General features: G+C 59.4%; 6 protein-coding genes across 19 annotated transcripts; 2 read left to right on the forward strand and 4 right to left on the reverse strand.

Moving 5' to 3' along the window:
- Positions 1-1047: 1047 nt before the first annotated feature.
- HIRA (histone cell cycle regulator) lies at positions 1048-49227 on the reverse strand. 5 transcript variants are annotated; one of them, XM_070770038.1, is made up of 24 exons: positions 49090-49227; positions 37640-37702; positions 36712-36822; positions 35609-35699; positions 34637-34731; positions 29942-30037; positions 29001-29161; positions 27819-27986; positions 26532-26645; positions 24933-25003; positions 24604-24709; positions 22820-23050; positions 22128-22213; positions 14324-14515; positions 13008-13169; positions 11081-11285; positions 10807-10911; positions 9579-9727; positions 8432-8652; positions 8215-8320; positions 7900-8022; positions 7531-7694; positions 6907-6995; positions 1048-4414 (listed from the first exon to the last, which is right to left on the reverse strand). In XM_070770038.1, exons 1-24 carry the CDS (start codon positions 49124-49126, stop codon positions 4298-4300), a joined length of 3063 nt encoding a protein of 1020 aa, XP_070626139.1. In that variant the 5' UTR covers positions 49127-49227; the 3' UTR covers positions 1048-4297. The 5 variants fall into 5 exon arrangements, with proteins under 5 accessions (XP_070626139.1, XP_070626138.1, XP_019832811.2 ...); XM_070770037.1 differs by lacking the exon at positions 49090-49227 and adding an exon at positions 48127-48379; XM_019977252.2 differs by lacking the exons at positions 37640-37702; positions 49090-49227 and adding an exon at positions 36508-36636.
- On the forward strand, positions 49156-52536 carry MRPL40 (mitochondrial ribosomal protein L40). Of its 2 annotated transcripts, none has more exons than XM_070770049.1 (4): positions 49156-49492; positions 50185-50268; positions 51265-51423; positions 52100-52536. In XM_070770049.1, exons 1-4 carry the CDS (start codon positions 49185-49187, stop codon positions 52422-52424), a joined length of 876 nt encoding a protein of 291 aa, XP_070626150.1. In that variant the 5' UTR covers positions 49156-49184; the 3' UTR covers positions 52425-52536. The 2 variants fall into 2 exon arrangements, with proteins under 2 accessions (XP_070626150.1, XP_070626149.1); XM_070770048.1 differs by lacking the exon at positions 49156-49492 and adding an exon at positions 49709-50079.
- Positions 52537-52909: 373 nt separating this feature from the next.
- On the reverse strand, positions 52910-57851 carry C17H22orf39 (chromosome 17 C22orf39 homolog). Of its 3 annotated transcripts, none has more exons than XM_070770051.1 (3): positions 57261-57851; positions 56985-57152; positions 52910-53254 (listed from the first exon to the last, which is right to left on the reverse strand). In XM_070770051.1, exons 1-3 carry the CDS (start codon positions 57282-57284, stop codon positions 53021-53023), a joined length of 426 nt encoding a protein of 141 aa, XP_070626152.1. In that variant the 5' UTR covers positions 57285-57851; the 3' UTR covers positions 52910-53020. The 3 variants fall into 3 exon arrangements, with proteins under 3 accessions (XP_070626152.1, XP_019832820.2, XP_019832819.2); XM_019977261.2 differs by having other exon boundaries at positions 52910-53143; positions 57261-57420; XM_019977260.2 differs by lacking the exon at positions 52910-53254 and adding an exon at positions 54891-55551 and having other exon boundaries at positions 57261-57420.
- Positions 57852-59156: 1305 nt separating this feature from the next.
- On the reverse strand, positions 59157-72687 carry UFD1 (ubiquitin recognition factor in ER associated degradation 1). The gene is made up of 12 exons (XM_019977258.2): positions 72556-72687; positions 70200-70332; positions 69805-69837; positions 67985-68106; positions 67089-67219; positions 65821-65893; positions 64118-64186; positions 63353-63418; positions 63121-63168; positions 62479-62567; positions 61873-61954; positions 59157-59275 (listed from the first exon to the last, which is right to left on the reverse strand). Exons 1-12 carry the CDS (start codon positions 72556-72558, stop codon positions 59201-59203), a joined length of 924 nt encoding a protein of 307 aa, XP_019832817.1. The 5' UTR covers positions 72559-72687; the 3' UTR covers positions 59157-59200.
- Positions 72688-72856: 169 nt separating this feature from the next.
- Positions 72857-88635, forward strand: CDC45 (cell division cycle 45). 7 transcript variants are annotated; one of them, XM_070770041.1, is made up of 20 exons: positions 72857-73762; positions 73875-73934; positions 75250-75342; positions 76712-76849; positions 77652-77798; positions 78501-78556; positions 78990-79038; positions 79777-79838; positions 80279-80329; positions 80541-80660; positions 80858-81007; positions 81142-81240; positions 81814-81972; positions 84947-85085; positions 85157-85240; positions 85560-85678; positions 85978-86054; positions 87035-87184; positions 87360-87425; positions 88480-88635. In XM_070770041.1, exons 1-19 carry the CDS (start codon positions 73712-73714, stop codon positions 87422-87424), a joined length of 1869 nt encoding a protein of 622 aa, XP_070626142.1. In that variant the 5' UTR covers positions 72857-73711; the 3' UTR covers position 87425; positions 88480-88635. The 7 variants fall into 7 exon arrangements, with proteins under 7 accessions (XP_070626142.1, XP_070626144.1, XP_070626143.1 ...); XM_070770043.1 differs by having other exon boundaries at positions 87083-87184; XM_070770042.1 differs by having other exon boundaries at positions 80876-81007.
- Positions 88636-90827: 2192 nt separating this feature from the next.
- CLDN5 (claudin 5) lies at positions 90828-92131 on the reverse strand. Its single transcript, XM_019977955.2, has one exon. The coding sequence runs from the start codon at positions 92008-92010 to the stop codon at positions 91354-91356; it is 657 nt and encodes a 218-aa protein (XP_019833514.2). The 5' UTR covers positions 92011-92131; the 3' UTR covers positions 90828-91353.
- Between the last annotated feature and the right edge of the window lie 44790 nt (positions 92132-136921).

Consider the following 136921-nt stretch of genomic DNA (forward strand, 5'->3'; position numbering starts at 1 on the left):
CATGTGTATGGATGGCTGACTGGAGAGGCAAAGTGAGGAAGACCCCGAAAACGACATGTTCATCCGTAAGAAGGAGTGAAGGGCTGGCACATGAGTGAGTCTTGTCAACACTACACTATATGAGAAGCCAGTCACAAAATACCACGTCTATTTACAGGAAACATTTAGAAGCAATATAGGAAATACTTGTATTTATGAGTAGGAAATATTCAGAAGAGCTAAGTCTATGGAGACAGAGAGCAGACAGGTGGTTACTTAGGGGTGAGGCGGGGTGTGATAAAGGGCACAGGGTCTCTTTTTGAGGTGATAGAAATGTTCTAATAGAGACGATGGTGATGGCTGCCCGTGTGTGGCTATTCTAAAAACCACTGAATCGTACATTTTAAATAGGTGAGCTACATGCTATGAGAATTTTATCTCAGTAAAGCTGTTATTTTTTAGTTAAGGGAAATATGAGATATCCTCATATGATGAAAAATGTTCTGTATCTTTACAACAAAACCAAACCCAAACTTAAGAATAGAATAGCGAGGTCCTTTCGTGTACTCGGCCGTGTCCCACTCGTGACCCCATGACCACAGCCCAGCAGGCTCCTCTGTCCATGGGCTTCTCCAGGCAGGAGCACTGGGGCGGGTTGCCATGCCCTTCTCCCGGGGTCTTCCCGACCAGGGACTGAAGCAGAGCCTCTCGTCTTGTGCACCCGCAGGCGGATTCTTTGCCACTCGAGCCAGGCCCCGACGAGTGCGTGTTTCACTGCACGGGAGCCGCCCAGCAGTCTGTCACCACGACTGTGCCCCATGCCCACCTGTCAGCAGCGTATGAACGCTCCGGCTGCTCTGCAGTCGAGGGATTTTGACTATTTTCTTACATTTAAGATACTCTAAGAGGCATGTGTTATTGTGGTTTTAATTTGCATTTTGTAAATGACTGATGACACTGACCATCTGCTCTTTGTGCTTATTTTAATTGCCATCCATGTATCTGGTGAAGTGTCCTATAAAACAAGTTACTGAAGGACAAAAATTAAATTTCACAAAAACCAGACGCTAAATTAACACAAAAATAAGATTTAGAGAGGAAGAACAACTCAGAAACGACTTGCCACGCACATGAGGACGGGGTGCCAGAGCTAATGTGGAGAGACGACGGGCAGGTGCCCCCGGCCCGGGCCGTAGCGCTGCCCGCAGCCCGAAGCCCAGTGTGGAGTGTGCTCACATCACCTGGAGGCTGAGGCTGGGAGGCACCCAGGGCAGTCGGGTCAGCACAGGCAGGGGGTCCCTGCCCGGGAAGACACAGACCCCGTGCTTTGCCTGCAAAGGAGGCCAACAGGCGGAGGGGAGCTGAGGAACATCAATGGGCAGGTGGGAGGTGAGCGGCATGGCGTGAGGGGTGCGGGAGGGGAAACGGACAGCGGCAAGGGGCCGCCCGGGGGCGCAGGGCACAGGGGTGGGGCAAGTTTCTGGCCTTTATGTATTCAAGTATCTGTTCTGTCCGTCACCGCCTCCTCTGAAGACGTTAGTGTACCTGCACGAGGCGCTCTGACGCTGTCCCCTGGCTTCCGAGGCCCCTTCCCTTCTCCCTTTGGATTTCCTGTTCTGGAGCATTTTTATTGCTGTGCCTTCAAGGTCACAAATCCTTTCTCCTGCAATGTCTGCTCTGTCATCAATCCCATTCCACGCCTCTTTCACCTCCTCGTGACCGTTTTTCATCTGTAGAAGTCTGATTGTAGCTTTCTTGGCTACAGTCTTCTGTCGTCACTTTTCGAAATAAGGAACAAACAAGTGTCATAGTGACTGTTTTAATGTCCTTTTCTGCTGGTTCCGACATCCGTGGGACTCCCGGGGCAGTGTTGCCTGAGCAGCCAGACTGACTCTTCTCCTCGCTTTGCCCTGAGCTCCTCCTTTGCACGCCTGGTGATCTTCGTGTGGACGCCGGACATCATCAACTATCCCTTGTGCCCTGTTGGGCACTTCTGTATTCTTACCGATCCTCTTGAACTCTGCAATGTAACTAACTTCTTGGAAGCAATTTAGTCCTTTTGGGTCTTGTCTGTTTTTTGTTAGATGGATCTGGAAGTGTTAGTTGCTCAGTTATATCTGACTCTTTGCGACCCCAGGGACTACCGTCCACCAGGGTCCTCTGTCCATGGGATTCTCCAGGCAAGAATGCTGGAGTGGGCTGCCATCTCCTGCTGCAGGGATCTTCCCAAGCCAGGGATTGAACCCGGGTCTCCTGCATTGACCGACGGGTTCTTTACTGTCTGAGCTACATGGGAATCCTGGATGGATCTGGAGCAGACGGATCTAATTATTCTCCAAAACGGAGGAAGACTTCCCGAGTCCTCTTCTGCCCCAAGCCTGTGAGCTGAGTTCTAGTCCAGTGGATAGGAATGGACACCACACGCGGCTCAGGTGCCAACCCTTTTGGACGGTTCTGTGGCCATTTCCTCATTGCAGGAGCACTGATTCACATGCAGCAGGATGTGCAGAGGCTAAGCTCCAGGGTTCCGTCCTCGGAGCCTCCTCCTCTCCAGGGCTTGGAGCTTCCTGGGCTCTTGGTGCCACATCAGGACTCCAGGGTCCTGCTGGGCCCTGCCTCGGCTTCCCCTCCTGGTGCTGCGGCTGGCGGGAGTTGGGCAGTCCCAGACTCGCCTTATTTCCCACTTCCCAGGGACCGCTGTCTGTTCTGGTGTCCGCTACCTCGTGTACTCCACCTGCCTCCTTTGGTGTTCCAGGCAGAAGGGGCAGTGTGGTCCCCGTCCATCTGTCCTGGCTGGAAGCGCACGTTTCCGACCAGTCTCCCCGCTCCCTGGACCCTCTCTTATCTGACCAGTGGTTGTCAATATAACTCTGACTGTCAAGGATTCTTCGAGGGAACGTGTGTGAAGTGCTGCGACTTTGCCTCCACGACCCTGGCCGGTCCTCACAAGCATGTGCGTCTTCTTAACCTCGTCTCCCTTTGGCAGGCTCGAGAGGGAGGCCCAGGTCTTTGCTGGTTTGGGTCCCAGGCAGGCGTTCTCAGGCCATGTGCGTCCTGTGACTCCCGCAGCCTGGCTTCTGGGGCGCCCTTGCCCAAGTGCAGTGTGTATGCCGGCTTTATCGGGCACGCATGCGTGCCTGCTTCTCTTCAGCCACATGACTTCCCAGTGAGACAATGGGATGACCACCCGGCGGGGAAGCAGCCAGGTGGGATGTCAGTGGCCAGAACCATCAGGCCTGCTTTCCCGACGCGAGCACGGACAGACACGGAGGTACGGACGGGGTGTGGCACCAGGGAAGGAGGTGCTCAGCCCTCAGCAGGCCGCCAGTCTCTGTGATTTCAGCCGTCTCCTCCTGTTGGTCAGCGCTGGGCGTGCCGCCTAAGAAAACCCTGATGTCTGTGTTTCCTGATTTCCGTGGTGCCTGCAGACAGAACCCAGGACCTCTGCAGCTGGCCTGGGAGATGTGGATGGGCCGGCCCGCCAGCTCATGAGATGCTACGCGACGCTTCGCATGGAGGGGCCGAGGGTCAGGTGACACCACGGACCCCTTTCTGGCTGTGCCGCGTCATCACTGCCCATTTCAGGACAGGGGTCCACGGTGCGGGCAGGGCCTGGGAGTTGGAAGGAAAAGGCTGGGCGAGTCAGGAGCGTTTGGTATCCAATGCGTGTCCATTTATTTTACACTTACAAAAGAAATCACCCACCCTCTGCCCCATCCCCCAAAAAACAAGTCTCTTTTTACAAACATTTAAAAATTAAAACCAAATGAAGATAGACAAATTAATTTCAGTACAATTATTTTTCAATGTAGCTGTCATAATTAGAGTTTAAATTTCCTACAAGTGACCAACGTCCAAGTGACTTATAGGGAAATCCTGATTATTGGCCATTTTACAAGTTAGCAAATTCTAGTACAAAAATAGTCCATGTGCTGGAATAGGCTTTCCTTTTACATAGGTCTCAGGTCAGTTTACTGACCACATAATCCGCGTGCGTCCTGGGGCTCTCTCTTCACAATGGCTCATTCATTGTAGCTGAAGCAGCCTGGCGCGCCCCATGGTGGCGGGCCCGGTTCCGGCTGGGGCCATGCTGGAGATGGCAGGCCCAGGCAGGCCGTGCTGGCCCCGGGGCCGCAGGCAGAGCCCAGCTCCGCTTCGGGCCTGGAGGGCGGGGGCACTGCGGGCAGGGCCACCCCCTCTGTGGGGGCAGCAGCCTGGGACGTGGCTCTGTGTGCGATGGCCCGCCTCCCGCGGTCTCGGTGTCCCTGGAGCCCAGCGAGGGCAGCCGTGGGCCTTGCGGTGGGGGCAGGCGGGCAGGCTACTTGTCCCGCAAGAGGTCCAGCTGCTCCTGGCACTCGGTGAACAGGCGCTGGAAGCGGAGGTTCTGCCCGATGACCGGCAGCAGCTCCTTTAGCAGGTCCCGCTTGCGCAGACCCTGCGGGCACAGGAAAGGCGGCTGAGGGAGCCATCTCACCGGGAGGTGGGGCGGCTGAACAGAGGCGCGGAGCAGCAGGTACGGGGGTGTCCCAGGAGGTCCTGCTCGTCTGGGCCCCCTGTGGCTGCTGGCTCGGGCACCGCTGGTCTCTGCACTCACTAGTCAGTGGCCAGAGGAGCCTGGCCTTCCAGGCGGGATGGCTGCCAGGGCGGGGCCCCTGGAGGGGCAGCTCTCCAGGGGCCCAGGGTCAAGCCCAGGCAGAGGAGGGGCCTTGGCCTCACGTTCCGGGGTCTCTGCCTTCAGCACTTCCTACACCCCTCCTGCTCCCAGTGCACGAGCACCACGTCTGCCCTGGCCCTCGAGCGACGTGCACTGCCAGGCGGGGTCTCCGTCCACAGACCTCCGAGGAGCACGGCTGCTGAGAACGGAGAACCCCAGCAGGCAGTGCTGACCACTGCAAGAGGAGGCCCGGGTGTTGCAGGGGAGCGGGGCACCACTGCCCACAGAGGCCTGTGGACGCCAGCACACAGCCCGGCATCCACGTAACAGGTTCCACAGGAGACACAGATAGTTGAAGAAAAAACATGGGTACATTTCACACAGTTAAAGGCTGAAAGGCCCCACTGAGGGCTGATCAGGTAACGCGGAAAAGCTGATAAGCAGACACGTTGGAATAAGACACAACACTTTCAGATAAATGGCGGAAAAATTCTGAATATTTCCAAAGACTAAGAACATATTACCTATAAAGGAAAACATGCCAAGATTCACAATAAAGTTTTTTTTTTTTTTTTTTTTAACCACATAGTTCGCGATATCTTGGTTCCCGAGCAGGGATTAAACCTGGGCCCGCATGGAGTCCTAACTACCAGACTTCCAGGGAAATCCCTGGTATTTTTAATACTCTGGAAAAAACCTTGCCTACTTTTTAATCCAGCTAAACAGTTATTCACATAAGAGATTATCATAAAAAATGTTTCATTCAGGCTTGTAACACCTCAGAAGGGTTACCCCAGGAAAGATCCACTCTGAAAATGTTTTAGGGGAAATACTCAAAGTGAGAGGAGTGATGGTACAAGGCGTATTATCTTGCTAAAGCTGATGCTTTAATACGTCTTCAATACGAACATACACATAAGAAAACAAGAGACACGAATGGCTTGAACTAGGTGATAAAAACAGCCTGTCAGATCATACAAAAGCTGGCCACACCAATGCTGGCAAGAAATACACAGACGGGTACACAGAAAGGCTGAAAGTTAAAGATGGAGAAAGATATGTTGCTAAATAATAAGTGCAGTATTTTACAATTATCAAGTAATGTAGACTTTGTGACAAAAACCATCACTGCAGAGTGTGTACAAAGATCCCCAGCACATGCTGCACCACCGCCCCCCGCCCCCAACCGTCTTGGGCAGCAGCCAGACACAGCTTATGGCCACTTTTCCGGTCAGGGACACAGGTCCTGAGATGGAGACCTCAATGGATGAGGCTTCCCTAGAGGGCCTGGCAGGACAGCTCAGGCCCCGGAGGGCGGCTGCTCCGTGCCCACCCTCTGCTTATTGTCTGCTCCACCACCCCCAATCACCACCCCGTACACGTGGAGCTCTGATCTCTGACGGCAAGAAACCTGGGGTCCCCGAGGTGCACTGGGAGCTTATATCACTCACTTCCCAATATATAAAGAGCTGTTGCAAACCAATAAGAAAAACAAATGACACCCAAGTATTCCAACAGGAAATACAAGTGGCTCTTAAACACGTGAGATGATGTTGTCCAAAGGAAGCCTCCAGGGGCCCGTGGCCCCCACACCATCGTGGGCAGCACCCTCCAGCTGCCTCACCTCCTGGGCACCAGTTCCATGGGAACGGCCAATTCTCACCGAGAAACTCAGCAAGAAGGCGGAGGGCTCACACTCAACTCACCCCCACCCCGCCCCCAACATCCAGACAAAGAGACAGGAGAAATATTTTTTTTAAAAAGGCGTCAATTCAGAAGAATGCTGGGACTTTCCTGGCGGTCCAGTGGTGGGGACTCTGCACTTCCAATGCAGGGGCTCAGGTTTGATCCCTGGTCAGGGAACTCAGATCCTGCAGGCCATGCAGCGCGGCCTCTGCAGGATCCACTCCCTGCCCTCAGGTCACACCCCGCTCTGCTGACAGTGTTCCGGCCATGGCAGCCTCCAGGGCCCAGCTGGTGCCCTGCCACCCCCACCAGCAGACCCCCCGGGTGCCCCACCCCCCCCCGCCCCACCCCGCAGACTCAGTGGCTCACTCGCCCAGCTCCGCCAGACCAGACAGCGCCTCACTGCTGACAGACGCAGGGCAGAGGCCCCCGTGGTTGTGCTGTGAGGGCCTCCGCCAGGACGGGTGGGCATCGTGCCCTCACTGAGGCTGGGCCCCGTGGTGGAGAGGGGTACCAGGAAGCTCTCACAGCACCCTGGCTCAGGCCTCAGCCCCACCTTCCTGCAGAGGTGGGAGAGCTGCACCTACCACCACCGTGGATTCCCACTGGCTTCCGGTGGACGTGTGAACCGGCCCCAGGAGGTCCTTGCATATTTCCCGGAGTCGGTATTCAAACCCTAGTTACAGAAAACACAGAACCAGGCACACGTCACAGAAGGCCAGAAAGCCGAGCCCAAGCTAAATCACCACGAACGCAGAGCCCAAGGGACCACCGCTCCGTGCACCACCTCCTGCGGCCTGCTGTCTCGGCTCTGGCCCCGACCTGCCCTCTCCCTGGACGCAAGCGCGTTCCGGCATGGGCGGGGCTGCGGAAGGAGGGGTGGGCAGGGGCTCTGCTGGAGAGGGGAGGGGGGCAGGCGCGGGTCAGGGGACAGGGGTCCTGGGGCAGAGACATGGACGGCCCTGGAGAGCTGGGCTGAGGACCATGCAGCTGCTGGACGGGAGGGGCCCGAAGGAGGGAAATAGCTGCGGGCCTACGGGGCTCCGAGGGGCGGGGGGCGCGGAGGCTTCCGGGAATAACCTCCACGTGTACCCTGCCCCAGCCTTTCTGCTCACAGCAGGGCTGGATGCCGGCGGGGCCGCCACCTTGCTGAGCAGGCTGTGGGCCCTTGGGACGTCTGGCTGGGGCGGGGCCCGGGGGCCAGGGCTCACCTTCATTCACGAGGTACCGCGCGTACAGGAGCAGCCAATGGCGGTACTCGTGGCTGGAACGCAGGGTGAGCGCCGCGGCGACCTGGCTCTCCAGGTAGGCCAGGGTGGTCTCCTGCTGCACCACGTGAGGCACGGAGAAGAGCCGGGCTGCCTGCCGCCCCGAGCTGCAGGCAGAGCACGGTCAGCAGGCTCTCGGCCAGTGGACCCCAGGCCCTGCTCCGCACTGCCCAGCAAGCCCACTGCCTGCCTCTTGAGCGACAGGGCCACGCGCCTGCTCCCTGAGACAGAGCCCGCCTGCAGGGCAGACGGCAGTCCAGGGTGGGCCTGGCAGGGACCGCATGAGCACAGCCGCCCTCGCCCAGCACCTACGTGGAGGCGCGGCCCTGGACTATGGCTAAGGGTCCGGAGCACAGCATGGCGTCCTGGGGCGGCAGGCTGCTCCTGAAGTCCGCACACTGCGCCAGCGAGTCCTGCTTGTCAGAGACCAGGTTCCTGGGGGGACAGGGGCAGTGTGGGCGGGCGCCCTGCACGCTCGCAGGGGCTTCCTGACACAGGTGCTGGCCAGAGGCCAGGCCGGAAATGCCGGCAGACAAGCCCAGGAACGCTCAGGTGCCCCCCGGACGGGACCCCAGAGAGCGGACGCAGGAGCGCAGGCCTGCGCAGGCCCCGGGGCGGCGCGCTCACCACGCGGACAGCGATGGGCTGAAGCAGTAGGCCTTGCCGTCCGACAGGTTCATCACGGGGATCCCGTGCTGCGTCAGCAAGACCTGGGACACCGTCATGTTGCTTCCTGGGGAGACACGTGGAAGGTTCCCGTGTGCCTCGCTCGACAGCGGGGCCCACAGCCTGCTCGTCGCCCGGCCGGCAGGGCCGCCCCCAGTCCTGAGGGCCCCGCGCACACCTGCCAGGATGGAGTGGAGCGACTCCTCCTTCACCACCACCTCCTGCCTGTGCACGTCCCAGACGGACAGCGTGGCGGCGGCGGTGAGCGCCATGACGTAGGGGCCGGTGCAGTGCAGGGTGGAGATGGGGGACGGCAGCAAGATGGGGGGCAGGAGGCGGCGGCCGCAGGCGGAGAATACCGACAGCATCCGCTTCTCACAGGCGACGCACACCACGTCCCTGGGGGCGGGGGCGGGCGTCAGGGGCCTGCTGGGCCGGCTCCTCTCCCCAGGCCGCCCGGGCTGTCCTGGGCTCACATGAGCTGCCCTAGGAGCAGGTGTCCAAGGACCAGCGCCCAGACAGCGAGCGCCCGTGTCCCGGCCAAGACGAGCCAGAGCGGCCCCGAAGGGCTCTGCCCAGACAGGCTGGGGTGGGGCAGGGGGGCTGCGGACCATGGGCACTGTCATGACCCCTCCTCCAGGTGGCCACAGGGGCCCTGGGCTGTGCCTGGCGCTGCAGGCTCTGCTCCCAGTGGGGCCCCCACCTCAGGCCAAGGAGCGGCCGCGGGCGGCAGAACTGCGCACTCTGCCAGGGCCTGGCTGGCCACTTGGCCACTCTGCAGTAGCCTCTAGTCACCGGGGAGGCCATGCTGACACCCCCGCCCTGCCAGCCTCGGATCAGAGCCAGGGGGGAGTGCAGCAGGGGGGGGGCGCAGACACCTGTGAGGGCGTCGCCCAGGCCTGACGGACGAGCGTGTTTGTGAGGGAGCGTGTACGGCTCTGATGGGCCCTCCCTCCACAGGAAGTGAGTGCGGGTCCCCTCCAGCAGCCCTGGAGCCTGTGGGAACACTGTGGGGCTGAGCCCCGAGTAGAGCTCCCCTCGAAGGGCAGGACCTGGAAAGCGCTGGCCTGGGGACTGGGAAGACCGTCAGAAAGCTTTGCTTCCCTGCACAAAAACTGGGTCCAGAGAAGCAGCCGGCGACGGTCAGAGGCAGGCAGTGCGACCTGCACACGGCCGGCAGGAGTCTGGCCACAACGCCTGGGGCAGGGTTCCCCTCCTGAAGCAAGCGGGGGGCAGCGCCACCTTCGGGGGAGCCCAGGGACACGGCAGGCTGGGCGCAGTGCAGGGGCCGCCCTGTGTGCCCTGGGGTAAGGCCCTGCCCTTACCCGCTGCCGGCGGCCGTGAGGATGCGGCCGGGGAGCACCGTCTCCCACTCCTTCCCCTCACGGCTGCACTTCAGGCGGCTCAGCTTCAGGCCCCCGCCGGCCGTCACCTCGTTCTCCACCTCGATGTACATGGAGGGGTCGGAGCTCACCTGGAGTAGGCAAGACAAATCTTCAGTGGAGCTGGCCTCAGACGCGGGCCCTGGGGCAGACAGAGCTGCCACCACCGAGTGGGGGGTCAGGAGGGGTGGTCACGAGGACAGGTGCTGGGAGCGGGTGGCCGCCGGGCCTCCACCTGTGGAGTGGACACGCTGGGCCAGAGCTGAAGACTGAAGCCTCTCGATCCCGCCACCCCCACTCAGGAGAGGGGACGCAGGGCCACAGGCGACTGGCCAAGAAAATGAAGCGCGGGAAGGCCTGGCTCGAGAGCAGAGCTGGGGGACGTAGCCTTCAACAGCTGTGGGGTGTGGCAGGCACGGAGGCGGGTCGGCTCCTGGAGGAGGTCTGGGACGCCCAAGGTGCCCAGCGTGCTTGCGAGAGCCCGCTGTCCCTCCAGGTGAGTGTGGGGAGACGGTGCGGGTTGGCATCGGCTCCAGACGGGCAGACAGGAGCGCCAGCACTTGGGAGGCCCCAGCAGCTGAGCTGGGTGGAGGGCTGGCCAGGCCCCCGGAAACCAAGTACAGTCCCACCTGGCACTACGGGGAAGGCCCCGGGGTGGGGGACCAGCCACTCATGGAAAGAACCGGGGGCCCCACCCGGAGACCCCGAGGGCAGCCTGGGCAGGGCAGCATGCCCCACTGGCATGGGGGTCCCCAGGGTGAGGGTACGGCGTGTGAGGCCGGGGCCTCTGGGGAGGACCACCAGCCCCAGGTGTGTGCTGAGAACAGACCTCACTCCCCCTCACGGCCACCTGTGCCGGGGGCTGCGACGTGGGCAGGCCCGCAGGCGGGCTGGCGCCCCAGGCACTGAGCCCAAGGCCCAGGGCCAAGACTGAGGAGGCTTCTGGGAGAAGGGACCCCTGGGGTGGGTCTTAAGGAGCTGGGCGCCCAGGGGGGCAGCAGGCCTTGGAGGACAGGCCACGGGGGAGGTGCAGGGTCCCCAAAGAGGCTAGCTGCTCCGTAAGACTGGGTGGCTGCTCGGATCAGCCACAGTGCCCCTGAAGGTGAGGGGGCCGCATGGAAGCAGCCCGAGTCTGTGACAGCTGCAGGCTCGCGGCCCAGGGCAAGCTCACCTGGAGGGTGAAGGCTCTCTGGGGGCCTGGCATTGGCAGCTTCAGCGCGGGTGCTGGGACGGACACACACACAGTGTCCTTCTCGGCGGTCAGGGCGGCGGGCGACTGCAAGAGCAGAGGCGTCCCTGAGCCCCGGCTTCTCCTCTCTGAGGACCGCAGGGCAGACGCGCGCCACAGAGGCAGGTGCTGTGGGCACGAGGCAGCTGCCCTGGGGGCTCGAGGACTCCGGGGGGTGGGGCGGCCCAGGCCCGGAGGCGCCCACTGCCAGCCTCACCTGCATGGACAGGGACATGGGCAGGAGCCGCGCGTCCTTGCGTGGCCGCCCCTTCTTCTTCTTCTCCACGGCCTCCCCCTCCAGCTCCAGCTTGCGCTTGGGCAGCGAGGAGGGCTTGGCTGCAGGCGCCTTCTCATCGCTGTCGCTGCTGCTCTCCAGGACGTCGCGGGGCCGCAGCTCCTTCACCAGGCTCTGCTCTCTCAACCTGCACGACATGCACCGCGGTGTTTCCCCGGGACCGCTAGCTGCAGGGTAGCCAATCGAATCCCTACTCGTCCCCGAAAGCCGACAAATGAAGCAAGTTAGGAGAGGGCTTTGCTTGTGGTCCAGTGGCTGGGAGTCCACCTGGGAACGCAGGGGGCACGGGTTTAACCCCTGCTCTAGGAGGACCCCACGAGCCGCAGGGGCAACTGAGCCCGCGCGCCTAGAGCGCGTGCTCCGCAACCAGAGGCCACTGCAACGCAAGGAGCCCGTCAGCCGCAGCCAGAGCAATGAGGGCCCCGTGCAACCAGAACTACGCACGATGAACACACGCTTAAAAAGAAAGAAGGAAGCTATCGAGTCATGAAAGGTGTGGAGGAACCTTAGGCATATTATCAAGAGAAAGCAAGCCAGGTGAAAAGGCTCTGCCGTGCGGGTCTGATGACACCTTTTGGAAACGGCACGCTACGGGCACAGTACGGAGGCTGGGGCCATGCTGGGAGCAGGGGAACCCCTGGGGCGGGCTGCGCGGGAGGGGCCCCCGCCGTGTGCAGGCTGGAGGCCCCTGCGGGCGCGTGCGCTCACTGGCACTTCCTCCCATGTGTCTGGGCTGTGGACTCTCATATTCTCTGCTGCTATCAAGGGGGAGGGGAGGATGGTGGGCGTGACGCCTCACCCCGCAGGCCCTGCTGGGACTGTGAGCGTCTAGAAGGCTGTAAGGGACGGGATGACGGCTCCCAAGGGAGCCAGCCTGGCGGCCTCGGGGCCCGGGTCACCCTCCCGCGTACGGGAGTGGGCGGCACCTCGGCGCCCCTCACTCCCTGTTTAGGGTCCGGGGCTGGGAGGCACCTAGGCGCCCCTCACTCCCTGTTTAGGGTCTGGGGGTGGACGGCACCTCGGGGCCCCTCACTCCCTGTTTAGGGTCCGGGGCTGGGAGGCACCTCGGCGCCCCTCACTCCCTGTTTAAGGTCCGGGGGTGGGTGGCACCTCAGCACCCGTCACTCTCTGCTTAGGGACACACGAGTCATCTCCCCAGCTTTCCGGAGCACTCAGCCGCAGGACGCTGCAGATCCGCCACCCTGCTGACTGCACACCAAGGTCAGAGGCCACGCTGGCCTGCACGACAGTGCCCCACGCCCTTCCCCGAGAGTGAGCCCTGCCCAGACACGCTGGTTCCACGTTTGGTTCAGCCCCAGGGCAGCACAGGTGCTCCAGCTCCACAACGCCGTCCACGGCAAGGATGGGTCTCGCCACAGCTGCTGCCTTCTCCGGGCACCGGCCGGCCGAGGGGCTCCTGCAGGTCTCGGGCCCCTGTCCCTGACGTGCTGAAGAGGACACAGCTCCAGGAAGGGACTGGCGCCCCTGGCCTGTGCCAAGGAAGGTGGCCTGGCCCCGCTCACACCCCCCCCAGGCCTTGACTCGCTGGACCGAGCAGTGAGCTCTGTGCCTCAGCGGGCTCGCTGTGAGGTCTCCCTGGGGGCAGAGAGGCTCCAGGCTAGTTGCAGAGGCTGGAACGCTCAGGCAGCCGGTTCAGCAGGGTCCTGGCGCCCGGGGGGTTGCTGCCTGTCCTCGGGGAGGTAAGGACGCACTGTGGGGACTCAGAGGCCTCCAGTCCCTCACTCTGTCTCGGCTCCCGACCTCCTGGCTGGTGAGTGAGCAGGAAGCCGGCACGAGAGGCTGGAACCCACCCACCCCCGTCTCCGGGGCCCACACAGCCACCACCTACCTTTCTGCGGCTGTCGGGGTCGTGCTGGCCAAGGCAGGTGTCCCCGGCGTGGCTTTGGAGCGCTCCGTGAACCGGGAGTCGAACGCCTTCATAGGTTCGATCTTGGACGGGGTTGTCAGGACGGAGGGGGACGGGGTGGTGGGAGCAGTGGCCGTGTTCACGCTGGGGTGAGTGGAGGGAAGGCCACGTCACACAACCAGCAGGGCCGGGAGTCTGGGCTCTGTGTGCCGTGGAGCCAAGGAGCCAGGCACGAACATTAGACTTCCATAAACGACTTCCCTGACTTCAACACCCCCATATACTACCTCTGGAAGGCAGCCCCCCGGCGCCTGGCATCTGCAAGGCTGTGAGCAAACACCTGGCATGCCCCTCTGCACGTTCCGAGAGCTGCTGGGGCACAAGGCCGGGACGGGGGCTCCACAGGCCCTTCCTCACCTCGGGCCTGTCTCCACCCCAGCCCGCTCTGCCCACAGGTCTAACCAGAAGTGCATGGGGTCCCGAAGCCACCATCCCCTCCTGCCGCTTCCTTGGCCAAGCACGGCACCTGGGTGGCTCCGCGCGCCTCGGGGGTACGGTCCAGCGCCCCCCACCACCCCAGGTCCAGGCACGTCCCACATGCTGGTCCGAAGCCGTGGGGCCTCCTCTGGGCTGACCTGGGCCAGACCTGCAGGTCTCCCAGGACCTCGTGCAGGCCCAGCACCCTGCCCTTCCCCAGGCTTCCTGAGGGGCCTGGTGGACCCACGCGTGCTCCCTCCCGGGCCGCGACCGTGGCAGAGGCTGTAGTAACGCAGGCCCTGGAGTCACCACAACTGTCAGGCACAGGCCAGGGCAGCAGCTGGGTCTGGGCACCTCCCGGGTGGGAGTCCTGGCCTGTGTCCGCACCAGGGAAAAGCCAACCTTTCATCCCGCGCCCCACGCCCCTCCTCAGGGGTTTGGGGCTCTGCTCTTGTGGCCGTGACCCTGTGGCCTGGCTCAGCCTAGAAGAGGTACTTCTGGAGACCTGCCTGGCAAGGCCCTCAGGGGACCGGCTCCTCAGTCACGCTCTTCTGCTCCTTCCCCACGGCCAGCGTGGCGTCCAGGCAGTGGGCCGTGGGTGCCCCCAGCAGACGCATGCTGAGTGTGGGGGAGCCGGGCTGGGGGGACACGAGCAGACTGGCTGAAGCAGGGCTGGCCCTGTGGCTGCCGCCTCGGAGCCCTTGGACCCTAAGCACTGACTCCTCTTCTGAGCGGGCCCCCATCTGAAACCCAGCCCGTTCCTCTCTTCACCTGAGGCCGCCCAGCATCCCCGGGACCTGCCCCTGGCCCCATGGACTCACCCGTCCTTACTGGCAGCGTCGCCCACAGGCCGGGTGCCAGCCGCTGGCTCGGTGGAAGGCTTCGAGGAGCTGAAGGGGATGGGCGTGCCGGGGTCCAGTGGGAGCAGCTGTGGGCCGCTGTGGGAGCTGAGCATGGGGCCCGCCAGGGAGCCCGAGAGCGGGATGCTGTTGAAGAAGGCCGTGGAGAAGTCCCTGTCACCGAGAAGGGGAGAGTCAGCCAGTCTGCAGGCGCTGTGCCGCATCCTTTCACAGCCTCGACACCCCGGTGTCTGGCCCAGGGGCGATGCACTTTTGGGGCGGTTTTCACACAAGTGACAAAGAAGTAGAAAAGAAAGTAAAACCACTTTGTACACTACACTCAGTTGGAACCAAGTGAACTGGCACTTTATGTGCCACTAAGAGAAAAATCGCAACCGTTAGCTGTCAGACGCCTCTGATTTTAAGATGCACCCTGGCCTGAGGGTTAACCCAGCAAGCATGTCTCGGGGCTGGGAAACAGGGCACAGGGGCCTCCCTGCCGTGGTGGCGGCCTGACGGCCTAGACCAGCCTCTTTCGAGGAACGGCCAATGGTCTCGGTCTCCTGGCGTTGCTGTGACGCACTGCAGGGCTCTGCAGAGGGCCCTCGGATGCCTCGCCCGCCCTCCCCATGGGGCCGCTGTCTGGACTAACGCACCCCCAGAGCACGTGCCAAGGACGGCACATGGAAAACACAGGCACGCCTGCCGTTTTAACTGTCGCCCCAGCTTGACTTCACGTGCTACGGGGGATAAATTCCCAGAAGGAAAAGTGGGACGTGCACAGACGGTTCTGGATAAACCGTCCTCGGGGTCCTGCTGTGAGGTCTACCTCACAAGCTGTGTATGGCTGCCCATTTTTGCACACACTCACCACCGGTTTTATAAACTTCTTCTCCTCTGACTATCTGAGATCAAAGTGGTACGTTACTACAGGTTTCTTACTGTGCAGTCGCTCAGTCCTGTCCAGCCCCACGGACTGCAGCATGCCAGGCTTCCTGTCCTTCACTATCTCCTGGAGTTTGCTCAAACTCGTGTCTGTTGAATCGACAACGCCATCCAACCATCTCATCCGTCATCCCTTCTCCTCCTGCCTTCAGACTTTCCCAGCATCAGGGTTTAATTTACAATTATTTTGATGCAGGGTTGAAAATTTTTAATCTAGAAATATCTGACACTCTTTTTCTGTGAACTGTTTGCTCATTTCTGTCATCCATTTTTCTATTTTTTTTTTTTTTTTCATCCCGTCAATATGTATTGAGTAGCAACTGTGTGCCCAATGCTGGGAATACGGTGGTGAAGAAGACGGCCATGGTCTCTGCCCACATGAGTGTAAATCTCGTGGCCAGCCAGCCAACCACATCTGTAATTTTAACATTACTACTGTAATCAGTGCTCTGAGATCGGTCATGCTAAGACATTTAACAGCAAGTCTTGACCCACATTAAGACCTTATTCTATCTGATTACTGGTCTATATTATTAAGACCTACTTACCATATTTTTAACAATTCCTGTATGGACAGGAAATATTTTCCCCAGGATGTTGTGTTTTGACTACTTACCATGTAATTTTTCTTGCAAAAAACGTTGTATTTGTGGGGTTTAACTTTTGTGTAATTTGTAGGAAAGATTTTTTTACCTCTGAGGTCATTAAAAAAAAAAACCTGAAATGTTCAGAATGCTACTCTCTGAAAAGTTTCTGAGCTGTGCAAAACTGTAAGTTGAAAGATAGGGCTCCGTGTTTTTAAAACAGTTTATCCTACTGAAGTGTAACTGACTTACTCTGTCGTGTTTGTCTCTGCTATACAGCGGAGTGACTCAGTTACACATGTACATACGTTCTCTTCCGTTTGCTTTATCACAGGGTATTGAGTATAGCCTCCTGTGCAAGAGTACCCATCCCAGATGTAGCCGTTGCACTTGCTAACCCACAAGCCCCCACGACACCCCCCACGCCCTCTGCTCAGCAGCCACACCTGTTCTCCACCCCGCAACCTGTCTGTTTGCAGATCCGTTCATTTGCGTCATGTTTTAGATTCCACACGTGAGTGGCGTCATCTGGCATGTCTGTGACTCACGTCATGTACCTTGATACCCTCTAGGTCGTTCCATGTTGCTGTAAATGGCGTTCTTTCGCTTTTATATGGCTGAGTAGTATTCCGTTGTATGAATATACTGCATCTTCACACATCCATCTGTTGATGGGCATGCAGCTTCTTTCCACGGCTTGGTTAGTGTAGACGGTGCTGCAGTCAACACTGGGGTGCATTCCCTTTTGAACGACAGCTTTCTCCAGGTACGTGCCCAGAGTGAGCTCGCTGGGCCACTGAGGAACCGCCTCACTGCCTTTCACCGTGGCTGCACCGACTGGCCTTCCCACCCCCGTGCAGGAGGGCTCCCTTTTCTCCACACCTTCTCCAACGTTGGCTACTTGCAGACTTCTTAGTGACGGCCATTTGGACCAGTGTGAGGTGCTCACTCACTGTGGTTTAGATTTGCATTTCTCTAACAATTAGTGATGCTGCGCGTCTTTCCACATGCCTGTTGGCCATCTGTGTCTTTTCTGGAGAAATGTCTACCCAGGTCTTCTGCCCACGTTTGGATTTTTAAACCCGAGCTGCATGAGCTGTTTGTGCATGTTGGAGATTAAGCCCTCGGTGGCTGTGTTGTCTGTGCGTGTTTCCTCCCAGTCCACACACTGTCTTTTCATCTGTGCATGGTTTCCTTTGAGGTGTGAGTTTGATTAGATCTCATTTGCTTGTTATCTTTTTTGGTTTATCAAGCTGGGCCTTAGTACAGACATGGGGGCTCGCCTACGGTGCTCTTACTGTGCGAGGCCCTGACGTTCTGTCCATTCTTCCTGAGCAATGACACCAGGAAGATGACGGCCAGGTGGATGCACACAAGCTCGACATCTGTCATCTTCACTTGGCTGACAGCCACTGCCAGACACGGCACCTTCTTCATCTGGAAATTGATCGTGAACTCCACTTCATCAACTTTGGCCACCACGTTTGTATTGTGGGTCAGCAAGGGAGGGAACTGGCCAGCCTTGTTCAGGCCTGGGCCCAGGATTCGTGGGATTTGCTTGATCAGAGACTCTGAAGCCAAATGTTGAATGCGGAACGTGAAAGTCGCTCAGTCGTGCCCAACTCTTTGCGACTCCATGGACTATACAGTCCATAGAATCCTCCAGGCCAGAACACGGGAGTGGGTAGCCTTTCCATTCTCCAAGGGATCTTCCCAACCCAGGAAACAAATCCAGGTCTCCCACATTACAGGCGGATTCTTTATCAGCTGAGCCACACAGGAAGCCCCCCAAAGGCCTCATATTTCTTGGCCAGCTTCTTGTTCTTGCTGAGTTTTCTCAGCACCTCGAGGTCCACGTGGGGGTGTCCACAGCTGTGGCTGCCTCGCAGTGCTACTGTTCCCCAGGACACACACGGAGCGCCTGGGGTGGGGAGTGGACTTGAGCCTGGTGGTGCCCGAGAAGCGTCTGTCCTTCTGAGGGGCAGTTTCAGGCTGATCTGGAGCTCCCCCGCCTCCAAACACTTCTGGCTGGTTCCCGGGCAGGACTCCGGGCACCGCTTCATAGAGGGGGCAGGACTCCGGGCACCGCTTCACAGAGGGTGTCATGGGAGACTCTGTTGCTTGTGGTTCCTCACACCATGATAACTGGGAAAAACAGAGTCATTTGTTTATTTTTGTTGCTATTCCTGCTCCCTTAAGACAACGCTGGTATAGCGTAGGCCAGAGAATGCTGGCCTATGTCCTCTTCTGGGGGCTCTGTGGCTGTGTGTGTCCAAGTCTCTAAGCCATGCCGAGTTAATTTACGTGCTCAGCGTGCGGGAGTGCTCTGGCTGCACTGAGGTACATGCGCCGTCCAGCCTCTCCCGCCTACTGTGCGCAGTCTTGCACTGTCTCCAGGGAGCGTCTGTCCTGACTCTTCACGGTACCCACTGCTCTGCTACGTGTAAGTGGGTCATGACTGTAACTACAGCTTCTAAGCTTTCATTTCCAGGGGGGCTAGTCTCCTGATTAATCTTTTCCAGAACACTTCAGCCGCTCCTGTGTACTTTTCGAGAAAACTTCAGGATCAGTTTGTCTTTTGCTGAAAATTCCTGTGGTGATTTGTCATGCTTACAGGCTGAGAGAAACCTGCCATCTTTACGATACTGAGTCATCCTATCTAGGAAGTGGTGTGCATTTCTAGCTGTTTCTGTGAATTTTCTTTTAGGTCTGGCAGTAGAGTTTAAGTTTTTTCCTCCATGAAGATCTCCTGTGCTCGTGACAGTCTAGGTGCGGTGCTGCTCACACGACTTCCCTTCACACCTTCCAGAGGGAACCGCGCTACTCGGCGGCGCGCGCTGGCCGTCCCAGGCGCCTGGTCTCTGACTGACTGTGGCAGCTTTTCCCGTTGACTCTCTCGCGGATCACACCACCCTTGACTAACAGCACACTCGCCACCTCCTTTCTAATTTCTTCTTTCTCTTGTCTGACTGTGTGAACTGGCATCGCCAGAACAAGGTTAAACTACTGTCACAGGAGCAGACATTTGTTCGGTTTTCAAATTTAATTTGAAATAAGTTTATCAAGTTTAATAAACACCCATCTATTCCTATTTAAGTTTTCAATAAGAATGATATTGGATTTAATAAAAATGCCTCTTAAGCGTCTACAGAGATGACCAAATTTACTTTGATCTACTGAAAGGTAGGAGTACAATAAGTTTCCCCAAATCGTCTGAACCATCTCGCTTTCCTGAAATAAACTTTACTTATTTATAGTGTATTAGCATTTTAACACATTGTAAGGTTCAGTTTGTTAATTTAGGATTTTACATTGACATTTGGAAATGAGATTGATCAGAAATTTACTGTATCTGTCACATTTTGATTGTGAAATTTCAATATAGTGTTCATTAAAAAAAAACAACTTTGCAAGTTTTCCTTCTTTTTCTAAGCACGAGAGGTATTTTCAATATTATTAGGTTGATGCAAAAATAATTGTGGTTTTGCACTATTGAAATTTGTGCCTTGATATTGGAATATATTCTAAATAAAATGTGATTATGTTATATATCATTTTACTGTCCATTTCTCACTTTATCTTTTTGTTAATGACTTATTATTTGCTATGTATTTTACATTTATTTTAGACTATGGAAACGATGTTACACACAAAGCAAATTTGAGAGATTTTCTTATTTGACTTCAAGATGGGCTGTAAAACCAGTGGAGACAACTCACAACGTCAACAACACATTTGACCCAGGACCTGCAAACAAACGCACGGTGCAGTAGTTTTGCAAAGGAGACGAGCACCGTGAAGAGGAGTGAAGGGGCGGCCGTCAGAAGCTGACAAGGTCAACTGAGAGCGTCACTGAAGCTGACCCTATTAGAGCCACATGAGAAGCTGTCCAAGAACCCGACTGCAACCGTTCTACGGTTGTTCAGCATTTGAAGCAAACTGGAAAGGTGAAAAAGGTCGATGAGTGGGTGCCTCATGAGCTGACCAGAAATCAAAAAATCATCGTTTCCAAGTGTTATCTTTGCTTATTCTACAAAACAACAATAAACCATTTCTTGGCTGGGTTGTGACATGAGACAAAAAGTGGGAAATGGGTTGTATACGACAACTGGCGATGACCAGTTCAGTCGGCGGACCGAGAGGAAGCTCCAAAGCACTTCCCAAAACCAAACTTGCACCCAAAAAAGGTCATGGTCACAGTTAGATGATCTGCTGCTGGTCTGAACCACTACAACTTTCTGAATTTCAGCACAACCATTCCATCTGAGGAGTACGTTCAGCACATCAATGGGATGCACTGAACACTGCGATGCCTGCAGCTGGCACTGGTCAACAGAAAAGGCCAGTTCTTCTCCGTGTCGGCACTTGACTGCACGGCGCACAAGCGATGTTACCAAGTTCTGCCTCATCCCCATATTCCCCCGACCTCTCGCCAAGTGAGCAGCACTTCTCCAAGCGCCTCGACGACACCCTGCACGGAGAACACTTCCATGCCGGCAGGACGCAGAGGACGCTGTCCAAGTTCAGGACGCAGAAGACGCTTTCCAGGCTTGTTGGATCCCGAAGTTTGTTGGGTTTTTATGTCACAGGAATAAACTTACTTATTTCTTGTCGGCAAAAATGTAATTGTTGATTGCGACGGTTCCTATTTTTACTGATAAAGATGTGTTTGAGCCTAGTTATAAGGATTTAAAATTCACAATCCAAAACTGAAATTACATTTGTACCCACCTGATATTAGAATGATTTGTTCTTTAAACTTTGTTAGAATTTTCCCACAAAGTTGTCTCAGTCTGGTGGCTTTTGGTAGGTCACCTCTGTGACAATTGTCCTCTGTTTCTTCTATAAGATTTCATCTGTATGGATTTTCTTCAGTTTCGGTAACTTTTGTTTTCCTCAAAATAATCCATTTTCAGATTTATTTGCAGAGTTCAACAGAAGTATCTTTCACCCTTTTGGTTTATTCTTTATCTGTGATTGCTTCCCACTTCTTTCCATTTTAAATATCTGCACTCTCTCTTTTCTCTTGATTAGTTAAGCTAATAATTATCTAGTCTGTTGTTACTTGTTTTGACATGCGCATCAAAAGAAGAAAGTTGTTAAGATCAAAAGCATTAAGTCGGGTGCAAGAAACGCTTGCACCAGGGCAGAAAGCTGGCTCAGGCACCACCCTGCCTCCTCAGCAGGACTCACAGGACAGAAGCCCCAGCCTCGTCTCCCATCCGTACAGCCCTCCCCCTCCTGTGGCTCTGAGGTGGTCAGGCTCCGCACAAGCTGGGCTTCACCTGGTCCTGAGAAAGGCGGGTGGGGGCGGTGCCCAGGTAGGTTCAGGGGAAAAGGCTCCTTCAAGAGAAGCCACCCTGGGCGAGGAGTCTGGAGGCTGGTTCCGGTTGGTGCGTGCACACCTGACCCCAGGAGGGTCTCCACAGCCCTCGGGGGACATTCAGAACAGCCCCGGGAGGAGAGCGAGCGAGCGCAGAGCGCTGCTGCACACGGTGCCCGTGCAGACGGGCGGAGGGGAGCGGGTCACCTTCGTCCACGGCCTGTTCTTCACACTCGCCCTCCGAGTCCTCACTGTGGGGAGAATGACCAACACGAAAGCCAGCCCGACCACAGAGGCCACGACAGCAGCGGGCGCCCACCGGGTCCACTGCCCGCCTGGGCCCCGCCCTGCACGCCCGGTTCTGGGAAGCGCACAGAGGGAACAGCGGTGCTCAGACGCACGGACAGGCAGCCCTCCGCACACACCGCACGTCCAGGCACGGGGCTGGCTAGGTCAGGCACGGCACGTTCACAGGCTGGCACCTGGACCCTCTGCAAGCTAGTGCTTCAGAGGACCAGTTATTAAAGTGGACACAAGGTCAAGAACCAGGAACAAACGGAGGACGCGGACCGCACAGTGAAACAGTGACTGACTCTGAGACTGGACTGCGGGTGACCTGGCCTTCAGTATCATGCACGTTTTTTCCTACTGAGAAAGAGAACGCTACGAAAGTGTAAAAAGAGACAGAAGAAGGCTGGACTGACTTCTCTCGCCCTGGCATCTTCAACGAAGTGGGGCCAGCTGCGTGGACACAGCAGAGCCACGGAGGCGCCTCCACGAGCCCGCCTGCAGCGCCATCAGGGAGCGGGGCTCTGAGGACCTGGGCTCAGCTTGCCCCCGTCTGCCCACGAGCCTGTGAAGGCTGGGCAGTGAGAGCTGCCCGGCAGAAGGAGAGAGGAAGAGCACCCAGAGAAGGTGCAGGGAGAGCGAGTACCCGGTGTCCAGCTGCGCTATGCAGAGAGGCGTGATTCTCCTCCGACCGTCTGCGGTCCGCGTCTCAACCTGCTTCTTCAAAAGGTTCTGGCAAAGGAGAGAAACAAACCAAAGAGACGCGTCAGTGCCTGTGAGTGGGCAAGGCCTGCAAGGACGCGAGCCCAGCTCCCCACGCGACGGCCTTTTGGACGCAACCAGTCGGAGCCCCTGGTTCAGGACGTGTGCTCGACCTCACCCTGAGGGGCAGCGGCTCCAGCAGCCCCTCGCCTCCACCTCCAGCGCCCACCTGACTGGGCCTCCAGGCAGTAAACACGTGCCGGGCCAGCCACGAACCCGCAGGCACAGGCTCCATGCGGAGTTGCCTACCGGGTGAGACCTGACCTCCTGTCTCTAAACCGTGCTTCGTAAAAACTTCCCACAGAAGGCTCATAACCGAGGGCTCCAGTCGCACCCTGTGTGCACTCCACGTGGGGCAGGGGGCGCACTGCATGAGTGCCTGGGGACGGTTTTAGCCCCCAGCTCCGTCTGTGCCCTTCCCATCCCCCTCACCTGCACCCCAGAGGAGCACAGCACCCAGGGAAAGATGCGGAGCTGACAGTCTCCGGAGGGCAGGGCCCAAGGCCCACTGCCCCGTGTCCAGCCCCCTGGAAAGGCTGCGGGCGGTGTCCTCGGGGCGCCGGGCCCAGCCCTCACCTTCCTAATGTCTTCCAGGCTCTCCCCATTGACCACGCCGGCAACTGAGGAGGCGGAGCCCGTGTCTCTGGCCGCGGGTCCGGCGTCCCTGGCCGTGGGGCCCTGGCGGTCCAGCTGTTGCTGCCTGCGCTGGTACTGCAGCATCTCGGGGTTCTCGATGACAGCGGTGGACAGCTGGGCCTCGGTCATGATGGCCAGGCTCTTGCCGTAGGTGGACTGGTGGATGCGGCTCTGGGGAAGGCCGAGTGAGGGGTGTGACGCTGCCCACCCGTGGGTGAGCTGTGAGTAGTTCCCCGCTCAGAGAGACAGGGCCCTGGGCAGGGTCCCCGAGCCCTCCTGCTGTCTGCCTGCTGCTGACTACGTGTCATGAGTGGCCCTGCACCCTCCCTGGGTGCTCACAGACTTTACGGCGTCTACACTTGGGGATGCGAGTGAATGCCTGACCCTACGGCAGGTCTGATGCAGAACAAATAGCAAGAAAGTCTCGCTGAACTGAAATCGAGACCCTCGGGTTGTAACATGAGGCTCTTAAACCACTGCAAGGACCCAAAGGCTTCTTGAGAACCAGATCCCAGACCCAGAACCTCCTCCCACAGCCAGAGGAGCCCCATGAGGCTGGAGGTCCCCACCTGAGAGCAAGGGAAAGCCTGGCGTACGGGCCAGGGGAAACGTTCTCTGCCTGCGTGGCTCCCAGCACATCCTAACCGTCACGAGCAGGGCCCGCCCACCTTCCCAGGCCTCAGCAGTCCTGGGCCACAAGCCGCTCACGGGACTGGGGACAGTGGCCTCAGCACGTGGGTGTGGCTGGTGGCACAAGCAGAAGACGCACACCGGGTGTGCCAGCGACCAAAGCGGAGGCCAGCGGGACCTGCCCAGCAGGGAGGACCCCGGGCAGGGCGGCCTGGGGCCACAGCCCTCCCTGCACCCTGGAGTCTCGGATCAGGAATCGGAGCTCAGCCTTAGCGTGCCTCCAACGTAGGGGCCCCGCCTGCACCCAGACCGGTCACGGCTCTCAAGGGCAAAGGGAGGTCACCCAGAGATGCTGACCGGGGGAGGGAAGAGCTGGGGTGGTGGACTCACTCGCCCCCCATGGGTCAGGACTATGGGTGCCAAGCTGGCTCAGGGCCCTGAGCCAGGCAGATCCCAACGCCCAAAGGGTGATGTCGTAGTCGGGTCCCCTCAGAGGCCTCCGAGGAGCTCCCAGCAACAGTGGCCCCCTACAGAGGAGAGCTGGCATGGGCCTGCTCGAGGGAAGTGAGCTCCAAGCCGAGGTAGGGAAAGCTGTGCTGGCCTGCACAGGGCCACAAGGATGCGCTGGCGCACGTCCTGGGCAGGCCACGTGCGGAGGAGGCCCGGCCTGGCCACAGGTGGCTCAGGCTTCTGCCCCCAGACCTCAGGCTAACCAAGGAGGAGCTTGCTCATGGGCTAGCAAGATGGATCAGCCCTGCCTGAAGCGGGGTGGAACACAGGGCCCTGGGCCTGGCAGATGTGAGTGCCAGGAAAGAGGGCCCTCTCTGTCCTGACGGCCGACCCAAGGCCGCATCAGCACAGCACACGGGACAGATGGGTGCCCGGCAGCCCCTCGTGCTCCTGGCATGAGCACTGCCAGGGCGGCTGTAGACTCAAGGAAAGACGCCCAGGCCCGCTCGTGACTGAGACGGATTCTGGATGAACAGAGCTTCATCTGTGAGAGCGACAGGCTGTAAGAGGCTGAAACCAGGGGCGCTTCAGGAAGCAGCGAGTCTGTGCAGGCTGCAGGGGCCCCAGAGCCGCACGGCTCCTACCTTCTCCTCCTCGCTCAGGGGGTCTCCCAGCTCGTCCTGGGAGAAGTCCAGAAAGGCCACGGAGCCGTCCATGGAGCATACCAGGATGCCCAGCCCATTCAGGGTCCTAAGAGAGACAGCTGTCAGCAGCCAGGCGCAAGCCCTGGAGAGAGGCCCCCGCACCCATCCCAGAGGGCTCTAGGCCCTACAGTTCTCCTCACACGTACACTGGGGCTCTGCTCTGGCTGGGACCCTGGGCCCAGCCACTCAGTCCTGATCGCACAAAGCCTCGGGCTCTAGCGGGTGCCGCCCCCTCTGCCAGACTATGCCTCGAGCCGAGACCAGCTTACCAGGAGATGTCCATGATGGATTTGTCAAACAGCTCGTGGATGACCACCAAAGGCCGTTTCAGGCACGTGAGCTGGAAGGCAAGTGAACGAGTGAAACCTCCCTGTCCACTCGGCTCAGAGCCACCACCAAAGACCCCGGTCCAGCTGCGCTGACACACAGGGCGTCTCCAAGTCCGCTCACCCCACCACCAAGACCCCAGCGGTGGGCCCCAGCCCACCAGACACACACAGTGGGCCGGGGAGACGGCTGCACACACACCACACGACCAGCGACACCCGGGGGTTCTGGAAGGCCTCTTGAGCAGGGATGGGGCCAGGGCCGCAGGGGAGGAGGCAGCCAAGGCAGGTCCCGGGACAACACAGCATCATGGAGGACCAGCCCCCTGCGCGTACCCAGGCTCCGCAGGGGCGGCGCCACACACCTCACGAGCTCACACTGCCCTGGACCAGGCCCCGGGTCGCCACTACTAACCACTTTCTTCTGTCTTGGGACATGCAGTGTACTCTCTTAAAGTCAGGCACTGGACTGCCCACTGAGAGCGTGATGCAGAGCCTGTCACACACATCCCGAGCAAGCCTGCATCCGAGGCCGTGCTCCCGCCTGACCTGCGTGCTCACGCCCCAGGGCCCCCACGCGGCCGAGCACAGGCCCCCGCGTCCAGCAGGTTGGGCTCCTCCCACCTACGCCAGGGCCTGGGAACCCACCTCGTCGGCAGAAGGCCCTGCGGCCAGCCCGATCCTGAGCCTGGAGCCCATGGGAACCTCGCCCTCTGAGTCCTCTCTCCAGAGAGACCCAGCCTGGCCCTTTGCCCACAGTCCCGCCCACAGACCCTCAGAAGCGGGGGACCGGTCGACCTGAGCTCCAGCACCGAGGCTTTGCTCAGAGCAGCAGGGATGGAGTTCAGGGAGCGTGCGCTGGACCACCCACGACGCACCAGCCCAGGTCTGGGGCAGGGTTGGGGATTGCTCTGCCATCAACAACTGTCCCAAATGCAGCCGGGGATAACCTCCAGACCTACAACTCCAGACCCACTGTCTACAGGGAGTCAACCATGAGGAATAAACTACCGTTAACACAGCAACACACAAATGTCAACCATGGCACGCCAAGTGAGAGCTAGACGGGGTGCAGACCGTAAACCCTAGGCAACTGCACTGTGTGAAGCCCCAGACAGGAAGGCCAGGCACACGGCGCACGCTGCCGCGAGGTGCTGGGCTGGGGGCCAGGAGTGGCCCCGGCTACACGGAAGCCACACCTGATGATCTGCACGCTGCAGCCCCCCAGGGGCTCCGTGTCGATATAAAGGGTCTCTTAAAGGAAAGGAAGGCTGGCGCTGCATGCCAACTGCAGCCGGGCTGCTGACGGTGCTCCCTGCACCTGGATCCAGGATCCGGGGCCAGCCTCTCCTGGCCGGGCCCCGCGCAGGGCAGAGCCCACTGCCCGCCACTAGAGTGGGGTCTCTCTTCTCCCTGCGGCCCCCACCCCCGGCAGCGAGCTCAGGGGGGACTCGCCCAGACGGACAGCCCCCACCCCCAAGCTGGGGGGCGCTCACCCAGACGGACAGCCCCCGCCCCCGCCCCCGCCCCCGGGGGGCTCACCCAGACGGACAGCGAGCGGTCCTTGCTGCCGACGGCGCAGCAGCAGTATGGGCAGCTGGGCTTCGCGGAGCTGCCATTCTTCTGCTTCTTCTTGAAGATTTTAGGGTTGAATTTCTGAAGTCAAATGACAAAGGCCAATCAGTAACTAACCAGGCACCAGGCAGGTGCCCTGTAGTGATGGTCCCCAACCTTTCTGGCACCAGGAACCAGTCTGGCAGAAGACCCGCAGACCAGGGCGGGTGGGGTGGCGCATGCTCCTGAGAATCTGCAGGCGGCAGAGCGCAGGCAGGGTGCGGGGTGAACAGATGAAGCTTCGCTCGCTCGTGGCCCCCTTCCTAACCTGCCACACGGTGGTCCTCAAGGGCTGGGAACGCCTGCCCTACACCAAATTTGAGATGCACATGGGCGGCCCAGTGGGGTTTCATCCCAGAAGCAGGCAGATGGCCAGTGTGGGGAGACGGGAGAGCTGCATCAGAGGCGTGAGCCCTGGGCCTGGCGGCTGGGAGGCTTTGGGGCGAGTGTCCTGCAGAAGCACCGGGCCAGCCACGTGGCGAGCCCTGCAAAGGAGCCAGCCCCGAGCCCCCGGCTCTAACAAAACCCCACCTGAAGCCGGTGTCACCAACACAGCTGTTCTTAGTTGTTTAAGACACACAGTTCAGGCCAGAACACCTAATGTTTATCATCAAGCATGGAAAGGGTGAACCCGTTCTGACGAACAGAGACCTGAGATCACGGTTCTGGACAACACCCTGCCCTGTCAGCCTCAGACGCCCTCTGCTTCCTCCGCTCGGTGGCCCACAGCTGACCAAGTCAGGCTCACACAGGCTGCTCCACAGCCTGCCTCAGGCCTGTGAGGACGCTCCCCAGGAAGCTGACTGCCACCACCAGGCGGGTCAGCTGACTCACAGCATGGCCTTGGCGCCACGCCAGCCACGGATGGGTCTCAGGGGGCCTGGGGAGTGGGCCACTTGACAGGGCCACCAGCCTGAGTGCTCTCGGGCACGCCCACACACGTGAAGGGGCCAGGCTGGGCGCACAGTAGTCCTAATCAAAGTCTGACTCTGGTGATACTCATCATCACGTCCGTTTGCCAGTAAGATACACAGGATGTGTTCTGTAATCAGTTTAAAGGAAAGAAAAACCGGACGACAACGTGTGCTGGCCCTCGGAGGCCGCCGCCTCAGTCCCACATGTGGCCTGGGCCTGGGGAGCACGGCCTGGCCCAGGCTGTGAGGATCCCGCTCGGGCGGCATTGTCTGCCACCAACCAGAGGCCCAGAGGACTCACCACGACAGTCACAGCTTTCCGATGCCCAACAAAGTCCATGTTGGTCTTCCAGCCCTCCCGCTCAATGATCTGGGCGGTGGGGCCAGAGTTGTTCATGGCGTGAGCAGATACCAGGTAGTGCCCATCTGGAGACCAGCTGAGCCGCAGCACGTGGGTCGTCCCTCCACACTGCAAGGAGCACCTGTGCTTGAGTGGAGCCCAAGGCCAACTCCAACACCAAAATCCGCCCCAGGACTCAGGCTGAGCGGCGCCGCGCAGCTCTGCTGCCCCACCACTCAGCACACAGGCTCTGAGTGCCAGCCAGGTGGCACCCCTGTCCACTGCTTCTGACCACAGACCCTCCTCTGCCCAGCACCGGGGAGCCCATGGGGGTCTGCAGAGCCAGTGCTGTGGCTGCCGCGTAGCCCTGCTGACCCTTGGGGGTCTGGCCGCGAGCCTGTCCTGGCACAGCAGCAGGGACCACGAGGGCCCGACTGCTCTCCTGAGCCCTCTCCTCCCTGCAGCCTGGAGATGCCACCAGCCAACGAGAGGTTGGCAAAGTCCCCACAAACTGCCAAGGGCACAGCAGAGAGGCCCTGCTTCCCGACCCAGGCAGCCCTGACACCAGGTCTCCTGCAGGGTGAGGTGATGCTGCTAAAAGCAGCTGCTGAAGCTCAGGGTCAGTCCTGGGCAGCCCGAAGGCCGAGGCGGGCGAGGACCCAGGCTGTGCAGGCGTGGAGGACGGCTCACAAGGCAGAGCCCGAGCGCAGCGTGGAGACACACCTGCACCAGGACGCCGGACACGGGAGCGTGCACACTCAGGGGCGCCGAGCAAGCGTCTCCCGGAGCACGGCAACCCCCGGCTCTGACCCCACGTGAAGGCAGAACTTGAATGAGAGAAGGGAAAACAGACACGAGCCACTGCAGTCGCACCTCTGGATGCTGTGCAGGGACTGCCAAGGCCCCGCGGAGGCTGCCTGCCCCCAGGGCAGAGGTCGGCAGGCGCACCGGCCGGCACAGGCACTGCCTCTAGCCCCGCCTGGGGCGGTGTGCTGCACCCGCTTCAGCGCTAAGCCACACAGGCCTCGCCACCGCAAAGGCGGATGTTTAACAGCTCCGGACAAGGGAACTCTGGGCTGCCCAGCTCTGCCCCGCACCAGAGGCGGTGTGGGTGCAGGGGGGTGGGGGACCGTGGGCCCTCACCTCGTCAAAAGGCTTGGTGATGCTGGTCTCTAACTGCCAGTCCAGCGTCCTCCACACCTTCAGGCTGCGGTCATCAGCTTGAGAGGCGATGTATTTACCAACAGGATCCCAGGTCAGGCCCTTCACCAGGCCAGAATGGCCTCTCAGAGTGGCTAAGATTTCTGGGAGGACAAGTAAGAAGTGTTGGAAAGACTTCACTGGAAAAAAACTGTCTAGAAACACGGGCGGAGGGCCAGCCGGCCAAGAGAGGGGGCTTCAGGAGCCGTCCCGGCCAGCCCCTGGCATCGGCATGCGCAGAAGAGCCCGCAATCTGCTCTCACCCAGGAGCTGGGCCCCAGCGCCGTGCCCCCGCCACGGCGAACACACGCCGAGGCTGCGTGCGCCCTCTGGGGCAGGGGCTGGAGCCGAGCCGCGCCTCTCGTCCTGCTGGGAGCACAGTCCTGCTGCTGGTCTCCCTTCTGGACAGGAGCCCACCCGCCAGAGCTGGGCCCTGCACCGTGGGGTCCCTGTTCGTCCTCACTGAGGATGAGGGTACGCGAGACGGGACCCGCCCCGACACAGCAGGGACAGGAAGCACTTCGTGGGCTGGAAATGCAGGGCTGGCCGGGGCTCTGCCGTTGGGAGGGATTCCAGCCCGTCAGCAGGGAAATCGACTTTCTGCAGAGGGGAATGTGTTCGCCTGCTCACGCCCAAGGGCGTCACAGAGAGATGCCGGGGGCAGAGGCCGAGCCCGCGGGGAGGGTGCACCAGCTGGTACGCACCCGCATGGGCACTCAGCTACTGCTTCCTTTAAAGTCAACTTTCAAACCTTAGACACGGTCGACAGAGACCTGAGTTACTGGCAAGACCCTGAGAGGCCAACCGAGGGGACCCGGACCACCCGCTGCAGCCACCACTAGGGGGCGCCCTGGCCAGACCGCCCAGGCAGAGACGGCGCAGACCTGGGAACTTCACGGCGTTCCAGATGACCACGGTGTTATCCACGCTGCACGAGGCCAGCCAGGCGTCATGGGGGGACCACGCAACGTCCATCACATCTGGAAGACAAGGGCGGGTGGTCAGTCTCTCACCGTGGCGTGTGTGCGCACACACAGCTCCACCCTGCCCGCCAGCCGGTTGGTCAGTCAGCGGCCCCGGGCTTCTCTGGGCTGGGCAGACTTGACCCGAGACCACCATCACTAGACTTTCCAAACCAGCCTGAAGCACTTCCCACTCAGGTCCTGCAATGGGACAGGAGATCTGGAGTGCCCAGCAGCCCCGCCCATCCTCAGACGAAGCATGGTAGCCCCCGCGAAGAGGGCAGGACGGCCGCGGGCGCTCTGGTTCCTCTGAGTGCAGCACCCGGCTGGGCACGGCGTGTATGGAGGAAGGGCTGGGGGGCGAAGACAGAAAGAGCCGCCACTCAAGAGCCGTCGGGCCCTCTCCTCCAGGCCGTGAGCTCCTCGGGGGCAGCACACGCTCTCCCGCTGCCCCACTCCGCGCTGCGGGCGCGGGCTGGGAGCAGGCCCTGGCACCCACGGCACGCTGCACACCCCGCGTGCGGGACGCTTGTGGGCGGGGCTCCTCACGCGCTGCGAGCGTGACGTCCGATCCAAAGCCCCTTTCAGCTTCAGGATGGCTCCCTTCTCACCCGCCAGTCTGTTTCTGTGTCCTCGGCCACAGCGAGACTGCCCGTCCGTCTGACACTGTCTGCAGCCTCCCCTGCTGCCCCCGTGTGCTGGGAGGAGGCTGTGGGGGGTCTAAGGTGAAGGCAGGTCTGTAGCAGGGGCACAGGAACCTCTGGAGCCTGGGCGGGTCCTGGGGGCTCCACGCACACCCCAGACCCCTGTGCTTCCAAGGCCTAGAGCAGAGGCCTGCTCAAAGAGGACTCCAGAAGGGAGGTGGGTTTCTCAGCAATTTCCTGAGCTGTGGATAACACAGACGTCAGCCGCCAATCCCATCAGCTTTCCTTCCTGTAGGAGGTTACTGTCAAGTCTGTTATTCTCCCTCGTGGTACTTTCAAAAATCATTACTTCTTTTATATTTTATCTTGTTAACTGTGAACGAATATCCGCTCTGCTGGTGGTCTGGTGGGTGAGCGCTCCTTCTGCCTCCTCCTCTGCCGCGTGCCTCTCACGGCTGGAGTGCGCCATGCGGGCTGCAGCTGAGCTCATGCAGCCTCCTCGGCCCCGCCAGCCGCTGCATGGCTGCTGACCCATCACCCGCAGAGAATGACGCTTTCCTCCGGTTCTGGGGCCTTGGCGCTGCCTTGAACTCACAGCCCTGCGTTCTCAGGAGCCCGCGGCCTCCTGGACATCCGACCCTCTGTGTGAGCTTCCCCCGTGTCCTGACTCGCCCTACCAGAGGCCCTCTGGAGCCACTGCCGAGTCTGCGGTCAATATCCACAAGGGACACAGCGTCCCCGCACGCCAGCTCGGAGCACTTGCCTTCAGACCAAGCACCAGAGGCGCGCCCCACCTCACTGTCAAGCTCACCAACTCCCCAGCGTCATTCCATCCTGCGATTCCCATAGAATGACTTTTCTAACATCCTTAGCGTCTTCCACCTGCACCAACGACCTTGGCTTCCTGGCCTTGGCCACTGTCCCCACGGCCACGCCCAGGAGCCCTCCCTGGTCTCACTCCCACTGCTCCCCCAGACTCTCCGATGGCTCTTCCAGGCCATCCACCTCGAGGGCCCGGCACCCACCCCTGTCCGTGACGGCTCTCGCCCTGTCTCTGCAGGAGACCAGCCAGGCTCCATCCAGCTCCAGGCCCAGGTCTCTCCTAAGCCCCTCCAACTGGGCCTGAACCGGACCGCACCTGCAGGAACCATGCCCGCCAGGGCCACGGCCTCCACGTGCTGTCCCATGGCCGACGCGACCCCTGGTGCACAGGCAGCTGTGGGGCAGGGGTGGGGGGCTCGCCGTGAAGCTCTCAGCATCTTCACTGCCCCCCGCCCGCTGCTCAGCCATGCCCCGAGCTCCGGCCCTGCCTGTTACCCCCTGCACTGCCCTCCGCGACCAGCTCACGGGTCTGCCCCCAACCCCTACCTCTGCTCTGCTCCCCAGATCTGCCTGACCACCTGCCCCGAGTTCACCGCGATGACCCCCGCAGCCCGACAGGCCCTCACCCAGACGCCACCATAGGTCCCCCCGCCCCACAGCCCAGGCCCTGCGCTGCTCTGCCTCACTCAGCCGAGTGCCCCGGCCCCAAGCCCACGGCCACACCCCGGGCGACTGCCCTGCGGGCCCCTCGGCCTGGTCAGGCCACGTGCTCATCCCCTCCCCGCCCTCCGCTCTTCCCGCCGGACAGCACCTTCTGAGACCTTCTTTAGGAGTCTGAGTATCTCTTTTTATCTGTGGATACTCCAATTGCTACTTTGGCTACTGCTAACTTTTGGCTATTGCTAGAGAAAACCAAAAGTTTTCTTATATGAGACCAATTTAGTAATTTATTTATATTAGTCTGAAGTGCTTTTCAATGCTTTATAAGTTCTAAGAGTTTCATTCCTCATGTCATCTCACTTTTGTATTATTTTCCAGTTTATCTACTTTCTCTTTTTTTTTTTTGGTACACCACACAGCTTGAGATGGCTGGATGGCATCACCGACTCGATGGACAGGAGTTTGAGTGAACTCCGCAAGTTGGTCATGGACAGGGAGGCCTGGCGTGCTGCGGTCCATGGGGTCGCAAAGAGTCGGAGCCAACTGAGCGGCTGAACTGACACAGCTGGTGGGGTCTTTGTCCCCAGACCAGGGACCGAGCTCGGCACCCGGCAGGGAGAGGGCTGCGTCCCCCCTGCTGCACCTCCAGGGCACCCCTGTGCACCTCCTGACTCTGTTTAGCTGCAGTGCAGAGATGCCCCAGGAGTGGTGTGGCAAGGCACCCATGCCCGTCTCCTCTCCGAACCAACGGGGCGAGGCTCAACTGCGGGCTGTTTGCCCTTGCTCCCAAAGACCCAGGGAAGACCTTATCACAGTAAGAGAACAGTCATTTATGGCCGTTAAAAAAAAAAAAAAAGGATTTTTATTAGGAATTGATGCTGAATAACCTATAATATTCATTTCAGAATGCCCTAGGATAACCCTGGCTTTGCTTACCTAATTTCCTAGTATGTTAACATATGTGAACAGAGCACCACAACACAAAATTCTTCTGTTATACATCATACTTGGTTAAAATGAATCACTGCTATCAATGTTATTAAATTCACAAGTATTCTGGTGTTACTGATTTTTCCAGCTTTGTTCATATTTGCTGGAAACGCAGGGTTGTTGCTTCCTTTGAAAAGTAAATATTTCTGTTTCAAGATAATTCTCAATAGTCAGAAACCCCGCCTCAACAGATAAAGGGGGCTCAGGAGCCGTTTTCTGAAGGTGACTCCCAGCCTGCCGGGGCTGCCACTTGCTCAGGTTCCCTAACCCTGTGGGATCAACTGTGGGGCTTCAACTTTCTGGCCAGCCCTGTTTGTTTCTGCGCTCTGTCTGCAGCTCGGCACCAGCATCACACTGCGCCTGTCCAGGTCAAACTCGCCCGGTACCAGGTCTTCACACGCCGCTTTTCAGGACCCAGCGCCTCCTACCCACCGTCTCTGCTTTCTCACGGATCCTTTCTTAAATGGTTTTACTCACACCTGCCGCCGGAGGAGCCCCTACTGAAGGCGAGCAGCTCTGCCTGCCTGTGGGCTCAGACCCAGTCTCAGGCGAGGGCCCATGGACGTCCTCTCTGAGCCCCCCACCTGGGTAGCCTCACGGGCAGCTTGCTGGGTTCCAGAGACGCAGCTGACTCCGTCAGGGTGACCCATTGGCCGTCCCTCGGCCCCTGGTCACCCTTCCAGCACCGTCTGCAGCATGCCCCACCGACCCCGCTCCAGCTGCTGGCTCCTCCCCAAGGGCTCGGGACACCCCCCACCGCTGGCTCTGCGGGCACCAGCGAAGGGCCCGCTCCCCCAATGCTCTGCCCTAGGAAGTTCCACAGTCCGTGTCCTCTTAACGCGCACAGGCCCTGCTGGGCCACTTCCGCCTGAGCCCGTGTCCACCTCCTCTGCCACAGCGTGGCTGGAGGGTCCCTCTCAGGCCCCAGGGCTGTAAGGGCCCCCATAAGCAGGGCCGTGAGCCCTCTGGGACCGGCCCTGTACACGCAGACAGCGCCCCAGATGCAGTGGGTGAGACGTGGCCGGCTCACTGCCGGCCCCTAGCCCCTGGCACGCCCGCCCGCCCGCCCGGCCCTTCCCAGCCAGACTGCAGGCTTTCGGAGGAGACTGAGCTGCCCTGACTCTGGGGTCCCTGGCCTCTGACCAAGTGCTGCCCGCCTCAGTCCAGACCTGAAAAGTGCCCACTGGAGACACTCTAAACACACTCAGAGTCAAGTCAGAAGCTTTCCAGTGGGCCCCCGTGTGCGGGTTTCTGTGGAATAAAGAAAGTGCGCTTACGGACTTAGCGATCCACTGATGAGGCAGTGACTCAGTTCCCAGGATAAACAGCGGAACGTGGGGAGTTCTACATTAAAGATATAAACACACAGCCCATGAGGGCAGGCGTGGGTACACTGACGCCGCTGGAGGCAGGCGGGGGTCGGGGCGGCCAGGCGCAGGGCTGCGCTGGGGCCCCGCGCTCCACGGGGCCGCTGTGGTGCCCCCCCGGGCAGCCCACTCACCGCCTGAGTGACTCCGCAGGATGGAGACGCATCGCCACTGCTCTACGTTGGCAAGCTTGCCACCGGAGCCGAACACGGTGCTGGGCCCGATGTACCTGTGCGAGAGAGGAGTCAGCGGGGGCCAGGCCGGCGCCACGGAGACAGACAGACAGACAGCGGCCGGCTGCATGGTGGGGGCCGGGCGGGCGAGGCCGCATCTGTGCACCGGGTGGACGCTCGCGGCCCGACCGACCTTGGCAAGGTGTCCAAGAGACAGAATGACGTGACGGCCACAGGCCTGGACGTCACTCAGAGCGAGATCCCTCACGCCATCTACACTGGAGCGCAGCCCAGGACACACGGAAACACAAGCACAGCCTGCGGCTCCCTTTGAGTGGTGGGATCGTGATTTGCTTCTACATTGGCTAAAACCACAGCATCCGAGGCCCTCCTGCAGGCCCGTGAACTCCCTGCTGGGACGCTGGGGCCGGAACAGCACTGGGGTTATCCCCGGGCCCCGCAGGCGTTCCCAGCTAACACCCTCCATCCAGCAGAACCCATCCAGGCTACAGGCAGGCTCTCCTAGCCGCAGCCCCGGGGACACTGGCTGAGCGGGAGGCGTCTGGTCCCTAGCCTGCCTGGCCCAGAGGCCCAGGCCCAGCCTGGGAGGCCCCAGGAGAAAGTGCACCCTGGCTGCAGGCGCTCGGGGCCGGGGAGCCATGGAGCCCTGGAGCCCCGGGCAAGAGCGGGCGAGTGAACGCCAAGGAGGGCGGGCTCTGGACCCCACCGCAGGAAGGACAAAACCAAAGAGGCCACCAGCACCGGCCCTGGGGGCGCTGAGCCGGTCTGCAGGCAGGGGGTGGCTGCCCCAATCCACGTGTACTTCCTGCCAGCCCTGAAGCTGGAGCTCTGGGGACCTCAGTGCCAGGGTGGGATAAAGACCAGCAAAGAACCTTCTAGAAACAAGACGGAAGAAAAGAAAACAGTGCTTACGTAGCCCGCTTCCACACCATAATCAGTTTGTCGTCTCCCCCGGAAGCTAAGTACATCCCACCGTTTGACCACCGCACACAGTTCACGCACGCTGGGGAGAGAAACAGAATGTCACGTGTCTGCGGGGCTGGGCGGCAGGTGCAGCTCGGAAGGCCACTCTGTCGGGGCAGGAGCGGGCACGCGGGGCGCCGATCGTGTGCACGAGCGCCCGCCCAGGGCAGGGTCCGCGGGGGCGCTCGTCTCTGGGAGGTCAGTGCTGAGCGCACGGTCCGGAAACTGGGAACTCAGAGCCCTCGCGTGAGCCGGGTGCAGCCTGCTGAGACATGTCTCCGACCAGGGATGACGCTCCACAGGAGGGCTCGTGAGAAAAGGCTGAGACGCCCTCTCCAGACCATCCAGGGAAGCAGCTCGGTAGAGCGTCAAACTGGCTTCAAGCCACCTACCAGCTCCTTCCCAACTGCACGCAGACCGCCCTGCGCGCGCCAACTAAGCGGGCAGAGATCCTGGCCCTGCAGGTCGGAGCCCCCGGGGTCCCACGACACAGGACACTGTCCAGGCTGTGACCCTCACGTGGATGGCGGGAGGGGCCCAGTGCGCACTGGGCGCGTAACTGGGAGCGGAGCGGCTCTGGGGCAGCTGGGCGGGCCCCAGAGCCGGGTACGGCCCCCGGATGCTCCAGGGCAGGGAACTGCGTGGCTACCACGGGAGAGGAAACTGCGACCCCGTCGGGGAGCCCGAGGCCTGGCAGAGGCCCTGAGGGCCACGGCGGCCGTCCCGGCGGCTGCTTAGCTGTCTCGTGGGCACCCTTCCCTGGAACCCTACTGCCTCCAGGCCACTGGTCCCAAAGCCCCGTGGAATCAGGCAGGAATGACTTGTGAGCAGGAAATCACCGGAGGTACCTGCGGACTGTCCAAAGGTGGTTCTGTGGGCGGGCCGGGTCTTCTGCTGAATAACTCACCCAGGTGTGCAGCCAGCATCTGCGCGTCAGACAGCAGGCCACGGGAGCTACGCCGCACGGCCTTATCTCTCTGATCACAAACACACGTGCTAGCCTTGGGCACTGTGCCAACACGCAAAGCCTGCAAAGGGCCACCCTGTAATACCTAAGTGATTGTCCATCTGGCAAAGCATCTTGGGGACATTCTCGTCCTTCTCGTCATCCTCCTGGAGGACTGGAGACATATTCCAGATTACAACCTTCCCAGAATCCTGTCCTGGAACGGAGGAGCAGAAACAACTTGATAAGTCTGGAGCGGGCACCCGACACGGTGCCCCGCCCTCGCCCGGTGCAGTCAGGCTGACCGGGCAGATGAACAGAAACAAGCGCTGCTGGGCCCAGAGGCCCGGGCTCTGCCCTCGACGCTGGCCTGGACTCCAACACGGGCCCACCAGGGGCCCAGGGGGGCCTCGTGCCGATGTGGGAGACAGCGGCTGTGCAGGGCACCCCACACCTCCCTCCCGCCAGGCAGCGGGCACTCTGCTGGCACACACACCTGAGCATCTCGGGAGGGATTCCACTGCTGGGAACTCCCAAAAGGGCAGCCCCTCACTAACTCTCCAGTACAGAAGCGAAAACCAGTAAGGGCCTGGATGTGGACGTGCCAAAATCTCCACACAGTGCCCCCGAGACAGCCTCTCGGCCAGGAGGTAAGGGCTCCTCCTCATCAGCCCCGGACCTCAGGGCGCCAGCCCGGCAGGCAGGCGCGCCCGCGCAGACGAGGACGGAACCCCAGCCCCAGGGACTGCGTGGAGCTCTCCCGAGCCCTGAGAGACGCGCAGTGATGGCGGGCTGAAGCCTGCGCACAGCCCCCTCCAGTTCTGTCATGGGACTACCAGCCTCCCCGCACTCAGGAAGCCGAGGTGCAGGCTGCCTTCAACAGGAGCCCACGCAGCAGGGTCAGAATGTAAACCTGCTGCCAGAACACTTAGAGCGCGCTGAGCCCCAGGCTCAGCCATGAGCTGCCACGGGCGCGCTGCAGAGCGGGGGCGGGCGAGGGTGGGCACAGCGCCCCGCTGCTCCCCAGAACCTACCTTGCCCTCCAGTTGCGAACTTGGTCCCGTCCGGGTGAATATCAACTGAAAAAATTGGTTTGCCTGGGAACAGAGGAGAGAGACACATGGTAACATGCCGACACGTGCAGAACCAGCGACTCACACACTGTCCCCGATCACCGCTTGAGGAAAGACAGGCTGCCGACAAATGCCGTGAGTCAGCAACAGCGCGAGCTGCCCCACAGCCTCCCGGGCACCGAGCAGCCCGCAGCGCCTGTGCCCGCGGGCTGCGCCTGCAGACCCCGCACTCACACCCAGGTCACCACCAGGTGGGCATGTCTGGGAGGCAGCTTGGCCCACCCCGGTCCCAGGGGCGGCAGCGATGGGCACCCTCACCCGCTCCCCCTCCGGTACAGCTGGACCCCACTGGCGTCATGGAGTCATCTCCGCCAGCACAGACCCACAGGGTGCGGTCAATCAGACGGCACTCCCTGAGGGAAAGGCTAGGCCCCACCGGGGCCGGCGAGGCTGGAGCCAGTTGGGCAGACTGACTGGCGAAGGCTCCGCAGCAGACTTCGCCCATGGGCGTCTCCCAGCTCTCAGCCTCCTTCAGCCCTGGGCCCAGCCCAGGGAGGGGGCTCAGGGACACACGAGCGACCTAACGGCGAGCTGGACATCAGCAGTCACTAACACAGACGTGGGGCGGTCGCCAGGGGTCTCTCAGCTGAGGACTCTCTGTCTCCATCACAACAGCGGGGCACAGTGGAGGTGGGCATGCGGGTCGGGCGCTGGCGTCACGTGACAGCAAGCAGGGACCGAACAGCAGTGTGGCTTCCCACAGCGCCGTCTCCTGGAGGGCACGGCCACAGTGAAGCCAAGCGCAAGCCTCCACGAGGCCGAGGCAGGCCTCCACCTGGTCATGACGCGGTGGCGGGGAGCAGAGGGCACAGGCACCAAACGCTCCTGCTCCGCACTCTGGAGGCAGCAGTTACTGCAGGCCCCGAGCCACAGCTCTGTCGTGACAGGTCAGCTCTGCCTGGCAGCCATGGGCCCACCCCGAGCACAGGCGGTGTGTTCAGAGCCGGGCGCCAGGGCGGCTGTCAGCCCTGACCCAGCGGCACCCACCCGCGCGCAGCAGCCACCAGAGCTCGTCCCGGGGCACAGACCCGCACAGGCCCCCTCCACCCTCAGGAGAGCCCAGACACCATCCGCAGCAGCCCCAGGAAGGCAGGCGTGGGCAGCATGGGGGCGTGCCGCCCATCCCCACAGGGACAAGATAACCCAAGAAGCCTGCTCCTTCGTGTTCTGCATAGGCCAACTCGCCTGGGCAGCTGCCACTGGAGCAGACGAAGTCCCAGCTGAGCTGGCACCAGTCCTCAGTGGGCAGCAGCGAGAGCACCCAGAGCCCAGCTGGAGCACAGCACACCCACCTGCCTGCAGACCCACCCGGAGCACCCAGAGCCCGGCCGGCACACGCACAACCCCAGGGAGGCAGGATGCACACGCTGGGAGCCTCAGCGCGAAGCTGGGGGCGGAGCCACCGAACTCAGCCCGGGGCTTCCTGCAGAAACCACAGCTGCCCTGAGCTCCCAAGGCGGAGGGTCAGCCAGAAGACGGGGCACCACCAGGAGTGCAGACCCGGGGGCAGGCTGCCACCCTGGGGCAGGAGCAGTGGCGGTTCCTATGGAGAAGGAACTGTTGAGCTGGAGGACGTGGGGACGGCAGAAACGGGGGTGGGCCCAGGATCTGCTGCCTCGAGGAAGGCGCTTCAGCTCTCTACGCGGCCCCTCATCTACAGACGGGCAGCGGAACCCTAATCTACAGACAGGCAGCCGGAACCCTCATCCTCCAGACGGGCGGCTGGAACCCTCATCTACAGATGGGCAACTAGTCCCCAGTCTACAAGACAGTCGGCCAGCACCGAGGAGACAGACCAAGACTCCAAGTCACAGGGCCTCCGAGGCCTGCGTCTCAGTACCGAGTCTCTCAGAGCGGGGTGTGCCCGCACTCATCGAGGCTGGCACCCATCTCCTCTGCAGGGAATGTGCCTCGGGTCAGAGGACACACGGACGGATCTCTGAGGGGCTCTGGCGGTGGCGCTGTGGCTGCAGCGTGAGAGCCTGCCGTGGAGCCACAGAGACGCGCCCCCGACGGCCTCTACGGAGACGGCGACACAAGTGAGGGATACCCCAGGAGCCGCCGCAGCCGGCATCCCACCCTCGGGCTCTGCTCCCAGATGGCCCTGACCCTAAGCCCCCTGGAGCACCCCACTCCCGTGCTGTCTGGGGGTGCTGATCCGAGGGCTGCAGCACACAGCTCCCCATTGGGCAGGAAGAGAGGCAGCTACCGAAGCCGGTTCTGACTAGGGCACTCAGACAGAACCCTCCTCCCGGGCCTTAGGAGGCCCCCGAGTCCTGACCTTCACCTACCACCACCTACAAAAACCAACCTGAGATGATCAAAGGCCTGGATGTTGAACGTAACATTTTAAAAACTCTTAGAAAAAAACAGGAAGGAAAACGCTTCGTGACACTGGATTGGGCAACGATTTGTTAAGATGTGACAGCAAAAGCATGGGCGTTAAGAGAAAAACTGGACAACCTGGATTTCTTGAAAACTTTCACTCATCAAAGGAAACTATCAACAGAGTAAAAAGGCAACCTGTGGAATGTGAGAAAATGCTGCTAAGTAACATCAGATGTCCAGAATATACAGAAAACTCCTAAAACTTAATGACAAAATCCTCCAAAACTTTGATTCAAATGGGCCAAGGGGGGCCTCCCTGGTGGTCCAGTGCATAAGAATCCACCTTGCACTGCAGGGGAGGTGGGTTCGATCCCTGGTCCAGGAACTAAGATCCCACATGCCACGGGCAGGGCAACCAAGACCTCGCACCGCAACAGAGACCCCGCGGGGAGCACTGAGGCCCGGAACCACAGCCAGAGACAGACAAACGTTAGCGGGTGAGAAGACCACACACTCCTGTAAACGGGCAAAGGACTGAAACAGACATTCTCCAGAGGACAGCCACCGTGAGAAGAGAAGAAAGAGAAGTGAAGACCAGGGCTGGCGGGGAGGGGGTGGAGAAACACACCCCGTGGGCTGGTGGGAACAGAAACTGGGGCAGCTCCCACAGCAGCTCTCAGGGGAGTGCAAACGGAGTGACCCGCGCTGGGCTGCGCTTAGTCGCTCAGCTGTGTCCGACTCTTTGCGACCTGTGGACTGCAGCCCGCCAGGCTCCTCTGTCCATGGGGATTCTCAGGCAAGAATACTGGAGCGCGTTGCCATGCCCTCCTCCAGGGGATCTTCCTGACGCAGGCATCAAACCCAGGTCTCCCGCACTGCAGGCAGATCCTTTACCATCTGACTCACGGGGGAAGCCCAGAACTACCTTGGATCCAGCAACCCCACGACTAAGTTTATGCCCCAAAGGACTGGAAGCAGGGTCTCAAGGAGGCATTTGTACCCCAAGTTCTCAGCAGCTTCATCCCCAAGAGCCAAGAGGGGGACACAGCTCAGGGCCCAGCAGTAGATGACGGCTGAGGAAACGTGGTATGTCTGCACAGTGGAGCATCACTCGGCAATAAAAAGCAAGGAGATCCTGACACAGGCACAGCACGGAAGAACCCTGAAGACAATCTGTTACCCGCATCAGCCAGGCACAGAAGTGCAGATGCTGCAAGACTCCACTCGCATGAAGGCCCGAGAGGGGTCAGATTCAGAGAGACGTGAAGCAGAACGGCGGTGCCGAGGGCTGGGGCGGCTTCGGTTTTGCAAGATGAAAATGCGTGTGAACACACAGGACACGACTGAGTAGCACGCGTGGAAGACGGTTAACACGATAAACTCTACGCTCGTTTTCTCACAACTTGAACAAACGCTAAGCAAAACCGAACCAGACCATGCAAGTCTGCACACAAGTGGGCAGGTGGGGGCGGGAGCTGGGTGCACTTGTCCAGGTGCTGGAAGCACGTGGCCGTTCCCGCCGGGGACGCGCAGGTGAACCCACACAGGCAGAACGGCCACCGCCTCAGGAAGCAGGAGGCACGCACACAGAGCCTCACAGCCAGTTTTCTAAAACCGCGAGCCCGTCTGTGAGATACAAATGAGCGTCAAACACCTGTGGCTGCCATCGGCATGCGGACACGCTCCCCCTGCAGGTGACACGTGTGCGCGTCCGTCCCGCAGCCTGCACTCTGCAGAGGCCCAGCTGCCAGGCCCCCCGGCCCACAGGGCCCAGCGCCTTCCTCTCGTGCCCACCAGCTCTGCCCTCCGGCCCCCGTTCCCCTCACGGGCTCCCCCCGCCCCCCAGAGCCGGTCTGCTTTCCCAGGAACGGTGTGGCCACCTTATGGCAGCTGGGCCACTCTGCCCAGCAGGATGTGGGCCGCGAGCGCTGGGTACCTTGTCTGCCTCCTCAGGGTCTCCCCAGGCCCCGCAGCGCACAGCGGGCCCCCCAAACACCAGCAGTCGCGAAAGGCTGGGCAGAGGCCCCGCGTTCTGACACACCTCCCGGGGCGGCGGGTCCTCTTGGCTGAGAGGGACTCATGCGGCACCCCTGCCAGGGAGCAGAGCCTGGCTGCACGGCCAAGGGGCCTCTGGGACCCCCAACCTCTGGGTCCTGAGTCAGCACTGCCGCCAGACACCTCTCGGGTGTCAGCTGCCCGAGACGTTCGAAACAGCGCACAGGAAGGAAGCTGGAGGCTCGAGTCAGGCAGCCGTTGCTGGGCTGGCTTTGGCTTTTCGCGCCGTGAACCAGAGGTGAAGCCGGTGCCAGCGCGTGTCTGCAGACCGCTGTCCCTCTTCCTGCGAGTCTCTCAAGTGCCATCCCTTCCACCAGACCCATGAGAAAGGCAAGCGCAGGCAAGTACCACATTCCCACAGAGGGAAAATCCGTTTAACAACCTAAAAAAATCACACATAGTTAATAATGCTGTATTGCGTATGTAAAAGCTGCTAAGAGAGTAAATCCTGGAAGCTCTCATCAAGAAAAAGTAATCCTGTGAAGCGACGGACGTTAACTACGCTTACTGTGATGATCACGTTTGCATTACGTACAAATTGTGCTGCACACCTGAAACGAATTAATGTACAAACTGTGCTGTACACCTGAAACACATTAATGTTTTGGGTCAATTTTAAAAAAGAACCACCACCCCACGATGTTATTTCAGTGGAGAACGCCTGGTGACACGCAGCTGTCTGGGGGAGGCTACAATAAGAACACGGGCTTCTGTGACGCAGGCCGGCGGCTGAGGCCTTAAACGGCCCAGGCACCTTTACGATGCAGTCCACGCACCAAATGAAACCCGTGTTTTCATTTCTTCCGCTGCCCACACGGCACAAGAGGTCGGGTTCCCCACAAGGGCCCTGCACTGGGAGCACGCGGTCTCAAGCACTGGGCCCCCAGGGAGGTCCCAAACGCAGGTGTATTTAGAAGCCCCAAGTCACCCAGTTATCTTTTCCCAATGGTCTGAAAGACCACGTTCAGACGTTTTACCCATGTGTTCTTGGTTTTGCATTTTCTAACTTTCTAGAGAAAACAGGTCTTACTTTTCTCAGAAAAACTTTTTTACATTTTTCAAATGACAAGCGCAAAATCACCAAGCACTCCGCTCTCCAGACCACACCCCATTAACACCCCTGTGCAGCCTGACTTGGCGGTGGACACGGCCAGACAGAGAAGCCACTCCCCTGCTCCTCACCAGCACCCAGGCAGAGCCGGCGCTTCAACAAGGCCCCCGGGCGCCCCAGCTGCTCCTCCACAGCCTCCCTGACCCTGGGGGTCGCGTTCACCCCCCATATTCCACCTGGCAACTCTCTGGGGAGGAGAAAACACTCCGCATCTCCAGTGGGGAACAGATTACAGAGCCTGCTTACTTGACAAAACTCACCACGTGGGAAGCTTGATGTCTGTGCAGTTCAGTACGTAAGTTACACTTCAAAAGCAGCATGTGTGTGTGTATGAATGTCACACCCACACACGTGCATGTTCACTGCACCAGTGCCGCCCTGGCCGCCTCCTGCGCGGCACGGCCACAGCCTCTTCCCAGGTCCCTTGGCTCCCACACCTGGCCCAGGCCCGCGGCCTGGCAGAGTCACGAGGCTGCAGCCAGGAAGGCCCCTGAGGCCATGCCAGGCGGACTCCTGCACCCACGCAAAGCCAGCCGTGCCCCTTCCCAGGCCTGCCCCGCAGGTGTACTCTGGCCACCCTCTGCCGGAACGCTCCGCCTGCCCAGTGAAAGAAGGGCTTTCCCAGACCAGGCCTTCTTGCCAGGCAGCCTGGGAGAGCCCAGAGGAAGAGTGGGCGGGAGACGCGGGTGGGCCTTCTGGTCCCTCTTCTCACACGAGGCGCCTGGGAGCCCCGAGTAGACCAGCCCCACCCCCAACCCTGTCCTACTCTTCCTGGCAGGAATGGCATCGCCTGCTGCTCCCCAGGGCGGCGCTCGCGCCCTGGCCCTGCAGGAAAGGCAGGCACGCGGCAGATACTGCAGATGGTGGGTGGGCAGCTAGGGTCTGTGCCATGCCCAATGCCCGCTCCATCTCCAAGCGTGCTGCTGACCTCAGCAGGTCTCAGGAGCCGCACACCCTGACAGTCCACGGGCAGACCCCTGGACAAACAGAGGCGCCTCGCATCTCTGGGGAAGAGGATGGTTCGAGGCAGACAGGTCCCAAGACGGGGGCCATGGCTGCAAGGCCCTCCTGGCTGTGTGACTGAAATTCTACTCCTAAGGCGAAAGCAGCTTTTTATGCACTCTTTAAGTTAAAAGAAGTATCTGCAAACACCTTACTTCCTGGCCTCCGTCTCTCTACTTTTTTCTCAGCATATTAACGAAACCCACTGAGTGTCTCAAATCTAGTCACCTGCCTCTACCTGGCTGACCTCCACCCTGACCTCCTGCCTCCACTGCGTCTCACACCCAAACCTAGGGAACTGCCTGCCTGCAACACCCAGCCTCCCCAGGAAGGCCCAGGCACCCCGCAACGCCCCGGGAGGAGCACACACTTCCAGGCAGGTGCCCAGGGCTTCAGCCCAGAGCCCCAGCGGCTGTGGCCCGCGCCGTCCATTGCTGATATGCTCGCCCACTTGAGCCCTCCAGGGACCGTCACTCCAGACACTCCCTAGCAGCAGCACGTCCTCCACCCCGCCGTCCTCCCAAGGGCCAGACTCAGGCCTACAGCACGCATACCCCAACCCTGCCTCCTCCCTGGAGGCTGTCCCCTCTGCACTCTGGACAGCAGTCTGTCCAGCGGTCTGCCCCGCGCTTGCCCGGCACACATTCACCTCTGATTCCACAGGACTTCTCTGCAGGAGGATTCAGGGTTTAGGGTATAAACCCCAAGCGTATGATGCAAAGCAGAATCCCACCCAGTTGCTTCTGAGCGTTCTTCAGACGTATTCTGGTTACTTTTCAAAACCCCACTACTGTCTCCAGGCATAAGCTGGTGTGAGACTGTGAAAAGCATACAATTCCTGAGCCTTCACAGGTGAGCTGGGAGCAGGCCAGGCAGGTGTCACCCACTTCACTCAACAGACCGGGTAAGAGATGTCAAGAGCCTTCTGGAACACAGGTCTGGCAAGCAGCAGAGACTCAAGAGGAGGACCATCTGACTCCAAAACGAAAGGCAAAACCCTTGTCCTCAAGCAGCTCACAATCGAGGGGGACGGGTGAACAGGTCCCCAACAGCAACCACCGAGAGACACGCTCATGCAGCGCGGCCCTCCAGGATGGGCGTCAGCCGGCTGAGTGCTGCAGGGCGACATCGGTGAGGCCACATCGCTCCCCCACCCACTGGCTCCTGGAGCCTCATCCCTGCCAGCGGCGGAGACCCAGCACATCCCCAGACAGCAGCCTGTTGGACTAGTATGATCCGGGCCAACAACACAGGTTACAGGAATGACCGCAGCGGTCACGAAGGGTCACCTCCTCCCGGCCTGTCCTCAGAGCAGCCGTACGGGCCTTTCCGCACCCAGGTGCCTGCGGTGCCCACCCCCTTCCCTCCGTCTCCCCTTCAAGCTGACGTTCTTAAATGGCAGTAAAAGGCCTTAAATCCTCTGAGGAATGAGAAAGGATTGCAGACAGGAGAAACACACACCTCAGAGCAACAGGACCACTGACAAGCTACCCTGTTGTTGAAAATCCGCCTGACACCTTTCACAGCACTGCCGGCCAAGTGTGAGCCAGGAGCTGACGGAGGGCGTGGCTCTGCAGTCCTGGCCCTTCTCGTTGGAATGGGCTTCACTCAAGAGCTGTGCATGAACTCGACAGGGGACAAAGGCTCAGGGAGGGGAAGAACCATGACCCTCCAGTCAAGTTTTCTCAACGTACAGACTACGTTTTCCTACAACCAAAACATAACTGCTCTCACTTTCTAACCAATATACGGTCATAACCTAATTAGAGACAAACCTTATCTTGGCCTAAAATAAAATACTGTGGCCACCAGATGCTAAAAGCCAACTGACGATAAAAGACCCTGATGCTGGGGAAGACTGAAGGCAGGAGGAGACGGGGACAACAGAGGACGAGAAGGTTGGATGGCATCACAACTCAAGTGTTGGTGAGTTTGAGCAAACTCTGGGAAACGGTGAAAGACAGGGAGGCCTGGTGTGCTGCAGTCCATAGGGCTGCAGAGAGTCAGACACGACTGAGCGACTGAGCAACAACAAAGAAACACTGTCTCCCAGAACACAGAACCAACCACGCGCACGCACGTGTGTGGACAGTCCCTTGTATGTGACCTCTACACACACAGCAAACCTCACGGACTCCTGTAGCTCGCCTCAGCTGAAGACGGCCTTCCAAGTCTGGGCACGGGGTCAAACGGCAGGGTCGGATCTCACCAAAGTGCAGAAGGTGGAGTCAAAAGCCCAAGAATTCAGTTAATAAACGATGATGTCTTGAACCCGCTCTGACCCCACGTTCAAAGCTCCTTTCTGTGACATGACTTCAAGATTTAACTCACCTCCTTAGCACAGTGGTTCTCAACTGGGGGTTCTGACCTGGCCAACAGGGAGCATCAGCAATGTCTGGAGACAGGTTCTATCGTCACAAGTGGGTGATGTCTGTGTGTGTCAGCGTGTGAAGGCGCTCCGGGGCAGAAGCCAGGGCTGCCGCTAACTCCCTACAACACACGGGCTGGTCTCCACGCAGTCACGTGCCCCGAAACGTCAGCAGTGCTGGGACGGAGAAAGCCTCCCCTGGAGGCAAGGCCTAACCATCTCAGCAGCCCGGAGACAGATGGGCGAGCACACCTGCGCCCGGCAGGCGCTCGCCCGCTCGGCCCGGCAGGCGCCCGGCAGACGCTCGCCCACTCTGCCACCAGGCCCTGCCGCGCGGAAAACGCAGGCTCGCTGCGCCTTCCCTCCCTGGGCTCTGAGAGCCCAGAAAGACTACGTTCAAGCTGCATCATCAGTCAGGAGACGGAGTGCAAAGTCAGGAAACCAGAAAGGCTGTGACGTACTCTCTAGAGTACCTCGATCTCTTTGGTTTGTAAACTGAAGTTAGGGTGGCTTAGCTGGCCACCACCCGCCACTGGGATTCCGAGCAGCTCCCGCCTCACCAGTCCTTACAGGATGGCGCGGGCATGGTCCAGACTGTCAGTCAGCCTGTGCTTCAGGAGAGCTGTCATTCACCAGCAACGGTCCTTCTGAACGCTCCATGAGACTGGGCTGATTTCAGGAGACTTTAAAAGAAAGGAGATTCGACAAAGAACAGGTCTAAAAGAGTCTCAATTTCTTCTATGGTTATCTCCTAGGTTTCTAACGCACTTCAGACTCTGGGGAGCCCTCTGTCCTCCTCCCCAAGCAAACACCGCAATCACACCAGGAAGCAGGCAGGGCAGACACCGTGAGGCTCCCTGTCCTCTAGGCCGGTGGGGAGGCCACAGGAAGGAGCCCCGGCCCACAGTCCAGCCCACCCTGCCCAGCCCAGACTTGTTCCCATCTGTGCCTAATGATCGCTTAAGCATCCCGACCTGCTTGTGCTTATGCAGCGTGAAAATCATGTCCTACAAAGGAGCTCATCACGAGGGGGAAATTATACAGCGGGAGGACGACATGAGGAGGGCGAATCACACTCAACCTGGCCGCGCAGTGTGGCAACATGAAAATTCCTTCAGGCTTCACTTGCTCAGCAACTAACTTTTCCTTTCCTGACTCACACGCACGATTTATAATTACTGAACATCTGCCCAGTGCTGCCGGGGGAGCCCGCACCCTGCGCCTCAGGAAATGCACTTGGAGTGAAAGGCAGGAGAAATGAAACTGGAGCTCACTGCTTTTGCTTTCACGAACTGGCAACTGAGTCAGTTTGGCCACCTCAACTCTCACCTGCGTCAGCAGCGTTATCGGACCCTCTGTATAGAAGGCACAGTTAAGTGCAGCAAGGGATACGGAGCGAGCCAGGCAGTCCCTGCGCTGGGGGCACATAAGGCGCCCACCCTGGGGCGGGAGAGGGTCTAGTGAGTAACTCAGGAGCAAAGGGGGACCTCACCCGGACCCTGGGAAATGACAAAGACGTGATACCCTGCAAAATGGAAAGGCAGAGCACTGCCGAGCCAAACAACAGACTGGTGTTCAGTTCAGCTGCTGCAGGAGAAGGCATCCTGAGATCCGAGTTCAGAGCTAAAAAGCTACTGGCTTAGGGAAGGAGAAAGCGCCTACCCGACAAGCTCTAAAAGAACACTGCAGCTCCCTCTAGGCGCCCGGCTGAGTAGAAACGAGGAACAGGACAGAACCAGGATGACTCCTATCAGCACTCAGACAGCCGGCGGCGGCAGGGACCCTGGCCTGGACGATAGCTCCCCCCAGCACTGCCCGTGGCGGGTGGCGGCTGGCGCCCCTCCCGTCCCCAGGGAGCCAAGGCCAGGGCCCGCAGCAGGTGCGCGCACCAGGCAGAACTCGGCCAGCACTGCCGGCCCCCGCACGCGTCTCTGCACCAGTCTCTTAACCCAGGGCACTGATCAGTCCGCTCCGGGTGTGCCGTGGGGCCCCGGCGGGCCCTCTCCGAGCACACGCCTGTGTCCCGCGGGCCCCACCCGAGGGGCGCTGACGCTCCAACTCGGTGCGAACGCAGTCCCGCGGGCTGGGGGGCCTCGGCCCGGCGTCACGGGGCTCCACTCAGAGGCACCGCCAGCGGATCAAGCCCCGGGTACGGCAGGACGTGCCCCTTCCAGGTCTACACGCCGCCAGCGGAAGGCCACCGCGCCCGGCCGTCGCACGCTGGCCCGGCCCGGCCCGCGCCCGGGGTCGCTCCGCCGCCGCGCCGCGACCTCCGCCCGGACCGCGAGGCCGTGGCCGAGGGCTCCGCGCACGTGCGGGGGCGCGAGCACGTGAGGCGCCGGTGCCCCCGCGTGGGGACGGAGCCCGCCCCGGCCGGCCCCACGGCCCGGGCGCCCCGCGCCGGGGCGAGGCGGGAAGCCGGCCGCGGCTGCCCCGCGCCCCAGACCCCGGCCCGGCCCGGGGCTTGGGGCCCCCGCGCGCACTCACCATTGTGGTTGACCCAGGTCGGCTTCAGGAGCTTCATTGTTCGGCCGCCGCCGCCGGGCTGAGGCGAGAGCCGCGTCCCTCAGCGCGCCCGGGCCATGGAGCCGCCGCCGCCGCCCGCCCTCCGGCCGCCGCCCGCCCCGCGCCCTCAGCGCCGCCGCGCCATCGCCGGCCCGCGCCCGCCGCCGCCACCGCCACAGCCGCCCCCCGCGCTCGGCCGCCGCCGCCGCCGCCACAGCCGCATCCCCCGCGCCGCTCCTCCTCCGGCGGCTCCCGGGCAACGCCGGAAGTCACGACGCGCACCTGCCAAACGGCCCCGGCGGGAAACCGCTCCCCGCGTGCTCGGGCCGCGCGGCTCCCGGGCCGGCCGGCCGGCCGGCCGGGCGGGAGGGCGGCGCCGCGTCGGGTCAGCCCCGGGCGGCGGGGGCGAGGGTGGGCCGGCGGGGGGCGCGCGCGCGGGCGGGCGAGCGGGGCTGGGCGGGGCGGGCGGCGGCCGCTGCCCCGGCGGCGCCCGGCGGGCTAATTGGCGGGCTCACGCCGCCCCCGGCGCGCTCTCACTGGGCACCCGCGCGCGAGAGCCACGTGCGGCGCAGAGGCCCGGCCCCGACGCCGGCGGACGAGCCGCGGCGTTTACCGCATGCCCGGCTCGCCTGGCGCGCGAGGGCTTTCGGGCTCCCGGGCGCCGCCGGCCTCGCCGCGCTCGGCACGGCCCTCGCGGGGCGCAGGCCGGGCGGCCCCCGCGGGAAGGGGCCACCGAGCGGCGCGAGGTGCGAGGCGCCGGCCGCGGGGCGGGGCCGCGTCGGGGGCGGGGCCAGGCGCGGCGGCGGCCGGAACGCCGGGCCGCGAGGCTGCGCGGCGGCCGGACCGGAGAGCGACGCACTGCGCGGGTCGGACGGCCGAGGGGCGCGCGCCCGGAAGCGGCGGCCGGCGACCCGGGGGCATGGCGGCCGCGGCGCTGGGGGCGGCCTGGCGCGCGCTGCGCCCCGCGAGCGGGTGAGGGCGGAGAGCGGGTGCGGGGCGCGGGTTGCGGGGCAGTCACCGGGGTCCTGAGCGACCTCACGGGGACGCGGACGGTGACGCGCTGCTGATCTCTTCCAGGCTCCTGGGGGCGCGGCCGACGCAGACGGGGGACGCGCGGCGGCGGGCCTCCCTGCTGTCCTTCTGGGGACTCGTGCCCACGAGGTAAGCCGGCCGCCGGCCCGGCCTGGGGGGTCGCGCCCGGGCGCCCTGAGAGCGAGGGCGCGCGACGTTCGGTTTATGTCTAACCAGGTCAAACAGTAAATGCAGAATGGTTTGAAGAAAAGTTAATTGGTTTTGAAGAGATGCTTATGTAAAAGGTTTAAAGAGCACAGACAGTGCCTGTGTTTCTTAGTTCCTGGAGAGATGCGGGGAGGCCGGAGGTCCTTGTTTCCACCTGCGACCCTGGACACCTTCTACGGGCGTCGTTCATGAGACTCAGTCTTGATGCCAGAGGATTCGGTTGTTCTTAATAGTAACTTATTGGCGCAGCAGATGTGTTCGTCAGGGTAGACCAGACTTGTTGGTGCTGGAGGACGAGGAAATTTGTTAAAACATCAAACGGCATAAACAGGAACTTGCTAGTCATTTTTATTATACTGTCTCGTTTAGTCTTACTCATGTTTATAAATCACACGTCTATTTAAAATGTGAGTGACAAGTTTTTAACGGATAAACAGCAAGGTCTAACTATAGCACAGGGAACTAGATTCAATATTCTCAGATAATGTGATGGAAAAGAATAGAACACATGATGTATGTACGCATAAAAGAATCACTTAGCAGTACAGCAGAAATTAACACAACGGTGTCAGACAACTATACTTCAGCTTAAAAACTACATAAAAAATATGAGGGATGAGCATGTAATCCATCAGTTTGGTATTTTCATATTTCAGTTTATCTCAAGGCCTACCTGAACCCTTGCACTAGAGATGAGCACTTCTCTTTATGCCCTGACACCCCGTAGGGTTTTCCCCCCACTTTCTGGGTTGACTATGCCCGCCTAGTTCTTCTGAGGACCTCGCTGGAGGCCAGCGCACACGGTTCTTCCCTAGCAGCGAGTACAGTTCCAGTGTGCGGGCACTTTACCTAGCGCCATGTCTCTGCACACTCACAACACCACAGAGGAAGACGTTCAGTGTCTGCCTTGTGCTTTAGAGCAGAGCCTCTGCGGAAGAAGAAGAAGGTGGACCCCAAGAAAGACCAGGCAGCGAAGGAGCGCTTGAAAAAAAGGATCCGGCGACTGGAGAAGGCGACCCAGGAGCTAATTCCCATTGAGGATTTTATCACCCCGGTCAAGTTCTTGAATCAAGCGAGGTAAGGGCCTCTGGGCTTGAGGTCTTGGGGCAAGGCAGTTCTGTCACCTTCAGGAAGTGGTGCCATGGGAGCCTCACACCTGTCGTGGGCAGAGTCATGGGCCAGGGGTGGCCAGGCCCCATGCTGAGTCCCCTCCTGGAGAAAGCGCAGGGCGAGTATGGGCGGGAGAGTATGGGTGGGACTCTCCGGGCAGGGCTTGAGCAGGTTCGAATGTGGCCCACAGCCCCACCCCTCTGGATGGCAGGACACCTTCAGCCTCCTGCTCCGGGATGCGTGTTCGAGAAGCCGGTGGTGGAGTGGGGTGGCTGGGACTGCTGCCTCACCAGAGCCCATGGACACAGCAGGGCCGTGCTGCATCGGGCACCTGCCCTGTGGGGTCTCCTGGGGCTGATAACAGGCTCTCGGCTTCCTGGGATATTGGTGTCTGTTTTTACGAGGCCATTTGGCTTTTCTCCAAAGCCGGTTTTCACCACGGCCTGCTGGGGGGATCGCTGTTCCTTGTCTCCACATAAAGCGAACGGCACGGGCTCCCGGTGGTGTTGCCGCATCCACCGTCCCACCCCTTAGTTTGTCCCTGTGTTCCACGCGTGTCTCTAGTGGGGACACTCGGGTCCCGTGCAGTCGGCCGGCGAGGTTTGTGCCTCCAGGCCACACCCTTGGCTCTGTGTGTCCCCAGGCAGCGGCCGCCGGTGGAGCTCCCCTTTGAGGAGAGCGAACGGAGAGCCCTGCTCCTGAAGAAGTGGTCGCTGTACAAGCAGCGCGAGCATGAGCTGGAGAGGGCCGCCATCGCATCCCTGCTTGAGGCCCAGCGGGAAGCTCTGCAGGAGCTGGAGCTCACGGCCCCGGAGCTCCACGCTGAGGCCACCAAGCGGGACTCGAGTCTGTTTCCTTTCGAGAGACAAGGGCCAGACTACACACCGCCCATCGCCAACTACCAGCCCCCAGAAGGCAGGTACCAAGACATCACCAAGGTGTACACACAGGTGGAGTTCAAGAGGTAGAGATGCGGGTAGCCACCCTCGGGACACACCGCCCAGCAGAGCTCACCCCACCAGACTCCGGCCTGCTGCTGACCGGTCAGGCCTGCTGTGAATAAACGTGTTGACCCCCGTGTCTCTGTCTGCTGTTAACCCACCTGAGGCTGCCAGGAGGGGGCTGCCCTTGCTTGCCTGGCCTGGGGAGAAGAAGGCCCCCACGCTGACTGCTTCCCTCCAGTGACCAGGAAGGGGCAGAAGCTGCTGGCAAGAGGCAGTGGCCACAGGGGTGGAGGTGAAGGGCATGCGCCCTGAAGAGAGGCAGGGCCAGCTCTGGGCTTTAAGCTGGGGGGCAGAAGGGTGCCAAGGAGAGTGTCAAGGACAGGGACCCACTGGTAAGGCGGTGTGTCCCCCAGGGTGGCTGACACCTGACCCGGCCGAGGCCACTCGGTGTGGGGCAGGGGAGGCGTGAGTAAGGTCGGCGGCAGAACAGACACCACAGACCAAAGGGCTGAAACAGTGGACATTTATTTCTCTCAGTTCCAGGGCTGGACATCCCCAGGTGCAGGTGTGGGCAGGGCTGGTGCCTTCCGAGGCCGCTCTCCCTGGCGTGCAGACGGCCATCATCTTGTGTCCCCGTGTGGTCGTTCTGTGCCTTGATTTCTTGTAAGGATGCCGGTCACTGCGTTAGGGCCTGCCCCCGCGACCCTGGGCTCCCCCTCTGGCCCAGGTGGTAAAGAATCTGCCTGCAATGCAGGAGACCTGGGTTCGATCCCTGGGTTGGGAAGATCCCCTGGAGAACAGAACGGCTCCCCACTCCAGTATTCTGGGCTGGAGAATTCCATGGGCTGTATAGTCTGTGGGGTCGCAAAGATTCGGACATGACTGACTTTCACTCAAGGGATCCAGTTTCACCTTAATCAGCCCTTTAAAGACCAACTTCCAGATAGAGTCATGCTCAGTAGCAGGGGTTGGGGCTTCCCCTGGTGGCTCAGTGGGAAAGAACCGGCCTGCAACGCAGGAGCCATGGGAGATGCAGTTTTGATCCCTGGGTCAGGAAGAGCCCCTGGAGGAGAGCATGGCAACCTACTTCAGTACTCTTACCTGGAGAACCCCATGGACAGAGGAGCCTGGTGGGCTGCAGTCCTTGGGGTCACAAAAAGTCGGACACCACTGATGTGACTTAGTATGCACAGAGCAGCAGGGGGTAGGCCTCCTCCAGAGGAACTGGGTGGGGGGCATGAAGCAGCCCAGCAGTGAGGGTCCGTGTAGGCGGAGGCCCACCTCAGGGCAGGCACGCCAGGGGGCGCTTCATCTGAGTGAGCACTCTGCTTGTGCACAGGCCTAGAGGACCCTGGCTGCCCGCCCCGGCCTCGTCAGCCCTGGCCCCTCGGCCTCGCAAGCCTCCAGCCTACTTGGACAGGGCTACACTCAGAGCCTTCCCCAGCGCCCCACCCCTCACAGGTGCTTTTCAAGCCTGTAGCTTTCCTCGCTGAGGTTGGACAATCAAGTGAGTAGGTCATGGCCAGCTGTTTTGCCTCAGCCTTTTATTTGGAGGTGACGAGAGGCTGACAGGAGGCTGGAGGTTGGTAGGGGGGTGCCAAGCGCAGTTCCCTAGTCACGTCTCACAGCCAGTCTCACTGGCACCAGAGACCCGCAGTGCTGCCCGAGCAGGTCACGCTCCCCGCCCGGCTGCCCTGCCATGAGTCCTCGTATCACAGGCTCCCCAGGGTGGCGCTCTGACCCTGGCCCCAGAACTGCCAGCATCCCTGAGCCCACGCTGCACTGGGTCGCCACCCACACGGCTCGTCACCGTGGGCTCTGTCCCGAGTGTGAAAGACGCTGCCCGTTTCAGTCTTCACGGCTGACGCCTGAACGTCCGTGTCCGTCCCCTGAACTCAGTGGGACGGAGGCCACATGTCCGTCTCGGACACGTGTGATACAGGCATGCCCCCCTGCACTGGAGACACGCTCAGCATCCGAGCAGGCGTGGGGCTCCTCACAGCGCTGGCACCCCGCTGCACAAATCCCAGGAACCAGGAGGTGGCCACTGTTCCCAGCACACAGCCCCCCACGGGGGTCTCAGAGCCGGGAGGACCCAGCTGTCCCTCCCTCTCCTCGCACAGAAATGCCTGTGGACGGAGCTGCAGCCACGGCTGACGGGCCCTGGTTGCCAGAGGGGGCACCCTGCGCCTTCTTTATACTCACCTCTGCTCCAGGGGTCCCGTACACGCACCCCCACCGCTCACAGTCAGAGGACTCCTGGGGCACACGGGGGGGACCCAATAATGAATGTCCTTCTGAAGGGGTGGGTTATTCTGCACCCAAGAACGGGTTCCATGATGTGGAGCCACACCTGTGCCCCGCCTGGGGCCCAGGGGGAGGCGCCGAGATGCCGCAGGCCGGGTCAACAGCACCCAGCAGCGGGCCGGCCATGTGGCCCCAGAGGCTACATCATTTCAGCAGAAAAAAGAGACCTCTAAAGAAGGAGAGTTCTTCTTGGTTTAAGGATATGTATTTTAAAAGCATCTACAAGAACGTAAGCGTACAAAATGCTAACACCGCCTGTGTCTAACTCAATATTAAAGTCTGGGTGTAATTTACAGTCTCTATTTAGAATCAAACCTGTGAAATGTCTTTTGATATAATCCACGTTTTCTAAAAACGACTGGGTGAAATTCTGAGGGAAGGAGTGGTGAGTGGCCGTGGCAGGAGGGAACTGTGGCCAAGGTGCGTGGTGGTCACCAGAGCAGGGCCGGGGTGGGGGTGGGGGGGCCGCCTGATACCCCCCCGGGTGTCCCTACGGGTCAGAGCTGCCCCTGGAGGGTTCATCTGAGGAGCCTAGCCCTTGGGATAGCCTCCTGGGCCGCTGTCCCCAGGCCTGCCCGGCTGCCCACAGGGACACTGCATGCTGGGTGGACCGGCTCCGAGCCTGGTGCTGACGGCAGGGCAGGCGAGGCTGGAGGTGAGGGCTCCGTGTCCCACGCTAGGCGGAAGCTCCCAGGGGCCTCTGGACTGTTTGGGTCGGTCACCCGTCCTTGTCCTCAGGCAGAGGGAGGTGCCAGTCTTCTGGGGGGCTCTGCCTGGGTGCCCACACCAGGCCGTGCTTACGTGCAGCCCGAACTCTGGCCCGCTCGCTCTCACACAGGGACCGCTGCAAAGGAGACTGGGTCACGGGCAGCCCCACACGCACCCACCCACATGTGCAGCCCAGCACACGCTGAGACCACTCCCCTCCAAGCTACCGTGAACACCTATGGTGTGGGCGCGTGCTTCTGGGCCCCAGGGTCTGATGCTTTCAGTTGACCTGATCAGCTTCACCAGCTGAGAAAGGTTGGGGGCTGAGCCGTGAGGAGAGGTGAGCCTGAAAGCGTGGCCAGAGGCAGGGAAGAGGGCAGAGAGCGACTGACAGCAGGTGCTGCCCCCACCAGTAACCTCGGGGCAGCAGGTCACAACCTCGATGGGGCCTGGGGTTTTCTAGGTGCTGTGATGGCCACTTTACATGTAGAATTCCACCTCCTCCACCTGTTGGTGTGTAAGAGCAACCAGAAATGCAAAGCAAACGTGGAAGCCCTGCAGACCTCCAGCCCAGAGGTGAAGGTCCACTCAAGGCTGGCCTAAAGAAGGAATAATCGCCTCCTGGCAGATGCACCTCCTGCTTTCCTCATTACATGACATACTGCGGGCACCTTTCCACAAGTGGGTAGGTTACTAAACGGCTGTGTAGTACTCTGCAGTGGGGAAGATGTTCGTTACCTGGTCAAATGTCTACTACTGGACATCAGGTCACTTTGTGAACTTTCAACTGTCACCCAATTACCTCCCTAGGATAAACTTCCAGGAGTAAAACTCTGAGATCAAAAGGCATGCATTTGACATTTAGATAATCAAAACACCCCACATTCCACCAGCACTGCCCAGGTGCTCAGACTCTCCAAACCCCAGTGGATGTTTCGCTGGGCAGAAACCACTTACTGTCATTTTAAATGTGTATCAGGCCATTTGATGTCCTTTCAGGGTGAATCCCTTCTCTATGCCTTTTGTCCACTTCATTGTGAAATCCATTTATCTTACTGATATATAAGAGCTATCTTTACAAGCTGTGTATAAAGGTTATTGATTCCTTGTCATATAGACCCGCCAACTTTCTCTTCCACTGCTCAGGGACTGGGCATTTACACTCGCCAGTCCTGCGAGCTCTGCACCCTCACAGCTCCGCTCCACTCTTCCCCCCATCAGCTCCAGGGCACCACTGTATCCCTGACTAGGATGTAGGAGCCAAGAGGGCAGAGATTGTGTTCTAACTGCTGCTGTACGTCCAAGAGCGTCCAAGCGGGAAGTGTCTGCTGGACGGATGGACCAAGAGCCCCTCCTGACTGGTCTCCCGTGCCTGTACCACGCCCTCTCCCAGCCTGGCTGTCAGACTGACCTTTGAATGATACAAATCAAAGCACACGCGGAGGGCTGTGCCCGAACCCCCTGTTCAAGGCCCGCCCCCCGCGCCCAGCGCCCAGCGCCCAGCGCCCAGCGCCTCTGGTTCCCGGCCTTCCGGGGCTCGGCGGGCCCGGTCGGGTCACCTGGCCTCACCTGGGCTTCGGCGCTGCGGCGCTCCTCCCACTCGCGGCAGCTGGCCAGGTCGCGCCGCCACTGCCCGCAGGCCGGCCGCTCGCCGTGGACGTAGTAGTGGCGCAGGAAGTGCCCGGCGCTGCGGCAAAGCTCCCACTCGGCGCGGTAGGCCTCGCACGGGCGCGGCGGCTGCGGGGGCGGGCACGGGGGCGTGAGCGGGGGACCAGGTGCCCGCCCGCCCGCCCGCTCCGACCGGCAGACTCGGGTCCCCGGGCCCCCAGAGCCCACGGAGCTTACCCGCCAGCCTTCACCTTCCGCCATGTTCAGGAACCGCCGGACCCACCTCCTGAGGCCCGCGCCGCAGGACTGACGGGCAGAGGGACCAATGAGCGGCGAGATTTTGCCAGAAGCTCCTCGCCCACCTCCTTGAGATGCGCCAGTGAACGGGACATCCGGGTTGGTAGCCAATAACAGCTGGGGGCGGGGACCGAAACTCGAGGTGGGCGGGACCGAGGCCGGTGTGGGCGGGGCAGTCTCTTCCCGCAGCCTTCTTTTCGTCACCTCGGAGATCCAGTCACTGAAATGGATCAGCGCACCCGGAACCAGTGCCGTGCGGTCAAGCCTGCGGCTGCGGCTGTCCCTCCCGTGTCCCTTCGAGGGCAGGGTGACTCCCGAGGGCGTCCAGGCAGGAAGCGGGGCGGAGGCCGTGCGGCCTGGGGAGCCAGCAGGTCCTGCGGGTGGGCGTCCGGAGGCGGCGTTACGGGTGAGGCTGTGCTGAGGCGGGGACAAGGCTCGTCCATGAAGGACGCACACGAGGCAGTGACGGCGACGGCAAGGAGGCTGATGGCGCCTCAGGACTGCCCTGCGACGCCCCCGCTGTGGTCCTTCAGCTCCTAGCCAGCTAGGTCCTCCTAGCCTAGCCACCGCCAGTTACCCGCTGGGTGAGTCTGGGTCAGGGCCGAGAGCTGCAGTTTCATCAAGGCGTCCTTGCCGTGGTGGTTCACAGGCCAAGCTGCCCACCAAAGAAGGCGTCTACATCTGCCAGCGAGCCGAGACCCCTGGAGGGTCCGGCAGGTCACAGCCTGCTCAAGACTTCCGAAACCACTTGCGTTGCCTGGGTGTGGGTTTGGGTCACAGGGCCCAACCCTGATTATCACGATGAACTCTAATGCTCCTTCTCTGAGGACTCGTGGGTGAACCCTGGGGCCACTCTCCCGCGGGGGACGGTCTCCTGAGTGTTGAGGGAAGCCTGTCCAGAGATGGGCCTCTTTGCCTGGAGCAGAGGCAAGGGGAGCCCCTGCTGGGCCCAGGGTCAGAGAAGCCCCCAGAGGAGGTCTCTCCTCCGTGCAGACCCACTTTGCAGCAGGTGTCAGCCCCATGCTGGTACCTAATCAGACGCTTAGAGGCAATTCAGGTTTTGGTCACTGCCTGTTTTTTATTTTAAATTCATAATTGAAAATTATTTTCAAGGAACAAGAGATTAAAATAATCAACATGTCAAAAGAGCTCTTATTATATAAAGTGGAGACCTGAAACTAAATTAATACTAGTAAGACAAAAAAAAAAGGCTAGCAGAACTTTGGAAAATTTAATACATTTAAAACTGGAAGTGGGGGGTAGGGAGAAGAACATATCTTCAGCTTTCATTCATTCTAAGTTACATCTGTGCTTCACCACGAAGCTGTTTTTACAAAACAGACTAAAGAACCAGTTATTTCCAAATTAAATCAAAGTAAAAGGAGAAATGGTTCTAAATCAGGTTTTCCTTCTGAGGCATGGCTTTTTAGGAGAAAAAAAAAATCAACATGTAAAATAAAAACAAACACCCTTCCTCAAATACTTAAACTGCAGCCAGCGTAATGGGATGATCACTATTTATTTAAACTGCTTTTTTCCCAGCCCAAAGGCAACAGCTAAGTATGACCTGGGAAAAGGATAAATGGAAAAAAACAAAAAAACAAAGGAGCACAGCGTAGAGCAGTCCCGCCCCTTCACTGCCCTCAGCAGGAGTTAGGGCACCCCGCGTCAGCTGAGCAGAGGGTGTGGGCATGAGCAGAGGCCCCCAAGGGGCCCCAGAGGCCTTCTCTCCCCCAAACCCAGCACACAGCCGCTGTCCCGCTGCCCTCTTCCAGGTGACTCTAAGCAAACCCAAGGTGACGGAACATCCCCTCAGAGCCAGTAACTAAAAGCCAGCATGTTGCAATTATTTTATTTTCCAATCAGTCAACAGTCCCAGCTTATGGCTTTCTTCCCTTTTTACGCAATGACTGTCCTTCTCCAGAGAAAGCAACGAATCTGCCTCCAGCTTCATCCTGAGAAGAGAAAACACTATTTTCAGAAACTCCTGGAAATGCTTTGTTCTGTTGACTCGGGTACCATCCCGCCTTCTTCCTTACTCCCACTTTATTCCTACAAATGTAAATTATCACCTGCTGAACTGAAAACAAAACCAGAATAGCTACTGCCACAGCCTTTCTCTCAGCTTGAATATACTGTTTTGCAAAGGCATTCCCCGTTCAATGTAGAAAATGCAAGATGTACCTCCTAGAAGAAAAGCCACCCCAAAGCACACTTCCAGTCCCTGCTGTGTGCCTCACAGGCAACTGTCCCATCTCAGGCCACGCGTCTCTCCTCTCACACCAATTCCAGCCCGGGTCGCTGTTATTTCCAGCTCTGCAGCACTGAAGCTGCCTTGGTGAGCAGTTCAGCGTCTCTGCACACAGCTTTGACTTCCCCTAGAGGCTCAGCTCCTCGGCAGACGGGTGCACTCAGCAGAATGGTGACTGGGCAGCCCTCAGTCTACCAAGCTATTCTCCTCCCAGCAGAAAGACTGCTTGTTTTCCAGAAGCTCTGAAAACAGCAAATAACTGTTCATGAGCTCTGCCGCTAGTTGGGGAGACACTGCCGCTGAAGAGGACCCGGGATCCCAGCCAACACTGACCACCACCTGGGGCAGCTGGTGTTTCTTGGGGGCCCGTGCAGGGTTCTCGTGGTGGCGACCACGCAACGGCACGCCGAGGCCAAGCCAAGCAGTGTTCCTTTCCTGCAGGGCTTCCATCCATCCTGCGGTCGACACCACCTGCGATCGGCCGCAGGAGGGCCCCTCCAACTGCACTGCTTGAGGAACCGGTCTCCCAGGCGCTCGGGGCTGTCCCCCGCCTGCACGGGCCCTGCTTCCAGGGTGGCAGGCTTTCTCGTTTCTACTCCAGTCCCTCGTTTCAGTGGTGTGTCACAGTAGCCTCCTGAGAGGGCACAGAGGCGGCCTTTTAGGGAGCTCTTAAACAACTGAGAACATCTCCTTCAGGCCTTTCCCTGGGGTGTCCGCATCTCCTTGGCGTGGGACAGGGCCCACCTAGAGCCTCGTCCCACCTCACCTCTGGAAAGGCTGTGCCTTCAAACACAATCACACTCAGGCTTGGGGGTGAGGGCTTCGACACAGGAATTTGCAGGAACCAGGCACAGAAGTCTAAGGACCCTGCTCTACCGTGTCCTGGCTTATATCCAGCTAAGATGCCGCTGTTCCTGACCCAAGGCAGAATCTCCACCTCCTGGAAGCTTTAGGGTCTTCCCTCTGCCCCAGCCGGGAGCTGTTTCCACTCGCTGCGCTGGACGCTTGGATGGCCCGTCTGGGGAAGTTATTTCCTTGATGCTCCCTGCCCTTTGGTGTCTTTGAGCTCCCAGGACTGGGGTGCTGACAAGGGAAGCTTTCTAACTGCAGTCTTCACTCTGGGGGAGTGGGCTGGGACCTTCCCTGGGCTCCGCTGGCAAAGCTCCTCCAGCTGCAGCCAGCCCAGCCTGTGCGCGGGAGCCAGGCGGGGCGGACACCAGGAACAGACTATACTGCCTCGCTGAAGGCCTTCCAGGGACTGTGACGCTCGGCCCTTCTCCTGGGGGCAGGTCCGAGTGCCCTGGGACAGACGCCTGGTCCTCAGTGCGGGCCCTGCCCCCGCCCCAGCAGGGCTGCGGCAACCCAGTCAGGCGCCTTGGTCTCCTCCGGGGCTCCCCCATGACCCCCGTGAGTGTGCCACCTGTGTCCCAGGACACCTGCCGGCCACCCCCATCACACACGCGGCCTGGGCGTGTTTGCGCACACCCGTCTCCCCACCCTCGCGATGGTCAGGGATGAAGGAGCCAGAGGATGCCGAGGCTGGCAGGCCTGGCCAGCGGCTGGGTTGGGGCGAGCAAACGGCTGGTGGGGGGCCGTGTGAGCTCCTCTCAGCCTCACAAGGTCTCCACATGGTGTCAACCTGATGAGCAATACGGCCAGGAAGGGCTGGGAGTGGGTCTCTGAACCCCTCTTGGTCCCCAGGGGACCGAGCCTTGAGAAGAAAACCAAGAGACCGGGGTCTGAAGTGGGGCTAGGCACCTAACCCGAACCCAAACCACCAGCAGAGTCACAGTGGCCAGGCGGCAGGCTGTGTGGGGTTTCTGAGCCAGTTCCTGGCACCCGGGAGAAGGGCCCGTAAGGCGAAACCTCCCCGCCTTGCCCCGGGCAGAGGGAGGCGTGTCTGGAGTGTGGAGGCGCTGGGGTGGCTACTCAGTGGTCAGCTCTGCCCAAGGCCTGGGCACCCTGAATACCGCACCCGCCCAACCCCAGCGCCCTCACACTCTGGTCTGTGAGAGGCAGACGACCACAGCAGCTGCCCTGCAAGACCGACCCGAGGCTTAAAGATCTCAGTGCACAGCACACGGAGCCTGAGCCAGACCCACACAGGAGGGCAAGGAGCCGAGCCCTCACCTATCCCCACCATGGAGCCGGCAGAGTCCACACGGCTTCAGCAGGATGGCCAGCCCAAGGGGAGGAGGCCCGATATGGAGAAGACACGAAAGGAGACCCTCATTCATGAGGGAAAAAATCCCCTTGTCACCAGGAGCCAAGGAAACTTGTCATGATTCACGAAACACTCACCTCCTCAACCTTTTTGACCAGCGGACGTGAGTTTCTGATGAACGTGATCTTACCAAGTTTAAATTCATAGTTGGGAATTCCTCTATAAAGAGAGATCAGGAGAAGCATTGGCGCCAGGAGAAGGAACTAGAGTCCACTTGTAAGCACAGAGAGGAAGTAGGGCCTCCCTTCAGCTTCAGGCTGTACCCACTACACATGCCAGCCAGAGGGCACCTCCCTGACTCCAGGGGGAGCAGAAGGCACGGGGCAGGCTCTCCCGGGCTCACATCAGCGTCCTCCAGCCTCTCACTCTACATGCACTTCACCCCCAAGAGGTCGCGTGCAGACCCATCTGCGGCATCTCACATGATCAATGGGGACACAGCTCAGCCCTGCTGTCACCGTGAGGGCCACCAGAGCCAGAACTCTGCCCCGAGTCCCTGGACCAAACGACCGGGAGAGGCGGCCGGGCGGTCATTGATGGCACAAGTCGGGACGGCCGGGTTGTGGGCAGGACAGAGGGCTGATGAGGCCTGCGGGCGGCCGGGCGGGCCTGGTGGTGGGGCAGCGCCCACGACCCCGCAGGGCGCGGCAGGCAGGGGCCTGGGTCAGGGCCAGCACACCCACCTCTTGATGTCTCCGGGCCTGACTGGGGAGGGGCTGGGCTCCACCCCCTTCTTCTTCCCGTCCAGTCTGTTTCCAGAGCCAGAAAAGGCCTAGAGGAGCAGACCGGGGCTGAGAGGGGCCTGGGGCAGGGGCAGCTCCGCAGGGCGTGGGCGGGGACCGCCTCAGGAGCTCAGCGCCCAGCCCCCCGGGGCCCCGTGAGCTCAGGGGAGCACCCCCTGCCGTGCCACCCAGGGCACTGGCTGCCAAGGACAGGGTGACGCGCCTGGCTGGGCCCACGGTTCCGCTCTGCAACCTGCTTCCCAGGCCCAGGCTGAGCCTCGCCCACGCCCCCACTCTCCCAGGGACGGCAGCAGCGCGGGGCCACCATGTGCCACGGGACACGGCCCAGAGGCCACGGCAGAGGTCACGGCTGGTGACCCCTGAAGGGCTCATGTGCCTTTGCTGTGCTACTGCTCCTTTCTGGTAGGCGAGCAGTTTCTAAGAAGTTGGGACTGCCTGGCAGTTGCTGGGATGATCCAGGAGAAAGTGGATGGAGAGGCTCTGGAGACTGAGAAGGTGCCAGGTACACGTGTGCGGGGTCTCCCGGCCCTGGCCCGGCTGAGGTCCCTGGGGTGTCACCGACAGTCACGGGGCGGCACTCACACGGAAGCCCAGCTCCCCGGTGTAGCCACTGTGGTCAGTTTCGCCTTCCTGGAGAGACAGGAAAACAGGACGCACTTCTCAGCGGGGCCCTCACTGCCCCTCTGGGACAGCCAGGACACACGGGGCCCAGGAGCGGGGCTGGGCGGGGAGAGCACGGCTGCATCGGCACCAGCAGAGGCGGAACCCCATGGCGGGTGCACAGAGCTGAGGAGGGATGCGGGGATCGACTCACGGCTGACTCCTCGTGCTGGGCCTGCCTCTCCGGCTCCTTGTAGCCCAGGGGAGCGTCGAAGTCCACCTGTGCCCGGGAGGAAGCGCCATGACGCGGGGCCACACTCGGCCTCTAAGCTGGGACGGCGACATGGGCCCAAGAGCAGCTGTAGGAGCCACACAGAAGGGGCCACTTCCTCAACGGTCACGTGTTACAGTCACAGCGAGACTTTGGTACCGTAACCCTGCTGCGTCCAGACCTCCCCAGCTGTCTCACTCACACACACACACGTGTTCTGTTCTGAGCATCACTGCAGGTCAGTGCCCCCACCCCGGCTAAGATCCAGAGCAGTTTCAACACCACAGGGACCCCTCCCTCCCCGTGACTCCACTGCCCCATCCCAGCTGGCAACCACTCCTCTGCTCTCCATTCCTGAAGGCTGTTGTTTCAAGAACGCCACAGAAACGGATCCGGGCAGGTGGAACCCTTCTGCTGGGCATCCTGTCCAGAAACCCGGCGTGCTGGGCCGTTGTGGGGACCGACAGCCCCCTCCTTGGAACTGAGCAGCCCCGCCTCAGCCTCCAAGGAGACAGGCCCCTGGCAGGGCTGATGTGCTGGCTGTCTCAGGACCAACAGCAGCCTTGCCACTGATTACAGGTCAGCAGCCTCCTCGGAGGGTCTGGCAGCATTCGCTGCCCGCTCCCCAGCAATCCCAGGGGCTGCATGACACCTCCCCAGGGCACCGGCCAGCAGGACCCCGACAACCCTCCTCCCACGGCCACTCACGTTCATGTCGCACTCGATGATGGACACGGCCTTGTCTGGCTTGGTCTCCATCACCCGCAGCTCATAGATCTGGCGGGAGAGAAGGGGTTGGTTCCTGGCAGCTCTGGGCCCGTCACACTTGTGTCGGCACTCCCGGCCCCGCACATACTCACTCCCCTGATGACAGCCTCCCCGGCCACACCTCCTGCTGTGGAGAGAGGAGTGGGTGCCCCCCGGGGCCTGTCCCTCAGCTGATCACCCTTGTAAGTGACTTAAATCTGACAAGGCAGTTAGGCAGCAAACTGCAAAAGACTGAATGTCTATCCCAGGAAAGTTCACTTCCAGGAATTAACTGCCAGCAGATAACGAGCTAAATGCTGAGTGAGACGGTGCTGAGAGCGCTGGCTCCAGCACGGCTCATCGTGGGGTGCACTGAGGCTGCCCGCACCAGACTGGTTACGTGAATGCCGCAGATTCCCATACAAGGCAGAGGCGGCAGGGCTTCCCAGGCAGCCAGGAGGAAAGGAGGCTGAAAGCCAGCTGTGGTGTCGGGGACGAGCCTGTGTGTGGAGACCATGCACAGAGTCACAGGAGCAGGAAGCGGCTTCTGCGCTGCTTCAGGCTGTCTCTGCCCAGCGGCTTTCTCCTGCGTGTTTCAGCCTCTATGCCCAGCGGCTTTCTCCTGCGTGTTTCAGCCCCTCTCTATGCCCAGCGGCTTCTCCTGCATGTTTCAGGCTCTTTCTCTCTGCCCAGTGAGCGTCTTGCTTTTGTAAGAAACAGCTGAGACAGCTCCACCACTGAGAACTCTGACCGGGAGGGGCAGGTCCCCAGCACAGAGAGTTCAACACCCCTCGTCTGGCTTGCAGGCCCCCCCAGTGACTGATGGAAATGAGTCTGTGTTGCCGGGGGGCCTCGGCACCGCGGCTGCCATGATCAAGGCTGCGTGAATGTTCGTGTCTGTGCTCTGGGGCATGTGCTCACCTCTGTCTGCAGCTGTTTCCAAACTGCAGGTAACAACTAGCGACTCGTGAGGCCTGCGGCGCTGCCAGCAGAGCAGGAGGGAGACTGGGCACTGCGCGCCAGCTCACGGCAGCCCAACAGCTCCACTCGACTGGGTGCTGCTTCCAGAGAGCCTGGCACAAGGCTCCTCAGCGTCCACTAGGCCCCTTCAAGGGCCCAGGTTCCCGGGGAGGCCCTGACCCAGACCTCGCGCCACACGAGGACAGGCAACCAGCCCTCAGCACAGGCTGCCCAGTCTTCTCGGAAGGGCCCTTTGGGGGATCCAGTCTCCATACTTCCAAAAATGGAGACCCTGACATGCATCTCGAGTCTACGCACACCTGAGTAACTGTCCTTCCCTTACCACGCAAAAAAGTCACTACCTTTTATCAATTTTTTTTCTGCCCTTGTACTTTAAAAACAATGATGTTAAGGTTGCCTATAATCCAAAAAGCTTAAGATAGGCAACAATGAAAATGTCCCCACAAAGCTAAAGGGAACAAGATAATTGTTTAGTTTATGAGAAAATACTGAAGTGTGACTCGGAATCCGTAAAACTGAACAGTAACAGCTCTTAGGACTGCACGTCTCAGAGGGAAACTGCAGAGAGCAACCAGTGTCCAACCCTGGAGAGTGTCCGTGTGTGTGTATGGGTGTGTCTGGGTGTAACTAGTGTCTGCTCCCACAGTGTGAGAGGCCCCGGCACGCGCGGGGCTGACACGCACCTTCTCATTGTAATTGATGGCAATCACATCCCCAGTGGTCAGACAGGCGAAGTTTCTCAAGGCGTTTTCTAATCTGTAGACACACACGGTCAAGGCCAACAGAGCAAGATGGAGTCCTCACATCTGAAACAAGTGCCCACAGGGGTTCGCGGCATCAGGTCACCCTGTGCACTGAACAGCCGTGTGCCTCGCTGGGGCAATGATTCAGTAATAAGAAGGAAGCACCTCTAACATGTGGTAACAAGGTGACCCTCACTCCCCACTGAGGGAAAGAACCAGCCATGGGGCACTGAGACCCCCAAACCCTGAGAAAGGCAGATCTCTGAGGTGGGAGGCAGCTAGGCTTCTGGGGCCAGGGGTCAGCTGAAGACAGGAAAAAGGAGGCACAACCACCCTTCTGGGGGACACATTGGCCAAACTCACTGAAGTGTACACTTCTTTGCCATGCATATTACACCTTAACGAGAGGATTTAAAAAATCCTATAGAAAAAAAAATTGAATGAAACGTAGGTAAAGTTCCCTCAAAACTGAAAACGTTTTCATTTATACTCCTGCTGTTTCTACCTTTTGGGCAGTAACTCGTATTTTGCCATTTGTTTTAGACTAAAAACACTTAATAATAACAATTTTAAAACATAAAGTAGCCTATAAGCCCTTTCTTTAAAAAATACTAAATAGTTCTTAAAGTTGAGTCAGCTTGAGTGCCCAGACAAGGGAATGATGCCCAAACACAGCACACTTCATCCTCAGCAATCTACTGATCTGCATGAAAGACCAAGATCAGACATGACGCGCGGCTCCAGATGTGCCACTGGGCTTTGGGCCAGGGTCCCCGGAGGAAGGCACAGCTGCGCTCGGGCGGGGTCCGAAGAGCACCCAGCACGCTCATCCAGGCCCCCAAGCCGTGTGGACGTGCCGGCCCACCAGTGCTCTCAAGTCAGTGTCGATCCTGACTGCTGCGCTCCCCCAAGCAGGCACAGCCCACGGAGGCCGCTGTCACCTGCACCCCCCCCCCCAGCAGGCACAGCCCACGGAGGCCGCTGTCACCCGCCGCCTGCACAGCTCCGTCAGTGTCGATCCTGACTGCTGCGCTGCCCCCAGCAGGCACAGCCCACGGAGGCCGCTGTCACCCGCCGCCTGCACAGCTCCGTCAGTGTCGATCCTGACTGCTGCGCTGCCCCCAGCAGGCACAGCCCACGGAGGCCGCTGTCACCCACCGCCTGCACAGCTCCGCCCACAAAGAACCCGTCCATCTTCAGAAGGATACACAGCCTTGGGGTTGGTGATGTCCAGGAAGTCGGGGCTCTGCGGCTGGAACTTGGAGTATGTGGCTACCTGCAGGTTGACGCTCTCCACCTGAACCAGGCCGCCCTCCTCCAGCAGCAGGTTCTGCATCATCTGGAAGGGAGCAGAGGGGACGCAGTAGGGGCGCGGCCAGGGGCGGGTGGTGGGGGTGGAACCGAGGGAACACCTGGGGCAGCCAGTCACTGGAAGGGAGGCAGGCGAGGCCCCGACTGCCAGCTCCAGGCCTCCCCAGGCCACAGCCTTCCCACAGGGACCGCCCCCCACTTCACCCAACCCCCAAGGCCCCAAGCCACCCTTTCTACACTGTCCGGAACACTGCGTTTCCACATAAGACCTCGTAAAAACACAGGCCCTCGGGTACCTTCAAAGCACCTACAACACCGAGAGCAGCCGGCAGTCACAGAAGACAGTGCTGAAGGTCAAAGGGCCGGGGGCAGCCGTGGGGCCCTCGCACTGGGGACGCTGCGGCCCAGCCCCCACCCACCAGCAGCACTCCTAGCTGCCATGGGCCCCGCCCTGTGGCGCAGGTGTGGCTCTGCCGGCCTACGGATGGCACTGGGCCAGCCTGAGTGCTGAGGGGCTCCGTTCCCACGGCAACGTGGCTGAGTGCGGTGGACGTTCAGGTACAGGCACGTGCATGCACACACACACAGCAGGGAGAACACGGATTAAAAATCTCAAACTCTGTATTCGGATCATTTGAAAAATACTCCTGCTCCATCACTTAAAACAAGCCTGACCCGGGAAATGGTAGTGTAACAGCAGGGCTGTGGTCTCCAGGCGGGGTCCTGGAGCGCCACGGCCACGGCCGCACATGGCGGCCACCCCGGGGCAGGGCCACACAGCCCGGCTGCTCACCCAGTGCGGGAGGTAGCAGATGCCCTCGTCGGCCACGAACTCCAGCACCCCGCAGTGTGTCACGCGGTCCGAGTTCTTGTTGGTCAGTTTGAACAACATGGGGTAGGTGATGTTAAGTCGGCCTGTAAAGAGCGAGGGATGAGGCTCAGCTTCTTCCAGGAAGAGAAACCCTGTCCCTAGACCCTCCCTGGGGAAGCCCCCACCCCTGGAAGGCGCTAGGACCCTCATGGGGCTGAGCCCCGTGCATCTGCCTGCCCAGCGGACCCTGTGCTCCAGCTAGAGCTCAGGGCGTTTGCTGAGACAGCACCACTTATACGCGTGCTCGTCTGAAATCCCAGCTCCGGAAAGTGACACGTTTGCACACTTATTCACAGTCTGCGTATCAACCAGGTGCTGGGCAAAGTCAGAAGGCCCAACAGCACACCTCCGAGAGTGCCCAGACGCTCATGCCAGGAGGCTGCTGGGAGGGGGCGAGGCTGGGCGCCCGGGGAGGGGGGCAGCAGGAACAAGGTGCCTCAGGCACCAGCGTGCCCTGGGCTGCAGAGCTGTGCAGCGGACTGAGGTGGGTCAGGGTGAACGGACTGGTCAGGAATCCAACCTTGGGTCTGAGATTCTTGCCATTGGAAGAGACCCCCGTGTTTCTCGGTCCAGTAATTTTCAAAGTACATCTCGTGATTTTGAGAAGCACCTTGGGGTGCCTGAGCTTGCTGCACCCCCTCACCTCCTCTACCCACAGGATTTCACCTGGACCATTTCTCCCATGACTGACGAGGTCTGTCCAGCACCAGCCTAAGCCCCTGTCCGATTGACCCGAGCCTCCTCTCATGTCTGTGTGCCAACACACCTGGTCTCAGTCCTGGGTCAGCTCCACGCACGAGTCAGGCTCCAGGCCGGCCCCTCCTCTGTGATAACTGGGCCTAAGGGCCGTGCCCCGGGTCTACTCACCCCCCAACCTGGCTGAGCGGAGCACAACTCCAGGCTTCCCTCCATGGGTACAGCAGCTGCAACTGGCGCTGCCTAAGGGCCAGCCCCTGCCCCTGCCCAGTGCCACGGGGCCCTGGCTGTTTACACACCACAGGCACCATCCAGGAAGCACTACTGCCCCTGAGCAGTCACACAGATGGCTCTGTGTATCCTGTTCAAAGGTGAGGACATCAATCCAGAAACTCGCTAGTCTGGAGTCAGGTCAGGCAAGGTGCAAAGCCCAAGCCAGCACTTGGCCCCCACTGAGCTGTCCAGCGTGCACCCAACACAGTGTGGACGCCCCACCCCAAGGGACTCGGTGTCTGTGGTCGGGGTCTCCCTAGTTCCAGGAGTGGGGCTAGGGTGTAAGGTCTCCGAGTGGCTCCTGTTGGAGGAAGGGTTGAGGCAGGGAGAACAGTGTGGCCTTTCCCGTTCCTGCTAAGAGGCAGGCAGGGGTGGGGAGCAGCTCCTGGGGTGGAGGGCTCAGAACTGCGGCTGGAGCTGAGGCAAGAGGCGCGGGAAGACAAGAGGCCTGCTTGCAGCGTCCCCCCAGGGCCGCTACCGTCCTTGAGGGGAAAATCCCATGCCTCCAGCCAAAGCCGTCAGCTACCCCAGCAGCGTGAATGGTCCTGGCGCTCACACCCGCCTTTAGTCTCCACGGGACCTGACGCTGGGCGGGGGCTGTCAGAGGAGCACCCGCAGGCCCCACCCTCCCAGCCCAGCGAGCACCCTTCAGGGACGATCCCCAACCAGCCTTGCTGAAGGGTGCCTCTACCCAGGCGCTGAGGGGCTTGCATGTGGTCCCGGTGCCCACATTCACGTCATCTCTGTTCTCAAGTCAGGTAGGAAGTACTTACTGAGTTGGTCGAGGGCTGATGGCGGCATAATTACTGTGGAAAGAATATGTAAGACCCGTTAAGAGAAGGAGAACTAACAGAACAGAACAGAACCCAGAGCGTAAGTGCTTTCTGCTGTGTCTACACGGAGGTACCCAAGGAGACCAGTGGGGCAGGCAGAACTTCACCGATCTGTCACAGCAAAGCTGGCTGCTAGGAGTTACCAGACAGAACCACACGGCCCTCAGCCGTGAATGTGGTCACAACAGGACCCTCACCCCACCTCTCAGCCGTCCGGGGCCGTGACACCATGACGGTGACCAGATCCTGTTCACATGCAGATGAGGGCTGCTGAGGACTAGGGCCCTGCAGGCTGGGGAGGGAAGGGTTACGATTCAAAATAAAGCGGCACATACTCTTCCCTCCTTTCTCCACGTCTGACCTGTCATTGGGCCCCGCAAGCATGGACACGGAGAAGCAGCGGTACTGCGTGGAGAAGCGGTTCTGGAAGACCCGGGGAATCGGGTGGTCGAACATGTTGAAGGAGAACTAGAGGGAGGAAAGAGATGTTGCAGTTAACACAGAAGACAAGCCCGGTCCTCCCGTCTGCAGCCAGAGCTGGCCAGAGCAAGATTGCCCAGCCGCCACCTCCCAGGAGTCTGGTGCACCTGCCAGCCGCCGCCCCACTCGTCCCCGCTGTTCTCAGACGGCGCCCCCAGCAAGCCTGTCCTTCACCTCTTCCAGCCCGAGTCCCCCACCAGCAGGTCCCAGAATCTCCTGTGATGGCCACATCCCCGCCCCGACCACATTCCTCTCATCCCGTGTTCAGGAGTGCCACCACCTGCTGGGCTCTGGTCTCCAAGCACCAGGGAAACGTCACTAACCAAACAGCTCCAGCCTCTGCCCTGGCAGAGCTGACGTTCAAGACGGGAGACAAGCACAGGAAACCGTCTGGGTGGCAGGGTTCTCAGCACAAGAGAGGGAAGGGAACCGAGAGCTCGGGGGACACTGCTTCAAGAGGACGACCAGGAAAGCTCTCTCTGCAGAAACCAGAAGCCAGCCCCCCGCCACCCCCGGCCTCCAGGAGCACCCTAACCCTTCTCTGGACCTCCTCTGCTCCACCCAGGCCCAGGGCTCACACCCCTCTCGTGGGGCACTCCATCACACCACCCCGTCCCTCCCACACACAAGTGAAGCCCAGACACGGTGCCACCACAAACACAGGGTCCCAGCTCTCAAACTGCACGTTACAGGGAGGCTCAGAACTCATGCTGCCCAGAAACCCAGGGTGTTCTCAGAGTACTGTGACTACTGCGAGGCACTGGGGAGGAAGAACACGAAGCTGCACAGCAGGATATCTGCTCAAAGGATCAGAACTAGGGTCTGAAAATACAGACGTACACTCACATTCACAGCAGCGCTCTTCACAACAGCCAAGGGCTGGAAGCTATCCCAGTGCCCACCGACAGACGAATGAACAAAGAAAACGTGATCCATTCACACAATGGAACATTGTTCAGCCCCCAAAAGGGACGACATTCCAACACGTGTGACGATGATGGTGAACTCTGAGGACGCTGTGCTCAGTCAAAGAAGCCAGACAGGGAAGGTCAAACACTGTAGGAGTGCCCTTATAGGAGGTGCTCGAGGCAGGCAAGTTCCGACGCAAGAAGAAAGCTGGTTGCCACGGGCCGGCAGGAGAGCCAAGTGTTTCACAGGGACAGACTTCCAACTTTTGAAGACCAAAAAGCTCTGGACATCCACTACACAACAACAGGAATATACTTTACACCAGCGAGTTGTGCACTTAAGGATGACTAACTTTACACCAACTTAAGTTGTGCACTTAAGTGCTAAACTTATGGTATATGGTTTTTTACAAGTTAAATAAAAACCTTAACAAGACAGCATGTCTTGACTGGATTCTAAGCACACATCGTTAAAAGCAAAGTCCGGGTACTGATGACATAGTTCACTAGCAATTCCGGAACGAGCACGCTGGGCCAACTGTCTTCCACAGACAGCAAACGCAGCCCCTGCTTCAAACAGACGGTTCTCCACTCCCTGCAGCGCCGCAAGGGAGTTTTCCAAACCGTGTCTCTTCTTCTAGGCAAGACTCTCCGCTGGACAAAATCTGAGCCCGAAGCCTAGCAAACACACGGCGTTCGGGATGAACGGAGGAAGTGGCTGGGGGCCTCCTCACCACCTCGCAGCACCCTCTCCACCGAAGCCCTGCTTTCTCTTCCCAGCACGAAAGAGGGAATGGACGCCCAGCGCCGAGAACGTCCCCGCCCCGCTGCCCCCACCACCCCGGCGCCCGCACACCGCGCAGCGCCCGGCAGTGCTCCGGGCTTGGGAGGAGGGGTCCCGACACGGACACACTCGGAGGCGGTAGGCGGGGCGGCACGGTGGTCGCACAGCTCAGCGGGCGCACCAGCTTCCAGTCCTGGAGGCCTGGCGTCCGTGGCCGACACGGCGCGCCTCCCGAGCCGACGCCAAGACCACCACGCCCGCGCCGGGGCCGCCGCCCGGGCGCAGTGGGCGAGGGGTCTCGGGGCCACGCCATCCCGGGCGCTGGGGCGGCCCGTGCGCTCTCCTCTCACGCCGACAGCCCCCAAGTCGACGCGGCGCTTGTCTGCTGGAAGCCGACACGGGTCTACACCCGCGAGACTGCGCTCAGCCCAGACGTTGGCGGACTCAGGCCGGGTGACTCGGCACCTCTCGGCCGGCACGTCCGCCCGCCCCGGCCGGCCCTGCACGCCGGCCACTTACCATAGTGGACGCCTCCGCCGCGCCGCGCCAGAGCGCTTTGCCGGGAAACGTTGCTGGTGGGAGCCGCCGACGCCCCCTCACAGCGCCAGCCGCCTCAGCCTCTTTGCGCCGGAAGCCTGGGACCCACCGGAAGTGACGGAAAAGCACTTCCGGGGGCGGTGCGAACCAGGGGACGCTGCGCAAGCAAGCGCTGCCGGAGCGCGAAGATGAAAAGCCCCTCCGGCGCGAGCGTTCAGATACGCCTTCCGCGATTATTTACAATTAGGCCGACGGTGTCCCCTTCCTGACTAATTGGGGGGCCCACTGCCCTTACTGCCTGCACTACCCAGCTCGCAGGCGGAGCCCCCGAGGATGCGGGCGGAAGTAGGCCACACTTCCGCTCTGAAGTAGGCCGGGCCCCTTGACATCCTACGCCGACGCCCTCTTCTGACGTGTTGTTGTTCAGTCAGTCTGGCTGAGTTGCGACCCCCAGAGGCTGCAGCCCTCCAGGCTCCTCGGTCCATGGGATTCTCCAGGCAAGGATACTGGAGTGGACTGCCATTTCCCTCTCCAGGGCTCGAACCCGCGTCTCCTGCTTGGCAGGCGGGTTCTCTACCAACCGAGGCACCTGAGAATTCCTGAAGTGAAGTGTAGTGAAAGTGAAGGCGCTCAGTCGTGTCCGACTCTTTGCGACCCCAAGGACTGTAGCCCACCAGGCTCCTCCGTCCATGGGATTTCCCACGCAAGAGTACTCGAGTGGCTTGCCATTTCCTTCTTCAGAGAATTCCCGAAGCGTACATGAGTTTAATTTGTTGCGAGGTTTCTTTAACCTGGAGATTCCAGTTGGAGGAGGGGAGTGGGCATTTTTTTTCCTCCCAAAGCAAAGTGTACGGAGCGTAGGGTTTCTGGAGAATCAGAGTCGCACCGGACTTGCGCGACCGCAGTGCGTGCAGCCTGTGGAGGACGCTCCTCTAGGGGCCGGCCGGAGTAGTCCTGTCGTGAATGGCGGAGCATAAGTGTCGCTCCCAGCGCGGGCCAATCAGAAAAGCGGAGAGGCGGGGACCTGAGTCGCGATTGGCTGTCCCCCGGGGCAATCGGGAGAGCCCGGACTTGGCGGGAGTCTTGACGGCTGCCAGGCTGGCCGAGTCCCATCCCGGGGTGTCCAGGTGCCGCGGTCATGTTCGTGTCCGACTTCCGCAAGGAGTTCTACGAGGTGGTCCAGAGCCAGGTGAGCCCTTCCTGGGCTCCGAGACTGGGGGAAGGGACGAGGGCGCGCGACCGTGGGGGCAGGAGGGGCCGGGGTTCTCGGGGCCGCTCTCAGCCAGCTCTCCCCCCGACAGAGGGTCCTTCTCTTCGTGGCCTCGGACGTGGACGCTCTGTGCGCTTGCAAGATCCTTCAGGTGAGGCCTGCTGGCTGGGCCGGCGAGGGCCGCGGGGGACCGGGGGCAGGCGCGAGGGGTGGACCGGGGCGGGAGCTCGGCCTGGGGCGGGGACTCCCGCCAGGTTGCGCCGGGGTTAGGTGGGTTAGAGGAGAAGCCGGCAGAAGGCCACAAGCTGGGCACAGAACGGCTGCGTTGGAGAGACCGGTAGACCTGCAGCGCCTTCTCACCGTTGGGGTTCGAGGCAGAAGAATCTGACAGTCGAGGGCACTGGGGTGTCATCAGGGATTCTGGAGATACTGACTCCTTAATTTAATAGGAAAGAGCGTTGTTGTTCCGTCCCTCAGTCGTGTCCGACTCTTTGTGACCCCATGGACTGCAGCACACCAGGCTTCTCTGTCCTTTACCTTCTTCCGGAGTTTACTCAAAGTCATGTTCTTTGAGTCAGTGATGCCATCCAACCATCTGATCTTGTTATCCCCTTCTCCTGCCTTAGATCTTGCCCAGCATCAGGGTCTTTCCCAATGAATCAGCTCTTCTCATCAGGTGGCCAAAGTACTGGCACTTCAGCATCAGTCCTTCCAGTGAATATTCAGGGTTGATTTCCTTTAGGATTGATTGGTTTGATCTCCTTACTGTCCGAGGGACTCTCAAGAGCCTTCTCCAGCACCAGAGTTTGAAGGCATGAATTCTTCAGTGCTAAGGAAAGATTGTTGTTGTTCGGTTTTAAATATGGTTCAGGGCTTCCCCGATGGCTCAGCAGTAAAGAATCCACCTGCAATGCAGGAGACGTGGGTTTAATCCCTGGGTCAGGAATATTCCCTGGAGCAGGAAATGGCAACCCACTCTAGTATTCTTGCCTGGAGAACCCCATGGAACCTGGCAGGCTACAGTCCACGGGGTTTCAAAAAGTCAGGCCTAAATGACTGAGCAGGTGGCCACACAGGCAAGGTTTATAGGAGCTTTGGTCAGGCCCTTGGGTCGGGAACGACTCACCAAAAACCTGGAAACAGCGAGTTTTTCAGCAGTGTGTTCCTTTGGTGATGTTCAGCAAAACTGAGGTACGGCTCAGTGGACTTTCATGTTCCCATTACCTCCTTGCTGACGTCAACGTTCACTAACCTTACGTTAGCATCTGTTGTCTCTCAGCCCATCTTTTTTTTCTTGTAATGTGCATTTGATGGACAGGGAGGCCTGGCGTGCTATGATTCACGGGGTCGCAAAGAGTCGGACACGACTGAGCGACTGAACTGAACTGAACTGAACTGAATGTGTGTTTCAGGATGGATTGCAGACGTTCTAAATACAGTAGGCTTTGAAAATTCTCTCTCTCCAGGCCCTGTTCCAGTGTGACCACGTGCAGTACACGCTGGTTCCAGTTTCTGGGTGGCAAGAACTTGAAACTGCATTTCTAGAGCATAAAGAACAGGTATGAGAGACGCATTTGAGAATATTGGGCTTTATCTCTCAATTGGCAACTTCTTAACACTGAGCATTCTTTCTCTTTCTACGATGGTGCTTCCCAAGTGGTGCTGGTGGTGAAGAACTCAATATTTATACAATGACTTGTGTGTATTTCTAACTATCGACTTTCTTAGGTTACACAGAAGAGAGAAGTGAGCCCTGTGTGTGGTGACTTACCGTCCAATCGCAGGGATAAAATTGACAACAAAAACAAGATCGTGAATAAGGACAATCTCTAGCTCTGAACCTGTGTTTAGACACATTTCACTCTCAGGTGCTTGGAATTTAGAAGGTTGTTTCTGATACAGCCTGGTTAAAATTACTTTACATTAGATCATTATTTCACATTTATTTTTCCAAGAAGTGTATCCCAGTTTCCAACTGGAAATTCAGGAACATACTTTCTCCCTTTGGAATTTGGGCCATAGAGACCAGGTCTCTTCTCAGCTCTACATGGAGCTATTATGAGAGACGGGACGTCTGAGACCCCACCACCCCCCGGGGAGGGGCTGCTCTCTGGAAGAGGGTCTCAGAGTTTCTGGCTGCAAGGAGGACTGTCTGGCAGAGACAAGTCCTCGCCTAGTGCTCCTGTCATCATGAGAGGGATCTATGCCAGATCATATTTACAAGGAAAGAGTTTTCTGTAGTGATAGGATGTAACAAAAAGCTTTACTTAATATTTAGTGTTAGTTGCTCAGCTGTGTCCCACTTTTTGCAACCCCATGGACTGTAGCCCGCCAGGCTCCTCATTCCATGGGATTTCCAAGGCAAGAATACTGGAGTGGGTTGCTATTTCCTGCTCCAGGGGATCTTCCCGACTCAGGGATTGAACCTGGGTCACCTGCATTGTCAGGCAGACTCTTTACCATCTGAGCCACCAGGGAAGCCCGACTTAATAGTCAGGTACTTGTTAAATGCAAGCTACCTCAGACTTGCTGGAATCTGACCGGGTGCATTCCTGCCAGGACAGAGAGGAGTCTGTCGCAGAAGACTGGGTGACAGGTCGGGAGGGACCCCGCTATGCATTTGAACTCTAGGTCTGCCCACATCTTCTGAACCCCATGCCTGAGGCCAGAAGAGATTTGGCCTTTGCCTACTCCTCGTTGGCAGGACAGTCATGGTACCTGCCTCACAGTGTCGTCCTGGAAATGAACTTGTGCATGGGGTTGTTAAAGCACTCGGCACAGGCCAGCTGTGGCCATCTCTGGAGCCCCTTGCAAGCAGGGCCTCACCGTGCATCGGGCTGGATGAGTCCCTGCAGGACTCAGGCCTGGTGCTGAAGGCAGATGGCCGGCCCCGTGCGCTTACTCACCGCGCCCCTCTCCTTTGTCCAGTTCCGCTATTTCATCCTCATAAACTGTGGCGCCAACGTGGATCTGTTGGATATCCTCCAACCCGATGAAGAGGCCGTGTTTTTCGTGTGTGACACTCACAGGCCAGTCAATGTTGTGAACGTGTACAGCGACACCCAGGTAGGCCCGACTCCCCGAGCTCTCCTGTCCGTCTGTCTGTCCCTTTCATGCCACAGCGTCAGGCCTGGTGTTCTTGGCAAGGCATGTGTCCATCTTGCCTATAGGGGCTGGAGCAGCCTGAGGACAGGCCCTGGTCTTGTCCACCTTTGATGAGAAACACGTCACCTCCCTCAGAGGTGCTCAGAAGGCATGTGTGGGACTCGCTTGACCCAGGAGGCACAGGGTCCAGAACCTGCTCCGAGTGCACTCCGAGCTCAGGCCAGCCAGCTTTATTGACTATCCAGACCTCAGAGGCACCTGCCCTCTAAATGGGGCAGGACGCTCCCTGGCTGCCCGGGTGGTGTGGGGTCCAGGACAGTCGTGTGGGGCCCGGTGAGCCTGGCATGAGCTCTCTGAGCCGCCCGTGGGCACACACCCACAGTAGCCTCAGCCCTGAAAGCCTCTCACGAAGGACCTCTTTTAGGGACAGGACTTTTACTCGCTGCGAGGTCACAGGTCTCTGTGTCCTTGGTTGGAGGCTGAGGTGCAAGGTGTTCATTTTGTTGGCTGAATGTGGGCCTAAGAGGGAGTGTTTTATCCAGACTCCCAGGCTGCGATTCATGGGGTCGCAGAGAGTCAGACACGACTGAGCGACTGAACTGAACTGAAGTGACCGAGGAGTCGTACCGTCTGCAGGCTCCGTACTCTCTGTGTACTGAGTGGGGTGCAGATTCGGAAGATAAGACTCTGGGAGAGAAAACGTGTGATGGATAGTTTTCCATTAAGGAGAGGGGAGGTTGATGGCTCTGTGTTTTAATCATAGATCAGATTGCTCATTAAACAAGATGATGACCTTGAAGTTCCCGCCTATGAAGATATCTTTCGGGATGAAGAGGAGGATGAAGAACACTCGGGAAATGAAGGCGATGAGGGGTCAGAGCCCTCTGAGAAGCGCACACGGCTGGAGGAGGTGGGTTTGCACCTTTCACCACAGTCTTAAGGAGCTGGTCACTCCTGAAGGTCAAGGGTCAGCCCAGACCCTGTGGGCCCAGGCAGAGCTGGAAGGCAGAAGGTTGGGCACTGACTCTGGGCAGAATGTCTATTTGGATCTCCTGCCCATTTTTTTATTAGGTTGGTTTATTTGTTGTTTTTTTTTTTTTTTTAACTGAGCTGTTTGAGCCCTTCTGACCAGCCTGGGAGTCCCACAGGCGTGAGGGCAGGGTACAGGACACCACTCGGCACTGTGAGGAAGGTCAGAGAATTCTTTGTTAATCTACCAACAAAACCTGGGGGTTTTACATAATAACCTTCACCAGGTGTACAGTTCCGTGAGGTTTGACAGACGTATGAAGTCACGAGATAGGGAGGCGTTCCATCACCCTCCAGAAGGTCCCTCGTCAGGACCGTCACGTGCCATTACACACCAGTTCTGACGTCACTGCAGATCACACGCAGGTGTCGGAAGTGAGCTGAAATCGCGTGTGCACCTTGCCCGCGTCCCCAACGGTGACCTGTCAGCCCCTGAAGTAGGACGCGGGACACCGCTGTCACCACAGAGACCCCTGCTGGCTCCCCCTCCCACCCGCTGGCCTGCCGTCAGATCTGAACCCTCCCAGGCCAGGGCTGAGCTCCTGGCTCTTGCTCAGCCCTCTGTTCTCTTTGTCGTGGTCAGGAGATTGCAGCGCAAACCCTGAAGAGGAGGCAGCGGAGAGAGTGGGAGGCCCGGAGGTGAGACTGCGTCCCGTGGCGGGAAGGCGGCCAGCAATGCCCGTCTCTGCTGCACGCTAGGGTCATGGCTTGCGTTAGCGCCTCTTGGCCGGCGCCTGCGCCCCTCCGTTTCGCTTCTGGTCCCGCGAGGGCCAGGCCGGTCCCCAGGTCGCCCAAACACACTGTCCATTGGGGGTGATGCCCTGGTCCTTTGGTGTCCTAATTTCTAAGTATAGATCCTTCTGTTTACAAACTCTCACAAATCGGATAGATGGCAATTGTGTGAAACATCTCGTAGGGAAAAGAAAGTGTATAAAAGAAACTTAAGTTACCCAGACTTCCTTTTCACCCTGCACATCGTGTTTCTTGGGTGCCTTGGGATTTTAGCATCTTCCCCAGTGTTTTCTTCCTGTTCTGCTCCCTGGTGAAGCCCCGGCGTCTTGTGTCCTTACAGGAGAGACGTCCTCTTTGACTACGAGCAGTACGAGTATCATGGGACGTCGGTGGGTACAGACGGGTGCAGGCACGGTCCCGGCCACACTGTGGGGGCCACCGTCCTAGAACAGGAACAGGACGGTGCCTCCCAGCCCCGCAGCCGCCTCTGTGTGGCCAGGGGGAGGGCTGAGCCTCTAGGCCTCTGCTGGGTGAAACGTCACTCAGGCCAGGGCTGCCCGAGGGGTGGCAGCTGTTGTTTCTGCTCATCGTGAGGACACTGAACGGGCCTGTTCATCTATGCAGGGGGCTAGGACTCTGGGCTCGCACAGGCCCTTCAGTGTCCTTGTGTCCTGGGACGAAGTTTGTACGAAAGACACATCGTGTCAGCTTGGGGTCGCTGAGCACAACCTGGGACCTTGAGGAGCCCCAGAAAATAGGTTTCCAGTGAAGCATGCTGTGTCTAGTCTTAGAATCTGGTCCTGGGGCCCTGACTCTGAGCCCGTATTTCCAGAGGCCTTGTGTGGCCGGGGCCCCACTGGCCTCTACAGGACGGTCCTTCTGAGGCACAGGCGGGCAGTCTGGCCGGGAACAGACCCCCGGCCCCTCAGATGCCGGACGCTCCCTCGGAGGCTAGCCTCCTCGGAGCTGCTGAAGGAGACCTGGAGTCTCAGGGCAGATGGGTTTTAGGGCTCCCAATCGGACCCTTCTCCCCCACCCCAACTCCGTGTGGGACATTGGGGCCCAGGCAGCGTGGGCTTGGCCCTACCCTGAGCAGGACCACCGGCCTCGGCCCGTCTCTTTTGTAGGCTGCCATGGTGATGTTCGACCTGGCGTGGCTGATGTCCAAGGACCTGAGCGACATGCTGTGGTGCGTGGGCCCCTCCGAGCAGTCAGGTCCCCTGCGGCCGGGCCGGGCCCCTGCCAGTGCTGGCGGCAGCCCCGTCCTGTACTCGTGCAGGGGCCTGGTTTCCTTCCTGACTGTGGCCCTCAGCGCACACAGACTCGGGGGGGACAGTGGAATGTCACGGGCCCAGAGGGTCCGGGGGTGGGGCCTGGGCTGTCAGCCCTTCCCAGCTGACCGGTCAGCCTTGCTGCCCAGCAAACTTGAGTGTGAGGTTTGAGCGAGCCCACGTGCTGCCTGGCACCTTTGCAGCCCTGGTGGGCGGTGAGCTCCAGGGCAGGGTTGCCCATGGGCCGCCTGCGGGTCTGCTGGGGCCTGGTGCAATGGGGCGTCTGGGTCAGACCCCACTGGCCGGAGGTGCCTGCGAGTGCCACTCGCCCGTTCCCAGCTGTGTCCTCTCCCTCCAGGTGGGCCATCGTTGGACTCACGGACCAGTGGGTGCAAGACAAAATCACCCAGTAAGGGCGCGTCCCCAGGCTGCCTGAGGCCGGCGCAGCGGGCTTGCCGTAGGGGCTAGGGGGCCGCGTCCCTGCGGGGGCCTTTGAGGAGGGGCTGCCGTGGGCCTGGGTCCAGTCATGTGTGGCCTTGTGTGGACCCTCAGCAGCGGTGGGGGGTGCTTGCCCCGGGCCCGGTGGGCGGGGCGGTGAGCCCAGGCGTGCTGTCCTCCAGGGTGAAGTACGTGACCGACGTGGGCGTGCTGCAGCGGCACGTGTCCCGGCACAGCCACCGGCATGAGGACGAGGCGCACGCGCTCTCCGTGGACTGCGCACGCATCTCCTTCGAGTACGAGTATCCTCTGCTGTGTTCAGGGGCGACCCGTGTCTTAGGCCGCCGGAGCTGGAGACTCCCAGCTCCGGGTGTGGCCACAGGGTCCCCTTGATCTCGCTGTGCGTCCACCCCTCCCATGCTCTCTGTCCGGGTCAAGTCACGCTGAGGTCGGGGAGCCCCAGGGCCCCGGGGCGGGGGCGGCTCACGTGCGGCTGCAGCTCCTTGACGCGGCCCAGCCTCCGCCTGGCTCTCTACCAGCACTGGTCCCTCCATGACAGCCTGTGCAACACGTGCTACACGGCGGCCAGGTTCAAGCTCTGGTCCCTGCACGGGCAGAAACGGCTGCAGGAGTTCCTCGCAGATGTGGGGTGAGTGTCCCCGAGGCCCCGCCCCGTGGCCCCCCACCCACTCTGCGGAGCCCCGAATCTGGTCATTCTGGAGTGTCCAGGCTGGAGTGGTGGCCAGGGTTCCCGCCTCCTGTGACCAAGCGCCCCCTCCCCAGTCTCCCCCTCAAACAGGTGAAGCAGAAGTTTCAATCCATGGACGTCTCCTTGAAGGAGAATTTGCGAGAAATGATTGAAGAGTCTGCAAATAAGTTTGGGTAAACTCAAATTTCTATGGATTAAACTTTGTCAGGGTTTCAGTTTTAGCCACATTCTGAAAATAACGCAGAAAATGAGAATACGGAAATAATTGGGACCTTCTCTTTGGGTTAAAAATAGAACCTCTTAAAGTACCTGGAAAGTCTGGAATTGGGGCTGAGATGCAGACGTTTGCAGTCGACCCGGCCTGTCTGTCTCTGGACCCTGGGATCCCCCTGGGGCCCGGTTCAGACGAGGTGTGCCCAGCGCATCTGCTGGCCCTGCGGAGGCCACGGGCCTGGCTGCTCCTGGCGTCCTGGGACACCCCGCCCCCTGCACACACACAGCCAGCTCCTGCTGCGCCCCACAAGCTGACGGCCTGGTGCCGGGCGCTCGGCATCCCTGCTGCGGGGCTGGTGTGCGGGCCTCCTGCCCTATCTCTTCTCTGACCAGAAGGGCCGTGCCATGAGAATCTGTGGGGGCTGGCGTGGGGGGGCGGTGACGTCTTGCGGGGGTGCCGGCCCTGGAGCTGGCCCAGCGCAGGCCGCTCTGGGCACATGCAGACGGCCGCTACATCGCTTGCCCCGCTGCAGCATGAAGGACATGCGCGTCCAGACTTTCAGCGTCCACTTTGGCTTCAAGCACAAGTTCCTGGCCAGCGACGTGGTCTTCGCCACGATGTCGCTGATGGAGAGCCCCGAGCACGGCTCCGGGACGGACAGCTTCACGCAGGCCCTGGACAGCCTCTCCAGGTAGTGGACGTGGCCGTGGCCCAGCCCCACCGGCCACTCCCGCCCCCGTCCCGCCCTGCCTCGGAGGCCCTCACGCAGGCGTGACCAGGGACGCGGGAGACACGCGGCCAGCTTCAGGGGGAGTGCTTTCCTTCCGTGTGATTCTTAGATTTCTCCACTGTCTCGCCTCCCGTGCCTCTTTGGGCGCCTCTGTCTCGTTTAGTCCAGTCTTCTCTTCTGAAGTGTTTTCCTTCTGTTTCCGTTTCCCTGTCCCACTTCCTGAGACGCACCGTCTTTAACTGTCTTCTGACTTGTTTTGAAATAGGACGTTAGGGTTCTGGGCCTCTGAGGATGCGTCTTTGTAGTCAACCTTCCTTCTCGAGAGCGAGGCTGTTCTCCTTGTCCTTTCTCCTGTGGGTGACTGTGACCAGATTGGGCCATTTCTCGTGTGTTGCGCGTTCAGTCTTCCTGACTGTTTCGGGGGGGCTGCCCTGGCCCCTGGTCGTTGCCACGACTGCTGCGTGGCCCCTGGGGCCTCGGCCTGCGGCTGCCTGGTCTTCTGTCTTCCTGAGGCCTCCGCTCCTCTGCCGCCGCCCTGATGCTGACACTGCGTCTGCTGGCCAGCTGGGGGCCTCCTCCCCCTGCGCTCGCTCACAGGCAGCGGTGTTGCTCCCTGTGTTCCGAGTGTGAGTCTTAGAACCAAAGGTCACTGGTTCTACAATGTCATTGCTCCGTCTTTATCTAGGAGTATGGGAAAATCCAAACACTACTGTCGGCCGTCCCCACCCGTCTTAGAGCCGATGGGCCAGCCTCGGCCATTGTCCGCTGACTTCCTGCCGCAGCAGAGCGCTGAGCCCTGTCTGTGTGCCTTCCCCCCGTCCAGACAGTGCTGCCCCGTTGTTAGCTCCTTCTTAGCTTTAGCATCCTCGAGTCTTGGTCCTCTCTCCCAGGTCGTGAGGAAAGGTTGGCAGCGTCCCTCGTTTTCCCCTCCCCCGCCCCTCTCTCGATGTGAAAATGCTTCCGTGTGTTCACCTCTGATAATGCTGAGTCGAGGGGCAGAGGACCAAATGTGAGCTGTCTCACCTGTGGCTGTAGGCTGATTCTGAGGGATGAAGCTCAGTGAACAGTGGTTCGTGGTTGGGCTGATAAAATATCCCAGAGTCTCTAACGCAGGGCGGGTGTGTGTGTTACTCACTCTGCTGCTGCTGCTGCTGCTAGGTCACTTCAGTCGTGTCCGACTCTGTGTGACCCCATAGACGGCAGCCCACCAGGTGCCCCCGTCCCTGGGATTCTCCAGGCAAGAACACTGGAGTGGGTTGCCATTTCCTTCTCCAATGCATGAAAGAGAAAAGTGAAAGTGAAGTTGCTCAGTCATGTCCGACTCTTAGCGACCCCATGGATTGCAGCCCACCAGGCTCCTCCGTCCATGAGATTCTCCAGGCGAGAGTACTGGACTGGGGTGCCACTGCCTTCTCCATTAGTCACTCAGTTGTATCCAATTCTTTGTGGCCCCATGGACTGTGTCTGGCCAGGCTCCTCTGTCGGTGGGATTCTCCAGGTTAGAAGACTGGAGTGGTTGCCATTGCCTCCTCCCGGGAACCTTCCTGACACAGGGGTTGAACCCGCGTCTCCTGCTTTGCGGGAGGATCCTTTGTCGTCTGAGCTACCTGGGCGGTGACCACATTCCTTCCGGCCGTGCAGCTCTTTGTTTTCCCTGGAGCCTCCTTTACCGCATCCGTTCCCAGCTCTCATCCCCGAGCGCCTTCTGTCCAGGAGAGCCTGGGGCTGTGACCTCGGCTCCAGGCCACCAGGCCTGCTGTCGACCACCCAGACAGTGGACCGGGGCGGCCGGGCTCCTGGGCTGTCTGCACGCCCTCATTCTGCAGGAGTGTTACTCTCAAGCGGCTCTTAAAGAAGGGGCTGCTGAGGGAAAGATTCTGTGCCCTAGCACGTCTGACGGCGTCCTCCACCCTCATTTGGGTGCTGGTCTGGCTCGTGCAGAATTCGGGGTTCCTCCCCGCCTCCTAGCTGCTGAGGTGCTGAGGAGCGGTCCAAGCCGTTTTGGTTCTTGTTTCTCTGTAAGTGCACCCCAGACCCCACCGGAAGTTCTCGGGACCTTTTTCAGTTCTCAGCGTGCAAGAGGTCTGTGGTGCGTGGGGCAGGCTGAGCTTCCGGGTGAGCCCGAGGGCACGCTTTTGGACTTTGTCTTCACTGTCCCCCTCCCCCCAACTCGTCTGTCTCTCGATCTTCCTAGACCCTGGGAAGGCGCTCAGCCTCTCAGTCTCGGGCTTGCCTTCTGTCTCCCAGGTTTTGGCTCATCTGTGTGAGGAGCTCTTCTGGACTTTATCCTATAGCCTTCAGGGGAGCTCTTTATGTGCTGCAGCCATCATTCTTTCCACAAACACGTCTCAGTTTCTGATTGTTCCATGTTCATAGCATCCTGTTCTTGGTTTATGAATGTATTGCCCAAATTTCTCTGAAGACACCAACTGGCCTTCATTTTAACCATTCTTCTGGTTCCAGATATGTCCAGTCTCTTCTAAGGCTATGTTTTCGGGCCACAGGTCTTTCTCAAGTGTCTGGTGCTCCTCAGTCACCAGTTCGGGGGTGCAGGGCGGCGCTGTGGAAGCCCAGCAAGCCCAGGGTCTCTGGGGACGATCTGCAGGTGGAAGGCACGGCCTCGTCTTGGCAGGCGGGAAGCCAGTGTGGCATTTCGGGGTCCTCACCTGCTGGGTATGGAGGTTCTCTTGAAGACCTCACTGCTCCACAGAGGGGAAGCCCCCTTGGACTGGGAGAAGGGGCGGGGTCCCTGGTACCCCCATGCCTCACCGGCCAGAACCCTGCAGGTTACCTCGGCTGGCTTCCAGTCTCCTGTCCTCCGACGCCAGCCCCTCCCCGTGACGTCCATCCCCGTGGATAATCACTGTCGCTCCTTCTCACATGGGAGCCGGGCGCCCCTGCGAGCTGTGGCGCCACCACATGTCTGCCGTTGCAGGGGTAACCTGGACAAGCTGTACCACGGCCTGGAGCTCGCCAAGCGGCAGCTGCGTGCCACGCAGCAGACCATCGCCAGCTGCCTCTGCACCAACCTCGTCGTCTCCCAGGGGCCCTTCCTCTACTGCGCCCTCATGGAGGTCAGCTCCCTTGCGCGCGCACCCCCGCCAGGTGCTCCGGCCGCCCCTGACCGCACGCCCTGCACCCACAGGGCACCCCGGACGTGGCGCTGTTCTCTAAGCCCGCCTCCCTGAGCCTGCTAAGCAGACACCTGCTCAAGTCCTTCGTGTGCTCGGTGAGGGTGGGGGGCCTCCGGGGCTGGGGTCCTGTTGAGCAGAGGCAAGTGGGGGAGGCGTGGGCCTGGGAGGACCTCCTGGAGGAGGTGACAGCCACGTGAGGACCTGGAGCAGTTGTGGGGGGAGCAGCCGGGGCCTGGGAGGGCCTCCTGGAGGAAGGGACAACCACGTGAGGACCTGGAGCAGTTGAGGGGGAGCAGCCGGGGGCCCCGGAGGCTGGGGCGGTGGCTTGGGACTCGGGCATCTCGGGGCTCCCGGGCGCTGGGGGCGCTCACCCGGGCACAGGCTATGACCGAGGTGCGCGTCCCCCCCCGGCAGACAAAGAACCGGCGCTGCAAGCTGCTGCCCTTGGTGATGGCCGCTCCCCTGAGCGCGGAGCAGGGCACCGTGACCATGGTGGGCATCCCCCCAGAGACGGACAGCTCAGACAGGAAGAAGTGAGTCCAGGGGCCGGGTCTGGGGGGTTCCAGCCTCAGTGCCAGGCCGGGGACGGCCTTCTCCGCCTCGGCCCCAGCGCCCTGTGCCCCCCCTCCCCTCCCCTCCCCTGGCCCATCCCAGCCCGCCGCGTGTGCCTGGGACCCCACCCCACACACTCTGCAGGGCGTGGGAGGTGCTGGGGGCATACCCGCTCTAGGGCTGAGCAGGGCTGGGCTTGGGGCCGGGGGGTGGGCAGCGGCCATCCAGAGTGGCCTGAGGCCCTGGGTGGTAGCCAGCGAGCATGCCTCTGTGTCCCCAGCTTTTTCGGCCGGGCGTTTGAGAAGGCGGCAGAGGGTACCAACTCCCGGGCACTGCACAACCACTTTGATCTCTCTGGTGAGCGTCCCTGCACGGCACCCGCGAGGCGCCCAGGGCCCCTGCCGGCAGCCCTCCTACCTTGGGCCTGCGCCGCGGCCCAGCCTCACGGTCCAGCCTGAGGCCACTTCCCCGGAGCCCCAAGGCTGCCCAGCAGAGGCTGCGGGGGCCAACCCTTGGGAGCTGCCAGCGTGCACACCACCCGCAGCCTCTGAGCGCCAGGGGGGGACAGGGTCACGTTTGGCCCTGTCTGCTGTCTGTCTCTCCGACGTGAGGGGCTTCACCGCGGTGCAGTGAGCCCAAGCCGCTGTAATAGAGCAGCACAGTGGGTGGAGGGGCATGAGACCACGGAGATGGACTCCTCCCCATGCGGGGGGCCGGCTGGTCAGGGTCTCGCAGGGCTGCTCCCCCGAAGCCCCTCTGCTGGGTGTGTAGACGCCGGCGTCCCCTGGGTCTGTGCTCTTCTCTTCCACAAGGGCTTCAGTCAGACCAGCTCAGGTCCCTCCATAGTGACCCCCAGTAATCTGGTCACCTCTTTAAAAGCCTACTTCCACAGACTTCCTTACTGGTTCAGTAGCTGAGAATCAGCCTTGCAACGCGGGGAGCACGATTTGAACCCCTGGTTGGGGATCTAGGAGCCCACATGCTGCGGAGCTGCCGGGCCATGTGCTCTGGCGCCCGTGGGTCACAACCAGAGATCCCTCAGAGACAGGCCTGACACAGCCAAGCCCGGCGGCGCAGCGGGGAGGACCCTGCCTGCCGGTGCGGGAGACACCAGAAACGAGGGTTCGATCCCAGGGTCGGGAAGCTCCCCTGGAGGAGGGCGTGGCAACCCTCTCCAGTGTTCCTGCCTGGAGAATCCCACGGACAGAGGAGCCTGACGGGCTACTGGCCATGGGGTTGCAAAGAGTCAGATGCAACTGAGGCCCAAGACCTGCCTTCCCCCTACAGCCTCTGGGGTCTGGAGCCGGCATCTTCCCACCAGGCCATTCTCGTTGCAGCCTCATGGAGGCGGTCCCCCCAGCAGCAGCCCCCTCCTCCCATTTCAGACCTGAGACCGGAGGTGGTGCTGGCCGGCTGGCAGGACACCCCGGCTTCCCCAGGTTGGGGCCTCCAGGGCGGAGCTGCTTGGCTCCCCCACGCCCAGGCAGGTGGGTGGCCGGGCCAGCCTGCCCCTTCTGAGGGCTCAGCAGGCCGCGTGGGGCAGAGTGCCCAGGGAGCCAGGCGCGCATGGAATGTGGGGGGTTGCTGCCGGCCCGTGGGAGTCAGTGGCGCCCCTGGCCGCCCCGGCCCCATTCCAGCGGTGTTTTCCTTTCATTAATGCAGTGATTGAGCTGAAGGCCGAGGACCGCAGCAAGTTCCTGGATGCGCTCGTGACCCTGCTGTCCTAGGGTGAGTCGGGCAGGCTGTGCTGGAGCTTTGCCACAGAGCCCCGCTTCTCATGCTCGAGGCCAGGCGGGGCCCTGCGGAGACGGGCACAGCGCCTTCCCCCGGGGCCGCCTGCCCCAGGCTAGCAGGGACGCAGCAGGTGCGCTGAGCAGGCTGAGCTCATTAGGCTCCTGGAGTCCCTTCATGGGGAGCCGGAGTCTGCCCTGCTCTGGCCACCGGGTTGGTCAGGCCCTGGGCTGGGACCCGCGGGGCATCTGTCAGCACAGACTGACAGCCCAGGTGCTGCTCGGCTGCCCCCACCGCAGCGCCCCAGGGCCCTTGGGAGATGGGCGGGGCCCTGCTCTGTCCAGTGAGCCCTTCAGCCCAGGCCCCCCGCGGCAGAGGCCCGGCCCAGCCCCGCCCTGAGCCCTGGCTGGGACACAGGCCCCGTCCTGGCTCCGGAATGGGTGTGGGGGTCCCTCCTGCCGGCCCAAAGTCTCCAGCCCCTGGTTCTCTGCTGACCTCAGGACACAGGAGCCCCAGTGGCTCCACTGAGAACAGTCTGGGGCCTCCGGGACCCCAGCCTCTCTCGGGGGGAGCACGGGACTTGGGATCAGATTTGGGTCTTCTGTGAAGTCTGTGGGGGACCCTCACCAGGCTGTTCCTGTGTCCTCATCTGAAACAGGGCTGACACCCCTTGGGCCTGGAGAGCGGGGCCTCAGCAAGGGCCCTGGGGGCTTGAGTCAAAGGTTCCAAGTGCGGGTCTCTGCAGCGGGGCGGGCACTGGGGACAGGCCCTTCCCTGCAGCCGGCCGAGTGATGACATCGTGCCCGTGTGAGCCGCACGGAGCCCGGGTGGGCCAGCCTGGGAGAGTGGGGGCAGCCTGGGCGGGGCCCGCAAGGGGAGGAGGTGCTGGGCCAGGTGGCCTTCGGGGCCTCAGGCAGGCGGGCGGCAGGGACCCCAGCCGTGAGTGCTGGGCTGCTCGAAGCAGCCAGTTGGCCGGAAGGCTTGGTCGCTGTCTGATCCGGGGAACCGTTAGAACTGTTTACATTTATTTTTTCTTTTCTGTCTTTTCCAGAGTTTGATTTCTTCAGCAGTAACCTCCTCCTCCTTATTTGTGTTGACTTGCTGTTATTTAGGTTGTAAGTTATGGACATGGTTTTAGACGCAGAGACAATGGTTTTTAACGGAATAAAATGGCGCCTTAATCTTGGGTCTGGTCACAGGGCCAGCACTTGGTTGTTCCTTGAGCCTTCTGTGTCCAGAGGGGCCTTGGTCCTGTGTCCCAGGCACCCTGCCGCCCAGCGGGAAGTCCACGTGGGGAGTGACCTCGGGGCTCCCTGGACAGCCGTGGGTGGAGCCCCGGCCCCCAGCGCCCGTGCTGACCGCCATGGTGCCAGCAGGACCACCCGCTCTAGCTTCCGGCCTCTTCCTCTGTCCACTGGTCTCAGACCCATGCTCTTGACTGCGCACCCGTCCAGGCCCACCCTCCACTCACCCCAGCACCTGTCTGCCCAGGCAACCCCGCTTTGTGGCACCCCGGGTGGGGACTGAGCGCGAGGCCCAGTTCAGGAAGGGGGGCCGAGGGCCACATGGTCAGCGTCAGCCCTGTCCCATTATGGGAGCTCCAAGCTGGGTGGGCCTGCAGGTCTGAAGCCGTGGGCTGGGCTGTCCCCAGAGCGCCCGCGCGGGTTGAGGGTGGCCAAGGGTGCCCCCTCTGCCTGTTGGCAAGGAGACCATCCTTCACACACATGGCTGACACTCCGGCCTCTGCCTGGAGTTGAGGGCCCAGGGAGCAGGCAGGCTGGAGGAAGCACAGTGGTTTGGGCAGCTGTTAGGTTGATGGGAACAGCCCGGAAATCAGGTCCAGAAGTTGAACGTGGGTGGGGGGGCGTCTCTGGGGGGCCTGGGGGAGGGTGGTGGCCAGTGCGGTGGCTGCCCTGGGGCCACGGCTCCTCTGGAGGGGAGTCTGCCCCCTCCCAGGAGGGCCGGAAATTCGCCCTGATCGGGGTGGGGATGGCAGCCTGGCCCCCGGGGCCCCACGCTCCCCACCCTGGCCGTGTGCAGGAGCCAGGGCTGGGCAGCGACCATTCGGGGTCCCGGTGGGGGCCTGGGCCTGCAGTCAGCTCAGCAGTGTCCACGGGCTGTGCCCGGCACTGGTGGGGCCCTGTGGCCAGGGCAGACGGGCTGAGCCCAGGACCACACACACCCCGTCCTGGGGGCTGCTCCGGGTCAGGCCCAGGTGGCGATGCTACCAAGGCTGCTGGGGGCCTCCGCCCGGGGGCCTGGCCCTCTGTGCTCTTCCCGCTGGGGGGAGCTCGCGCCCCCAGACAGTTCAGCCTCCCTGGAAGTCCTGGGACTCGGGGCCAAGTTCACAGCAGCTGCCCTGAGCCGCCGCCTCATGTTCTGCCCCTCCCCACAGGGCAGCCTGGCCAGGCCTGGAAGACTCCTTGCCTCGGGACCCCAGGAGCCTAATGAGCTCAGCCCCCTCAGCACCCAGGCCTCCTGGATGTGAACTGGGGCAGATGCCACACCCTCCCCACTGGTGGGTCTGGAGCTCCTCCAGCAGCCTGGATCCCATCCATTGTCCTCCTGCCCCGGCCTTTGGCAGACGGGGAAAATGCATTAATTCAGAGTGCTTAGAAGAGGGCTGGAAGCACTGAGATCTTGGTGGGTGTCACAGGTCTGGCCCACTCTGCCATTGTGGGGTGCCCACCCAAGGCCTGATTATGGCCAGCACCGGCTCCCGGGGGCCCCACCCCCAGGAGGAAGGACACCGGGTACACCCAGCAGGGGCTGACATGGACATGCTGACGGCTGGCCCAAGTCCGGGCTGGCTGCCAGGACACCAGGGTGGGCGCAGGCCTCTGCAGGGAGTCAGGGTGGGGGGCTGGAGTCCAATCTGGGCAGCCAACCACCAGGGCCTCCTCCCCGTGGCGTCATGGCTGTCGAGCTGCAGCCCCCTCTCCAGAGTCCCTCTTCCCGCTGCGCCTTGGCAGCAGAGACCTCGTCAGCGCCGTGCAGATGCCTGCCCGTGGGAGTGATCCAGGGATGGCTGAGCCCTGAGAGGGCAGGTGGGAAGCATCTGCCTGGTGGTGCCTCGCGCCCAGTCCCCTCAGCAAAGCCAGCAGCCCTGGCACTGCCTGCATCCCAGAACCCCCCACGCCTGCTGGGTCCACCTGCAGCAGCTGCTGGGGTCTGCCTCAGCCCCTGCACCCACCCCTCCCCCGGGGACTCAGCAGTGGCCCTGCTGGCGGCTGTTTCCACCCAGTGGGAAGGCGACCAGATGCCAGGGGACCTGAGAAGTGGCCGTGAGGTTTCCCAGTTCCCAGAGAGCCAGCCTTGCTTATTGGGAAGAAATCGGGTAGGTGGGCGGGTGAAAGGGGTGGGCACAGGGAGTGACGACAGAGGACAGGACACAGTGGGGAGGGTATCCAGACCGTTTACTAAGCAGAGTCGCACACCCCCCACAAGCTGCGAAGGTGGGCAGGGTCCCGGCCCCACACCCAGGATCTGGCGTCTGTAAGCCTCGCCTGGCAAAGTCCAGGGGGTGAGACAGGGAGGTCCAGCCCGTGGGTGTCGTCTAGTCCGGCTGTAAACGTCCCTCTGGCAGTCCAGGCTGGGGCCCCTGGGCTCAGTCTGTCCCTCTGAAATGTGGAGCCCCTGGGGAGGGAGCGGGTATCTCCAGTCCAGCGCCCACACAGCCGAAGGAACGCGCGCCCAGCCCATGTGGTGGGGCCAGGACCGCGCAGGAAAGTCACTGCTAGAGTCCTCCCGAGCGCGCATCGCCGTTGCGGGGCAGGGCGCAGCCCAGGCTGGCCGGGCGGCGGGAGAGGACGGGCCGCTGACCGGAGTCCAGTGTGGGCGCGGAGCCCCGAGTTACGGAGCCGGCGCGCGGCACACCCCAGCGGAGGCCGATCCCCCGACCGGTCCTCCCTCTCGCGGCCCCGCCTCAGACGTAGTTCTTCTTGTCATAGTCGCCGGTGGCCGTCGGCCGCCGCGACGCCGAGTACTTCACCGGGAAGCTGAAATCCGGGCGGCCGGTGCAGACCCAGGCGCCGCAGCACACGAGGCCGCCGCCGCACATGAGCAGCGCCGAGGCGGCCCAGCCAATGTAGAGCGCGGCTCCCAGCTCGTACTTCTGAGACATGGGCACGGTCGGGTCGTAGAACTCGCGGACCACGATGTTGGCGAACCAGCAGAGCGGCACCAGCGCCAGCAGCCCGCAGAGCGCGTAGAGCGCGCCGCCCGTGAGCGCCACGCGCGCCTTGGCCGGGCCGGGGGCCACGCAGGTGGTGCACTGGGCGCCTGCCAGGGTCACGAACAGCGCGACGAGCGCCAGCAGCACGGCGCCCACGGTGAGGGCCCGCGCCGCCTGCACCTCGGGGCTCAGCGCCAGCACGGAGTCGTACACCTTGCACTGCATGTGCCCTGTGCTCTGCACCACGCACGACATCCACAGCCCCTTCCAGGTGGTCTGCGCCGTCACGATGTTGTGGTCCAGGAAGGCCGTCACCTGCCACATGGGGAGCCCGCACGCCAGAATCAGGCCCACCCAGCCCACCAGGCACAGCACCAAGCCGAGAATCTCCAGCGCCGCCGACCCCATGGCTGGAGACGAGACGCGCGCCCGACGGCCCGGGGCCTCGGGGCGCGCGCGGCTCACTCGTTCAGTCTCCAGGCCTCGCGGCACCGCAGTGCAGCCTCGGGTCTGCGGGCGCGTCTGGAGGGGCTTCCCTTTTGAAGGTTCGGGGGCGGACACTGCCCCCCGCCCGGCCCTGCCCCTGCCCCGGGCAGCCAATCCGCGCGCGGCCATCTGTCCGCAGCCAATCGCTGGCACCGCCGGCAGCCGGAGTAAGAGAAACAACTGCGCCCAGGGTAGCCGGGTAGCCGGGTAGTGGGCTGCGGGGGCGGGAGGAACCGCTGTCCTGGTCTCTGCCGAGCCCATTCGGGGGTGGCCTGGGGTGGCCGCGCACGCTCCGCGACCCACCTCCCTGTGCGCCCCACCTCACCACTTCAGGAACTGCACGACCCCGAATCTGCACCGACTTACCCCAACACATTCCGGAACCAGCCGGTCGGTCCCTATCTCCTAGCTCCGGTTTCCCTGGCCCCGGTCGGCCGGCGCCCCCGCCATCGCCACTGCGCCGGGACCTGGGTTGGGGGCTTCCTCGGCCCTGCTCCCGAGTTAGCCAAGCATGGTGCTACTTGATCCTCCAGAAAGCTCACCCTGGAGTCCAGACCCAACCCAGGCCCCTTCTCCGCACCCCTACCGCGATGCCCCTCCAAGGGTCGACACTGTCTCCCCGACAGGCCGAGAAGCCAGGAGGGCCTGCGTGGTTAGGGTTCCAGCTTTGTCCAAGTTCCTGCCCAGTGGTACCCGTCGCTGGAGCCTGAGGCTCCAGCCCTAGACAACGGGACCCTCCCATGGCCCCAGAGACCCCCCACTCTGCCCCTGCCACAAGGGCTGCTTCTTCAGAGGAGCCACCCATCCCCTCTTCTGAGGCTTGGCTCAGGAAGGCCGGGGGGCTCCACAGTGACCCGCACACAGGTGGTCCTCCAGGAGCCACCCTGGCTTAGGGCTCAGCTGCCCAGCCCCGCTCAGCCTCAGACCAGGCGCTGGGGAACAGCTGGGGTGGGGCTCTGCCCTTCCCCTCTCGTAATCGGCCCTGGCACCCCGGCCCCTAGGCCCCCCTCCGGAAGCCAACATGGAGCTTCCTGACCAGGAGGAAGAACCCCCATCCTCGATGGAGGCGGGAGGCGAGGGATTTCCGGGCATTCTTCTGCACAATGGCCCAGCCGGCTCTCCAAAGGCCCGCTGGGATGCACACTGGGCCCCTTGAGGCTCAGGTCGGCCCAGGGTCCCTTTCTGGCAGCCCCTCCATCTGCCCCCATCTGGAGCAAAGTCCACCCTGAAGTGGGGCTGCTCACACCCAAGTCGTTCCCCAGTCCGGGTCCTTGACTGTTGGCTCCTCTTCCTCAGGTGACTGAGGACACCTGTGGTCCCGCACGGGGAGGCGCCCGAGGCAAATCTGCTGGGCCCTGTGGGACTGGGGGGACAGTGTTACTCCTTCCTTCACCCCAGCCCCCTCCCCCCTGCATGGATGGAGCCCCAAGGACCTCTGCCTCCCAGACACCCCTCATTCCCTTCTTCCCTCCTACTGCAGACCGTCCTGGATGCCCCCTCTCCCTGTCCATCCCAGGGGGCCCAGCCCTACCACCCGCCCACCCTTCCAGTCTTGCTTCCCCACAGTCTGAATCCAGGGACCTTGCCGAGTCCCCCACCACGCTCCACTCTGCCGTCCCCCAGGGTCCACTGCTGTGGCCCCTCAGGTCACCTTGGCCCCCCTCTGAGGTCAGGCTCTGCCTAGAACCCGCTGCAGCTCGCCCTGCCTGCAGACAGAGCGCCCACTCCAGGAGCGGCCAGGGGACGTGAGCCAGCTGCACCCGCCACCCGGACCTGCCCCTTCTCGGCCCGCAGACTGGCCGGTCCACACCCACAGCCTCTTCTGCCTGCACTTCGATGTTCCCACTAAGGACACGGACCTACCAAGCTGTGTTGCCAAGGGACTTCCTCCCAGATGCCTCTCTGCCCCAAGGCTGCAGCTGCCTGTCTGCAGGCTGGCTGACCCCAGCATGGGGGCCATCTGCTTGGGTGGGGCCGCCTGCCACCCCCCATGCCCCAGCACCTCGGGGCCGTGGCCAGCACAGGGCTCACCCCTTGGCCCGCCCTCCCGCCTTCCTCTGCCACTCTGGGCCCATCTGGTCTGGTGTCCCGGGGAGCTCCAGGGAGGCCACATCTCCTTGGGGACGGCCTCACAGTGTCCCAGGGACTGGAGGAAGGCCCTCTGTGCCCACCTCGCACACCCCGATTTCCACCCCGACACCGCTGTTGGTCGTGGGGCCAGCCGCGGTTGAATCAGAGCTGTCACAGAGAGGCCCAGCCTGGCCCACGGGGGCGTGAGGACCTGCCGGCCCGCCCTTCCACTTTCTAGAGTCTGCTGAACACCTCCTATGCACGAGCATCGTCCCCAGGAGAACACCTGCCCTCCACCAGGGGCTGGCCTTTCAGGTACGCCCTCGGCTGGCAGGGTGACACCAAGTGATGAAGGACGTGGTGCTTCAGCTCAAACCCGGGACGAAGCCCCGCACCGGAGCCCAGAGGCAGGAAAGGGCAGGAGGGGGCCGGCGGCCTCGGGGTGACGGACGTGGCGGGCCCAGGCCCACAGGCCAAGGTTCGAGGGGCGCCAGGCTGGGCGGGCTTTGGAGCCCTGATCTCTGGCGAGGGGGCTCCCAAGCCAGCCCGCCAGCCAAGGCCACCTGCTCCTCAGCAGCTATTGTTCTGCCTTCCCAGGGGAAGCGCGGCAGGCCTCGTCAGCTGTGTTGGGGAGGCCTGAGTCGGCAGAAGTCAGTTTATCTCGAGCAGCTGCCAGCTGACCCTGCACCGCAGCAACCGGTGACCTTCCAGGGACGATCTAAATTTAGGCTCCAGATATCAGAGGACTGGGCTGTGGGAAGCCCCGAGTTAAGGGATTTTGTTCTGGGAGCAGGGGGAAGTGAGAAATAACACGTCTTCTGGCTTTGAAACAGTTAAGGATGTTTTCCTCAGGGCACTGTGCACTGCTGGGCCCTTTCCTGGCACGTCTGGTGCCCGAGGCAGCTCCCCAGCAATGCCAGGCCTGCCCCGGGCCCACGGTGCCCCATGTTGGGGGGGGCGAGGGGGCTGCTGTGCCCATCCCAGGGTGCTGTAACAAACAGCTGGCGAGTCCACAGTTCAGACGAAGGATCAGGGCTCTCCCTGCCCTGTCCCGCCGCTGATGAGAAGGAAGCCCCCCACGGTGGAGGCCGCAAGGCTGGAGGGAGGCAGCCACTGGGCCAGACCCTCTGCGGCCCTTCCTGAGCCCTCCGGGTCCCTAAGACGGCCTCCCGGCTCCTGCAACCCTCGTGGCCCATCCACGTCGCTCCCATCAGAGTGGGCACCACCGGCCGTCTGGCTGGCAAAACAAGAGGGTGCTGCGGCTTCGCCTTCTCCAGCAGGGAGGGGAGCCCCCCGGCGGCAAGGGGCCCTGTGGGAGTGTGCAGCCCCTGAGCCCGCGGTCGGCCCTGGACAGGGTTTCTCTGGGGGCACCACGCGCTGGCAGCAGTGGCCTGCACCGCCTCCTGGCCTCGCTGCTCACCCCAGCCACCCCATCCTCCGCGTGCTGCATTCTGCAGCTACTTTATACTCTTTCCACTTAAGATCAGTAGTGACTCTGGGTCCTTTTTCATCCGGCTTCGTCCCCGCTGCCCCAGGAGCCGGGAGGGAGCCAGAGGGAGCCCTCTGCCGCCCTTGCCCGGAGCGGGGCTGTGACCAGCGTCCCGGCTCTGTGCAGTGGGGGTGTGATGGGCTCATCAGGGGCTGCCGTGGGGCTGCATGAACGGCACTTCCTGTCTCAGGGTGGACGCTGGATTCACAGTATGTTGGTGACGACCATCCCTCAAGACACCGTTTCACAAATAACAATTCTTCTATTGTAAATAATGCCGCGGGGAATGTCATTATTCGCGAGCCTTGGTATTTCGGATAATTTCCTCAGGAAAATCTCCTCCAAGTGGCATTTCTGGCTCACATCCCAGAGGGCATGTCCCCTACACCCCTGTCTGCGGACGAAACTGCCCCGAGTGTCACTAGCTCTAGGCAGTCACGGCTTTTAAACCTGACCATGCATACAGAATGGCAGCTTACTTTAACTTGCGTGTCTTTGCACAGTAAGGAAGTTACCTTTTTTTTCCAGTTTACACTGCTCAGCTCTGTTTCCTCTTTGGTGAAGTGTCTGTGTGCCCAGAAGTCTTGGTGTTTCCTCGCTTTGCATGTTAGAAACATTACTTGTTATGATACATGTGGCATATACTGTTTTGCTGTTTTTTACTTAACCTATTAATGATTTTTTTCCAAAATGTTACAGAAGTTTGAATTTGTGAGTGTTCAAATCTATTAAGGTTTTCCCTATGCACTGTTTGTGTTTAGCCGTCAAAAACTCCGTGTATATCCAGAAAATACAAGTAACTTATGATTCCTTACAATTCTCTCCTGTATCTCCTCATGTCAAGGAGGGCTTCTGATTCTGACCAAGATGCCCAGGACTAATTGCAGAGTTTTGCTCAGGAGCAAAAAGATTGGGCATGCGGATAGGAAAGAATAAATTTAAAGCTAGGACAAGAGGATTATTCCATTTGAACGAGATTTTTTTTTTTAAAGGGACTTCTGTTTTCGTTGCGGCCTGTAGACTCTCAGTTGTGGCGTGTGGAACCTCATTTCCTGACCAGGGATCAAACGCGGGCCCCTGCACTGGGAGCGTGTAGTCTCAGCGGCTGGGCCACCAGGGAAGTCTCGGTGGTCACCTTGGGAAGGCAATAACCTCCACAGTTCCTATGCTTGCCCTTGTCCCCACAGCTCCGGCACTTCAGGACGTGTACCCGTCACCTGCTGCAGGCTCCCACCCTACTGTTCCTCTGCGGCTGTCTCACACACTCAGGGCCGGTGCGTGTGCAGGGTCTGCCCTAGAGGATGCCCCCAACTCCTGCCTCCTCAGGCAGTGACCACGCCCAGCTTGCCAGGCCGAGAGCAAAGGGCAGGAAGGGGCTGTGGACGCAGGCCCGCGCCCCCGCGGCTCCCAGGAGCCAGTCCTCAGATGCTATCGCAGCCTCTTGCTGGCATGCTCAGGCCCTTGGGAACTGGCATCCAGACCAGCACTGGTCCAAAGACGGGGTGAGTCAGAGCTGGACGTCCAGGCCCAGGTTGACCACACCGAGGACGCAGGGCGGTGCTCGCAGCCACAGCCCTTCCCGGGTGGCAGGTGTGGAGGATGTGAATTCATCCTCGGCTGCCCAGGCTGCCCCCTACAGACACCCCCTTCCTCTCACGCTTTCACTGAATATGCATGAGCTGGGGCTGTCCCAGCAGGGCCTCCCTGCAGCAAATGGTGGCCCAGCAGTGTCCACAACAGCCAGGACGCTGCCTCAGACGGCGTCTTCGGCTCTCGTTCCCCACAGACCGTGGGTGGGATGCAGGAGAGCTGAACACAGGTACCTGGCCGGCTGGAGGCTGCGGAGAGGCGCCGCCTCTCACACGCTTAGAGGAAAGAGCCGCTCACCAGGGTGAAGGGGCCATCAAGCGTCCGGGGGGAGGACAGACCCTGGGTGAGGGCAGAGGTGGGCTCTGGAGGGCCCCTGGGAATGAAGCTGGGGAGGAGAGAGGCTGCCACTCCAACAGGCATGTGGTCACGCCTGGCTGAGGGACAGTGAAGTCTGGTCCTGCAGCCGGGCGGCCAGACTCTGCTGAGCCCAGAGCATCGTCTTCCCAGGGGTTAGGCAGGGAAGCACTGGGGCGGGATTCACGGACCTCAATGCATGTGAGAATTAGCCAGAGTAGCGATTATATAAACGCGTGTCCCTATATCCCACTGCAAATCCCAACACTCGTGGCCGGGGCCTGGCAGCTGCTCTGAGGGCCCTGTTTAGAAGCACTGGACCCAGAGACTAAAAAGCAGTGAGTAAGCTGGGAGGCTGTGGGGGTGCCTGTGGAACGGAGCCAAGAGAACCTGGGTAGAGCCAGGGCTCTGCACTTCCCCTGCGGGGTGGCGGTTCCATCCCCGGTCAGGGAACTAAGGCCCCACCTGCTGCAGGGCATGGCAGGAAAGAAAAAGACACAGGTGTGTGTTTTCGAGTTATGGAGGTAAGAACTGGAAACAGCGGGGGAAGCGGCCTCCAGGGAGGACTGGAGCAGGGCAGGCCAACTTGGACTTCATTCTTCACAACCTCAACTTTCTTTTCTTAAACACAGCTGTTACCTTTATTATTAAAACAACAGCAAATACAGACAGAAGCAATGGAGAAGGGAGGAGGGGCAACTGGCCCACAGCCTCCCTTGCCTCCTCGGGGCGTCGGCCAGTGGCCGCACCTGCAGCCTGCAGCCTGGCACCCCGCTACAGAGCGGGGCTCCCCTCCTTCAGCACGGACCACGCCCTCGCCACTGCCCTCCAAAGAAGTGGGCACTGGCACCTGAGTGCCCGCACGAGGAGGAGGGCGCTGCGGTATGAGGGAGTCCAGAACCCCCGCTGGGAGTCATACAGCCCTGACCTCTCTGGGCTGCAAGGGACCTTCCCGAGGTCACAGAGTGACCCAGTCCTTCCTGGAACCAGTAGCCTTTGGGGCTTAAAAACATAAGCATAAAATAAAAAGCGAACCTTGCTCGGAAGCTGGCTGTGGGCAGTTGGCTCGGCCTGCACCGTGGACTCAGCAGCCAGCCATTTCAGAGGTCCGGGCGGGGGGCCGCCAGACAGGAGGTGCTGGGGAGCCACGTGGAGACGGCTGCTTCTGGGACAGGGACGGGTGATGACAGCCGTGTCCCCGGATAGCCGAGGGCTTGGCTCCCACCGGGGCCCCGGCTCTGTAGGGCTGTTTTCAGGGTGAAGGTTGTCGAGTCCAAAGCCAGACAGCCGCTGTCCTGTCCACAAGGTAGACGGGGAGGTATTACTCCTTTCCAAACATCCTGTGCCAGCAAAGGACAGGCTTCTAAACACAGGAGTCCAAAAATCTCCCCTTCCCCACGGAGCAGGAGTGTGGAGGGAGGGCTCGACGTGGGCAGCCTGGGACCTGAGCCTCTGACACCCCAGCCAGGGTGACGCTGTGCTCTGCTGAGCTGGTCGACCAACTGGGGAGTCAGCATCTGGGGGGTCCTTGGGATGCCGTGGGAAGTCAGGGGGCCGCTGCGGTAGAGAGGCTGCTTAGAGGACACCGCACAGGAGCGGGGCCTGGCGGCTGGCAAAGCTCCAGTGCAAGAGGGCGGGGGCATCCCTGTTTTCCTCTAATGGTGCCGCCACGAAGGCCAAGCCTGCCTCGCCCAGGGAACCCCACAGGCAGCACCGGATATGACCCCCTGCCGAGGCCAGCTCCAGCCCACAAAGCTTTCACCCCGGCCTCAGGAGTGGGGCCAGCCAGCTCTGGCTCTTCCACCACGGTCCGTGGCCGGTGGGTCAGTATCTCCCATCTTCAGCTTCTTAACTTACGTGTCAAGTGGCTGATGAGTGTGTTCCAGGTATCGTCAGCATGGCACCAAGACCCACACAACTTGACCAGCCTGTGAGGTAATGACAGCAGCAGCAAGCACACTCACCTGGCACTTGACATGCCCCAAGTGAGATTTAAAAATTTTTTTCTTTTTTGGCCACGCCCGCAATGCAGGAGACCCCACTTGCTTCCTGGGTTGGGAAGATCCCCTGGAGAAGGGATAGGCTACCCACTCCAGTATTCTTGGGCTTCCCTGGTAGCTGAGATGGTAAAGAATCTGCCTGCAATGTGGGAGACCCCCAGTTCGATTCCTGGTTTGAGAAGATCTCTTGGAGGAGGGCATGGCAACCCACTCCAATATTCTTGCCTGGAGAATCCCCATGGACAGAGGAGCCTGGCAGGCTAAAGTCAATGGGGTCACAAAGAGTCAGACATTCCTGAGCGACTAAGCACAGACCAGCTTGATATCTGGGATCTTAGTTCCCTGACCAGGGATCACACCCATGGCCCCCTGCAACGGAAGCTCAGAGTCCTAACTACTGACCCACCAGGGAAATGCAACATAGCTGCAGGAGTGCGGTCCCTCTTTTCTTGCTGGCTGTGGACAGCTCAGTTTCCAGAGGCTGCCTGTATTCCCTGCCTCACTGTCCCCTCCAGGCCTGAAAGGGCAGCCAAGTCCCTCTGACACTTTGGCTCTCTGACCCTGTGCGCCTCCTTCTTCCACCAAGCCTCTGACAGCTGCCTTCTGCTGTGCTTCTAAGGATTCAGTGATTCCACTGCATCCACCCGAGAAACCCAGGATGGGCTTTCCCCTCTACAGTCGGATGATCACACCCCTCGTTCCACCTGCAGAGGCTTACACAGCTGTGCGGAGAGCAGGGTTTGACTGAGTGACTGCCGGAGAGGAATCTGTGGTGTCTGCTGTTAGAGTTCTCCCTACTAGAGCTGGCCTTTGGGAAATTAAACCCAAAGACTGAAAAAGAGGGTAATAAAACTAACACGGGTGGAAACGGCAGAGTGATGGCTCTGTATGAACAAGATGGGGTTAAGTCAAAGTGTTCTTTGTTTTGCTGAAGCTGATGATTAAGTTGCAGAAAGTTCCAAACACCAGATGTCCCCAAAAAGTTACGGTGCATTCCAGTCAGTTAGATACCGCATCCTGAACAACCAATTAAGTACCTACTTGCTTGCAGTTTTTGGCAAATGGGAGGAACCTCTGCCTTACTATAATGATCAGGCCTATCCTCTTAAGAATATGCATGTCCCCCAGGCTTAAAACAGGGCTTCCTAGGTGACTCGGTGGTAAAAATATCCACCTGCCAATGCAGGAGAACTGGGTTTAATCTGAGTTGGGAAGATCCCCTGGAGAAGGAAATGACACCCCACTCCAGTATTCTTGCCTGGGAAATTCCACGGACGGAGGAGCCTAGTGGGCTACAGTCCATGGGGTCGCAGAGTTGGACATCACTTGAATGACTGAGCACGCGCGCACACACACACACACACACACACACACACACACACACAGGTTTAACAATTCCCCTGGAGAGTTATCTTCCTGTCTCCCTACCTGTCACAAGTAAGAAATGCTTTAACAGAAAGTACCTGGTGTGTTCTGGAGAAGGCAATGGCACCCCACTCCAGTACTCTTGCCTGGAAAATCCCATGGATGGAGGAGCCTGGTGGGCTGCAGTCCATGGGGTCGCTAAGAGTTGGACACGACTGAGCGACTTCACTTTCACTTTTCACTTTCCTGCATTGGAGAAGGAAATGGCAACCCACTCCAGTGTTGTTGCCTGGAGAATCCCAGGGACGGGGGAGCCTGGTGGGCTGCCGTCTATGGGGTCGCACAGAGTCCGACACGACTGAAGCGACTTAGCAGCAGCAGCAGCAACCTGGTGTGTTCACTGGCTAAGCCCTTCAAAGCGACTGATCCATTATGTCTGGTAACAAGAAGAGGTCCAGTACCACCAAGACATGAGAATCCCAGTCGTTCTGCCTCATATTACTTTCCGTGGTGAGTCCTAATTTCGGCCATTTGAGAGGCCGTGTGGCCCAACAGTGCCCGCGGAGCTCCTGTGTCTCTCTGATGAGACAGCGGTGGCCCACCCTCGCTGCGCTTGTCTCCCGTAAGCACATCCTCCCTGAGGAAGCATCTGTTCTGCAGTGTCGTGGCAGGGTTAGGGGGGTTCTTTGCGTATTTGGGCTTCCCTGGTGGCTCAGACGGTAAAGAATCCACCTGCAATGCACAAGACCTGGGTTTGATCCTTTTGTCAGGAAGATCCCCTGGAGGGCATGGCAACCCACTCGGGTATTCTTGCCTGGAGAATCCCCGTGGACAGAGGAGCCTGGCGGGCTACACTCCATGGGGTTGCAAAGAGTTGGATTCCACTGAGTGACCAACACACTTTGTGAATTTCGGATAGAAGTCCTTTATCAGGTGTGAGTGTTGATTTTCTCCCAGTCTGCGACCTGCCCTTTTTTAATTTTAAAATTGTATGTATTTTTGGCCGCGATGTGTCTTTATTGCCGCTTCCAGGCTTTCTCTACTGCGGAGGGGGGCTTCTCTTGTCGCAGCCCCAGCTTCAGGAGCTGCGCTCAGGGATCAGTTGCTCCGTGGCACGTGGGGTCTTCCTGGACCAGGGACGGAACTGGTGTCCCCTGCATTGCTGGGCAGACCCTTAGCCCCGGGACCCCCCAGGGAAGCCTAGCTCTATCCTTCATTTTCTTGATGTGGTCTTTTCAAAGTTGATTTTCTCCAGGTTTCCTGAGGGACTATTTACAGAAGTATCCCTCACCCTCTCTGGCCTGGAGCTCCGTGAATTCCACCACCACAGCGAGACGTGGAGAACGGGCTCCTCCCGCCACCCACCGGCACCTCCCCAACGGGCAGGCTGCCCTGGGCCAGGCTCCGGGCCTTCTCCACGCGGGCCGCCGACCGCCTCCGGCCGCCTCCGTGTCCCGCTCGTAAATCGCAGGGCAACAGGAAAAAGCCTATTACACGTCCTGCTAGGCGCACTAATAAAACCAGTAATAATGACACCAAAACGCTCCCGGAACACCCCCCACCCCCGCCCGTTCCCCGATGACAGCCCGGCACCGAGCTCGCCGCACGCCCGCGAGGAGCCGCCGCGACCCTTCTCAGCAGCCGCAGCTGCGGCCTGAACTCCCGGTGCCGCCAGGCGCGCCGGCTGCCCACCCGGGGAGGCACAGGTGAGCGGGCCCCGGGAGGCCAGCGCTGAGCGACGCGCCTCAGCGGCCTTGACGCTCCGCCGCAGGGCTTGGGCGCGTGCCCGAGCCAGGACTGCGCGTGCGTGCGCTGTGCGCGGGGCTGCGCGGGGCTGCGTGGGGCGTGCGTGGGGCTGCGTGACGCGTGCGTGGGGCTGCGTGAGGCGTGCGTGGGGCTGCGTGAGGCCCACTTGTGGCTGCGTGGGGCCTACGTAGGGCAGCGAAGGAGCGTCCAATACGCGGGGACCTGTCCAAGGTGCGCGTTTGCACCACGGAGGAAGCCGCGTTGCTCCGGGGAGCAGTGGGGTGGCGGGCGCCTGCCCTTAGGACTCCGAGGGTGCCCACCGTCGCCCTCAGCGCCAGGCCTCAGCCCGCTGTGGCGAGTGAGGGTCTAACCGACCGGCCGGGGCCCAGCCTGGTCACCTGTAGGACGGCCACCTGCGTGGGCGGAGCCACCAGCAGCGTTGGTGACTCAGTAGAGGACTGGATGGGGCAGGCCTGAGTCCTGCGTGGAGGAGGGGGCGTCCGCACTGACTCCTCCCGGGGGCAGTCCTCCGAAATGAGCCTTGGGAGGTGGGCCCGGAACGCTCCCAGCAGGGAACCGAGCTGGCCACCACACCAGTACTGGCCCGTCGTGTGGGGAGCAGTGGGCAGGCCTACACGGGGAGGTGGCGAGAGGGCGTGCAGGGCCTCGGAAGCTCCTGTGGGTGGAAAAGCTGCCGAGGGTCCTCGGGCATGGAACTCACGTCAGACGTGTGCTTCAGTAGCCTACCTCAGGAACCAGAAAGGAAGTGTAATTGTACAAGGGGATGTTGGAGGAAGGAAGCCAGCCTCATAGTCCCGGGAGTGATGAGGGCTCGAGCCTGGGCGGGGGGTGTGGAGGCAGATGCAAACAGGATTTCAGAGAGATTGTGGGGATGATAATGGTCAGGTTTCAGCGCCGCCCGCCCCCCCCCCCCAAAGCTGAGCCTAGGATGACATCTGGGCCTGGACAATCGGGGCACTGAGTCACGAAGACATGTGAGCTGTACCGAGTACGGACCTCGTGCCAGGCACTCGGCCACTGAGAGTTCTAGTCTCTACCCTCCAGGCGTTTGTAGTTGGATGGAGATGAGTGTATCTTTATGCATGTGGCATGGAGCATTCCAGGTGTTTCTGCCTGAGCCTGTGATGGAGGCAAGGAGGGCTTCCTGGGAGGATGCAGGCCCAAGCTTCAGCGAAGCTAGAATTCCCAGGCACTGTGGGTATCTGAGGCATAGAAGGCGCATGAGCAGGAAGGCCAGGTCATCCATGAGGTGCTCAGAGCTCTAGAAGCAGGTGCCGGAGCCTAAAGCGAGATGGACTAGTAGAAGGTCATGGTGGAGTCTGAAGTGGGAGGTTGAACCTGAGTTTGATTCCCCAGGCGTGGGGGAGCCATCACAGGGCCTTGTGTGGAGGAGGACTTGTTCACACTTGGCTTGGGGCATCTTGTGTGGGGGTAAACAGCTGCAAAGGGAGAAGCTTGTAGGGAGAAGCTGTGGCAGGAGGTGCCAGGGACTGAGCGGGGGCTGAGCGTGGACAGTGGTGGCCAGGAGCAGGGTCGCCATGGTGAGTGCAGGAAGACAGCTGGTGTGGGCGCAGCGGGGGCTGGGAGGAGAAGGAGGCGAGGTGCGTGGGGCGCCGGGACATCCCAGTGGAGATGCCTGATGACAGTTTAGCCAAGCAGCCTGGCAGGTCACTGAAACCTTAGGGAAGCTTGCCTCTTCGCACGCAGATGGCCGCGGCTGCCCCCACCTCATAACGTCATGTCCTGAGCGCTGGACCACTTCAGTGCGAAATGCATGGGAAACACAGGGGCCCAAGCAGAGGTGCAGGTTTGGCTGTCATTCCCATGAAGCTCCCAGCAGAGGCGGATGAGCAGAGTGCGGTTCCTCCAGCTGCAGGGCAGGACAGAGGCTGTCTGGAGATCGTGCTGGTGGCAAGGGAGCTGAGTGCTGCTGTGTGTCTGGATGGCCTTGGCAAGGCCGGCTTTGAAATAGGAGACTGGGCCTCTAAGCTCTTCTGTGGTGTCGGAACCTGATAGTCACCCGCCTGCCTCTGTCCTGTGCCCGGAGGAGCTGACCCTGAGATTCTCAGACGCTGGCTTAATCTGGGAAGGCTGCGGCCCATGCGCCTCCTGGTGCCCTCTCCTGTCACTCAACAGTCCGGGGCTTGGTCCTGGAGACATGCTCAGCTCCCTGTGTTCCCACTCAGTGTGTCTGGCTGAGGGAGTCTATTGGGAGAAGCTGTGTGATCCGGATGTGTGAAAGCGTGAATGTGTTATTAGTAGTCCCTCACTCGTTTGCGACTCTTTGCAACCCTGTGGACTACAGCCTGCCAGGCTCCTGTGTTCATCGGATGCTGCAGGCAAGAATACTGGAGTAGGTAGCCATTCTTTTCTGCAGCAACTCTTCCTGAGCCAGGGATTGACAGGTCTCCCGCACTGCAGGCAGATTCTTTCCTGCCTGAGCCATCAGGAAAGCCCAATCCGGATAAGGCATTGGTCCTAATAAATCTCTGAGTGGGTTCTTGGGCTTTAAAAAAAACAAAAACACATTTTCTATGTCTTTAAATATTGACTATTAAAAGAGCTTGTTGCTATAACTTGTTTTCCTTCAGTGTATCTCGGGGGCAGGGGTGTTTGGCTGAGTTGGTGGGGTGTGTGCCCCGAGACACTGCTACTGCCCCGCGATGGCTGCCAGAGCTCACAGCTGGGAAATGATCTGTGACCGCTGAGGATAAACATATTTGTCCCTGTCCATTACAAAACCCGCACGGGCCATCAGCCCCTCCCGGCCACCGCGGCTTAGCCTCCCCACTGGGTCTCCCCACTGTGACCTGTGGACGCTGGGCCTGTGGCTTCGCTTGTATCCTCTGGGGTCCCAGTTTCAAGTCGGCCCTGTGTTCAGCCACGGCTGCTCAGGCCCTGCAGGACCGGGCTTTCCTGTTTTCGTCATTCCCCCTTTACTCTGTGGGCGCCCTTTGTGTAGGGGAGAAAAAATACCCATGAAGGAAGCTCCCCGGAGGGTGAGCAGGTGCGCAGGTCAGCCAAGTAGGCGACTCGATGGGGTGCGTCTCTTTGTGTTCGTCCGGGTCGGGAAGGGTGTGACGGTGTGCTGTGCTCAGAGCGATGTGGCTCACAGCCAAATAACTTTACCACCTGAGCGGCGAGGCAGCCCTGCCGGGGGTCCAGCCGCGGCCTCCGGGACTCAGAGCAGGCAGGCCTGGCGCTCATGGTGGCTGGGACGCTCGCTCGTTGTGTGCTCCAGGCGCCCTGTGAGTATCTACACACAGCTCCTCAGCACGTACGCGCGTGTGTGTGAAGGCGCATCCGTGCACACGTGCGTGGGAGCGGGTAGACAGATGGCTGCGACGGAGCTACTGCAGCTGGGTGACCGCCACCTGGGTGTTCATGTACTCCCTCCTCTGCTTTTGTGTACATATGAAAATTCCAAAATAAAAAGGTTGAAAAATATTGTTATCGTTCAGCCACTCAGTCCTGTCTGATTCTTTGCGACCCCACGGACTGTAGCACGCTAGGCTTCCCTGTCCTTCACAATCTCCGGGAGTTTGCTCAAACCCATGTCTATTGAGTCGGTGATGCTATCCAACCATCTCATCCTCTGTTGTCCCCTTCTCCTCCCATCTTCCATCCTCCCAGCATCAGGGTTTTTTCCACTGAGTCGGTTCTTCCCATCAGGTGGTCACAGTATCGGAGTTTCAGCTTTAGCATCAGTCCTTCCAATGAATATCCAGGACTGATTTCCTTTAGGATGAACTGGTTGGATCTCCTTGCAGTCCAAGGGACTCTCAAGAGTCTTCTCCAACCCCACAGTTCAAAAGCATCGATTCTTCTGCGCTCAGCTTTAGTAGTCCAACTCTCACATCCATACATGACTATTGGAAAAACCATAGCTTTGACTAGATGGACCTTTGTGGGCAAAGTAATGCCTCTGCTTTTTAATATGCTGTCTAGTTTGGTCATAGCTTTTCTTCCAAGGAGCAAACGTCTTTTAATTTCATGGCTGCAGTCACTGTCCACAGTGATTTTGGAGCCCAGGAAAATAAAATCTGTCACTGTTTCCTTTTATTCCCCATCTATTTGCCAGGAAGTGATGGGACTGGATGCCACGGCCTTAGTTTTTTGAATGTTAAGTTTCAAGCCAGGTTTTTCACTCTGCTCTTCACCTTCATCAGGAGGCTCTGGAGATGTGTGCAGAGCTACGTGCGGAGCCCAGGTGGGAGGTGAGGGCGTTGCGAAAGGGGCCACGTCGTGCAGAGGAGCTGCAGTGCAGCCCTTCGTCTTGGGCAGGAAGGGGAGGCTCACAGAGGGAGGCTGGGAGGCCTCCAACACACACATCCTGCAACAGCGAAGCCAAGACTGGGGAGGCGTCCCCACCCGCCCTTCTCTGCACACGCGCTTTAGGAGCGCATCGGGGCACGTGGCTTCGTGCCAAGTGCGCGCAAAGAGCCTCCTGTAACCACCTGAACGGCACGCCAAGCCCGTGAAGACGCCACAGGGGCCCGGCTGCGACCTGAGCGCGGGAGCCCCGCGGCTGGACTCCTCAGGATGGCCTTCCGCAGTTCAGGGGCCGAGGTCACAGGATGCCCACGTTCTGTCAAGATCCTTGAGTGGCGCCCGGCCCCAGGGAGAGCTCTGCCTTCCCTGGCGCCATCACCTCGTCCGTGCTCTCCCTGCAGGCTGGTTCAGCGTGGAGACCCCGGCCTGTTCCTGGGATGGAGAAAACCCTCAAATGTTAGACCTCCACGTCCAGAGCTCTGTAGATTTCTGCTTTCTTTAAATTGACATTTCCCCTTCACTAAACCTTCTGTGGCCATCACGTGATGGTGTATAGAAATGAACGCATTACACTGTACACTTTGAACTGACATAGTGCTGCGTGTTAATATGTCAGTAAAATGGGAGGAAGAATAAATAAATCAGGCATTTACTAGGTGAAAATGCGTGTGCAGAGCTGGGGGCCTGCTGCGCGCTGTCGCAGCTCTTCAACCCCAGTGTGCAGTCCTTTGCAGTTCCCCCGAGTTCCCGCCTGGCACACAGGAAGTCTGCCAGGAAAAACTCTGCCCTCGCCCGCCCTCGTGGGAGCTGGCGGGTCACTTCCTTGTTCTTTCCTATTATTATTGTTTGTTAAGTTTGAATGGTGCTGATGACCGGGCATTAAGGTAGTTTCTCTAAAACATCCTTTTTAATTATTAAAGGTTTATTACAGCAACATCTAAAAAACAACAACAGAAAGAGACCCTCACTCATATTCCCTCCATCCTTCCGTAAGAGCTGCCTTCATTCCCCAGATTTTCCTCTCGTTTTTGCACTCACGCTGATGCACATTTTACATCATTGGAATCACTACATTTGGACAATTTAGTCTGCTCAGCTCATACACTTTTTTCCATGTGACATTATTCTTAATAATTATATGATAATCTGTCAGGTTAATATATATAATTTATCCAGACATTCTTCTACAATTGACAATTTTGCCTAATTTTTCACCATCATGAATTTCATCTTATTCAACTCTTCTTGGCTAAAGGGCTTCCCAGGTGGCGCTAGTGATAAAGAAGCCACCTGCCAATAGAGGAGCCATGAGACACCGGTTCAGTCCCTGGGTCGGGAAGGTCCCCTGAAGGAAGAAATGGCAACCCACTCCAGTATCCTTGCCTGGAGAATCCCATGGACGGAGGAGCCTGGTGGGCTACAGTGCATGGAGTGGGGTCACAAAGAGTGGAACACAAACTGAAGGGACTTGGCACACACACGATTCCTGGTTATGTGCAGTTTGTAAAAAGTACAGGTGTAAGGTTGAGTTTAATTAAAGCTAGCACTGGACTCAATCAACTCAAATCGCTGGAGTGATTCCGCTGCTTTATTACTGAACTCCCCTTCGTCACTCTCCTCGGAGCTTTCCCGGGCGCGTCAGGCTCAGGGCTCTAGCCCAGGTGCTGCCATCTGCCTTTGTCCCTCACACCCGGCTTCTGGGAGGGCCCAGCAAGAACGCTGGCAGCCGCCTTCCAGAACCACAAGCCTGCCAGGGCTGGACACGCGGCTCTCCAGGGTGGTATCCCCTGAGGCTGGGCGAGTGTAGGTCTTGACTGGATGGCCTGAGGTGGACCATGTCAGGGCCGAGTGAGTGGCAGTGGGTGAGGGAGCCGTGTGGCACACCCTCTGCTACCCAAGCAGCCGCAACCTGGTGAAATACAAGAATCAAGTGTTTTCAGACACAGAACAGCACACAGCACAGAGCTGTGGTCCCTGAGGAAAAGGGCCCCTGAGCATTTGGGGGTTGCTGAGCTGTGCATACCTCTGAGTGAGACCCAGGGGAGCTGGACCAAGAATGGCCGCAGGAGCTGCCAGGGGGCGCCCCCAAGAGCTCAGCCACAGTGGACGACGCTCACTGACCCCCAGGCGCGCTGAAGAGCCCCCCAGGGGTCCCCTTAGGTCACTGCAGATGAACCCCCGTAGAGTGAGGGCGTGTTCGACTCTCCCCAGCGAAGCCTGGAAACAAGACTCAGAAGATTACGCTAGCCTGAAGGTCATGCGAATGCCTGCCTAATTGGACTCAGAGGAAAGGAAAACCATGGATGGGCCTGAGGAGACCTGACGAGAAAACCCTCCACAAAATCTCTCACGTCTGTTCGGCCAGGAATACAGACAGCACATCGTGAGCAGTAGGGTTTGTCCCAGGAGCAGAGGGTGGCCCCACATCCGACAGTCAGTCAAACGGCTTTCCTCAAGGAGGAAATGTTACGATCAATTCAACAGATGGAGAAAGCTATGTGCTAGCAAAGAACTGCTGGAAACTGAAATTTAAAACATTTGCATTTACAATAGAACAACAGCAAAAACATAAAATGCTTAGGAACAAATCCTGAAAAAGAGGTAGGTCTTTGTTTTGCTGAAACTCCAAACACCAATGAAAGAAAGAAGAGAGTTCCTAAGTAAACAGAGATGGGTATCGTGTCTGTGGACTGCAGTAGTATCAGTGAAATGTCAGTTCTCCCCCAATGGATGCAGAGTTTAAACTCAGTCCCAATCGCTGAGGGACGGATCAGCCAATCAGAAAGTCCCAGCAGGCCTTTTTGTAGAAATTCTCTGTTGTTTTAGTCACCAAGTCGTGTCCGAATCTCTGCGACCCCATGGACTGTAGCCCTCCAGGCTCCTCTGTCCGTGGGATTTCCCAGGCAAGAAGCCTGGAGGGAGTTACCATTTCCTTCACAAGCTGATTCTAAAATTCCCATGGAGAAACAAAGGTGAAGAATCCACAGGACATCAGAGGAGGGTGAGGCCTAAAGACACACACCATCTGGTTCCACGACAGACTTCAAAGCTGCAGCCACCGAGACAAGGTGGTACCATGGGGCGCTGGACACGAGGTCGGGTGGGATGGAGCAGAGCCCAGAGACTGGGCCCCACGTGTGCGCACCATCGACTGTGACCCTGTGAGGCTGCCTCAGTGGAGAGCCAGTGGACTGCGTGGGGTTGGAAGTCCTTGCAGGATGAGGGGCAGTCAGAGGACAAGGGGCTGGAAACTCGGGGAGGGAGAGTGGACCCCCAGACACAGTTTGGGTTGCTACTGAGGACTGGGGAAACAGAGGCAGGGGGGGCTGTGTCCTGCTGGGTGGGCGGGTGGGATGGAGGAGGCACAGATGGTGGGCTGTGTCTGGAGAAGGGTCGGAGGCAGACACAGACGTCTACTTGATGGGGAGCAGCCGCCCAGTCGCAGGAGTGGGTCCAGGTTTAAGGGGTCGGGAGTCCATCTGGGTCCCGGCGGCTCAGAGGGAAAGACCACTACCCTCCGGTCGGCACGGAAGGAACCGGGTCACATCGGCAGCCTGAGGTCTCCCTCACGAGTGGCTCTTTTGAAGACCCAGTGGTTTGGGGTGGTCTCCCGGTGCCCAGCACTACTGTGAACATTTCCAAAGTGCTGCATGTCTTCCCCTCATACGCTCTCAGGGGGGCCTGGTGACCCCATTTCACTGATGGGGAAAAGAAGGCACCAGACCAAGTGTGGGTTGGAATCATAGGCTTGAATTTACAAGGAAAAAGACTCTGAACGTTGAGGCCTATCCTTCTGGATGACTTCCTCTTCCACCCGAAAGAAGCACGGAGTTATTTCCAAGTTATTTTGAACAGGGCGACCTCTTTAAAATCTGCATACACAGCGTCTTGGGATGTGTGGTCAGGGAGGCACTGGGGGATTTTCTGCTGACAAACAGACTGGCTCCCGCTTTTCAAAGTCACCTGGTATTTTTGATCGTCTGTACCTTTTGTAACTTCCTCTGAATAAGAGGAAATATGGTTGCCAGTTGTGTTTAATTTATTTTAAACAAATCAAAGCACTGATTTCTGCTTCCTGCCTGTGTAATACTTGAGCTGCAGGCGGCTTCAAAGGGCAGAGGGAGTGTTGTTGAGTGATGGTGGGTCTGTTGTATTATAGCATAAACAGTTCAAAGCTCTCATTGTATAGGGCCAAGGGCGCAGCCCAGAGATACCGCTTTCTAGGCGGGTGGGGAGAGCTCCAGGGGACATTTTGATTGGCCCTGTGCTAGTTAGTAGATTAAATTTGGATTTTGCTAGAATATATATTTATGCAGAGACTCGGAGTTTGTTGTTCCTGTTTTCTCTAGCCCTGCACAACATTTTGTGAAACCTTTATCTCCAATCCCAGGTTGTTGCAAAGGCCCTGCAGAAAGAAAACTAAACACTTACTCATTACTTGGTTTTCTTACAGGTTTGTGAAGTTTAGGAAACGCCACCTACATTAGCTGTTTGTCTCGTTCGGACAGGCCTCCCCCAGAACCTCTCTCTCCTTGGGCCGAAGGCACTGGGGCTTCAGAATCCAACATTCCCAGAGCCACACAGGGCAGGTGCTGGGCAGGCAGGTGTTTACAGCAAAAATGGTGCACACCCCCGCTCCCTGGATTCCTGAAGCAAGTTGACTTGTTGTAAAAACATTCCCAAGGCTCTGGTGCTCAGTCTCCCCGACTCCCCCGCACTCCCACCAGCCACGACAGCATCCAGGCTTTCTGCTCGTGGACCTCAGGACGTCCCAGGGCCTCCGGGCTGCATGGGAGCCCCGTGGGAGCTGCCCTCTCTCCCGCCTGACACGCGGGAACAACACGTGTGAGGGCCTCGGGGGACACTTGGGGTGGCCGCACCCGCTCAGGGCCTGGGCTGCCGGGCACACGCACGTCCAGCCTCCAGCCTGCATCCCGGCCTGGGGGTCTCCCACCACCATCCCCCGTGTGCAGACTGGCAAGCGCGTGTGCAGCCGCCACTCGGGAGTGAGCTAGGGCGGGCGTGAGACCCGGCCCACAGGAAGCCCTGGTGCTGGGCCCGCCAGCCCCTGCCCCTTGGCCCTGCGGTGTGAGAGCTCCAGTGCTCTGTTCGCACTTCTTGGGAAGTGCTGATAAGACAGGAACAAAATAAATCAAGCGCAAAGTTACATGTTTCCTGGCTGAGGAAGCAAAAATCCAAGTGTGGCCTTGGACGTCCTCCTGGACACGACATTAACATTTTTTTTTCCCCATGGTGACTTTTTCTTCTTCTTGTTTTTAAATTGTGGTAAAATTTATATAACGTAGAAGTGACCGTCCTCGCCATTGCTAAGGACACTAAGCACGTGGCGCTCAACGCGCCCTCCGCAGCGTCCGCGGCCCCGCAGCGACGCCGCCCGCCCCCCGTTACCCCGGAAGTGGCTCCCGCGCCCCGCCTCCCGGGCGCCAAGAGGCAGGCAGGGCGGCCAGCTTTTCATCCGGCCCGGAGTGGAGCTGCCTGAGGAGAGCCGTCCTCCTTCCGAGGACGGGTCTGTCGACGGCCGTCTTCTCTGTAGTGTCACAGGTGGTGCAGCTGGAGCCCCGGGTGCCAGGCACGGCCCTCAAGCCCACTGGGGCTGGCGCTGGCGCGCGGCTGTTGGCCTTCAGGAACCTTGTCTCACAGGAGAGGCGGGGGTAGCTGATTAACCTGATGGGTGGGTGGGGGTGAGAGTGGGGGGTGGGGGGTGAGAGTGGAGGTGAGTGGGGGTGAGAGTGGGGGTGAGTGGGGCTGAGAGTGGGGGTGAGTGGGGCTGAGAGTGTGGGTGGGGGTGAGAGTGGAGGTGAGTGGGGGTGAGAGTGGGGGTGAGTGGGGATGAGAGTGGGGGTGAGAGTGGGGGTGAGTGGGGCTGAGAGTGTGGGTGGGCGGTGAGAGTGGGGGTGAGTGGGGGTGAGAGTGGGGGTGAGTGGGGCTGAGAGTGTGGGTGGGGGGTGAGAGTGGAGGTGAGTGGGGGTGAGAGTGGGGGTGAGTGGGGGTGAGAGTGGGGGTGAGAGTGGGGGTGAGTGGGGCTGAGAGTGTGGGTGGGCGGTGAGAGTGGGGGTGAGTGGGGGTGAGAGTGGGGGTGAGTGGGGCTGAGAGTGTGGGTGGGGGGTGAGAGTGGAGGTGAGTGGGGGTGAGAGTGGGGGTGAGAGTGGGGGTGAGTGGGGCTGAGAGTGTGGGTGGGCGGTGAGAGTGGGGGTGAGTGGGGGTGAGAGTGGGGGTGAGTGGGGCTGAGAGTGTGGCTGGGGGGTGAGAGTGGAGGTGAGTGGGGGTGAGTGGGGGTGAGAGTGGGGCTGAGAGTGGGGGTGAGTGGGGCTGAGAGTGTGGGTGGGGGGTGAGAGTGGAGGTGAGTGGGGGTGAGAGTGGGGGTGAGAGTGGGGGTGAGTGGGGGTGAGAGTGTGGGTGGGGGGTGAGAGTGGGGGTGGGGGATGAGAGTGGGGGTGAGAGTGTGGGGTGGGGGTGAGAGTGGGGGTGAGTGGGGTGAGAGTGGGGGTGGGGGGTGAGAGTGGAGGTGGGTGGGGGGTGAGAGTGTGGGTGGGGGGTGAGAGTGGGGGTGAGTGGGGGTGAGAGTGGGGGTGGGGGGTGAGAGTGGGGGTGGGGGGTGAGAGTGGGGGTGGGGGGTGAGAGTGGGGGTGAGTGGGGGTGAGAGTGGGGGTGGGGGGTGAGAGTGGGGATGGGGGGTGAGAGTGTGGTGGGGGGTAGGGAGTGGTTCCCAAGTTGTTTTGTCTCCACCCCTGAGAGTACCATGAGGGCCTCGACATTTCATCCCCATTCTGCAGATGTGAAAACAGGCATAGAGAAGTTGAATCAAGGGTGTCTTTCTGGATCCCAAGGGGTGGAGGGCAGGTGGCAGACTGGCTGCCCAGTGCCTGTGGACGTGGCTGAGTGTCCAAGCCTTTGTCACCAACATCATGGAGGGAGGGGGCATCTGTGTGTCCTCCTTCCCCAGGCCCAGGGTATGCTGAGCGTGGCCTTGGCCTTCCCTCCTGGGGACAGTGGCCGGCTGGGGCCATCTCTGGGTTAATTTTCTCATGCCAGGGTCCACTGTGGGTCTGTGGAAGGTGAACCACTTCTCATGTGTTTGGGGCAGCTCTCCGAGGGACGACGTCAGTCCAGGCACGGGGCCAGGCTGTGCGCGCGTGGCCACTGACCCTTGGCCCTGCGGCCTCCCGCTTGTCCACACTGTTTCCTCCACAGCTGATGTCACTGTGGCTTCACCCTCTGCCCAGGCTGCTCCCTGGGGGGGAGTTAGGCCGGACCCCACCCGCCTGACCCCGCCTCAGGCGCTCAGAGTGGCCACTGCCGCATTCCGTGGTGGGAGGAAGCTGAAAGGAGATTTCACCACTCTGTCGTAAGGGTCTGTACACAGCTCTGCTGGGACATGGTCGTCACTGAGGCGGGTCTCCAGCCACACCTGGGGCCACGTGGCCTGCAGAGCCGGAAATGCTTCCTGTCTGGCCCTTCCCAACCCCGGCTGGGGGGCCTCCTCCCCGCCGTGACAGAGATCAGGCGGGTGGTGGCAGCTCACGTGGTCAGCTCTCTGGACGGCTATGGGGACTTCCTCAGAAGCTGAGCACGTAAGGAGGGGCCACTCTCTGCCCGCAGCGACCTCTGGGTGAAAAGTGAGGATGAGGACAGGGTGGGTTTGGATAGACTCTCTGCCCCCTTACTGTGTGACTTTAAAAAATTGTGGTAAAGTATTCGTAACATAAAATATATCACCTTAAACATTTTCCCCTTTGGCAGATGTTTACCGATTGCCTCTCATGTGATACCGATTTCATGGTCAGCCATAAGACAGTTCAGTTCAGTTCAGTTCAGTCGCTCAGACTCTTTGCGACCCCATGAATTACAGCACACCAGACCTCCCTGTCCATCACCAACTCCCGGAGTTCACTCAGACTCACGTCCATTGAGTCACTGATGCCACCCAGCCATCTCATCCTCTGTCGTCCCCTTCTCCTCCTGCCCCCAATCCCTCCCAGCATCAGTCTTTTCCAATGAGTCAACTCTTCGCATGACGTGGCCAAAGTACTGGAGTTTCAGCTTCAGCATCATTCCCTCCAAAGAAATCCCAGGGCTGATCTCCAGAATGGACTGGTTGGATCTCCTTGCAGTCCAAGGGATAAGACAGTTAGTACATGTTTATTTTTAAAGCTGGGGGTAAGTCTGGAGTCTGCTCGTCTACAACTCTGAAAGCCAGGAAACTCCTTTTTGTTCAAGCTCAGAAGATCTGAAAGCTTACATGTAATAAAACATCATGATGCAAGTTTTATTAATTTGCAGGGAGCCCAGGTCAGTTGCAATTTCATTTTCTTAGGCTCCAAAATCAATGTAGCTGGCAACTGTGGCCATGAAATTAAAAGATGCTTGCTCTTTGGAAGGAAAGCTATGACACACCTAGACAGCGTATTAAAAAGCAGAGACATTTCTTTGCCAACAAAGGTCCATGTAGTCAAAGGTATGGTTTTTCCAGTGGTCATGTACGCATGTGAGGGTTGGACCATAAAGAAGTCTGGATTGTGGTGTTGGAGAAGACTCCTGAGGGTCCCTTGGACTGCAAGGAGATCCAACCAGTCAGTCCTAAAGGAGATCAATCCTGAATATTCATTAGAATAGGACTGATGCTGAAGCTGAAGCTCCAATACTTTGGCCACCCAATGCGGAGAGCTGACTCATTATAAAAGACCCTGATGCTGGGAAAGATTGAGGGCAGGAGGAGAAGGGGACGACAGAGGACGAGACGGTTGGATGGCACCACCGACTCAATGGACATGACTTTGAGCAAGCTCTGGGAGATGATGAAGGACAGGGAGGCCTGATGTGCTGCAGTTCATGGGGTTGCAAAGAGTCAGACACAACGGAGTGACTGAACAAGAACAACAGCATGTACGGACGTGAGTTGGCCCATAAAGAAGGCTGAGCACCAAAGAACTGATGCTCTCGAACTGTGGTGCTGGGGAAGACGCTTGAGAGTCCCTCAGACTGCAAGGAGGTCAAACCAGTCCATCCTAAAGGAAATCAACCCTGAATATTCACTGGAAGGACTGATGCTGAAGCTGAAGCTCCAGTACTTGGGCCACCTGATGCAAAGAAGCGACTCATTGGAGAAGACCCTGATGCTGGGAAGGATTGAAGGCAGGAGGAGAAGGGGGTGACAGAGGATGAGATGGTTGGATGGCATCACCAACTGGATGGAGATGAGTTTGAGTAAGCTCCAGGAGTTAGTGATGGACGGGAAGCCTGGCCTGCTGCCGTCCATCGGGTCACAAAGAGTCAGACACAACTTAGGGACAAAACAGTAACAGCAAGTTGGCTATGGGATGACCACCTTGGTATAAAAGTCCAGTTAAAAGAGTATTATCAGAAGTTGCAGTGGCGGCTGACTGCATGAAGACTGTACAGGATCCAGCCAGAAGTCTGAAGCTGCAGCCCTGCTGGCTCTCTGCCTGGACACTAGTCCATTAAAATATCCTTTCTTCAAACAGGCCCACACGTTTAGGAACCACAGTTCCCAGGGGCCGCTGCGGTACTGCTCAGAGACCTCGATTTGCCACCACTCTGGTTTTCTTTGGTTTGGGGCTTTCTTTTTTTTTTTTTCAATTTTTATTGTAAAATACACATACCATAAAATTTACTGTCTTAGGTATTTTTAAGCATATGGCTCAGTGGCATCAAGTACGTTCATATTGTTGTGCAGCCATTGCCACCAACATCTCCAGAACCTTCCATCTTCCCAGACTGACACTCTGTCCCCATCAAACGCTAACCCCGCCTCCCCTCCCCAGCCGCTGGCCCCCACTGTCCACTTTCTGTCTCTGTGAGTCTCATGGCTCCAGGGACCTCCTATACGTGGGATGACACAGGTTTGGCTTTCACTGAGGGTCATGTCCTCAGGGATCATTCATATTGTAGCGGGTGTCAAGATTTCCTCCCTCTTTAGGGCTGAGTGATATTCCATCGTGCATTTATTTGACTAGCTCTGTTGCCACATTTGGCTTCGTCATCCCCCCAGCAATGCACACTGGGGCTGCTTCCACCTTAGCTGTTAGCTGTTGTGGCTGAAGGGGCTGTGAAGGTGGGGGTACAAATGTCCCTCCAGGACGCTGCTCTGGTTACTCAGGCTGCACACAAAGCTGAGCAAGGGGTTCAAGTTTCTCCACACCCCTCCATGGAGCACTTGTATTTTCTGTTTTTTTAAATACTAGCCATCATAATGGGTGGGGGGTGGTTTCAGTTTTGCTTTTAAATAAGGCATCATCTTCACCCAGTGAAATCACAGACCTCGTTTCCCACCAGAGGAGCTGTGACAGTTGAACACTGTCCAGAGAGAACTTTTCCAGCCCCGGGAAGTTCCACGGGCTCTTTCCCATCGGTCCCTCCCACCCTCCACTCACCACCGTGGCCAGGGCAGGCCTGGCCCCTCCTCACTCTCCACATGGCTGCCCCTCGGGCGGAGCCTGTAGCAGGTGTTCCGTGACCTGAGTCGGCCTCCCCGGCCCAGCGGGGTCAGGGCCTCTCCCCGCCGGAAGCGACGTGCCATCAGGGCGGGAGAGAGGCTGCCTGCAGCAGAGCTTCTCTGTTTGCTTTTGCAGGACGCGATACAGGATGCCCCATCCTCCTGGATGACCGGAAAGTGATCTCAGCCCAGGTGCTTCCGAGCCCAGGGGTGGAGGGGTGGGGGGAAGTTTCTCGAAGCGAGGGTCAGGCCTGGGCTGATGACACTTTCCCCAAATGTGCTCAACTTGGAAAACAGTGCCATTGGCTTCATGGGCAGCAGGTTCCTGGAAAGCTGGATCCAGCCCAGTGCCTGGGTGACCTGGGTCTCCTCGCCTTCGCGAAGGATTTGCTGAGTGACCACGGATGAGCCTTCTCTGTCAGAGCCTCGCTTTTCATTTATCTGTGATTAGTTCTTCCAGGCGCTTGGGAGAAGAACACGTGGGCCCGAGGTGACGGGAACCCCTCCGGCAGATGATGCCGTGTCACATCAAGCCTGCCAGACCTTGGTGGGGGGCAAATCCAGGTGGGGGAGGGTCTGGATGAGTCCCTCTGAGGCAGTCACCCGTAAAGGACGGGCAGGATTTACCCATGCCCCACGCTGAGGCGGCTGAGTATCAGGGACTCTGGTTGCACGATCTCCAAGGCGTATGCAGGGGCTCCGTGGTGGCCCCTCGGCACGAGGATACAGCCCAGGTGGGTACCAGCCTGTACTGGTCGCTCCGCAGCTCGGGGTGCTGGGGGAGTTCCTGGGGCCACAGCCATCCTTCCGAGCCTCCATGGCTGCCAGGGCCTTCGACAGCCTGGGTGAGAAGAGGCCCGAGTTTCCACTTCAGTTCTCTTTCCTAACACCAGCTTTTCTAATAGTGGCCCTGATGATTTGGCAGTCTTGGGCGCTGGGTCCCGCTCTCTGGCAGTGGGCTACCCCGTCATCACGTGGGGACTCACAGTGTCCACGTGTCACGTACCTGCATCTGCGGGGAGTCAGTGAATCGACGTTTTCCGGGAAGAAGCAAAAACCGAGCAGGATGCAGAGGACCAGCGGGCTTCCCCCGCCTGGCTCCAACCGCAGGGTCTCTGCTTTCTTTTCTCTTCAGTGGTGGGGAATGTACATGATGGGAACGTAGTGTCTGAACCGTGTCTACGTGCCCAGCCCGGGAGCAGGTGTTGTGCAAGCAGCCTCAGCTCTCCACCCAGTGCAGACCTGGGACCACCGCCCCCGGACCCCCCACCCGACCCCCGACCCCCTGACCGCACCCCGACCCCCCGACCGCACCCCGACCGCCCCCCGACCCCCCGACCGCCCCCCGCCCACTCCCCGACCCCCTGACCGCACCCCGACCGCCGCCCGACCGCCCCCCGACCCCCTGACCGCACCCTGACCACCCCCCGACCCCCCGACCGCCCCTGACCCCCCGACTGCCTCCTGGCCCCCCAACACCCCCAACCCCCCGACTCCCTGACTGCCCCCCGACCCCCCCGACCCCCTGACCGCTCCCACCCCCGACCCCCAGACCCCCCGACTGCCCCCCGACCCCCCTGACCGCCCCCCGACCCCCCGACTGCCCCTCACCCCCACAACTGCCCCCCACGCCCCAACCCCCCGACTCCCCTGACCCCCCAACCTTGGCGTTGCAGGCAGGGTTAGGGGCACCTCCGGGCTGAGCACGGACGGAACGGGCACCTCACGCTGGGCCGCCTGCCCGGGCAGCTGAGGAGGACTCAGCGCTTACATGCTGAATGTGGGGATGTCAGGGCCCCAGGTCGCGCTCTGAGCTCCCAATAAGAAGTGGCTGCCCCACACCAGCAGACGGCCACCTCGATCACAGTGCTTTGGGGGTGAATTCTTCTGCTGACTTTGCATTCCCAGAGGAGTGTGGTTTCATTTCGGAGAAGGCATCACTGACTCGATGGACATGAGTTTGAGCAAACTCCAGGAGATGGTGGTGGACGGGGAAGCCTGGCGTGCCGCAGTCCATGGGGTCGCAGAGTCAGACACAACTGCAGCTGAACGACGTGTTTTTAAGAAGCCTCCATGTGGCTTTCCATAACGGCTGTTGTAATTCACAAACCCACTGATACTGCACAAGGGTTCCCCTGCTCCCCCACATTCTCACCAACACTTGTTTTCTTAAAAAAAAAAAATCACAGCCCTCTTTGGGGCTTCCCTGGTGGTCCAGTGGCTAAGACTTCATGCTCCCAATCCAGGGGCCCGGGTTCCACCCCTGCTCAGGGAACTAGATCCCACACGCTCAACTAAGGCCTGGAGCAGCCAGATCAATAAATAAAAATGAGCATTAAACAGTGACCACGGCCAGCCTAGCAGGTGTCGGGGTGCCTCACTGTGGTTCTGGTTTGCCTTTCCCCGATCGTCAGCGACGCCGAGAGTCTCTCCAAGTGCTTAGCTCAGCTGGGCTCTGGCTTTGTCGTCGCTGAGCTCTCAGCGCTCTCTGCGTTCTGGATGGTGACACCTTATTAGACACGTCACTCGAGCACTCGCTCTCCTTCCACGGGTTCTGTTTTCCCTGTTGAACGTGGCCTGTGATGGACAGGGTGTCACTTGATGTCGTCCTGTGGTTTGATTTTTGTTAAGCAGTTGCCTGTGGGACCCCCACCCGAGAGGCTCCCCTCCACCTGCTGACGCGTGGCCGAGCTAGGCCACACTGTCATCACAGGGCCCGGCTTTCCGAGCCAGAGCGTGGAGGGTGGCAGGGAGTTGGGTACTGTCCGCTTCTTTCACAGCAGCAGAAAGATGCCAGCATCTTCCTTTGCCCCCTTGTCATGCGCTGAACTGCCCCCATCTTCCTCCAAGTTCATATGTCCTAACGGTGTCTCAGAATGTGCCTGTATTTGGAGATGCAGCTTTAAAGAGATGATTAGGTTAAAATGAGGACTTCCCAGGTGGCACTCGTGGTAAAGAACCCTCCTGCCAGTGCAGGAGACATAAGAGACGCAGGTTCGATCCCTGGATCGGGAAGATTCCCCTGTGGGAGGGCAGGGCAACCCACTCCAGTATTCCTGCCTGGAGAATCTCCAGGAACAGAGGAGCCTGGCGGGCTCCATGGGGTTGCAAAGAGTCAGGCACATCTGAAGCGACTTAGCAGGCCAGTTAAATAAAGTGAAAATCAGGGTGGGGTGTAATGCAGCCTGACCGGCATCCTTACATGAAGGACTCAGACACAGGGGTCCGACCACGTGAGGCTGCACACCCAGGTGAGGGGGATCAGAAGGAGCCGTCCCCACCGACACCTCGCCCTCGGCCACCCCTTCTGTGCCAGCCCCCCTGGCTGGTGTGACACCGGCTCACAGCGGCCGCCTCCCACTCCGTCTCCCGTGGGCATTCCCCTTGACGGTGCCCACGTCCGGCTTGTGGCTCTGGCAGGTGCCCGGGGGCCGGGAGCCCGTGTCGGGCCGTGAACTGCGGACGGTACCGGCCTCCTTGGCTTGCCACTCGGAGCCCTGTTTCCCGGAGCCCTTGGCCGCAGCCCAGCTTTATGTTCCAAAGAGGAAAAGGCGGGTGATTTAGAGGCTCAGCCGTCATTAGGCGTTACCTTGATTTATGTAAAAATAATATTCCATGGTTGAATAACAATGGCCCAGCGTTCACCTGCGGCCTGGGAGCCTCATAAAATGGGCACATTCATCTCCATTGCGATGACATCAATTTGTACCAGCCGTTCTTCCAGAGAAATGTGTCATGTTGTTCCAAGCGTACCTTCACTCGGTCGTGTTAAGTGGTTCCAACAGACCGGAGTGTATATTTTCTCTGGGGAAACTCTTGTCTATTATTTCAGCTGAAAACATTCCTCGCACACAATGACTAATCAGGACTGCAGATCAGCGCTGGCCAGGCCGGCCCACCTGCTGCTCCGCGGCCAGGGGGCGGGCGCCCAGGTTCCGCTGGCCCGGTGGTGCTGGGAGGAAGCAGGCGGGGGGCCGTTCCTGTTTCCTTTCCCTGAAACTCAAGGGTATTTTGTCAGCCTTTCCCCAACTTGACTCGGAGAGGGTCTGGCCTACCGGCTCACACGCTGCCGCGGAGGGCTGGCTCCCAGGGCGGCCGCTCCAAGGGGTGACCTCATGCGAGGGGAGGCCGTGTTGGCTGTTGCTCCTTTTCTTCTCGGTTCCCGGGGGAAGGCTAATCTCCAGGAACACAGAGCCTCTGGAGGCCCGTAAAGCGGAGCCCAGGAGGAGCGGGATTGTTTCATTGTTGCCGCCCCGAAGCAGAGTTTGTTTTCCTAGCAGCTCTCTTCCCTTCAGGAAAGCGCTGGCTTGCGAGCCCGGTGGGTTATTCTTGCGCCCCTAGTCCCGGCTTTCCCCCCATTGTTCCCGCTGCTTTTTATCGCGGAGATCTCGGTCAAGTTCAATGCCCTTCTCGGGTCTTGTGCTGGTTCCCGCCGCTGGAATGCCCACCCACCGGTTCCCCGGGCTCCGAGAGTGAACGCGCAGGGTCCAGTCACCACTTCTCAGGTTGTGACCCATGCTGAGCAGCCCCGAAACCCGCCCTGGGCGTCAGCAGGACGCTCAGCTGTTTCGATGGCTTGGTGTCCCCCAGCCCAGCATCCGGGCGGCTCCCACCTCTGGTGAAAGCCCGCAGTGGCCGCCTCGACGGTAGGGCTGGAGGGTCAGGAGAAGCGGCAGAGGCCCCTTCCTGACTGACCGCCGGGGTGACTGGCCGTGACCCCACGGCTTGGCCGAGTCGCCCCCTTCCCCAAGCCTCTCTGGAAGCTGTGCTGTGTCAGTTCCCGCGATCGGCCTCCGGGACGCGGGGACCGTCCAGTGTGCGGCCCACAGGAGCCTCTCCCCACACCAAGGACGGGGGGGCCGGCACATCCTGGAGGTGCTGGGTCACCTGCTGTTTCAGTGAGGCCGCAGGATGCCGAGGAGGGAGAGTCACCTCCAAGTTAAAAACACGTGCACCCCAGTGTGCGTGGCAGCACCACTTGCAGTAGCAAAGCGTGGAAGTGACTTAAGTGTTACTGACAGATGGGTGGACAAAGTGTGGGACGCACATACAGTGGAGCACGGCTCAGGCGCAAAAGCAGTGAAGCGATGCCGCAGGCTGCCACTGGACTGCGCTGGAGACAGCCATACCGGGCAAAGCGAGTCAGGGAGACAGACGCCATGTGCTGTCACTGACGTGTGAACCTGAAACAGCACACAAGTGAACGTGTCCACGAAAGAGAAACAGACTCAGAGGCGTGGGCAACATGCTGGTGGCTGCTCGGAGGTGACAGAGGGCAGGACTGGGCGTCGGGAATCAGCAGAAGCAAACGCATCCTGGCCATCCGAGCACGGGGCTGGGAAAGAATTTCCAGACACACGGGATTTCAGAAGGGAGTGAGTTTATTCAGAGCAAAGAGCAGAGATAATGAGTGCAGCCGGCCAGGAGCCAATGCTTTCCATGGGTTGTGTGTGTGAAAGTGTTAACTCAGTCGTGTCCAACTCTGCAACCCCGTGGACTGTAGCCCGCCAGGCTCCTCTGTCCGTGGGATTCTCCAGGCAAGAACGCTGGAGTAGGTTGCCGTGCCCTCCTTCAGGGGATCTTTGAAAGCCAGGGATCCAACCCTGGTCTCCCACATTGCAGGCGGATTCTTTACCGTCTGAGCCACCCGGGGAGCCCCAGCCTTGATATGGGACTCCACAAGACTATTACATACGAGATGGGTAAACACAAGGCCCTACTGCAGAGCACAGGGAGCTATAATGTATTCAATGTCTTGTGATGAGCCGCAATGGATACGGATATTTTAAAAAGAATCGTCTGTATGTGTAACCGCGCCACTTGACTGTACAGCAGGGACGGGCACGACGTTGTAAATCAACGCTAAAGCGGAAAACAGTGAACGTGAGGTCGCTCAGTCGCGTCCGACTCAGTGCAACCCCTTGGACTGTAGCCCACCAGGCTCCTCCGTCCATGGAATTTTCCAGGCAAGAGTACTGGAGTGGGCTGCCATTGCCTTCTCCAGGGGATCTTCCCAACTCAGGGATTGAACCCAGGTCTCCCACACTGCAGGCAGACGCTTTACCATCTGAGCCAGCAGGGACAATTTTTTAAAATTAAAAAGGAAGAAGGTGGCATGTGCTGTTGGCTGAGCTGGTCTGGCCCGATGGGTGGGCATGCACTGCCCTCTAGTGGCGACCCGTGGCAGGACACGGGGGCTTTCTGGGAAGCTGGTGACCCCGCCGTGGGTATTACCCGCTGGCTCAGCTCCACGCGTGTTTGCGCGTGTTCTGTGTCTCGCGCTGCAGGCGGGCCAGATGAAAGACACAGCGTTACGGGCTGTGCTGTGTCTGGATAGTCATCCTTGCCGCCACCCAGATGCCCAGCACGTCGGCCCCTGGAGTCGGGCCCTGGTCTTGTGTGGCTGGTTCTTTCTGAGAAGAGCGAGGAGGACTCAGATGCACACAGGGATGACCGTGTGAGGACACGCAAGAAGGCGCGTCTCACGAGGGGACGGTCATCTTCCCAGGCTTCACCCCAGACCCGTGTCCCTGGGGGCTGGGCTGCCCCGCGGCCCCTTTGGTGCTGGGACTGAAATTCAGGCCTGCCCACCCCCGACCCCACTCTCAGGTCAGGCGCTGCTCTGCACCCTGGGAGTGTCTGAGGACGCCCCCTGCTCTGGGGCCTGGTGAGGGCACCCCTAGGGCCTCTCCCCATCCCCTGGCCGGCCCACCACGCACCTAGGGCTTACCCAGGCCTGCCAGCCAGGAGTCAGACCCCAGCTGCTTGGGGCTGAGCCCCACCCACGTGGTTCTCTCACGCTGGAGCACGTCCGAGAAAGCCCACAGGCCCCCGAGCAAGGCTGGTCCTCAGCTCAGGTGAAACCAAATCTCATCAGGCAGGCCTGGGGGATCTGTCTTCACAATACATGGAGAACTGCAACTCAGGAAGAAGAAGATAAACAACCCAATTTAAACAGAGGCAAAGGATTTGAATAGACGTTTCTCCAAAAGATACAAAAATGGCCAATAAGCACGTGAAAAGATGGTCCATGTCATTAACCATCAGGGAGATGCAAGTCAGAGCGCCAGTGAGATGTCACTTCACAGCTACCAGGACGGCTTTTGTCGAAAAGATACACAATGATGAGGATTGGCAGGAATGTTGGGACACGGGAACCCTCAAACACCACCAGTGAGAATGTAAAACAGCACAGCTGCTGGGGAAAGCAATCGGACAGCTGCTCAAAAAGGGAAACACAGTTGCTGTGAAACGCAGCAATTCCATACCCAAGCACACACCCAAGAAAACTGGAAGTGCGACCACTCACACACATTTGTACACAAATGTTCACACCTTGCTCCTAGCAGCCAAAAATGGAAACGACACAAATGTGAGTAAACAGTCACATACATATGTGTGCAATGCATGTGCACATACACGTATGTGCGTATACATGTATGCACACACACATACATACAATGGGGTATCCAGCAGTCATATAAAGGAACAAAGCCCTGATTCATGGGCAGCACGGTGGACCTCGAGACCCCGACGCTGAGCGAGAAGGAGCCAGACGCCGAAGCCCAGGTATCGGCCTGTGTCTGCTTACATGACTGAGACGGCAAGTGAGTCAGAAGTTGCCAGGGGCTGGGGGAAGGGGAGAACGGGAGTGACAGCTGATGGGCGCAGAGCTTTTTTGGGAGGTGGTGAAGACACTCTGGAGTCAGGTAGTTTATGGTATTGCATAACTTTAAAAATATACCTGTTGTTTAATTATTCAGGCGTGTCTGACTCTTGCAACCCCATGGACTATATAGCCTGCCAGGCTCCTCTGTCCATGGGGATTCTCCAGGCAGGAATACTGGAGTGGGTGGCCGTGCCCGCCCCCAGGGGATCTTCCCCACCCAGGCATTGAACTCATGTCCCTAATGTCTCCTGCATTGGCAGGCGGGTTCACCATTAGAGCTGCCTGGGAAGCCAAATAAGAGATCAGTAATGTAAAAATCACTTTGGCTAAAATAATTTGTATTTCTTTCTAAACTCTTCTTCCAAAGTAAAATAAGCGTCTTTTTGGTTATGAATAGGTTCTGCCGTAATATCTGTTCCGGGTGGGGCTGAGGTCGCCCCCTTCCGCACGGCCCAGCAGGAGCCACACGGGGGCGCTGTGGCCCTCACTCTGCTCAGGGCTGAGGCCGTGGGGCCGGGTCCCCAAGCCAGCTGCGGTGGGGACCTGGAATCCTTGCACCTCAAGGCAGAGGGCGCCCGGGGAACCCTCGGGGAAAAGCCGGGGTGAGCTGACTGGGCGGCTGAAAGGAATCATGTTTCCCTGTGTTTTATGTTGTCAGATGTGATGAGGGTGTGGTGATCATATTTTAGAATTTGCATCTTTTAATGTCTCCCAGAATATTTAAGAGTGAAAATATGCCTGGTCCATGCTGGAAAATACTTTAGCAGAGGGCATGAAAGAAACGAAACAGATATGAACCAAATGTTAATAATTTTAAAGTTTCACTGATGGGCGTCGTTGTTTAGCCACTAAGTCATGTCCAACTCTCTTGCTCCTCGTGAACTGTAGCCCACCAGGCCCCTCCATCCACGGGATCTCCAGGCAAGAATACTGGAGTGGGCCGCAATTTCCTTATCCAACGTGTACCGAAGATCTTTATCTATGTATCTATATCTATCTATGGATGAGATAATATTAAATGAAACCCTATATATCCATCAACTGATGAGTATATAGGGGTGCATTTAATATTATTTTACTGTAATATTATCTTATGCGTAGATAGGTGGTGCTCGTGGTAAAGAAGAAGCTGCCTGCCAACGCAGGAGGTGGAGGGTTCGATCCCTGAGTCAGGAAGATCCCCTGGAGGAGGAAATGACAGCCCACTCCAGTATTCTTGCCTGGAGAATCCCATGGACAGAGGAGCCTGGTGGGATACAATCCATAGGTCCCAAAGAGTCGGACACGACTGAGTGACTAACACTCTCACTTTTTCACAGATTGCTGAGATGAACACACATGGAACATCATCCCCGAGATGCCCCAGCGCTCTGTCCAGTGGCCAGGGGTGACGGCCAAGCTGGTGACGGGCTGGGAGTGAGGCTTTCAGTGGTGGCCACTTGGGGACCCTCTCAGGAGGGGACTGGCGGAGTGCCTGAGGTGGGCAGGCCAAGAGTGTCTGGGGGACCGGGATCCGTCAGCACCCAGCCAGGCAGGACGGCTTGTTCGGCCCTGTGTGATGCAGTCAAGTCGCGCAGAGCGGCTTGTGGGAGGACCTGCTTGGTGTCTGCTCAGCCGCCTCCCCCAGGTGAAGACAGGTCGGGCAGGTTGCTGGATGGCCTGTCCTGGCCTGGGACACACCCCTCCCAGGAGAGGCTCGTTTATCTGATGAACGGGTGAAGGGGCAGAGAACCACTGGGGATTTCCATTTTCTTCTTTATGTTTTCCTTTTAAGTTTTCAAGTTTTCTACAGAGACATTTTACACTAAGAAAAATAAGCGAACGGCACTAAAACTAACATGACGTTGTGAATCAGCTTTACTCCAATATAGAATTTAAGAATTTAAATAATAGTGAGTGGTACTTTCAAAAGCCAATGTGTGCGGAGCTGCAGGAGGGTTCACTTGCGGCTGGTGAGGGTGGAAAACGGCCTGGTCGCATAGGAGGACCGTTAGGCAGGGCCTGGCACAGCTGGACACACTCCTGCTCCACGATCCGCAGTCGTGCTCCTTGGGGTTTATTTAGTCAGAGGAGCTGGAGATGTCTGTCCACACAACTATCGGCATGTGGGTGTGTGTAGCTGCTGCTTTATGGATAATTGCCCAAACTTGGAAGTACCGTTCCAGGAGGTGAATGGATAAAGAAAATGTACAGACGACGGAATGTTATTCTGCCCTAAAAATAAATGAGCTATCAAACCATGAAAAGAGGGACTTCCCTGGTAGTCCGTGGTTAAAACCTCAGCTTCCAGTGCAGGGGGTACTGGTTTGATCCCTGGTTGGAGAGCTAAGATCCCATATGCCTCCAGGCCAGAAAATGAAAGCATAAACGATATTGTAATAAATTCAATAAAAACTTAAAAAATGCTCCACATCAAGAAAAAAAACAAAAAAAACACATGAAAAGACAGAAAGGTCTTAGGTGTAAACTGCTGAGTGGAGGAAGCCAGCCTACACAGGCGGCACGCCGTGACTGCCAGTATACGAGCTTCTGGAGAGGACAAGGCCAGGGAGACAGGGAAAGGGCTTCTAGGGGCTGGGGGAGGGAGCGCTGAGGAGGGGGAGAAGGAGGGTGCTCAGGGCGGAGACACTGCTCTGCACCTACTGTAGCGGGGGCACGCCATCACACTGCTGCCCGCCTGTGGCTGGGCAGGAGGGGCCCAGATGCAGACCGAGGACCCTGCGTGAGGCAGACACGTGGGCGGAGTCTTGTCGATTGTCGGCGACGAGTGCCGATGGGGGGGGGAGGGGGCGTGGGAAACCGCTCTGCTTCCTGCTCAGTCTTGCAGTGACCCTCAGCTGCTCTAAAAATAAAGCCTATTAAAACGTTTTAAAAATAAAAGTGAATGTGAGCCCTCGGAGGCCGGGTCTCAGTGCGGCGGCGGCTCCAGGCCCAGCACGAGGGCCCGGGGGCCCTGGGCGTGGGCAGAGTCCGCTCCCGGCCAGCCCCGCGGCGGGACCCCGCTCGGTCGCACAGCGTGTTTGAGTCTTGAGTGTTTTTCTTGGCTTGGATGGACAGGGTAGGTTGCGCTCTTTGTCAGTTTTGGAATTGAAGGTATTTCTAAGAAACGCAGCCAGGATCGTGGGAACATCCTGAAGCCGTTGGCGTGTCTGGAGTCTGTAGTCAGCCCCTCCCGCCCCCTCTAACCTCCCCCCTCAGCCTCTGCCCTCCAGCCTCCTCCCCCCACCCCAACTCGGACAGCAGCTCAGTGCCTGGCCTGTCTGGAGTCTGCAGTGGGCCCTGTCCCGCCCCCCAGCCTACCCCCCACCAATGCACCCCCACCCCTGGGCAGCTCAGTGGATGTCCTTCACTTAGGTTTCAAACTCAGGCGTGGACAGTCGAGGAGACTGCCCGCACCCTCCCCCACCCCCGACCACGGTCACTTCTTCTTTCTCCTGATCCTGACCTGTGCCAGCAGAGTGGACAGTTGAAGGGGCCAGGCCACCTGGCGTGTTCCAGGCCACTCCTGGCCCACCCCCCCCCCCCCCCCCCGCCACCGGAGTTAATTGCAGCTCTAGTGGAGCACAAGCTGAACAAACCAGAACCCCCCTCAGCAGCCATTACATTAGGAAAGAGGGGTGCTCCCTGGTGGCCCGGTGGTTAGGACTCCCCACTCCCACTGCAGGGGGCCCGGGTTCGGTCCCTGGTTGGGGAACTCAGATCCTGCTAAGGAAGGCGAGTTAGTAACTGCTGCTTTGCAATGAACTCCGCATCTTAAACAGCACAGTATCCTCAAGTCAGGGGCCTCTCTGCTCAGCATCTCTCTCGAGTCACCATCAAGGTGTCCGTCTGGCCGTGGTCTCTTTGGAAGGCCCCACCAGGAAGCAAAGGTCCTCCATGGACTCTGCTCCCCAGATGTAAGATGAACTTTCCAAAAATTAATTACATTTTCTATATGTTAGAATGAAACACACAGGCTTCCTCAGTGGCTCAACAGTCCACCTGCAACACAGGAGATGCGGGTTCGATCCCTGGGTTGGGAAGATCTCCTGGAGGAGGGCATGGCTACCCACTCCAATATTTTTGCAGGGGAAATCCCATGGACCGAGGAGCCTGGTGGGCTACAGTCCATGGGGTCGCAGAAGTCGGACACGAATGCGGCAACTGAGCATGCTCCCGCAGAATGAAGCACATACCATTTGAAATTCTTCACAAAATGAGATACATGCAAATCTGACAGAACATGGACACAGAAGACTGAACAGGACTGCTGGGAGAAACAAGGGATGGGCTATCGCTAAGCACAGCCACCTGGACGAGTCAGCAGAGAAATACGTGAAAAACAGTCCCAAAAGGTCGGATGACGCAGCAGACCTCCCAGGGACTGAGGGTTTGGTTCCAGACCATGAAATAAAGAGAATGCTGCAGCAAAGCACCTCACACGGAGCTCTTGTTTCCTCAGTGCCAATAAAAGTGGCGTTTACACCAGACTGTAGTCTATTGCGTATGCAAGAGCATTATGTCTTAAAAAAAATGTACAGGCCATAATTCAAGAACATTGCTGAAAACTTCTAACCATCATCTGAGCCTTCAGTGAGTCAGAGTAGCAACATCACAGATCACTGACCACAGATCCCCCTGCAAATACAGTAACGACTAGAAAGTTCGAAATCTGGTGAGAATTACCAAAACATGACACGAAGACATGACGTGAGGAAGTGCTGTTGGAAAAACGGCCCAACTGACTTAATCCACTCGGGGTTGCACAAACCTTCAGTTTGTGAAGAAGAAAAACAAACAGAAAAAACGCCATTTATCTGTGAAGCTAATAAATCAAGGTGCGCCTGCATACACGTCCATTTTCATTCATATAACTGTTGAAAAAAAAATGATGAGAATGGAGAGCCGATTAGTGGTTGCAGGAGGTAGCGAGGGGGGTGGGGCAGGAGGGAAGTGGGCGTGGCTAAGAAGAAACAGCACGTGTCCCTTTGGGCGGAGACGTCACCGCGGTTCTGCAAAATGTAACCGCTGGAGGAGCTGAGCGAAGGCCACCAGGGCTGGCGCCAGGGGCGGCGCCGCTCGGGGGTCCTCACTTTGCGTGGGGGGTGGGGGGGCGCTGTGGGGCCAGCCGCGTGCTGGCGTCCCTTCCGGAGACGGGGTGTCTTCTGCTCTCGGGGCAGGCCAGGCTCCCTGGGGGCTTACAGTTGCCAAAGAAGTGCATTGCACCACAGCGCGGCCTCCACCCGCGAGCAGCGGGGCCCCAGGACCTGCTGGGGGTGGGACGAGGTCCCCGAATCCCCCCCACCACGCTCGCGACACGCCCTGTGCAGAGACCGTCCCCCCCCCCCCCCGCGCGCCGGCCCGTGTGCTCGGTGGACCGCGTGGGGGTCGGCGGGGGACACCTGGGCCCGGAGGAAGGCGGAGGAGCGGGGCTTCGCGGCCGCCGCACCCTCGCGCCTGCAGTTTGCCGTTCGGTTTGTGGCCGCAGCCGGCGAGTGTGGAAACCGTAGCGGGGCGGGCTCCAGTGGCGAGGCCGCGGGGTTGCTTCACATCCGTGTCCTCACTCCGCGTCTCGTCTCGCCATCCTTCCGGCCCGCCCCGCTCCCCCGTCCCCGCCCGATGACCCGGCCTACAGCGCCTCCTGCCTCCGGGAATCTAGGTGCCCACTGACCGCACGTTACTCCCCCAGAACACCGGCCTGGCCACGCCTTCCCAGAACCACCCTGGTCTGTCTCAACGTCGCAGTGGAGCCCTGGACCCCTCCAGACCAGCTCCCCCGACCCCACCTGGCAGCTCTGCGCTGGGACTTGGTGCCGTTTACAGCCGCTGCAAAGCCCTAGGCCACTAGCCCTCTAGCCTGCCCTTCTTCCGGGCTCGCGGGCCACATGCTGTGTCCTGACCTTGACCCTGACTCCCACCCCTCCCTTTTTGGTGGCAGGGTTTGCAGGCCTGTCTTATCCCAGCTTCCCAGGTGACTCGGTTGGTTAAGAACCCACCTGCCGATGCAGGAGACCCTGGTTTGATCCCTGGGTCAGGAAGATCCCCTGGAGAAAGAAATGGCAACCCACTCCAGTATTCTTGCCTGGGAAATCCCATGGACTGAGGAGCCTGGTGGGCTACAGTCCATGGGGTCCCAAGAGTCAGACACGACTGAGACAACCATCAGCTTATTCCACAGAACAGAGCCTTCTGGCACCCACTCCCGCAGGGCTACTGCGCTGTGGTTCCGGATTGTTCCAGGCTCGCGATGCCTGCTGACGAGGACGACTGCCCACATGTCTTCCCACTGCTGGACGTGAGCCTCAGGGCACGTTCCCAGAGGGGATCGCAGGTCCCAGGGGAAAGGGATGTCCCGTCTCTTCAGACGCCACCCGACCAATCTGGGCTGCCCCAATGTGTGAGCGTGTGAGCCCAGCCTGTGCCCGCCTCTGGCCTTCTGTCCGCCTGGCATGGCCACTTGCTTGGCCTCTCCCTGGTGTGAGTGAGTGTGTGTGAGTGTGCATGAGTGTGTGTGCATGAGTGCATGCGCACACACGTGTGTATATGTGTTTGTGAGTGTGCATGAGTGTGCGTGTGCGTGTGTTGCATGAGTGTGCACGTGTGTGTGCATGAGTGTGTGTGCGTGTGTATGCACGCGAGTGTGTGTATGTTCGTGAGTGTGCATGAGTGTGAGCATGCGTGTGAGCGTGCGTGTGTGCATGAGTGTGCGTGAGTGTGTAAGTGTGTGTGAGTGTGCATGAGTGTGCGTGTGTGTGCATGAGTGTGCGTGTGTGTGTGCGTGAGTGTGTGAGTGTGCGTGAGTATGCGTGTGTGAGTGTGCATGAGTGTGTGTGTGTGTGAGTGTGCGTGAGTGTGTGTGGCCCGTTCTCGTGCTGCGTGTTGACCATCATCTGCATTTTGCACAGCCTCCTGTCTCCCCACCCGGCTTGCTGGGCGTCCTTAAATGTTCCCAGTGTTGGCACATCAGCCCGTGGGTGCAGCCCGCCCCGTCATTTTCACCTCTCCCGCTCCCTTTCAGGCGGGCGGGGATGCGATTTTCTGTCGCTGAATCTGTGTCTTTTATCATGTGTGGGGTTTCGCGTGCTCAGGCCCCGTCTGTGAAGGCATTGGCCTGGGTTTCAGAGTCCGGGGCTTCTGTGGTTCCGCTCGTCAGTGCTGGTGCTTGCGCCACCGTGCTTCCGTTTTGTGGCGGTGGGCGGCGTGCAGCCCGCGCTCCCTGCTTCTGCGTGACCTCCAGCTGTGTCCCTGTCATTTTATTTTCAGAAAGCCCACCGCTCGCCTGCCTTCATCATGTACTGAATCTCCAGATGAGCTTGGCTCTGCTCCTGAATTTTCTATCAATGCAAGTCACGTTCGTAATTTAAAATTTTCTAGGAACCATAGTAAAAAATAAATAAAGAGAAACAGGTGAGACTAATTTTAATTTTTTTTTAATATTTTTAGTCATTTGGCTGCATCAGGTCTTGGTTGCGGCCCATGGGATCCGGTTCCCCAACCAGGGATCGAACCCAGGCCCCTGCATTGGTGGCGCAGAGTGTTAGCCTCTGGACCAGCAGGGAAGCCCCTGACTGTAATATTTTCACCTGAATCTACCCAAACATCACTTGAGGTGCGGTTGGTATAGGCACGTGATTACTGGAGCGTCGGCCGCTTCGGGTCAGGAGACGGCATGTGCGGCTCTGTGTCGGGACATCACACCCCAGGGCCAGCGGCCGCTGGGACACATGCCAGCCTGTCCCCCCAGCCCGTCCTCTCGGGGCTGCCCTCGCTGTGGCCACGGTGTGGCCCAGGGTGCGTGTGTCCGGCGGGCCTTCTCCTCGCTGAGCCGGGGCTGCCGTCTTCCTCCCCAGAGAACAGTCTCCCCTCCAGTGGGAACTGTCCCATGGGGGTAGCTGGCATTTTGGTGAGAAAGCAGGAGAAATCCGTTTGTTCGGGAGCTTGTCCTAGGAGAATTTGTCTCTCTCGTTTGGCTGATTGGAGGTCTGTTCATCTGCCAGGGATCGGGAGACGATTCTTCACTGAATATGAAATTTTCTTCTGCTTCTACCAACCAGCTTTGACATAGCTTCTTAGAAAATGACAAACTGGGAAAATAAAAATGAAACCAGTGATGAACCTTCTTGTCTCTGGCTCATCCGCTGAGTGCCAGGCTCCCCCAGCAGCGGGGATGTGGATTCCGAAGGAAAAGGGACTCTGTCTGTGCTCGCATCTCTGGCTTCACACTCAGGAGACGTAATTGCTTTTCTGCAAACCTGGCTCTTTCTGTTTGCTCCAGTCACTCTTTCCGCCCCAGGACGATTCCCGGCCAAGCTGCAGATGGGCCTTCTGGGCAGGACTCTGTGCTCTGGGCCCGGAGTCCGCCTGGGGGGCCCAGTGCTTCCTGTCGGAATTCCAGACTCTGGGCTGGCCGCTGGGGAGACCGCATGGCTGGCCCTCAGTGCGAGGGGGGCTGGGAGCCCAGCAGGCGGGGCTGGGGACACCGTGAGTCAGCTATGAGTCAGCCCGCGTGGAACGGGCCCTGCAGGTTCTCACGGTGCGCGGGGCAGGGCCGCAGCGTCTGCATAGGAGCCGGTCTGGGGCAGGGCCGCCTGGCCCTCCCTGCCCAGCGGATGCCCCTGGCCGGGTGGGGCCGCCAGCACCGTGGTTCCTGCCCTTTCCTCAGCTTGGCCTCCAAAGGCAGCCCTAACCCAACCCCAAGCCTGACCCTGACCCTAAACCATAATCATAACTCCTCAATTCAGTTCAGTTCAGTAGCTCAGTCATGTCCAACTCTTTGCGGCCCCATGAATCTCAGCACGCCAGGCCTCCCTGTCCATCACCAACTCCCGGAGATCACTCAGACTCATATCCATCAAGTCGGTGATGCCATCCAGCCATCTCATCCTCTGTCGTCCCCTTTTCCTCCTGCCCCCAATCTCTCCCAGCATCAGAGTCTTTTCCAATGAGTCAACTCTTCGCATGAGGTGGCCTGGAGTTTCAGCTTTAGCATCATTCCTTCCAAAGAACACCCAGGGCTGATCTCCTTTAGAATGGACTGGTTGGATCTCCTGCAGTCCAAGGGACTCTCAAGAGTCTTCTCCAACACCACAGTTCAAAAGCATCAATTCCTCGGCACTTATCTTTCTTCACAGTCCAACTCTCACATCCATACGTGACCACTGGAAAAACCATAGCCTTGACTAGACGGACCTTTGTTGGCAAAGTAATGTCTCTGCTTTTCAATATGCTATCTAGGTTGGTTATAACTTTCCTTCCAAGGAGTAAGTGTCTTTTAATTTCATGGCTGCAGTCACCATCTGCAGTCATTTTGGAGCCCCCAAAATAAAGTCTGATTCTGCTTCCACTGTTTCCCCATCTATTTCTCATGAAGTGATGGGACCAGATGCCATGATCTTTGTTTTCTGAATGTTGAGCTTTAAGCCAACTTTTTCACTCTCCTCTTTCACCTTCATCAACAGGCTTTTTAGTTCCTCTTCCCTTTCTGCCATAAGGGTGGTGTCATCTGCATATCTGAGGTTATTGATGTTTCTCCCGGCAATCTTGATTCCAGCTTGTGCTTCTTCCAGCCCAGAGTTTCTCATGATGTACTCTGCATAGAAGTTAAATAAGCAGGGTGACAATATACAGCCTTGACATACTCCTTTTCCTATTTGGAACCAGTCTGTTGTTCCATGTCCAGTTCTAACTGTTGCTTCCTGGCCTGCATACAGATTTCTCAAGAGGCAGGTCAGGTGGTCTGGTATTCCCATCTTTTTCAGAATTTTCCACAGTTTATTGTGATCCACACAGTCAAAGGCCTTGGCATAGTCAATAAAGCAGAAATAGATGTTTTTCTGGAACTCTCTTGCTTTTTCGATGATTCAGCGGATGTTGGCAATTTGATCTCTGGTTCCTCTGCCTTTTCTAAAACCAGCTTGAACAACTGGAAGTTCGCGGTTCACGTATTGCTGAAGCCTGGCTTGGAGAATTTTGAGCATTACTTTACTAGTGTGTGAGATGAGTGCAATTGTGTGATAGTTTGAGCATTCTTTGGCATTGCCTTTCTTTGGGATTGGAATAAAAACTGACCTTTTCCAGTCCTGTGGCCACTGCTGAGTTTTCCAAATTGGCTGGCACATTGAATGCAGCACTTTCACAGCATCATCTTTCAGGATTTGAAATAGCTCAACTGGAATTCTATCACCTCCACTAGCTTTGTTCGTAGTGATGCTTCCTAAGGCCCACTTGACTTCACATTCCAGGATGTCTGGCTCTAGGTGAGTGATCACACCATCGTCATTATCTTGGTCGTGAAGATCTTTTTTGTACAGTTCTTCTGTGTATTCTTGCCACCTCTTCTTAATATCTTCTGCTTCTGTTAGGTCCATACCATTTCTGTCCTTTATCGAGCCCATCTTTGCATGAAATGTTCCCTTGGTATCTCTAATTTTCTTGAAGAGATCTCTAGTCTTTCCCATTCTGTTGTTTTCCTTTATTTCTTTGCATTGATCGCTGAAGAAGGCTTTCTTATCTCTTCTTGCTATTCTTTGGAACTGTGCATTCAGATGCTTATATCTTTCCTTTTCTCCTTTGCTTTTTGCTTCTCTTCTTTTCACAGCTATTTGTAAGGCCTAACCCTAACTCCTAGCCTGACCCTAAACTCTAACACTAACCCCTAGCCTGACCCTGACCCTGAAACTAAATACTAACCCCTGCCAGAGCCTGACTCTAAACCCTAACCCTAACTCCTAGCCTGACCCTGAGTCCCAGGATGCTCCCAGAAATTTCTCGTGTGGAGAGCTCCTCCGGTTGCACACTGAGCGGCAGCTCCTGGGTGTCCCACCGGGCGCCTTATGCATGTGCCAGCCTGTATGTATCCTCTCAGGAGCTTCATGCGTGTGCAAGCACTCATGTGTGCAGAAGTGCGTCTTCCCCGGGGCTCCCTTCCACACACAGGCAGTGCCTGTGCCCACAGGCCGGCGACTTTTTTCTCATTGTTATTATTATGATAAACCACATCGTGGGCTCTGCTCTCATACGTGTCCCACAGTTATGTTAACTCCGGGGGCTTCATACAGCAGATCCTAGAGCAAAACTGAGACTTTATACTGGACTATTTTTATTACTTATATTCAAAAGGAGTTACAGTAAAATGTTCATAACGTGGGCTTCCCAGGTGGCTCAGTCAGTAATGAATTCGCCTGCAATTCAAGAGACTCGGGTTCAATCTTTGGGTTGGGAAGAGATCCCCTTGGAGTAGGGACTGGCAACCCACTCCAGTATTCCTGCCCGGAGAATCCCATGGACACAGGAGCCTGGGGGCTGCAGTCCATGGGGTCGCCAGGAGGCAGACACGACTGGGCGTGCACGCACACACCATAACACAGAGGCCACCATTGCAGCCACTTCTAAATGCACAGTTCGGTGGCGTTGAGTCCATGCACGTTGTTGGGCAACCCTTCCCACCATTATCTCCAGAACTCGCCGTCTTCCCAAACTGATGCTCCGCTCTCTCCCCGCCCCCCACCCCGGCCCCCACCGTCTACTTCCCGTCTCTGTGAAGCTGACGACCCCGGGACCTCGTGCAGGGTTTGTCCAGGGTCTGCCCTTTCCACGGGCATCGGGTCCTCAGGGCTCATCCTTGTCGCAGCCTGAGTCACGCGTCCTTCCTGCGGAGGCACACGTGTCCCACCGCAAGCCCTGACCACGAGCTCACGGTGCTCCCTACAGCACCCGGAGGGCAAGAGGAGGGGCCACTGAAGCTGTCGGAAGAGCTGTCGGAAGCCGACTCCGTGGCACTAAGGGGTGTGCCTAGGCACGCCCGT

Source organism: Bos indicus, chromosome 17, assembly GCF_029378745.1.
Source record: "Bos indicus isolate NIAB-ARS_2022 breed Sahiwal x Tharparkar chromosome 17, NIAB-ARS_B.indTharparkar_mat_pri_1.0, whole genome shotgun sequence".
Taxonomy (NCBI): Eukaryota; Metazoa; Chordata; class Mammalia; order Artiodactyla; family Bovidae; genus Bos; species Bos indicus.

Bases quoted from the DNA above. Each gene is read 5' to 3' on its own strand.
- HIRA (XM_070770037.1), bottom strand. From the start codon at position 48,205: ATGCCTTCTCCTGCAGCAGCTGAACTGAACACCAGTCTGTTGTTTGGC. The intron at 24,710-24,932 runs GTAAGCTGGTCT...TGTCTCTCTTAG, and splicing joins TCCATCATGGACATCTCCTG to GACCCTGAATGGGCTGGGCA. The intron at 7,695-7,899 runs GTAGGTGCTGGG...CTCTGCCTGCAG, and splicing joins GTCCAGGGCCGCGCCTCCAC to CTCGGGGCGGCAGGCAGCCC.
- MRPL40 (XM_070770048.1), top strand. From the start codon at position 49,724: ATGCCCGGCTCGCCTGGCGCGCGAGGGCTTTCGGGCTCCCGGGCGCCG. The intron at 50,269-51,264 runs GTAAGCCGGCCG...CTTGTGCTTTAG, and splicing joins TGGGGACTCGTGCCCACGAG to AGCAGAGCCTCTGCGGAAGA. The intron at 51,424-52,099 runs GTAAGGGCCTCT...GTGTGTCCCCAG, and splicing joins AAGTTCTTGAATCAAGCGAG to GCAGCGGCCGCCGGTGGAGC.
- C17H22orf39 (XM_070770051.1), bottom strand. From the start codon at position 57,284: ATGGCGGAAGGTGAAGGCTGGCGG. The intron at 57,153-57,260 runs GTAAGCTCCGTG...CCGCCCCCGCAG, and splicing joins CGGAAGGTGAAGGCTGGCGG to CCGCCGCGCCCGTGCGAGGC. The intron at 53,255-56,984 runs GTGAGGCCAGGT...GCGACCCCACAG, and splicing joins GCCGCAGCGCCGAAGCCCAG to ACTATACAGCCCATGGAATT.
- UFD1 (XM_019977258.2), bottom strand. The intron at 63,419-64,117 runs GTGAGTGGCCGT...TCCCGGGCACAG, and splicing joins TCATCGAGTGCGACATGAAC to GTGGACTTCGACGCTCCCCT. The intron at 63,169-63,352 runs GTGAGTCGATCC...CTGTCTCTCCAG, and splicing joins CCCAGCACGAGGAGTCAGCC to GAAGGCGAAACTGACCACAG.
- CDC45 (XM_070770041.1), top strand. From the start codon at position 73,712: ATGTTCGTGTCCGACTTCCGCAAGGAGTTCTACGAGGTGGTCCAGAGC. The intron at 80,330-80,540 runs GTAAGGGCGCGT...GCTGTCCTCCAG, and splicing joins GTGCAAGACAAAATCACCCA to GGTGAAGTACGTGACCGACG. The intron at 87,185-87,359 runs GTGGGTGGCCGG...TCATTAATGCAG, and splicing joins GCTCCCCCACGCCCAGGCAG to TGATTGAGCTGAAGGCCGAG.
- CLDN5 (XM_019977955.2), bottom strand. From the start codon at position 92,010: ATGGGGTCGGCGGCGCTGGAGATTCTCGGCTTGGTGCTGTGCCTGGTG.